The sequence below is a fragment of the Peromyscus eremicus genome, chromosome 2 (genome assembly GCF_949786415.1).
Source record: "Peromyscus eremicus chromosome 2, PerEre_H2_v1, whole genome shotgun sequence".
Classification (NCBI taxonomy): Eukaryota; Metazoa; Chordata; class Mammalia; order Rodentia; family Cricetidae; genus Peromyscus; species Peromyscus eremicus.
In genome coordinates, this window is record NC_081417.1 from 126,929,211 (window position 1) to 127,073,389 (window position 144,179).

The 144,179-nt window shown below is 37.6% G+C and overlaps 1 protein-coding gene and 2 pseudogenes across 1 annotated transcript; all 3 read left to right on the plus strand.

Annotated features, from left to right (window-relative positions):
• Positions 1 to 19,259: 19,259 nt before the first annotated feature.
• On the plus strand, positions 19,260 to 19,352 carry LOC131905390 (U6 spliceosomal RNA; annotated as a pseudogene).
• A 1,161-nt stretch (positions 19,353 to 20,513) lies between these two features.
• LOC131904863 (selection and upkeep of intraepithelial T-cells protein 8-like) lies at positions 20,514 to 23,513 on the plus strand (annotated as a pseudogene).
• Positions 23,514 to 58,308: 34,795 nt separating this feature from the next.
• Positions 58,309 to 109,428, plus strand: LOC131904864 (selection and upkeep of intraepithelial T-cells protein 2-like). The gene is made up of 6 exons (XM_059255862.1): positions 58,309 to 58,384; positions 77,468 to 77,815; positions 97,151 to 97,432; positions 100,031 to 100,138; positions 104,024 to 104,134; positions 109,232 to 109,428. The coding sequence occupies exons 1-6, from the start codon at positions 58,309 to 58,311 to the stop codon at positions 109,426 to 109,428; spliced, it is 1,122 nt and encodes a 373-aa protein (XP_059111845.1).
• Positions 109,429 to 144,179: the final 34,751 nt, after the last annotated feature.

Genomic DNA, 144,179 nt, shown 5'->3' on the forward strand with positions numbered 1-144,179 from the left:
GTAATAGTGACACTTAAGTTTAGTGGATAACCACAAGCCACATAATTGGGCTTGAAGGCCTGCTCAATAAAAGGAAATTCATACTTGTTACTGTAGCTGTGGGGCATTTACCCACCAATCCCACAGCTCTCCAGAGTTTTCTTGAGTGTGAGCAGCAGGAAATGTTAGATAAAAGGATTTATATTGCAGAGATAAACAGATAGAAAATAAAGGATAGCCTCAAGAGGGCCTAGAACCTTTTCCAATGGGCCCCGCCTGTCTCTGCCCCAGGGTATTTATAGAGACGCCAAGGGGTGGAGCAAATGACCTCTCCCCAGCACAGCCAAGTGCAGACCATCTCAGACACCTGCACTCAGGCCCGTGGTCCTAATCATCCTCTATGCGGACCTGCTGGGTAAAGCCAAGAGGAACCTGAAAATGGGCTCCCACATGTAGCTAAACACCCATGGCTGCTAAGATCATGTACTCTTGAGAACCTACCACTGTCCCTTTCCTAAAGTGTTTTCAAAATGCTTATCCTTTTACCCTTAGATAAGTAAGGCAATCATGTCTTATCAAAGAAGTTTATTTTTGCAGCAATCATAAACCACTAAAGAAACCCACAACTGGTCAAAATGCAGAGACAACTGATACAACACATATACCTAAGGCTCAGGAAACATTGAGGAAGAGAGAAGTGCATTTTATTATACGAACCAGGTGTTCCTCCATATTTAACAGGGAAACTACACAAATGAAATTTCAATGATATTGCTGCAAGTTGACATGCCAACAAGGATTTGGAAAACCTCACAAGATTCTAGATGAAGAGCTACAGAAAACTGTTGCCACTGAGAAGGGGTCAATCTTCTCCAGGGATGAGCTCCCTCATATGTTACCTAATCCCAAGTGTTCAGCTCTAAATACATATACATACAAGCCACACTAAATGGTCTCAATAGGGTGTGTGTGTGTGTGTGTGTGTGTGTGTGTGTGTGTGTGTGTGTGTGTAACAATAATAATCAAATAACAAGTAATGGATTTAAAAGGGAGAAGGGGAATGCAGAAGAAATTGGGGAAGAGAAAAGGAAAGGAAGAAGTGATATAAAAATAGTACTTGTGTATAATATTTTTAAAACTTTTAAAATGAAAACGAAGTCTGTGGATGTAGATGAAGTTTTCCTGGTCCTGCCTGGCCAACCATCAGGACAAATCTCTCTCACCCTCCAGTCCCGAAGCCACTTGGACCCAATCAAACACACAGAGACTTACATTACTTATAAACTATATGGCCATGGCAGGCTTCTTGTTATCTAGTTCTCATATCTTAAATTAACACATTTCTATAAATCTATACCTTGGCACATGGTTCATGGCTTACTGGTATCTTACATGATGTTTCTCATGGCAGTGGCTGGCAGCATCTCTCTCTGCCTCAGCCTTCCACTTCCCAGAATTCTCCTCTCTCCTTGTCCCACCTATACTTCCTGCCTGGCTACTGTCCAATCAGCACTTTATTTATCAATCAGTCGTCCACAGCATGTGGAGTCCCTTGAGACATACTCATGGTTTAGGTAATTATCAATGGTGGGATGAATACATATACATAGGTGCACACGTATGTACTCATTTAAAGTCAGAGAGGAGAGGGAGAGTCCACATGTGAATTATTTTAGAAGGCCCTGATGTGGAGGGCAAGTAATTAAGAATCATTATTATTTCTTATCAAACCAGCTATTTTCAGAATTGCGGTACAAGACACAGCCACAAAGAGGCAAACAGAACACTGGATCTTCCATCCAAGATTCTTCTGAGCAGTGAGACAGATCCCGGGTACCTGAACTCTCTCTTGCTCAATCTTATTTTTTCTGTGAGGCTAGATGCCACATATAGAATCTGTAGGTGGTGAAAGGACCCCTTGGGGTTTTCATTTTACAGCTGAGGTACTGAATAGCCTGAGACAATCCTGGCAGAAACCAGTGTGTGAGAAAAGTATCTGAACTTACATGATGTTTATCTCTCCTCAACCTTGTTCTATGTTTTCAGTTCTCTGTGATTTTCCTCAAATCCCCACTTCTTTATCTGCCATCCTTCCCCCTCACCCTCCTCACTCTTCTTGCTCTTCCTCTCCATGTCTTCTCCCCCCTCACCCTCCTCACTCTTCTTGCTCTTCCTCTCCATGTCTTCTCTTACCTCCCTCTCTCTTTTTCAAAATCTATGAGTTTCTACAACTGAAGTTTCAAGAAACTTTCTTAAGGATGCTGTTAGTATATCTCTTAAACTTTCAGAAATGCTCTGAGATAACTCTTTTTTTAAATTTCTGAAACTCTAGATATCTGTGAGAGTCCTTCACGTATTTTTCTCTTTGAAACCATATCCTCTTTGAACCTCAGAATCTCACTCGTCTTCCACAGTCCACTATCCTATGGCAAACAATAGTAGTCAAAGAACCTGGTGCTTTCACAAATAGTCCACACTCACAAGCATCCATACTTTACAAAGATGTTAAAATCAAATCAAACCAGAGAATAGCCTGGTATTTGGGGTAAGTCTATCTAAGGTTTGATTCTGTGCTCTTCAAAAATGTCTTATACAAGTTCATAGCATTTGCTACTGTGTATATTCTGTTGGACTGCAGATTTGACTTTGAAAGTGCAATACCAACAAAATTGGATAGGTGGTGGCACCATGGAACAGGCTTCAACATCTATCCTATTTGCATTGAGAGAAGAAAAACAGAGCCTTAGGTGATATGGATATTATCTATGATCCCATCAGCTTGCAGAGTCCTGCATCAGATAACATTGACCAGATAGCAGAAAGTCTGAGCTATCCTATGATAACACATCGTTGTGTTTAGTATGCAGACTAGTATCATTCAACAAAACCCTTCAATGACAGATACGTTCTGTGAATGATGTCTCAAATGATGCCCATTCAAATACATATGAATGCTTGAGGTGTGGTTACTGTGACAGTGGAGTACAAATTTAAACTAATTTAAAATATAAATAACCAGAATTATAAAACACTTCATGTTTTCTAATGATAAATGAGAACTCTGTGGGCAAGACTCTCTTTCAATTTGGACTTTTAAAATCAATTTTTATCCCATGTTTCTCACTGTGGTGAGGGAGAAGTGGTGAAGCATGCAAAAATAAATTCATAACACTAACACAAGTGAGCTTAATTTCAGTAAGAGGTAGAAGTGACTACTGTCTTTTTCTCTGAGTGTTAACCAGGTTAAAAAAATAATTTCCAAGATCCTAATATGACAGAATCCCTATGATGCTTTGAAAATGATAAAATCATGGTTCAATGGGGGCCAATGACTTCTTATTTGTGACATAGAATTTAAGTGTTCATCAAAGTGATTGAGCCATCCTCTCTGCATAAGGCTGATCAAAGTTCAGAGTAGAAACAAACTACACCCAATAGGGTTGCTACAGGAGGATTCGTGAAGAGAGTTGGCTTTGAGATAGGCAGAAATAATGTAATAAAGCTTTGTTAAAGAGGAGACACGGGTCCCAAGTGGATGGCTAGCATGGAACAGTGAACAGAAAATGCTCTGAGTAAGTTCAATACATTAACACTATTAGTCAGTATTGAAGAAGATTTTCTCCTCTAGTCTGAAATAGGTTAAGCACATTCCCTAACTTACAAGAAAACAAACAAGACATGCTTCATGAAGAACGTCATCTTAAACTACTGGTCTGGTATGAGAGACAGAATGGGTAGTTCCCATTGGAGGTGGCAGGCTCTGCAGCCCAGGGAGGAGAGGAGGCAGGAAGGGGACCGCAGAATCACTTGGGAAATGTTTGATGAAATTGTAGTGGTTTATGCTACCATGGCAACTTGGAGGCAATCAAAAGTACTTTGAGTCTTCATCTTACTCCTGTCAGAATGACCAAGGTCAATAAAATAAACAACAATCCATGTTGGTGAGAATGTAGAAAATAGGAACACTCATTCATTGTTGGTGACAGTGCAACCTGTACAGGCACTATGGAAATCAGTGTGGTGGTTCCACAGGAAGTTGGGAATATATCTACCTCAAGATTCAGCTATACCACCCTTAGACATACACTCAAAGAACTCTACATCCTACTACAAAAACACTTACTCATCCATTTTCATTGCTTCCCAACTCATAATAACCAGAAGTTAGAAACAGCCTAGATGTCCAACAGTGAATAAAGAAAAATGAAAATGTAGCATGTTTACACAATAGGATATTATTGAGCTCTTAAAAATGAAAACATTAAATTCACAGGCAAATTGATACAAAACTCATTCTGAATGGTAACCCAGACCCAAAGTGACAAATACTGTATGTGTTCTCTCATATGTGGATGTCAGCTTTTAAGCTTTCAATGATCTTGATACAATCCATATAACCACAGAGGTGAGGTATAGAGTAAGGGACTAGGTGAGGAGGAGAGGATTTCTTAATGAAGGGGAAATAGCATTTACAGTTATGAAGACACAGCTGAAAGCTGAATTAGGAGAATTAAACTGGGAGGGGGAGGGAAAAGGGAAAAAAGGAGGGAAAACTAACACTAAGCTCCATTTGAGGAATCATATGGAAACATACTACTGTAGAAGTTTCTCAAAATATACATATATGAAAGAAATCTAAATGAAATCCCCAAATAACATGGGAGAGGATGTCTCAAATAGACATCTTTGCCAACAGTGAACTATCTAAAGCCAGGAATGAGTCAATTCTAATTCAGTAAGTCATTGGCTAAAGCAGTCATGGTAACACCAAAGCAGGCTACTGCCAAGGCTTTTGGTTGCTCTCCACAAAACTGATGGTAAGACCTTATTGCTGAAGATAATACTTACACATCCCATTGAATTCAAGCTGATGTCTAACTAGAGCCTTCCCCTCACTAACTCATGCTCATGATACCAGGAGGTATTCTGCACACTACCACACAGATAACCAGCTACAAATCTAAGGTCTATAATATTGACCTACCTGGATGGTATGCTCATGCAATGGTGACACAATATTCTTGGTACTAGAACTGAAGACCACAAACACACTAGAGAGCTAGTGTGAAAAGTAGAGGCTGGCTGTAAAGAAACCCCACAATCTCCTGTCCTCTCTAGAAAAAAAGAGAGGATTTTCTTGTGCAAGTATCTCTTTAAGTAAATATCCCTGCTTTCAAAGTCAAGTTTTCTACACCAGGCGTACATCTTCAGGGAGTTCAATGGAAGGAGAGGAGCTAATGGCAAACACGGACAAGAAAAGACAAGCTACTGGTGAGTAGTCCAGGTCTTCTGCCTCTAGTCTGTCCTGCCTCAGGGTCTGGCATGGAACAAGCCAGATGGGGCCTTGCTAATCTGTTCTTGCTTCAATTCTTCTTCCTCATTAAAGCCAGAGACCTTTGCTAAAGTAATACACATCATGCTGCATGTCACTTCAAAATTTTACACTCTGGTAAAAATCATTTAGTGGTGTCCCAGTGCTGGTCAAATCAGTGTAGATGTCCAGAGTGCTGTTTACTGGTCCCCAGGGGTCTGCCTCTGCAGCTGCATTTCACCTCTCCCCTCACTCATTTGTGTTTTCCATGCTGCACCCACTGTGAGCTTCATTCTCAGGCACTGTGCTGTGCTTTTTCCTGCTGCCATTACTTTTGTCCAGTGAACTTTGCTAATCTTGTCCCTTTGCTTTTGACTCTCACTATTTGTGTTCTTCCCAAAAGCTCCAGTGATCAAAGATGGGCCAGATCCTTCTCATTATATTATCCTCTGCACATGCTGGGCACATACTACATGTCTGACCTTAGAAGGACTGAATTTTTTTTCCAAAGACACCACCTATTTTGGCAACGGCTATGTTCGTTCATGCCAGACCCACTGTGGGTTCCAAAGAAGCTAATTTTAATGAATGGGACATAAACAGAGAACACACCCACATAGAGAGCTATGAAGGAGAGGAGACCAGCCTGAGAGGCAGGATACCTGTTAAACCTGTCTGTTAAAACTTCTTAAGCTTTCAGCTGGATGGAAGTATTTATGTGACAGGAAATAGATTATCAGAAGAGCATATAAATTTTATTAAACATTTGTATATTCAGAGTTGAAATCTTTTATACTTTAAAAAGGAAAAATCAACTGCAAAGTCCATGGTTTTATTATTTTTACAGCAGAATAGAATTCTCTTGTGAATATGCACCATATTTTTATCATCCATTCATCAGTAGAAGGTTGTTTCCCTCTCCTAGCTGTTGTGAGTATAGAAGCAACAAACATGGCTGAGCAAGAATATATGGAGTAGGAGGTTGAGTCTTCTGGGCATATGCCAAGGAGTTATATAGCTGAGAATATCTTCTTTTAGCTGTTAGAGGATTCTGCACACTGATTTCCAGAGTGGCTGCTCCAGCTTGCAGTCCCATCAACAGTGAGCGAGGGTTCACCCTTTCCCACATCTTTCCCAGCATTAGCTGTCAGTTGTTTTCTGGATCTTAGCTCTTCTGCTGAAGAGAGATGAAATCTCAAAGTAACTTTAATTTTCACTTCTCTAGTTGCTTTGGATGATGAACACCTTAACAACATTTCTTAGCCACTTTGACTTCTTTTGGAAATTCTTTGTTATGACTCTTTTCCTATTTTTTAATTCGATCATTTTTTCTTGCTTCTTTGTGTTTATATACTGGATTCATAGGCTCTTTGTATATTCTGGATATATATCCTCTGTTGTATGTATAAATGGGGAAGATCTTCACCTGTTCTGTGGGCTTTCTCTTCACTAAATAAATAATTTTCTTTGTAGCACAGAAGCATTTTAATTTTAAGGTCATTTACAGTCATTGGCCACAATTCCTTTCAACTGGAATGCTATTCAGAAAGCCCTTTCCAACACCTATATCTTATAAGAATCTGCCTATGTTTTCTTCCAGCAGTTTCAGGTTTCATACTGAGGTCTTTGGTCCATGTGGAATTCTATTAAACTGTAAAGAAGAATGAAATTTGCAGGTAAATGAATAAATCTAGAAAATGCTGAATGAGATAACCCAGACCCAGTGAGACAAAGGCTTAATGTTTTCTTCTTTGTGGATCATAGCTCTGAATCTTTAGATTTGAGTATATAACCTGGAGTAGTACATAAACCAAGAAACCAAAAAGAGACCATAGTAATAAGGAGCTTTAGGGAGTAGAATAGTAAGAAATAGGGGTGGTAAAAGGGTATATGGGAAAAATAGGACGGACTTCAACTATCAAGGGGGAGGATAAGTAACACTAAAGTGTTTGAAAAAGCCACAGGGAAACACTTTGCTGACTTAAAATATATATTAAATGAAGTTATGACTTGGGGTTGATAATATTCCCTCCAGGAGCCATAGACTATCTATCAAAACCTCCAGTGGCAGGCATGAGAAACCTCTCTGCAAGTTGTCTTTCTAAACAACCAAAACAATATAGGCTCTTGCCATTGCCATTAGTTGGCGTGAGTAAGTTGAAGGCAAGGTTGTTGAAGACACCATAGGCTTTAAATACAAGACTTGAGAAATCCCACAGAAACTTACCTGGAAGCCTCCTCTCTGAGGATTGGCTTTCACAGTTTCTGAAGGTGCTATATTAGTTGCTAAGGGAGAACGGCAATTGGTATTCCTACCAGCTGCAAAAATCTATGAACCACAGCAATGGTCAGCTCAGCAAAATACACCCAATAGTGCAATAGTGGCACTTATAGTTTAGGTGTGACAACAGACATGTAATTGCACTTAAATTCCACTTATTAGGAAAGAATTTGTACCCAGTACTTTAAAACTAGCTAAATACCTGAGGACAGTGAGGTTGTGGAATCACTTTCCTAAACAAGAATAATCTCTAGCTTCATTCTAAGCATTTACCCTTATACCCACAAATAAGTGGAGCTCTCACCCCTTATCACTCATCCTCCCCCTCCTCACCTCCAACAAATGGAGACTATTACAAAAATCTACAACTGGTCAAAATGCAGAGAACAAATGATCACATGTGTCCAACATACAACTGATACATCTACAGTGCAACCAGGAAATCTGCTGTAAGAGACTGTTGCTTATACATGATAGGAAAACTATATCTGTAAAATCATAATAATATGACTGCCTAAACAAGACCTGCTTAATGTGGATAGGGTATGTTTCATAAAGCTCTGTCCCTTGATGAAGAGCTACAGGCAACCAATGACTACTGAGAGATCAAGAATGGGTCTTCTCCAGAGACTAGCCTCCTGATAGGTAACTCCTCTGCTCCCAAGGAACCATCTCCAAACATCTGAACATATGAGCAACACTAAATGGACTCAGTAGGTTGGACATGGGAGGACTTGGAAGAAGGAGAATAAGAGGTGAAAATGATGTAAATATAGTACCTACACATGAAATTCTCAAAAATAAATAAGTAAATTAAAAAGAGGTTAACAACTCAAAGAGATTTGAGCTGGGCAGCCAGTGGTGAGAAAATTACTAAGAGATATGTGTGTTCATGTACGAGGTGGAGTTAGTTGGGGAAGACAAAGTTTATTATGGTGAGCATATTTGTGCTGCTTGATTTCAAAATCAATTACCAATCTCTGTGATAAAGCATTGTCTTTATGAAACAAGGCATTTGCCTTACTCATGAGAAACTTTGTAGCTAGTTCTTAGGCAGTGAAGAGGAGTGAACTCTTTCATACCTCAAATGCCTTCAGCTAGAAGTACTCATAGGTTGGCATTTGTTGTTATTTGTTTTCTTAGTGATGGCCACTCTAACTGGAATCAGATGACATCTTGTATAGGTTTAATTTGAATCTCATTGATTGCAAAAGATAGTGAATATTTTTTCATATATATTAGACCATTTATTAATTGTTTTGTTGGCTATTTTGCTGTATAGCTTCTTGATTTCTTTATGTATTCTGTACATTAATCTATTGTTAATGTATACCTAGAAAATAATTTCCACCCCAGAATACATACTATTTTATAAGAATATGAAAGTAAAGAGGGAATATTTGCTAAGTAGAAGTTGACTACAGAAATTGTGGAGGAAGACACAAGAAGACGAGATATTCTTGAATATGAGATGCCTTTATATTTGTGCTTTTAATTTTTATAGTATGTATTAAATGTATAACATGATGTGTTTCATTATGCCATTTTTATTCATATATGATGTACTTTGATCATATTTATCTCTTCTTGTTGTAATTAAATTGTAATCTCAAAATTTTAAAAAAAACTTCATTATAAAAGAAAAATACATGAGAAAAATCCTGACCATGACATTCTATTGGTATTGATTTAATTTACTAATTTATCATAATATTCTTACAAGACCCCAGTTTATGAATCATTATTTTAAGGTTCTGCTTGCTTCTAAATATAAAGAAGATATATATAGAACATGGGTTCTTTTTAAGTGAATATATATATATATATATATATATATATGATCTAAAGAAAAGTTTTAACTTTCTCTTCCAGGAGTAACTTATTTTTTACTGCAAGTGTGCCATCACAGAGTGCTCAGGATTCTTTTATACTTTCTTTTCATGAGTAACTCATGAAGCCAATATTGTTCATCTGAGGTGGTTTTTATTTCTTTTCTTTCAACATGTATATCAACTTTTCTCCTGACTCTGTATCTCAACATCTTCTAATGCAAGTCAGGTCTCTGCAAGCACATGTTGTGACATAGATCATTTTATACTGCTCTTATTTTTCCAGTTACTGAAAATTACTGTTTTAATCCTCTCTGGCCCATTCTTTAAACACACACACACACACACACACACACACACACACACACACACACACACACCAATTTTTAAAACTCTATCTCTTTGATATAGTTGTTCAAAAACATCATAACCAAGGAAACTACTGGAAGTAAGGGATTATTGGGGTTGGCTTATAGTTTCAGAGGGTGAATCTATAACCACCATTTGGGAAGCAACTCAACATGCAGATAGGCATGGCACTGGAGCAGTAGTCAAGAGCTTACATCTTATCTACAAGTTGGAGGGAAGGAAGGTGGAAGAGAAGGAAGGAAGGAGGGAAGGAGGGAGGAGACTAAGGCAGGAGGGAGGGAAGGAGGGAGGGAGGGAGGGAGGGAGGGAGGGAGGGAGGGAGGGAGGGAGGGAGACTGGCTGACAGACTGAAAGATGGACTGGGCCTATTTTGTGTTTTTGAAAGCTCAAACCCACCCTCAGTGACACACCTCCTCCCACAAGGCCACACCTCCTAATCCTATCCAAAACAGTTATACCAGCAATGGACCAATCATTCAAATATGTGAGCCTATGGAAGCCATTCTCATTCAAGTTTCCACACAATTCATGAACTAATTTCATAGTTTTCCATGTTTATTTAGCCAGAAAATCCTGTCAGAAGTATCAAGTAGGAACTGACAACAGTCTTATTCCTGAACTATTATTTCTGACATAAATGGAACCAAAACCATCATTAGATATATGTTCTCACACAGATCATTATTGTACTAAGACAGTGATTTGTAAGACCATAATTAATCCCTGCTGATTTCTGATAGAGTATTTCTAAGTGGACATGACATTAAGTAAGCATTTAGTACATAATTTTGTCACTCTGTGTTAGAAAAAAAATATTACTAAATTCTGAGGAAAATATGTTTTGAGCTCATAATTTACTAAATTATTCCAAATAATTTCATATAAGCAAGATAAAAATTAAGCAAATCTTTTAAAATCCTTTGTTAGTGCTGAGCTTTCAAAAATCATTCCAAAATTTTGTCCTAAATCAAAAGAGAAATTATAAAAGGCCAGTTAATATGTAATAAAAATTCAGTGAAACGGTAGTTTAAAATGATTATTTATGGTGTATTTTCAAAGTAATCAAAGTACTCATTTGTTTTTCTATTTTGCTGATTAAAACAAAGCCTGGTAGTTAGTGAGATAGCTCATCAGACAAAGGTGATGCCCAACCTGTAGGCCTGAGTTTGATCCCTGGAACACACATGGTAGGAGGAGACAAACTGGCTCTCTCAAGCGATCCCCTTACCTTCACATGTGTGCCACGATGTGCATGCACATGTGCACACATGCACTAAATAAATAAATAATCAAAATTAAAATCTGGTTAAACCTCTAAGCCAGCAGTTCTTAATTTGTGAGTCAAGACTCCTTTGGGGGTTGAATGACCCTTTCACAGGCATCGCCTAAGACCATCTGCATATCAGATACTTATATAAGAGTACCAAAATTACAACTGTAGATAGCAATTGAAAATAATTTTGTGGTTGGAGGTCACCACAACATGAGGAACTGTATTAAGTGGTCACAGCATTAGGATGGCTGAGAACCACTGCTCTAATCCAATCTCTAGTTTAAAGAATATCTAAGAATGAGACAAAAATGAGAGATACATTTGACAAAACATATAACCCTGCTTCAAATTATTCGTACAATTCATCATAGAAATAAATGCGTGATAAATAAAACTTTATACTTCAAAAGACGTGCAAAAGAATACCAGCTGCTATAGTTTAAGTTAAAAGTGCCTTCCCAAACCCATATAGAAAAGGCTTACAAGATCCATAGCCTGGTGTTATTGGGGGCAGGGCAATGAAAATCTTAAAGAGTTACACCTTAGATGAAAGTTCTTTGTGCTGCTGTGTATATTCTCTCAGAAGAAGTGATCCCAGCCCCTTCTTTCTCTCTAGCTTCCCAGCCAGGGTAAATGACTTTGCCATTTATTCTCATCATATTGAGCTGCCTCTCTTACAGTAGGACTAAAAGCTGCATGTTTACTTATGATGACTTGAGATCCCAAAAATTCACAGCCAAAATAAACCTTGTCTCTTTTAAAGTTAATTAACTTAGATATTTGTTATAGGAGTAGAGAGATGATTAATACATAGAGTTATTACCAAGATGAGACATCTTTGTCATTACTATATACCATAAAATGTGTTAGAGTCTCTGGAATCAGAGTTTTAAGGAATTAAGAAAAGATTATTAAACCAGCTAGATAATGACGTGAAAGCTACAGGCAAAGCTTTCAGGTGATTCTAGTTGGAATTCCAAAAGGGTGAATATTTATATGAATGTAAATACTAAAGGCAATGCTCATACAATTTCAGATGGAAATGAAGTTTCTGTAGGAAACTGAGTTGGAGCTACCTTTATAACCACTGCATTTTGTCCATATCTTGAGACTTTGTGAAAGACCACATTAAAGGTGATGGATGAGTTTATCTGGTATAGGAAATATCAAGGCACATGGTATTTAAGGAATGATGTGGGTATTAATGGTTATTTTAAGTGAAATTTACAGTAAGGCTCAGCATAAAAAATGAGAATAGCAGTAAATATGATGATGATGGTTCCTCTTGTTTGTCAACTTGACTAAATCTGGAATTAATTAAAACCTAATCAATAGTGAGACACACTTTTGAGGGATTATTCTTTTTTTTAGAGGCAGAGTTTCTTTGTGTAGCCTTGACTGTCCTAGAACTTACTCTGTAGACCAGGCTGGCTTCAAACTCACAGAAATCCACCTGCCTCTGCATCCCAAGTGCTGAAATAAAGGTGCTCACCTCCGCTGCCTGACTGAAAAGTTATTCTTGACTGGATCATTTGATGTCAAAACATCTCTCTTAAATCTAGGCCACACCTTCAAATGGCAGCCAATATAAAGGACATGAACAAAGAAAGCTTTTGCTTTTTACCTGCTTCCTCTCATTCATCCTGGCAAGAGCATACCTTAACTGGGATTAAAGGCTGCTTCTCAGGATTCTGACCTATATTGAAGACTAACTAAGACATCCAGCCTTGTGAACTGAATAACTATTGGATTCTTGGACTTTCTTTTGGTAGACAGCCCTTGTTGTACTAGCTCCCTTTATAAATATATATTTCATCAGTATGTTTCTCTAGAGCAATGGTTCTCAATCTTCCTAATGCTGTGATTCCTTAATACAGTTCCTCAAATTGTGGTGACTATCACAACCATAAAATTATTTTTGTTGATACTTCATAACTGTAATTTTGCTACTGTTATGAATTATAATGTAAATATTTGATCTGCAAATGGTCTTAGGCGACCCCTGTGTAAGTGTTGTTTGACCCCCAAAGGGGTCTCTATTCACAGGCTGAGAGGGCTGCTCGAGAGAATGCTGAGTAATACAGTAAGATGTAAAATTTTACAGTTTATATAAAAGAGCATATAAAGCTTTGTCCGAGTAGGGTATGGTTAATACATCAAGTGTTTTATACTGTGAAGATACAAAATATGCATTGAAGACATTTCAGAAGTTGGTGAGTCCACATTTCACCATGGCTTAGGACCTTTTCAAATAACAGAATTAGGTTTGGTGGCTTTAACCAAAGTATTAATATCGTGGTTGGAACAAAAGAAAAAATATTGAAACAGTTACAATGGTAACCAATGACTTTTTTCTATCAAGGAATTTTTTGTTCGTTTTACATACTAACCACAGATGTCCTTCTCTTCCCTCCTCCCACCCCTCCAGCCTTCTGCCCCCAACCCACCCCCCTTTCCCTCCTCCAACAAGGTATGGCCTCCCATGGAGAGTCAGCAGAACCTAGTCCATTCAGTAGAAGCAGGTCCAAGCCCCTCCTCCTGCATCAAGGCTATGCAAGGTGTCCCACCATAGCTAGTAGGCTCCAAAAAGCCAGTTCATGCACCAGAAATGGATCCTGATCCTACTGCCAGGGAGTCCCTTATGCATATCAAGCTACACAACTATTTCACTTATCATAGAGCTTTCATCCAGTAAATGGTAGAAGCAGATCCAAATATCCATAGTCAAACACCAGGTCGAGCTCCAAGAGTCCAGTTGAAGAGAGAGAAGAGGAATTCTATGAGCAAGGAGCATCAAGATCATGATGAGGAAACCTACAGAGACAATCAAACCAACTAGTGGAAACTCATGAACTTTAGATCAACAGCTGTGGAGCCTCTATGGGACTGGACTAGGTAACGAATGATTCTAAGAAATTCAGAGAATTGGTAATTAGTTTTGGGTTTAGGAAAATGTAAGATATATTGCATCTATTTGGAATCTAAATATAATCCACTTTATAAAGTTAGATTCCTAAGTATTTTACATGTGTTTTCACTAAGTATGACTTTTCCTTAGATACATTATGACCTTTAGCAGCTAAGAGCTATAGCAAGCATATATTGTCTTCCTCATAAGCTGCCTGTGAGGGAGAGGAGATAAAATCATCCCCTGTGGTACTGTGAGCATAGTCTATAGAATAGCACCCTGAAGGCAAGCCTTTATTATGCAGTAGGAAGAATAGGGTCTTTTATCTGGAAATATCAGTAGGTTTGTGAGTATGTACATGGCATGAAAGGCTTAGGTACATATGAGGAAAATAAGATTAAAAAGGTGCTCTTAAAAACAAAGAAAAATAATTAATGCCAAATGCTTTGAAGCAAAGTTTATTGGTGGGGAAATCACTGGAGGACCATTGTATTTTGTTTGATGGAAACAAATTACTGAATTGCTGTTCTGTTTTGATTTTCTTATCTAAAAATATAAAACTCTACAAGTCATTGAATGTGGAGGTGTCAAACTTGTGCCTACATGGAGTGTCCAACCCTACATTCCAGCATCTTTTGTACAGGAAGGTACTCTCAATGCTACTAAAGTGGAACATAAACATCAAGCCAGCTACAAACCCCTTATCTACAATTGTGAGCCACTCCCAAGATATGCTAGAGCAATGGCAGCACAAAGAGTGGGGTAGTAACAAACCAATAAGTGATTAGACTTAAGGCCAACTATACAAGAGGTGACCAATAAACTGAGACAACCATGGTATGTACTCTCTCATAAGAGGATACTAGATGTAAAGCAAAGGATAACCAGAACACAATCTACAGCTCCAGGGACACTAGATAACAAGGAGGACCCTAAGAGGGATGCATAGATCACCCTGGGAAACAGGAAGAGATGAGATCTTCTTGGTAAACTGGGAGGGGGGCAGTGTGGGGGAGGGTATGGAGGATGAGAACATGAAAGAATGGGATGATCATGATGGGGGAGGGATGCAGTGGGAGAGCAATGAAAGAGATAGCTCTATAGAGGGAGCCATTATAGGGCTAGGAAGAAACTTGATGCTAGGGAAACTCCCAGGAATCCACAAGGATTACCCCAGATAAGATCCCTAGCTTTCGTCAAGGGGGTGCTTGTACTGGCCTTCCCCTGTAATCAGATTGGTGACTACCCTAACTGTCATCATAGAACCTTCACCCAGTAACTGATGGAAGCAGGTGCAGAGACCTACATCCAAGCACCAGGTCAAACTATGAGAGTCCAGTCAAAGAGAGGAAAGAGGGATTATAGGAGAAAGGGAGGGTCAAGATCATGACAGGGAAACCCACAGAGACAGATAACTAGAACATTCGGGAGCTCACAGTCATTAGACCAACAGCTGGGGAGCCTGCATGGGACCAAATACTCATAAATTGGTGTCTTGTCAGAGAATCTTCCTTCTGCAGCAGATGGGAACAAATATAAAGACCCACAGGCAACATTATGCAGAGAATGAGAGACCTTGGAATTTTCAGCCCTAATGGGATGCCTCCATCAAATCCTTCTCTTCAGAGCTCAGGGAACTTTATAGAAGAGGAGGCAGAAAGAGTCTAAGAGCCAGAAAGGATGGAGCACACAAAGAAAATAAACCTTCTCAATCAGCAATTCTCAACTCTTTGGGGGTTAAATGACCCTTTCATTGGGGTTACCTAAGACCATTTGCGTATCAAGTTGAGGCAGGACTAAACCCCTCCCTCCTTGTATTGAGGCACCTGTCAGAATGTCTAAGATCAAAAACACTGATGACAGTCAATGCTGGAGAAGATGCAGTAAATTTGTAGGCAAATTGATGGAACTAGAAAAAAATCATTCTGAGTGAGGTAACCCAGACCCAGAAAGACAAACATGGTATGTACTCACTCATAAGTGAATATTAGATGTAAACCAAAAGATAACCAGGCTACAAAAAACAAACAACAACAACAACAACAAAAACCCTGGTCCATCAAAATCCTTAGGTTTAAGAGAGTCTCTAAATGTACTAACCTTGCCTTTTGGCTTCTGTAGTTTCCCTCCTGGCTAATTAATTAATCTTCACTGAAGTATATCAAGCAAGAACATATTTTTTTTGTGTGCGTAAAAGCTCACCCTGAGAAAATCTTGAAGCTACACTGGAATCCTAATACCCAGTGTAGTCACTGGCTGGCTAATAAAGACTTTCTATTGGCTTAAGATGATGTCTGTCTGAGCAGTCTTCTCTGATGGATACTCCACAACATTTCTGAAGATCCCACCGAGATTCCCAGAGACCAGGCGTTGAGACACCAGGGGTCTCAGAATCCCCCGAGGGCAGAGCAGAAAGAGTGTGGGGGTCAAGGAGATCCTAGGGGTTGCCCAAAGTAACTTCCAGGTTCTCAAGACTCCCTTTAACCAATCACAGTCTAATGCTTCAGAAGATACTGACACCTGGTCTGTCACCTCCAGGTATAAGTCTGTTTATGGTTCCTTATATTTGAACACATAAGAGAGGTAAGACAAGGCCAGTGATCCACTGTCCAGGAGCTATGTGAGATATGACTGGATTGCCTCTGTTCAAGTGTCTCAGTGTGTGGAGCCATCCCTGATTGTCTTTACTCTATGTGTATATGTGTGTGTCTATGTGTGTGTATCTATGTGTTTCTGTCAGTTCTGTTTCTGTACAGTGACCAGTGTCTCTGGTGTGAGCCCTGACACACACACACACACACACACACACACACACACACACACACACACACCCCTAGCTTAAGAACTGTGTCCCATCCTTTTGGGGACCCAAATCCTTTTGGCTCTGCCAGGTGACCCAAAGAAACCCAAATCAAACCCAAAACCAATGAAATAAACAACCAAACGGAAAAAGCAAAATAAGAACAACAAAATCAACTCCAAAGCTCTGACTGTCTCACTCTGGATCATGCTGGCTTGTTGTCACTTGCCTCCCAAAAATGGTGTGGTCAGGTCTCCATCTCTCTGTGGAAGCAGGGAGGGGCCATGCCTCTTTTGTAGGGCACCCTGGCATATAAGTGGAATGCACAATGGGAGGAAAAACAATTCTCTGAGATATACATGCCCTCCACACCCCTACCTGATTTAATCAGTTCCAGGGAAAGGAAAATGAGAATGTTCCACTCCTTCTGCCATGATTGACACCTCTTTTCAACCCATGATCTTGTAAGGTGCTGCTTGTGTTTTCCTCTAGAAGTTTCAAATTCACATTGAGGTACCTGGTCCATTTGGAGCTGAATTTTGTGCAGGGTGACAAGTGTGACTCTAATAACATTCTTCTATTTGTAGCTAGAGTTTTCCTGCCTGGCCCACAGTCAGAACAAATCTCTGTCACCCGCCAATCCCACAGCTGCTCAGACCCAAACAAGTAAACACAGAGACTTATATTGCTTACAAACTGTATGGCCGTGGCAGGATTCTTGCTAACTGTTCTTATATCTTAAATTAATCCATTTCCATAAATCTATCCCTTGCCACATGGCTTGTGGCTTACCGGGATCTTCACATGTGGCTTGTCATGGTGGAGGCTCGCAGTGTCTCCCCCCACCCAGCTTCCTGTTCTCTCAATTCTCCTTTCTGTTAGTCCTGCCTATACTTCCTGCCTGGCCACTGGCCAATCAGTGATTTATTTATTGACCAATCAGCAACACATTTGACATACAGACCATCCCACAGCACTTCCCCTTTTCTTTTCTTAAAAAGGAAGGTTTTAACCTTTACACATCTACATGTGGACACTTTTCTCCTTAGCATCATTTGCTGAAGATTCTTTCATCCAGTGTGTATTCTTAGCATCTTTGTCAAACATCAAACACCTGTAATTACATGTACTTATTTTTGAGGTCTCCTGTTTTGTTCCATTGGTCTACACTTCTTAGTATCTTTGTCAAATATCAAACACCTGTAGTTACATGTACTTATTTTTGGGGTCTCCTATTTTGTTCCATTGGTCTACACTATAGACTGAAATCTGGTATGGTAATCCCACAAGCAGTACTTTTTTTGCTCAGGATTGTTTTGGCTATGCTGGATATTTTGTGGTTCTATATGAATTTTAGTATTTTTTCTTGTTTCTGTAAAGAACATCACATAGGATTATTATTTTCGTTTCCTCTCTACAATGTGCCAAGACTTTCTATAAGTTCTCAATTACTGGGTTTCTGTTGCTCATTTCTCTGCATTTCAGTGATTTTTTTTTAATGTAGGGAATTTAGATGATTTAGGAGAAACTTTAAATAATGGTACATCTTCCAATCAGTAATAGAAGAAAAGTTGAATCTTCATATTTTTCATACCCATTTTGAATTCATGGAAAAAAGCAAGCCAGATAATGCAAAGTTTTAATATATGCTGTCTTGAAGTTTTTTTATATCCATTCATTGTCTTTTTATATCCATTGTTTTTTTTATATCCATTCATATATAATTTAACAAATTGCCTGCAATTAATTGGACTGTTGAGCATTTTGATGTCTAATTTCTTGAGTTCCTTATATATTCTGGATATCAGTCCTCTGTCAGATGTGGGGTTGGTGATCTTTTCCCATTCTGTAGGCTGTCGCTTTGCCTTATTGACCGTATTCTTTGCTCTACAAAAGCTTCTCAGTTTCAAGAGGTCCCATTGATTGATTGTTTCTCTCAGTGTCTGTGCTACTGGTGTTCTATTTAGGAAGTGGTCTCCTATGCCAATGCGTTCAAGACTACTTCCTACTTTCTCTTCTAGCAGGTTCAGAGTAGCTGGATTTAAGTTGAGGTCCTTGATCCACTTGGACTTAAGTTTTGTGCACGGTGATAGATATGGATCTATTTGCAGCCTTCTACATGTTGATATCCAGTTATGCCAGCACCATTTGTTGAAGATGCTTTCTTTTTTCCATTGTGCACTTTTGGCTTCTTTGTCAAAAATTGTACGTTCATAGGTGTGCGAATTAATGTCAGGGTCTTCAATTCGATTCCATTGGTCCACATGTCGATTTTTATGCCAGTACCAAGCTGTTTTTATTACTGTAGCTCTATAGTACAGCTTGAAGTCAGGGATCATGATGCCTCCAGAGGTTGTGTTATTGTACAGGATTCTTTTGGCTATCCTGGATTTTTTGTTTTTCTATATGAAATTGAGTATTATTCTTTCCAGATCTGTGAAGAATTGTGTTGGTATTTTGATGGGGATTGCATTGAATCTGTAGATTGCTTTTGGTAAGATTGCCATTTTTACTTCAGCAGCACATATACTAAAACTAGAACGATACAGAGAAGATTAGCATGGCCCCTGTACATTTTCACATTTTAAAGTACAAAAATTATCATTAAAAATTACTAATTAACAGGTTTCAGCACTGTTACATTGATTAGAAATAATGTATACAATTGTTAACAAATGACAAGAGTTCATTCATTGTAGCTAGAGTTTTCTTGTCTGGCCCACAGTCAGGACAAATCTCTCTCACCTGCCAGTCCCACAGCAGCTCAGACCCAACCAAGTAAACACAGAGACTTATATTGGTTACAAACTGTATGGCCGTGGCAGGCTTCTTGCTAACTGTTCTTACAATTTAAATTAATCCATTTTTATAAATCTATACCTTATCACATGACTCATGGCTTACCGGCATCTTTACATGTTGTTTGTCATCATGGCGGCTGGCAGTGTCTCTCTGACTCAGCCTCTCACTTTCTAGCTTTATTTTTTTTGTCCCGCCTATACTTCCTGCCTAGCCAATGGCCAATTAGTGTTTTATTTATTGACCAATCAGCAACACATTTACCATACAGAACATCTCTATAGGCGGGCCAAAAAAAAAAAATTAAAAAAAAAAAAAGAGGACCTACTGGAGCTACCGCCAAAACAAAAAAGATGTAAAATACCAGTAAGCCACGAGCCACGTGACAAAATAAAGATTAATAAAAATGGGCTAAATATAAAAATAAAAGCTAGACAATGATAGGCCTGAGCTAATGGCCAAACAGTTTAATAATGTAAGAATCTGTATGTTTATTTTATAAATGGGCTCCGGGACTGGCGGGACTTGGCGACGGGAGCTAAAAAACAATTCTTCAGCTACAATTCATAATTTGATCTCAATATATTTTTTTCAATCACATGGATTAAAAATATTTTTTCTTACATTTTCACTCATATTTACTCATGCATGTCTTTAGGCTGCTTATTTTTGTTCCCTTCATTCACTAATTTACTTAAAATGTTTTTCTTCCACTGATTGTTAAGTACATCTGCTGGCAGTACTGTTCACTTAGAAAGTTTGGTTAAAGTAACCATGAGTGAGAACTAGAGGGATAAAGGAACTGGGAAGTCCTCCTCTGATCAGAACCATATGTGAGGACAATCTTTTTTTCTAACACTGAGAAGATTTGTTTTTACTGGAATCTTAAGGTTATGAATTAATTTTGGGTATCTATATTTCATATCACATTGTTTCTTACCTTGTTCTACTGTCCTTTTCAGATATGATGAAGTCTATATACTCCCATTTTTCTGGGTGTCATGTGTGTTTCACTTTCCTGAAAGTGATAGCATCAGCATTGACTTCTTGTAAGAACACTTACTTTTTTTCTTGTCCATTACAGTTATGAAAAGGATGCAAGAAAGATTTCTAGTGTCCAGTTTGTTATTGAAGGAGGTTAACAGCATCACTTCTTTGCAATATCAAGTAAAATAGTAAAAAAAAAAAAAGTGTCAGCAACTCTTCTTAGATTCAAAAAAGGAATAAGATTACAGGGTGTACCACTGTCCCCTAGACAGAGAGCCAGAAAGGAGCAGAAATCTACAAGGTCAGGAATCTCTGTGAAGAGAAGAAAGATCTGAGAAAATAAGAGGTAAAGCAGGAAAATGTAAGCTGAAACAATTGAGTTACTAGAGCCTCAATGTAGAATGGTTTGAACCAGAAGCGCCATATAAGACCCATCATTGGTAGGTACTGTGTGGTGCCTTTTACTTTCCACATTTCTACCAGGTCCTTGTGGTGAGAACAGAGTGATGGAGAAAGTAACCATTCTGAAATAGGTTCACATTAATTAGTTCTGCCTTCAAGATGAACTGCTTTCCCATAGCATTGCCTGTTGAGTTTCATGACCTGACTGAACTGACCTGGGAGAAGTGGGGTAGGACTGAGCTCAAGCCACCTCTTTCTGTCCTGTCCCACTTAGGAGACAGAGACATTGAGAAGCCCTCAATAAGGTCACAACTCAAAGGCACAGGTTCACTAAAAGACTGAATCCAAATCATAAAACTGCAGAATGCTCATTCTCTCTCTCCCACATGCATTATTAATTGTAGGATATATTGACTCTAGTATATGTGACTTCCAACAAAACTTTATATGACACACTAAGAATCAAAATCAGAATCCATAGGAACCGAACAAGTAAAACCACACAGCTGTGAACTGTCAGGCTAGAAATTTAATACCACCATAATTAATATTGTAAGTGATGTAATTGTAAAAATGGATAATAAATAAGAACAAATGGATACTATAAACAAATCTAGAAGTTCTTAATAACAAAGAAATCTTATAGACTTAAAAAAACATAGCAGAAATAAAGAATTCCTCTTTTATAAACTCATGAGTAGATTGAACAGACAAAACTCAGGAAAGAACATCTGACACACACTGCCCTGGAGAACACAACTTCTCATCAATAAACTAAGGGTTGTGGGGTGTAGGTGGTACTGTTGATTGTAATAATAATTATCCAAGCCTTCAACTGAAGTTGTAGGTAATTACGAATTGGTTTTGAAGTTTCTCCTCAAATGATGGACATGTGCTAGAGGGTTGTTTAGCAGTGAGATTCAACAACTGAGAATTGATGAGACTTTAGTTGCTCTGCCTTCATCATTGTATCAGTACTTTGGTGGATTCATGAGATTATGACATATCAGAAGGAGAGGGGCTAGTGCATAGTTGGAGGAACTGGACAAGTGGGAGAACACCTTGGCAAAACTTATCCTTGTCCCCTCTACTCTCTGTGCTTCCTGGCGACAAGAAACTGCTTTGCATTCTCCAAGTTGACACTCTGTCTCAGCAGGGCTGGGAAACATTGGGAACACCTACCATGAAGTGAAGCCTCTGTCACCATGAGTCAAAATAGTATTTTCTCATTAAAACTATTTTTCTTAGGGATTTAGTCATAGATACTGTTACAGCAACTGACAAATAGCCTTCAATAGATTCCAGAATTCCAAAATAGTTATACCAGACAGATTATTCCATACAGTTCTTAAGTAGCAAGACAGATTATTGGGGATTCCTATTTCACTAGAATCTATTTTAAAGATAAGATAAATAAAAAACTGGCATTAGTTTTCAAAAATATTGCAAAATTTAAAGGAATGTAATCAGAGTTGAATATTTGTATCAGCTAGGCCTTGTGAGTAGGATTTGATATGTTCTTCTCAGCAGTGTTGTTAATTTCAGATTCATTTTGATTTTCAATTTTTCTCCACAGAGAATCTGATGGTAACTACTCCCACTAGACACTTGGCGGCTAGAGTAGGAGGCGAGGCTGAGCTCAGTTGCCAGGTGTTCCCACCACGCAGTGTGAAGTCTATAGAGGTGCGCTGGTTCAGGAGTGACAGTTCCAAGCTTGTTTATCAGTACAGAGGTGGCCATGGAGTGAATGGAGAAGCTGCACCTGAATATGTGAATTGTACAGAGTTTGTGAAAGAGGCCATTAGGAAGGGCAAAATGGCCCTCAGAATTCACAATATCAGCATTTCTGATGATGGACTTTACCAATGTTCATTTAGTGATAGTGGCTTCAGTGATGTGACCAGCATGAACTTCAGTGTAGCAGGTAAGTTGTTTATGGAATATAGTATACCAGTGTCCTTATGCCCAACTAACTGAATTACATGGAAATTTTCTTGGTGGTTTTTTTATGGCTTTTTCATATTTTAAGTTTTTAAAATAGCCAAGTAATGAGTAAAAGTCACACATCTATCTCAAAAATACAATATTCAGAAAACAAACATCACATCACAATAAATTAGCCTAACTTGAAGAGAAAATATGAAAATCAGTTCACTTGTGTTATTAGACTGTAGAACATATGATTGAGACTCCTTATTCCCCAACCTGACAGTCTGAACTCAGTATAATCACTTGTGATTTTATCTCCTTATCATTTCCACCAGCATTTGGATTGAAGACACAAATCCATGTTGAGAATCCTGGCTATGGTGGACTCAATGTGGGGTGATTTTCAGAAGGGTGGTTAGACAGCCACCCTTAGATGGAGTGGAGAGACAGCCAAGGGGAGGTAGTTATGTATTCTTCAATATCGCACTCACAGGATGGAGATAGATTTTTCCACGTGAAGATGACTCTTCTCCTCAGAAACCAGTCACAGGAGAGTATCACATGCTGTGTTCTTAACCTTCTAATGGGTGAAGAGATGTAAACAAATCTCACCCTGGCAAGTAAGCACTCTGTCATGAGGGGTTAACTGTCAACATGGAAGCACAAAGAATAAACCAATGAATTAATCACTGTCAAATATCCTTTAATTGTGCCTCTTTATCATTGATACTGGTTTTGGTAAGACAGATGTTAAGTGTATGGTATGAGAAGAAAAGTGAACAGTGGACATTTATAATTAAGAATATCTTAGAGCTCTAGAGACAGTTAATGTTATCTCAATAAATGTTTCATATTGTATAATATGTATAAGTTTAACAAGATGCTATGTCAGTAACATAAAATGACATTGATCACTTTGAACTATATTGTCATCTTAGAAAATCATATAACCATATTCCAGGGGTTTTTATGAATTCTAAGTCCTCAGGACACATTGATTACTGTCACGTAGTATTCAGTACTAGAACTAGCATTTTAAAATTCCTTTAAGTTCAATAAATAGAAATTGTTATGGCAGTAAGATGTATACCTACGAGAGAGAGAGAAAGAGGGAGAGAGAGAGAGAGAGAGAGAGAGAGAGAGAGAGAGAGAGAGAGAGAGAACAGCAGTAAGGAAAATGTGTGAGTAAAATGCAGATTGTGTGATTATTTGTTCATTGCTCACTCCTAAAAGACATACATGATGGATGAATGAAAAAAATCAGGAAAAGGTTGTCACATGTTTAACAAAGCTATCCTTAGCTAACACCCGTATATACAAATTAATTTCTCATATGTACAGACTGTGTGTGTAGGTGGGAAGAGGAGGGTTTAAACCTTTAGAAACCAGTTCAGGCAATGCTTTACTACTTTAACTAAAAGTACAGGTTTTCTGTCTCTTTCAAAACTCTGTAGTACACTGGAGGATTAGGAAACTGACTGGAAAAAAGTAAGTGTTGCTGTGACTAAATAGGGCTTTCTAAGCAATGGTTTCTGAATTATCAGAGAAGTTCACAAGAATGAGCAGGAATCAGAGGTTAGGCAGAGGAATCAGAGGTTATGGCACTTGAAAGGCTGAGGCAGAAGGATGGAGTTTGAGTTCAGCTTGGGCCATGTAATAAGACATGCCTCAAATAAAAAGTAAGACACTGCAAACATGCTTAAAGTAGAGATGGAGGGATTTACTGATACACTAAAGATACAGTGAAAGACAAACTTTGAAAAAGAACAAATAATTATACGATCATAGAACTGAGCCATGAAAGATGAATTTTCAGTCCAGAAAGGGGACTTTGGGGAGTGAACATATCTTAGAAAAAAAGCTAGTAAGCCTCTTGAGTGAGAACATTACTGTATGAATTTCAGTTGCCATATGAACTCACAGTGGCTGTGACTGCACGTACAAGACACACACAAGCTCAAGCCACACAAAACTCTAGCAAAGAGAGGGAAGATTCTCCTTCCTGAGGAACTATTGGCAACTGATAGCTGCTGGGAAGGGAGAGTTAGCCCTTTTTGAGGGTGTTTCTCTCGATAGTCATTCAACCTCCAGTGGAAGGCCACACATCAAAGAGTATAGGCAACACAAATTGGACTTGTAGAGTTTATTTTTAAAAGAGGGGCACAAAATTGAGTGAGTAGGGAGAGGTGTCAATCTGGGAGATGTTGAAGCAGAGAATTCTAGCTCCAAAATGAGCTTAGTGACTTTCTCGTAGTTGCCACAAAATCAGGTCTACTAGTGTGTAGTTCTGAGCCAGATACAGAAAGTGGGAGAGGGAGGAAGGAAAGGAGGGAGAGAAAGAGGGAAGGAGGAGGAAATAAACAAGAAAAGAAAGAAATGAAGAAAATAAGGAAGAAGGGAGAGAGGGGAAAGGGAAAGAGAAGAAGGAAAAAAGGTAGGCAGGGAGGAGGGAGACAGATAAGGATAGGAGGAGTTGCAGAACCTGAAGGGGAAACCTGCTCCCATGGCAGCAGCTTCCTGGTCTGGTGTGGCTCTTTGCTATGTGTATTTTAAAGATGTTCTCTTCTTTTTTTCAGATATCCTGCTTAATGAGAACTACATGAAAAAATTAATTTTCACTTTCATTGAAATATTAATTTTTTATCTTTATCTTTATTTTACTTTTAATTTCTTACTTCATGAAATCAGGTAACTAATCCAAGAAGGATAGAATCATTAAGGATTTTCCCCCCCTAACTTTATGCCTAAGTCACATGTAGAGTTTATTTAAACTAAATGACATTCATTTCCCACTGCCATGCCCAGCTTGCTCCATACTCTACAGATGTTGGACTTCACATCTCTCAGCTCTGAGATTCCCAAGGCAATTTTGAATTTAGGGATGAAGGTCACTATGAATATTTCCTGGGCTTTTTCAGATCCACAGTTAATTTCTATATCCCATAAACAGAACACACTGAAACATTAAAAGAAGCACTAATTGGGTTGGGGATTTAGCTCAGTGGTAGAGTGCTTGCCTAGCAAGCGCAAGGCCCTGGGTTCAATCCTCAGCTCCAAAAAAAAAAAAAAAAAAAAAAAAAAAAGGAAGCACTAATTGAAATACTGAAGGTTAAATGATGTCTTCCTCTCTTAAGAAATAATCATTTCCATCACAGTAGTGTAGAGTCACCCTCGGTCACCTCCAAGTGCTGAGAGAATATGAGTCTTACTCTAGGGTAGATTTAATGTGATCAGACATTCCAGAATACAGTTGTGGTGTGTGCATATGTGTGTGTGTGTGTGTGTGTTCATGTGTGTGTGTGTGTGTGTGTGTGTGTGTGTGTGTGTGTGTGTGCATATGGTATATGCACATCTGTGTGTGCAGGTGCTTGGACCTGTGCTTTCACTCTCACAGGCCAGAGATGAACTGTGGATTTCCTACTCTATCACTATCAATTTTATTCTTTAAGAGAATGTCTCTCACTGAACCTAGAGCTAGGCTGGCAGCAAGAAAATCCAAATGATCCATCTTTTTCTGTCACACATAGCACTGGAGTTATAGGTGCAGACGCAGATGCACACAACTTTAGTTTTTCATGTGGGTACTGGGATTGGAACTGAGGTCCTCATGATTGCACAGAAAATGCTTACCCTTTAAGCCATCTCTCCAACTCCAGTGTATAGAGAATGGTTAACAGCAATGAGTGCAGAGTTGATTTTTGTGCAGGTTTTAAGACAAGACTTTAGTTTCATTTGTGTGGACACCCTGCTTCCCCAGAACTGTGTGTCTTGGTGCCTTGTCAATCTTAGTTAAAAATATTACTGCATTCATTTCTAGTATCTATTTTCTTCTTATAGGTCTGTGTTAATGCCAGTTCCCTGCTATTTCCATTACTGTCACTTTGTATTTTGACCTTTAAGAAATGTGATACCTTAAAACTAGCTATTTGTTTGTAGAGTTCCTTTGACATTTGGGAGAAAATGCTAAAATTGATAAAAATTTATATCAAAAATGATAAAATTTTAGGATTGCTTTCCTGTAGTTTGGGGGCTGAGTGGCACTACTAGGTATGATTGAGATCAAACAATTACAGCCTATTTTACAAATGTGTTGGAACGTTTTTAGACTTCAGACATGGAAATGCACTAAGGCTTCTGTCCATGAAGATAATATGGATTCTTTTTTTCTTTCTTTTTGTTTTGTTTTGTTTTTAATATAGATTCTTAAAGTTTATTCATCCTAAATAGTGCACCATGGTGCAGAAATACTGGTTCTAGGGATCTTACAAGAGGCAATATAAGTTCCTTCTTTGAAGCAAAGCTCCTGTACTGAATCCAGGCTGTTCTAGAACTGAAATCCAGAACTAAGGTGAATGCAGAGCATTTCAGTTGTTAAGACTGTTAGTGTTTGTGATAGGGCTGACTTTGACTTTCTGATTTATCTTTCCATTATAACAGCTATACCTTCTTTTGGGGAGCCAGAGTGTTCTGTACCTCCATTTTTGCTGTGGTTTTCAGTCTTTGTGTCTTAAAGGACCTATGCCTTTCACTGTTTAGTTTACATAATCTCCTTTAACTACTATAGTGCAAATATCCATTTCTAGTTATTATTACTATCATTATATTTTCAAAACAGGGATTCTCTGTGTATCCCTGGCTGTCCTGGAACTTGCTCTACAGACAAGGCTCATCTTGAACTCAGAGATCCACCTGTCTAAGCCATCCAAGTACAGGGATTAAAGGCATGTGCCACACTGGACTAACTTTTTTAAAATACTGACCATTCTATGATAACAGAAACCCCTTGAACATCATATTACAGATTTTATGTTTGAATCTCTAAGAATTTTCCTCAATGATAATTATTTATAGCATCTGTATACTGGTTCCTGCTTTCTATATTAGTGATTCATAAATAACAAAGTCATATTCCTTCCTTAAGTAATATTATCTAGATCTCTAAGTGTTGTTCAAGGTTTACAGATTAAAATGTTATGATAGGTGCCATGGTTTTAGCTTTGTATGAATTGGTAATCTTTTATTTTTGACAGTTTGTTTATAATATGTTCTGAAGAAACCTTCCTTCTGTTGTGCTTCATTGGATGCCATTGAGCTTTGTGTGGTCTGATGTTCCTAAGTTTTCCTACAGTTATGAAGTTTTCATCTATTATTTCCTTAAATAAACTCTCTTTCTCAACCGTAACTTCTATTATGGAAAACTTAGCTTTATGATTATATCTCACATGTGATATAGGATTTAATCATTTTTTGACCTCCTCTGTCTGGATAATTCCAAATAATCTCTCTTTTTAGTTTAAGGATTGGTTACTTTTTGACCAAGTTCCTTCTGTTGATGCTCCATGTTGCTTTTTTGGTTTCCTTCATTATGCCCTTCAGTCCAGGATTCTTGTTTGTCCCTCTTTTTTGACTTCCCTCTACTGAACTTTTTGTTTTCTTCAGGAATAATTTCCGAAATTATCAATGTTCTTTTTTAGTTCACTAGGTCACCTTAAAAAATAATATGAAACTATTGTCAGTCAATTCATAGGTCCTCATTTCTTTGGGATCTGTTGCTAGAATTCATTGTGTCCTTTCCATAACAAACCTTTTCCATGATAAGCACAACAAATTACCTTAAGTTTAGTGGCTTAAACCAAGAGATATCTGCTCTTGTAGTTCTGGGTGTCAAACCCCTGAAATGAGTTTCACTGGACTAAATACAGGGTTTTCCAGAGGGTCTAGGGAGAACTGCTGTACTTGCCTTGTATAGCTGCTAACCGTGTAGATTATACAACTAAATTGTTATTCAGAACTTCATTGTGCAGTCCCAAGTTTGTTTATATTGTTGGACCATTTTAGTTACCTGCAACTGTGGTTATGGAGTCCTGTTTTCTTGCTAGGTGTCTTGTGGAGACTGAGTTGAATTACATCAGATACTTCCCATGAGACTTGGCAAATATGATGGGTCATGTGTCTTTCAGTCTTAGATCACACTATATCTTCTTCCATTCTGACTCCAGCTAGCACATATCTCTGTTTTTAAGTATTTATAATATTAGATTGGGTTTACCCCAAATATTCCCAAATAGTCTTTTTATTTGGGGATTTATATCTTTAACTATAGAAGAAGACTCCTTTTTCCACATAACATAACATGTTGCAAATTTCCAGGGAGTAGGTATGGACATTTTGGAGGTCAATTCAGCTTATTCCAATATGGCCTCCATATATTTATAACTCTCTTACACACAAAATTCATTCAACTCATTCTGAGGTTTCCACAAATTTTCATGTATTTGCAGCATCAAATCAAAATTGTCAAGAGTAGATAATAACCAAAGGATATAAAATATCTATTTTATATATTTGTAAGAATTAGTTGAATCAATCCATTGTAAGTAACAAAACAATATCTTTACAGGTTAAATAATTTTTCTTTTAATTCTTTCTTCCTTCCTTCCTTCTATCCATCTTTCTTTTCTTTTTTGATACAGAGTTTCATTATATAACAGAGGCTGAACTCAATCCTCCTGCTTTAGCCTCTTGAATGCTGATTACAGGCATTTATCACCACATTGATCTCTGAAGAATTCTAAGAGGCAGTAAAATGATATTAAATGATGTCATTTAACTACTCTTTTTTCTAGTACACAGCCTCATTAATTTTCTAATTTTTTTAACTTTCTCAGTTTCTATTTCGGATCCCTTATTTTCCTTGTGCAATAGCTGGATGATGGATATGGCAACAGTGGTAGGATTTCTGGTGACATTTTTTTTCACTATTATAACCATTGGATTATTATGGACACCCACAACAAGTAAGTAAATAAAAAAAGTCAATACATTAAAACTGATACTGGCTTTTTCTTCTCTTGAAGGTCTCGATTTATAATTTAATATTTGCCAAGGTTCACTCAGTTTCTCAAGAGAAGACAAGTTAATTCCTAGATTCTATCTTTTTAACAGTTATACATTAGTATTTTAAGGCCAAATTATAGTCTTTTTCTGTTTGAATTTCCACTTAAAATAGCAATCAAAAATAAATAAATAAATAAAAGGTTTGGACTGGAAAGATTGCTCAATGGTTAAGAGTACTGGCCTCTATTCCAGAGGACCTGGATTTGATTCCTAGCATTCACACAGCACCTCACAACTGTCTTTTACACCAGTTCTAGGAGATCTGATGCCTTCTTCTGGCCTCCATAGATACCATGTGGTACACAGACTTGTATGCAGACACATATCATAATAAAATAAATTTGAAGACATTTTTAAAGTAATAGGCTTCTTTTGTTCTCTTTTTTTTTGTTTTTTCGAGACAGGGTTTCTCTGTGTAGCTTTGTACCTTTCCTGGAACTCAGTTGGTAGCCCAGGCTGGCCTCAAACTCACAGAGATCAGCCTGGCTCTGCCTCCTGAGTCCTGGGATTAAAGGTGTGTGCCACCACTGCCCGGCTTGTTCTCTTACTAGTAGAATACAAATTACTACATGTGTTGCTCAGATTTTATTACCCTGTGCGTCAATGATTGAACCAATTTGTCTTTTGATAGGTTTGGCATCTTCCAAAAATAGAAAGGTTGGTTCTCTAAAGATATTTTGATGATATTATTTTGCACATAGATAATTAATGGATAAATAAAATGTGTTACATATACACAATGGAGTACTACTCAGCAGAGAAAAAAATGAGATCATGAGGTTTGCAGGCAAATGGATGGATCTAGAAAAAAATCATCCTGAGTGAGGTAACCCAGACTCAGAAAGACAAACATGGTATGTACTCAATCATAGGTGGATACTAGATGTAAAACAAAGGATAACTAGACTGCTACTCACAACTCCAGGGAGGCGACCTAGAAAAGAGGACCCTAAGAAAGACACAGGGATCGCCTGCAATGGTGGCATAGAACTTGCAGGAGAAGCTAACTAGTGACTTGTCTAACTAGAGACCCACACCATGAAAGGGAGTACATGCTCAACACTGTCTGGATGACCAGGTACTGGAGGATGGATAGTCCAGAGACCTAGGATAAAACCATACACAACTGGCAAAAAAAAATCAAATGAAATGATCCTAATGATATTCTGTTGTATTCACAGATTGTTGCCAAGTCCAATGGAATCCTCCAATTGATACTGATAAAAACAAATGAAAAAATTAGAGATAAATGTTAATTTAAACTCATGGAACACTGAGTAATAAGAGGAGGGGGAATTTTAGGAACCAGAAGGGTCAAGGATACCATGAGAACACTGTATACAGAATTAACTAAGCAGGGCTCATGAGCTCAGAAACGGAAGCAGCAATGATGGAGCCTGCATGGGTCTCTACTAGATCCCTTGTATATATATTTTGGTTGTTTACCTTGGTGTTCTTATGGGACTCCTAACAGAGGGAGTGTGTGTGTGTGTGTGTGTGTGTGTGTGTGTGTGTGTGTGTGTGTGTAGGGGAGGGCTGTCTCTGACTACTGAGTTGCTTTGTCCAGCCTCGATCTGAGGGTTTGTGCCAAGTCTTATTGTAACTTGCCATGCCATGTTTTCTCAAGGGAAACAGAATAGAAGTGGATCTGGGGTAGAGGGTAGATCAGAGGGTGGAATTGGAAGTGGTGGAGGGAGGTAAACTACAGTCCAGATGTACTGTATAAGAGAAGAACAAATTTTAAAAAATATTGTACTTGTACCAAACATGTGAAGACATTATTTTCCTGTCAATAAAACAACTAAGGTATAGAGAATATCAGACTACAGAATGCTCAGCCATAAAGAGAACATATATACCACACCACTTCCTCTAAAGGCTCTCAGATTATTCAGCAAGAGGAGTGGAAAGATTGTAAAAGCCAGAGACAATGAATTACTACAAGGAAACAGTGTTTCCTCAGTACAGCAGGGTAGCTGCACATAGAAATTCACAATGATTGTGACACCATTCATAACCTGAGCAAGCCGAAGCCAGGTCAAATCCTTACAGGCAGAGGAGAGATTAGTATGAAGTTCTACCCCTAGCAGAAGAGCTATGGACTATTGCTAGCCACTATGGGTAGGATGGTCAATTTTCTGGAAGAGGACTACTGCCAATACATTGCTCATGCTGCAGTGGAAGGCCATACAATCAAAATATTTAGTAAAGCACAAGTCAACCTTGAAGGAAAAGAAAAAAGACACAAAGTTAGGTGGTAGGGATAAGGGGTGAACCTGGAAAGAGCTGGAGGAAGAGGATGAATATGATAAAAGATGTAGAAAATTCTCAAAGAGTTAATATAATGTATTTAAAAAGCTGATAAAAATCCCTAAATAATATCATAGACCCTCAAGGGAGTAGAAGGTGTGATCAGGATGTGTTCTATGAACTAAGACTAAATAAAACAAAAAATCACCAGGCAGTGGTGGCACATGCCTTTAATCCCAGCATTCAGGAGGCAGAGCCAGGCAGATCTCAGTGAGTTCAAGGCCAGCCTGGTCTACAGAATGAGATCCAGGACAGGCACTAAAACTACACAGAGAAACCCTGTCTAAAAAACAAAAACAAAAATACAGCAAGAAATCATAGAACACCTGTTTAGAATTCCCATTACAATAGGTATTAAAAGAAATTTTGAGATGATCTAACTTATGAAGTACATTATCTTTAGCTGCCTGTAAGTGCAGCTCCCAAGCCACTACCCAGGGAAACTCAGATAAGACGTCTCAAGAGCAAGGACAGAAAGATTACTTTAACAACTTCATATAAGATCTGTTTGGGTCATGTTTTTTGTTCTTCTTCAGCTCTAATTCTACAGCTTTTCAGCTCTAATTCTAACTCAGTTCTATTTTCTACTAGATACTAATTTCTTTTCTGAAGTTCTAATTTTCTCTAAAAAAATCTCTGTCTCCACATAGTTACATTGCTCATACAGCTACATTCTTGCACACATGTTTACATAGCTATTGTTCTATCTTCTATCTGTACATCTCTACACACAATTCTTTCTACACATACACATACATACATTCAGCACAGCTCATTTTTGCAGCTCTCTACATGGCTGCATACACACTTCTTACAGGAGCCTCTTTGCAATAATAAGGGAAGTTACAAGGCTACCTCTCAATGTTAAGCCCATTCCTTGAGTAAATGATAAGGAGAAAAGCCATTTACCATGGCAATGTATGGCAGGGGACATGGTGCTTGGCACTTTCTGGGCAGTGGCATCCACAGTTAATGGGACATAAAACTTTCTCTCTGGACTTGGTTAATTGATTAGTTGATATTTAGGACCTAAATAATAAACAGTTAGTTAGTTGAAGTTTGAGTTTTATATCATAAAGTGAGATTAGAAGGTTATGTAGAATGTTAATTTCTAAAAATTTAGAAGGGAATGCTGCTGGTCCCACTATCAGTTGAACCTGGCAGGGGAAGCCTGGCAATTCAATTCAGGTCACTTTTATTGCCCTGTAAGTAAGCTAATTATATAGAACAGGCTTCCAAGTGTCTTACAGTCCATGTGGAACAATAGATCTAGTCATGAAGCATATTTTAGTAATTTCTATTCATCAAAATTATACAGCTTAATGAGAAATCATCTTCCTGACCATCCACAAATGTATGTGTCCATAAGATTGAGATGTGATCATGGGATTACATGTACACATTACATGAAAATGCATTGTAATGGGGAGATACCATAACTGTTTTGCACATGTTAAATTACAGACAAGAGCAACAGTTTTTAGTGTCTGTGGTCCATAAGCATTGCTTGATGGGTTTTCCCATCAGAGAATTTTTCACCTGCTGAGTTGACATCTGAATTATCAATTGCTATCTGTTGTATTTGCATCATGGCTCACAATAGCTTTTGGCAATGATCTAACTTATGAAGTACATAGTATACATATGAAATGTATGAGCTAATGTATGAAGTATATAGTACGTACATTCTATTGGTTCTATTCTTATTGGGCCTCATAGGGTTCACAGTAGTCTATAATGTTTGGGGTCTTTTGACCCCATTGGCCAACATCTCAGAAACAGGTTACTCATTCCTGATACTTGGAGTTTTATTTACTATCATGAAGTGTCTAATTGGGGAATTGTGCCCCGATCATAAGGTAACCATATTTAAACCCCTTGTGTGTGTGTGTGTGTGTGTGTGTGTGTGTGTGTGTGTGTGTGTATTTTAGAAAGTTTCTATGGAGTTAGATATTTAGTTGAGTGATTTTCATTACATCTTTTTGAAAATGCCTTTAGTGTTAGTTATCTCTCACCATATTCCCTCATCTATCTGGCTCTTCCATCACCGACTCCATGGAATTCTTTCTGTCCCATTATTTTTCCCCTTTATGTGACTATTCTAGCTCCGCTCTACTCCCCATGGTCCTTTAAAATTCTGTAACATTGCAAAACAAATATACATATCTGCAGGATCAAGGCTCACATCCACATATGACAGAAAACATGAAGTATTTATCTTTCCATATCTGGGCTACCTTACTCAAGACAATTGTTTAAAATTTCATTCATTTAATTCCAATATTCATTATTTTATTTTTCATATTTTCTCATTTTTAGTAGTTTTTTCTGAGGGGGAGGAAAGGATTTATTTGCCTTATACTTCCAGATCATCACCCATCATTGGAGGAACTCAAGCAGGGCTGGAACATGAGGCAGGAACTGATGCAGAGGCCATGGAGGTGAGCTACTTATTGGCTTGCTTCCTCTGGCTTGCTCAGCTTGCTTTCTTATTTAACCCAGAACCACCAGCCCAGAGACGTACCACCTACCATAAGCTGGGCCCTCCCCTACTGATCACTAACTGGGAAAATGCCTTACAACTGGATCTCATGGAGACATTTTCTCAAGTGAGGCTCCTTCATCTCTGATGACTCTAGTTTATGTCAAGTTGACACACAAAATCAGTCAGTACAACTGACCCCTTGTCAACTTGACACATAAACACATCACTATTAAGTCACAGCCCTTCCTTTCTTATTCATTCCCAAGATCTTACATTAAAATCATAAATAATTTTTGGAGAATTTTTATACTGTATTTTAATCATATTGATCATCCACCATACTCCTTCCAAGATATCATCCTCTCTTGAACACATAATATTGAGCCTTCTGTTTTATGTTTTTTATTTAATGTATCAAATCCAGGAGGTATTGCCCATATATTCATAGATGTGTGATTATCCACTGGAACCTGGTAACCTACCAGGGACTGCACTTTTAAAGAAAATCTACTCTCCCTCTCCCAGATGCTATCAATTGCCATAACTCTTTAGCTAGGGGTGAAATTTTGTGCCCCAGGTCCTCTCTCCATGCTAGTATTTTTTTTCTGGCTTGAGCTTGTACAGATCTTATACATACTATCTCAACTGCTATGAATTCTTATGTGCAACTATCCTACTCTCTATAGAAAACATGGTTCCATGTACTCATAAGCCACCCCTGACACTTACAATCTTTCTGCTTATTCGTTCACAATGACCTCTAAGCTTTTGGAAGATAAGTGTGATATACATGTTCCATTTATAGATGAAAATTCAACAGTCTCTTATTCTCTATACTTTGACAAGTTGTGAGTCTCTGTGATAATCACCATGTACTGTAGAAAAGTGTTTTCTCTAGCTCTTTTTTTTTTAAATTTTTATTTTGCAATACAATTAAGTTCTACATATCAGCCACAGATTCCCTTGTTCTCCCCCCTCCCGCCCCCCTCACCTTCCCCCCAGCCCGCCCCCCCATTCCAATTTCCTCCAGGGCAAAGCCTTCCCCACAGACTGAGATCAACCTGGTGGATTCAGTCCAGGTAGGTCCAGTCCCCTCCTCCCAGGCCGAGCCAAGGACCCTGCATAGGCCCCAGGTTTCAAACAGCCGACTCATGCAATGAACACAGGACCAGGTGCCACTGCCTGGATGCCTCCCAAACAGATCAGGCCAATCAACTGTCTCACCCACTCAGAGGGCCTGATCCAGTTGGTGACCCCTCAGCCATTGGTTCATATTTCATGTGTTTCCGTTTGTTTGGCTATTTGTCTCTGTGCTTTATCCGACCTTGGTCTCAACAATTCTCGCTCATATAAACCCTCCTCATTCTCGCTAATTGGACTCCCAGAGATCCACCTGGGGCCTAGTCATGGATCTCTGCATCCAGATCCCTCAGTAGTTGGATGAGGTTTCTAGCACGACAATTAGGGTGTTTGGCCATCCCATCACCAGAGTAGGTCAGTTCGGACTGTCTCTCGACCATTGCCAGCAGTCTGTTGTGGGGGTATCTTTGTGGATTTCTGTGGGCCTCTTTAGCACTTTGTTTCTTCCTATTCTCATGTGGTCTTCATTTACCATGGTCTCCTATTCCTTGTTCTCCCTCTCTGTTGTTGATCCAGCTGGGATCTCCCACTCATCCAAGCTCTCTTTCCCTCGACCCTCGCCCTTCACTACCCCCACTCATGTCCAGGTTGTTCATGTAGATCTCATTCCATTTCTCTGTCATTGGGCGATCCCTGTGTCTTTCTTGGGGTCCTGTTTTCCAGGTAGCCTGCCTGGTGATGTGAGTAGCAGTCCAGTCATCCTTGTTCCACATCTAGTATCCTGTTATGAGTGAGTACATACCATGTTTGTCTTTCTGAGTCTGGGATACCTCACTCAGGATGATTTTTTCTAGGTCCATCCATTTGTCTGCAAACCTCATGATGTCATTGTTTTTCTCTGCTGAGTAGTATTTCATTGTGTATATGTACCACATTTTGTTTATCCATTCTTCAGTTGAAGGGCATCTAGGTTGTTTCCATGTTCTGGCTATTACAAACAATGCTGATATGAACATAGCTGAACAAGTGCTCTTGTGGTGTGGTTGAGCATTCCTTGGGTATATGCCCAAGAGTGGTATAGCTGGATCTTGGGGGAGATGGATTCCCAATTTTCTAAGAAATCGCCATATTGATTTCCAAAGTGGTTGTACAAGCTTGCATTCCCACCAGCAGTGGAGGAGAGTTCCCCTAGCTCCACATCCTCTCCAGCATAAGGTGTCTTCAGTGTTTTTGATCTTAGCCATTCTGACAGGCGTAAGGTGGTATCTCAGAGTTGTTTTGATTTCCATTTCCCTGATGATTAGGGATGTTGAGCAATTCCTTAAATGTCTTTCAGCCATTTGAGTTTCCTCTGTTGAGAATTCTCTGTTTAGTTCTATAGCCAATTCCTTAATTGGACTGTTGGGCATTTTGATGTCTAATTTCTTGAGTTCCTTATATATTCTGGATATCAGTCCTCTGTCAGATGTGGGATTGGTGAAGATCTTTTCCCATTCTGTAGGCTGTCGCTTTGCCTTGTTGACCGTATCCTTTGCCCTACAAAAGCTTCTCAGTTTCAAGAGGTCCCATTGATTGATTGTTTCTCTCAGTGTCTGTGCTACTGGTGTTCTATTTAGAAAGTGGTCTCCTATGCCAATGCATTCAAGACTACTTCCTACTTTCTCTTCTAGCATGTTCAGAGTAGCTGGATTCATGTTGAAGTCCTTGATCCACTTGGACTTAAGTTTTGTGCACGGTGATAGATATGGATCTATTTGCAGCCTTCTACATGTTGATATCCAGTTTTGCCAGCACCATTTGTTGAAGATGCTTTCTTTTTTCCATTGTGCACTTTTGGCTTCTTTGTCAAAAATTATTTGTTCATAGGTGTGCGGATTAATGTCAGGGTCTTCAATTCGATTCCATTGGTCCACATGTCGGTTTTTATGCCAGTACCAAGCTGTTTTTATTACTGTAGCTCTATAGTACAGCTTGAAGTCAGGGATCGTGATGCCTCCAGAGGTTGTTTTATTGTACAGGATTCTTTTGGCTATCCTGGGTTTTTTGTTTTTCCATATGAAGTTGAGTATTATTCTTTCCAGGTCTGTGAAGAATTGTGTTGGTATTTTGATGGGGATTGCATTGAATCTGTAGATTGCTTTTGGTAAGATTGCCATTTTTACCATGTTAGTTCTGCCTATCCATGAGCATGGGAGATCTTTCCATTTTCTGACATCTTCTTCAATTTCTTTTTTCAGGGACTTAAAGTTCTTGTCATATAGGTCCTTCACTTGCTTGGTTAGTGTTACCCCAAGGTATTTTATGTCATTTGTGGCTATAGTAAAAGGTGATGTATCTCTGATTTCCTTCTCCGCTTTTTTGTCCATTGTATATAGGAGGGCTACTGATTTTTTTGAGTTGATCTTGTATCCTGCTATGTTGCTGAAGGTGTTTATTAGTTGTATCAGTTCCTTGGTGGAATCTTTGGGGTTGCTCAAGTATACTATCATGTCATCTGCAAATAGGGAAAGCTTGACTTCTTCCTTTCCAATTTGTATCCCCTTAATCTCCTTATGTTGTCTTATTGCTCTGGCTAGAACTTCAAGTACTATATTGAATAAGTATGGGGAGAGCGGACAGCCTTGCCTCGTTCCTGATTTTAGTGGAATTGCTTTGAGTTTCTCTCCATTTAATTTGATGTTGGCTGTTGGCTTGCTGTAAATTTATTATGTTTATTATGTTTAGGTATGTTCCTTGTATTCCTGATCGCTCCAAGACCTTTATCATGAAGGGGTGTTGGATTTTGTCAAATGCCTTTTCAGCATCTAGTGAGATGATCATGTGGTTTTTTTCTTTGAGTTTGTTTATATGGTGTATCACATTGACAGACTTTCGTATGTTGAACCGTCCTTGCATCCCTGGAATGAATCCTACTTGATCATGGTGGATAATTGTTTTGATGTGTTCTTGGAGTCTGTTTGCCAGTATTTTATTGAGTATTTTTGCATCAATGTTCATGAGGGAGATCGGTCTGTAGTTCTCTTTCTTTGTTGTATCCTTGTTTGGTTTGGGAATCAGGGTAATTGTAGCCTCATAGAAGGAGTTTGGTAATGTTCCTTCTGTTTCTATTGTATGGAACAATTTAGAGAGTATTGGTATTAACTCTTCTTTGAAGATCTGGTAGAATTCTGCACTGAAACCATCTGGTCCTGGGCTTTTTTTGGTTGGGAGACTTTTAATGACTGTTTCTATTTCGTTAGGGGTTATTGGACTATTTAAATAGTTTATCTGGTCTTGATTTAATTTAGGTATGTGGTACCTATCCAGAAAATTATCCATTTCTTTTAGGTTTTCCAGTTTTGTGGAATAGAGGTTTTTGAAGTATGACCTGATGATTCTCTGGATTTCCTCAATGTCTGTTGTTATGTCCCCCTTTTCATTTCTGATTTTGTTGATTTGGATGCTCTCTCTCTGTCTTTTGGTTAGTTTGGATAAGGGCTTGTCTATCTTGTTGATTTTCTCAAAGAACCAACTCTTTGTTTCATTAATTTTTTGTATTGTTTTCTTTGTTTCTATTTTATTGATTTCAGCTCTCACTTTGATAATTTCCTGGCATCTATTTTTCCTGGGAGACTTTGCTTCTTCCTGTTCTAGAACTTTCAGGTGTGCTGTTAAGTCACTAGTGTGAGATTTCTCCAGCTTATTTATGTGGGCGTTTAGTGCTATGAATTTCCCTCTTAGTACTGCTTTCATAGTGTCCCATAGGTTTGGATACGTGGTGTCTTCATTTTCGTTGATCTCTAGGAAGTCTTTAATTTCTTTCTTTATTTCTTCCTTAACCCATTGGTGATTCAGTTGGGTATTGTTCAGTTTCCATGAGATTGTAGGTTTTCTGTAGTTTTTGTTGTTGTTGAAATCCAACTTTAGGCCATGGTGGTCTGATAGAACACAGGAGGTTATTCCAATTGTTTTGTATCTGTTTAGATTTGTTTTGTGACCAAGTATGTGATCGATTTTAGAGAAGGTTCCATGGGGTGCTGAGAAGAAGGTATATTCTTTTTTGTTAGGATGGAATGTTCTGTAGATGTCGATTAAGTCCATTTGAGTCATGACATCAATTAAGTCCTTTATTTCTCTGTTAAGTTTCGATTTGGGGGATCTGTCCAGTGGTGAAAGTGGGGTGTTGAGGTCTCCCACTATTAATGTGTGGTTTTATATGTGATTTAAGCTTTAATAATGTTTCTTTTACATATGTGGGTGCCCTTGTGTTTGGGACATAAATGTTCAGAATTGAGACTTCATCTTGGTGGATCTTTCCTGTGATGAGTATGTAATGCTCTTCTTGATCTCTTTTGATTGATTTTATTTTGAAGTCTATTTTGCTGGATATCAGGATGGCTACACCCGCTTGTTTCTTAAGACCGTTTGATTGGAAAGTCTTTTCCCAGCCTTTTATTTTTAGGTAGTGTCTATCTTTGAATTTGAGATGTGTTTCTTGTATGCAGCAGAAAGATGGGTCCTGCTTTCATATCCATTCTATAAGCCTATGTCTTTTTATAGGTGATTTAAGTCCATTGATATTGAGGGATATTAATGTCCAGTGATTGTTCATTCCTGTTATTTTTTGGTGGTGATGTGTGTGTACTTTTCTTCGTTGGGGTTTACTGCTGCGGCTTTATCTATTGCCTGTGTTTTTGAGGGTGTATCTGACTTCCTTAGGTTGGAATTTTCCTTCTAGTGCTTTCTGTAGGGCTGGGTTTGTGGATAAATATTGTTTAAATCTGGCTTTGTCATGGAATGTCTTGTTCACTCCATCTATGATGATTGAAAGTTTTGCTGGGTATATTAGTCTAGGCTGACATCCATGGTCTCTTAGTGTCTGCATTACATCTGTCCAGGACCTTCTGGCTTTCAAAGTCTCCATTGAGAAATCGCGTGTTATTCTGATAGGTTTGCCTTTATATGTCACTTGGCCTTTTTCCTTTGCTGCTCTTAATATTCTTTCTTTATTCTGTACGTTTAATTGTTTAATTATTATGTGGCGAGGGGACTTTTTTGGAGGGTCTAGTCTGTTTGGTGTTCTATAGGCTTCCTGTATCTTCATAGGCATTTCCTTCTTTAAGTTGGGAAAGTTTTCTTCTATGATCTTGTTGAATATATTTTCTGTGCCCTTGAGTTGGTATTCTTCTCCTTCTTCTACCCCTATTATTCGTAGGTTTGGTCTTTTCATGGTGTCCCAAATTTCTTGGACATTTTGGTTCATGACTTTGTTGACTTTAGTGTTTTCTTTGACTGATGAATCTATTTCTTCTATTGTATCTTCAATGCTAGAGATTCTCTCTTCCATCTCTTGCATTCTGTTGATTATACTTGCATCTGAAGTTCCCAATCGTTTTCTCAGATTTTCTATTTCCAGCATTCCCTCTGTTTGTGTCTTCTTCATTTTTTCTATTTCCCTTTTCAGGTCTTGGACTGTTTCCTTCATTTGTTTCATTGATTTTTCTTGATTTTCTTTCAGTATTTTATTGTTCTCTTCCAGGACTTTTTTGATTTCTTCTAATTTGTTTGCCCTTTCCTCTAGTTGTTTACAGCGTTCTTCACATTTTTTTGTCTTTTCCTCTACTCGAGCCTCTAGCTTCTTCATGATGACATTCATAAGGCTATTTTCTTCTGCTTCTTCCAATTTCTGATGTTCAGGTCTAGGTGTTGGAGGAGGGCTAGGGCCTGGTGATGGTGTATTGCTATTCATTTTGTTGTATGTGTTTCTGCCTTGACGTCTGCCCATCTCCTTGTGGTTCGTTCTTGGCCTTATCCGCACACTTGGTTCAGACAGAGCTGACAGATTCAGGAAGTCTCTCTCTCTTGTCCAGATGGGAGCTCTCTTGTCCAAATTGGAAGTCTGGGGCAGGATGGGAGCTCTTGTTCAGAAGGGAAGTCCGGGGGAGGATGGGTCCTCTTCTCTCTCTCTCTCTCTCTCTCTCTCTCTCCTCCAGATGGGAAATCCGGGGCAAGATGGGAGCTGGGGGCCAGCCTCTAAGTCTCAAGAAGAGGCTTGGGGCTCCGGGGGATGGGCGTGGGGTCAGGGCTTGGAGACTGCAGGGTCTGCCAGGGGTCTTGGAGAAGGGGATCCTTCCCGGTGGGGCTAGAAGGGAACTTGCCCGGTGACCAGAACCTGGGGCCAAGTTGGACAGGTCTTCCCGAGTGGCTGGTGCCCAGGGATGGGGTTGGGGGCAAGTTAGGGGACTCACCTGTGCTTCAGAAGGGAAGTCCGGGGCAAGATGGGAGCTGGGAGCTGGGGGCCGGCCTCTAAGTCTTAGGAAGAGGCTTGGGGCTCAGGCGGATGGGGGTGGGGGCAGGGCGTGGAGACTGCAGGGTCTGCCAGGGGTCTTGGAGAAGGGGATCCTTCCCGGTGGGGCTAGAAGGGAACCTGCCCGGTGACCAGAACCTGGGGCCAAGTTGGGCAGGTCTTCCCCGGAGTGGCTGGTGCCCAGGGATGGGGTCGGGGGCAAGCTAGGGCACTCACCTGTGCTTCAGAAGCTTCTCTAGCTCTTATTTCAATTTTTGGCTGGGCTATCCAACAGACTCCCAAAACAAACTATTGCTATTGCCATTGGTTACCCACAACAGAAGAGGAAGGTAAGTCTCTATTGGTAAAGATGCCATGCACTTAAAGACCAGAGCCCAGAGACCTGATCTTGAACTGACCTAAAAGCCCCATCACTGAGGACTAGCTTTCATGACATCAAGAGGCCCCATCCAAGCTTCCAAAGGACGAAGGCAACTAAGAGTCCTACACAGGCATGACACCCTTTAACCACATCAATAAGCATCATGGCGTGATAACCCTAATGGTGCAATAGGGCACACATAATTTGGTAGTAGCCTGTCATTCTCCAATTGAACTTAAGATATACACAACAAGAGATAGCCCATTCCTGGTAATAGAAACTTATCTAAAATATTTGGTGCTAGTGAAGTCATGGTTATTGGAGAAAGATCTCAACCACTTATTTAATAAAGCAGTATATTTCCTAACAACAATCCTTAAACATTTGTCCTCATATCCACAGATAAATCTAGTCTTCATCAATCATCAAGAAAACTTCTCTTTGCAGCAGATTGAGACCATCACAGAAAACCAAAACCAATCAAAATGCAGAAATATGAAGCCTAGATCCAATGGATCCACCTACAAAACACTCCCACAATGTAAGGTCCAAGCAACATTTTGAACGAAAGTGCAGAAAGACTGTTAAGAACCAGAATATCACTGCGTTTTCTCTGAGATTGTATTTCTTAGTGATATCAGAAGCTACACAGAGTCTCATCAGTATGACTACCTGTGTTGAACATGTGAGGCATTTAGAGATGTGAGCAGAACAAAGGTGACATCAATGAACATACCAAAGTGAATGTAGAGAACCCATGAGTCTTCAATCATACACAAAGAACTCTAAACAATTGAAGAAGGCTAGGAATGGGAGACGTGGCCTTTCTCAGGGAAGGTCATGCCAATCGTTTGTCCAGTGTCAAATTCTTAGTCCTAGAAATATACATACAGGTAGCATTATACAGACCCATCAGGTTATGTTTAGAAATGTGTATGTATGTGTGTCTGTGTGCCAGTGTCTATGTATGTATGTATTATGTACATATATATATACACAATTTACATATATGCAGGCAAATAAGAACTAGTAAAATAAGTAGGCCATGAATTTGAAGGGGAGTAGAAAGGGGTCTCTGTCTCTCTGTCTCTCTCTCTCTGTCTGTCTCTGTCTCTGTCTCTGTCTCTCTCTCTCTCTCTCTCTCTCTCTCTCTCTCTCTCTCTCTCACCACCTGCTCCCTCTGATCTTCTTTTACACAACAGAGTGTATTTCCTTTAATCAGTATGGAGCATCCTGAAACTAAGGTGAAACCAAACTCTGGCTTCATGCCCAGATATCACTTTCTGAAGTGACAAGCTCTGGTAATAGGAGGTTTGGGTAGAAGAAAAGGAGGGGATAAATGTAATTAAATGATAATTACAAATTAAAGATAAGAGGGGAAAGGCTTCTCTTAGCGAGACATATGAATTTATGCATGTAATGATAAGTCATTAGGAATTAGTTTAATAATATGTCTCATTTGCAAAGTAATTAGCAGGTTCTCCATACAATCTATGTCTTCTCTAGCTACAGATTATTTGTCCCAATATCAGTGCCTGACATTAATGGCACTATTGTACCAGTGGGCATTTATTGCCTGGCAGGTCACTGTTATAGCTCATTGGGATTACAGCTGAGTAAGATTGGATATTACTTTTCTCTTTAATAGAAACTCCAAGCTTGATTTCTCATGTGTACTGTAACTCAAATATGTTATGTCTTCAATGGTAAGGCCTTACTCTTAAGTTCTGGAGTATAACCAAGTGCATTGAAATATTTGGGGATCTGTAGGAACTCACTGGTCAAAAAGTCCAAAGTAGACCATCCATTCTTTACACTGAGCTTTTCATTAGTTTGTCTGTGTGTGTCTAGTAGGGGTAGGCATAGTGTTGCTCCATTATAGGGTAATTCCATTTAAATTCTTTTTATATGTGTGTGTCTATATATGTTGGGAAAATTCTGGAGTGCTATATCTCCATATGGCTAAGTGGGGTGGGAAGAAATATCAGGATGAAGAATGGGATACTAGGAGGAATAAATAGCACCAAATAAATTTTCAAAAATTCTCTTTTCTAATAGCTGAATAACATTTCATTGTATAAGTGTACCACATTTGACATCTTCTAGTATACATCTATTTCTTAGCTATCATTGATATAACAGCAATGATCATCAGTGACCAAGTATCTCTTTAGTAGAATATCAAATTCTTTCGGTATATGCCTAAAAGTTCTACAGCTAGATCTCATGGCAAATCTATTTATAGCTTCTTTAGTAACCTCCACACTGTTTTCCATGATGACTGCATCAGTTTGTACTCCCACCAGCAGTGCATAATTGTTTCCCTTTACCACATCCACACTAATGATTACTAACTACCATTTGTTTTGTTGATCTAAGTAGCCATTGACTGCCTATAGCAGTTAATCTAACATGAGAGCCTGTGGAATTTCCCATATCCTCATTGACATGAGGGTCTTGTTTAGGCAATCATATTTTATTTTATGGATGCAGATTACCCATCATGTACAGAAAAACACTCTCAGAGCAGGTGTCTTTGTTCTTTGTCTCTTATTATCTTTCTGGGCAACCCACAGTCACATATTCTTATATTTTGACCAGTTTTGGATCTTTACATTAGTCATGTGCTACAAAAGGAAGCTTCTTTGATGAGTGATAAGAATCACATTTATCTGTGGGAATGAGATTAGTATGTACAGCACAGAGATTATAGTGGTTTTGGAAAGCCACAGTAATAGGTTCTTCTATAGGGTCATTGAAATCACCAGATACAGATATTTGGCTATGTTTATAGTGCCAGGCATTAATCCTCTCCTATTTTGAGTGGTCCTTAAGTCTAATTATGGGGCTTATGTTTACTTCCATGAAAAAAAAAGGTGCCACTATGCTCATGCCAAATCCTGTTGCTGGAGAGCTTCTCTCCAGGTCCCACCAAGGCCCGCAGTCCCACAACCCACATATAAAATAATCACTCAGATGCTTGTATTACTTATAAACTGTGTTGCCATGGCAGGCTTCTTGCTAACTGTTCTTATAACTTAAATTATCCTATTTCCATAAATCTATACCTTGCGACGTGGCTCGTGGCTTACCGGCATCTTTACATGCTGCTTGTCCTGGCGGTGGCTGGCAGTGTCTCCCCCTTCTTCTTCCTGTTCCCTCAATTCTCCTCTCTCCTTGTCCTGCCTACACTTCCTGCCAGGTCACTGGCCAATCAGTGTTTTATTTATATAGAGCGATATCCACAGCATAATCCAGTGTCTCTCCCTCTTCCCTCTGCCTGCTGATCCAGAAATATAACTCTCAGCTACCTCTCCAGCACCATTTCTATGTGTGTGGTGTCATGCTTTTCACCATGCTGATGATGGATTAAACCTCTGAACCTGTAAGCCAACCCCAGTTAAATGTTTTTTTATTAAGATTTTCCATGATTATGGTGTCTGTTCTAGCTATAGAAACCCTAACCAGCTGCAGAGTGGTGGCACACACTTTAATCTGAGCAAGAGGCCTACAATGGCAGGCAGATCTCTGTGAGTTTGAGTTTGGTCTACAGAGCTAGTTCTAGGAAAGCCAAGGTAACACAAACAAACCCTGTTTCAAACAACAGAAAAAGCAAAAACAAAAACAGCTTTATGAGGTCCCATTTATGAGTCATCATTGATCTTCATGCCTCAGTTAAAGGGGTCATATTCAGAAAGTCCTTTCCTATGCCTACAAATTGAAACATATTACCACTTTCTCCTCTGTTGAATACAGAATATCAGGTCATAAATTTGAAGTCTTTGATTCTTTTGGACCTGAGTTTTGTGCAGGGTGAGAGACAAGACTTCTTGTTTCATTATTCTACATGTAGCTATCCAAATACCAGCACCATTTGTTATAAAGATGTTATCATTTCCTCAATGTCTATTCTTGATCTCTGTTAAAAACCAAAGGGAGTGTGACCCAATGCCTGGGCCCTTAATTCTATTCAGTTATCAATATTTCTGTTTTTGTTTCTGTACCATGTCATTTTATTACTGGTATCTCTGTTGTATAACTTGAAATCAGGGGTGGTGATATCTCCAACAATGTTGTTATTCAAGATGCTTTTTGCTATCCTTGGTCTTTTTTGTTTCCATCAGAATTTTGATATTTTGTTTTCAATTTCTATGAAGAATTACATTGGAATTTTAATAAGGATTGTACTGATTGAATACATTGCATTTGGTAAGTTGGCAATTTTCACAATATTAGTCCTATGAATCTATGAACATGGAAGAATTTTTTTCATTTTCTTCCATTTCTTTTTTCAGTGACTTCAGGTTTTAATTTTACAAGTATTCCACTTTCTTTAGTTGAATATATTCCATGACATCATTTGTAACTATCGTTTGCCTAATTTCTGTCTTAGTATGTTGGAAAATTGGTATACTAGGATGATACTTTTTTGGTGTTAATTTTGTGTCCTGCTACATTGGTAAAATTTTCTTCAGCTTTGGGATATTTCTAATATGTCTTTAGTGTCTTTTATGGGTAGATTTAAGTATTCTTTGAATTCTTCTTTTATAATTTTATCAACTTTTCTCCTTTTTTATCTTACTGTTGTAGCTAATACTTCAAGTTCTTAGTTGAACAGAAGTTATGAATACAGACATTTTTGTCTTGTTTCTGATTTTAGTGTAAATGTATCAAGTGTTTCTCCTTTAGTGTGATATTGGCTGTGAGCTTGTTGTATAGTGTCTTTATGTTATATAGTACCTTTATGTATATATGTATATGCTTATTGTGTTAAGCTATGTCTCTGTGTATCTCTAGGTTCTCCAGGACTTTTATCATGAAAGAATGTTTCATTTTGTTCAAAATTTTTCTTCTGCATCTAATGGGATGATCATTTGGTTTCTATCTATTTAGTCTGTGTATGTATTGGGTTACATTTCTAGATTTACAAATATTGAACCTACCCAGTATTTCTGAAATAAAGCAGACCTGTTCATGGTGGACCATTTTTTTTATGTGTTCATGACTTCAGAGTACAGATACTTCATTGAGAATTTTTGTCAAAGTTCATGAGGGACTTCATGAATATATAATTCTCTTTTTTGGTTGGATGTTTGTCTCATTTAGGTATTAAGGCAATAATGGCTTCATAGAAGAATTATGAAGTTCTCTTTCTTATTATATACAATAATTAGAGGTGTATTGATGTCAGTCAGTTCTATGAAACTCTGGTAGAATTCTGTACTCAGTCCTTCTGGCCCCAGGTTTTGTGTATGTATGTATGTATATATGTACGTATGTATGTATGTATGTATGTATGTATGTATGTGTGTATACATATATATTTAATTTGGGCATCTTTAATTACTTCTACTTTGTTGGTGATTATAAATAAGTTTAAATTATGTACTCCTTTTGATTTAATGTTGGTAGGTCATATGTATCTGGAAACTAAGCCATTTCATTTCTACTTTTTCAGGTCAGAGATTTTAAGTCACTGCTTCTATTTCATGGTTTTTATGTGTGTTTAAATTATTTACATCATCTCTATTCATCTTTGGTAGATTATTGCATTTAGAAATTCATAAACTTCTTTAAGATTTTATTTTAGTTGAATAAAAATCCATGCATCTCTGAACAGTTATCAGAGAATCCGCTTTTTGAAATAGATGATGATTAGTACTGAGACTCAAAATCAGTCAATGTGAAAATAATAAGAGATGGTGAAGTGCTCAGATCTAAATAGAACATTTGTATTACACTTCCCCTCCCCAGAACTCAATGATCAAGATGCAAGAGGAGTCAAAAAGATGATAAGAGCCAGAAGGAGTGTATTATTAAAGTAAAACACTACTTTACATACATGCAGCACATTGCACACACAAACTCATACCATCTCAGACTGTTTACACAAAACTATACAATATCAAACCAGCCAAAATTCCAAAATGGATGAGTTGGGGGACCTTGAAGTCCCACCTTTAATTAAATAGCTATTGGCAACTGTTGGCTTCTGTGTGTGGAGTGGATGACAGTCAATTCCGTTTCTTTAATAATGTGGCCACAAAGAGGCTTCCCATGCTTTAGTAGAATCTCCCACACCCCTACACATACAGTCATCACTAAATGGACTCAATGAGTAGGAGAGACAGACAGACAGACAGACAGACAGACAGACAGACAGAGAGACAGAGAGAAAGAGAGAATATGTGAAGTTAGGGAAAATTATTTTTAGGTACTTAATTATGGTAGATAATCTGTATATTATATTCCTGAATTCAGTTTGCAAGTATTACAAATTCTGCCTCTCTGTTCATCAAAAATATTGGCTTATCATTTTTTTCTTCGTTGAATCTTTGTCTGATATGGTTACTAAGGTAACACTGGCTTTGAAAAAGGAATTTGAACATTTTTTTTCCTTTTCTAGTTTGTAAAATAGTTTGAGAGCTAGTCATGAATATATTAGTTCTTCTTTGGAGACCTGATGGGATTCTGTGCTGAATTTATCTAGCCCTAGGATTTCTTTTTTTAACAGATATTTTTAATTACTGCTTCTACCTCTTTGAATGCTAAAGATCTGTTTGGGTTATTTATTCTAGCTTGCTTTAACTCTTTTGGGGGGGATTAGAACACTTTTTATTTAAGGTTTTTTTTTTTCATTTTACATACCAACCATTGTTTCCCCCCTCCTTCTCCTGTTCCCCACCAACCATCCACCATCCCGCCCCCTATCTAGTCTTCATAGGGGGTTAGGCCTCTCTTGGGTAGTCAACATAAACTGGCATACCAAGTTGGGGTAGGACCAAGCCTTTCACCCCTGCATCAAGACTGAGTAAAGCATCCCACCACAGGGAATGGACTCTAAAATGTCAGTTCATGTACCTGAGATAAGTCTTGGTCCCATTGCTAGGGGCCCCACAAATAGATCAAGCCACACAACTGTCATTCACATTCAGAGGGCTTCGTTAGGTCCCATGCAGGCTCCCCAGCTGTCAGTTTGGAGTCTGTGAACTCCCACTAGCTGGGGTCACCTGCATCTGTAATTTTCTCCATCATGATCTTGTACCCCTTTGCTCCTATAATCCCTTCTCCCTCTCTTCAACTGAACTCCTGTTGGCCAAGTGTTTGGCTGTGAGTCTCTGTATCTGCTTCCATCTGTCACTAGATGTAGGTTCTATGATGATAATTAGAGTAGTTACCAATATGACTACAGAGGAAGGTTAGTTCAGGCATCCTCTCCACCACTGCTAGGAGTCTTAGCTGGGGACATCCTTGTAGGTTCCTGGGGATTCCTTAGCACCAAGTTTCTCCCTAACCCCATAATGACTCACTCTGTCAAGATATCTCTTTCATTGTTCTCCCTTTCCATTTCTCTCCCAACTCAGCCACCTCAAACCCTCTTGTTCCCATCCCCCATCCCCTCCCCTGTACTCCCCTCTCCCATCCATCCATTTATTTTAGATTTTTCAGTTTGGTGGAATCCCATAAATGGCACCATTACTGGGTTAGGACTTTCAGCTGGATAGGCCTCATTCCCTAGAAGAGATCCCACTGCTGTTATCCTGATATATGCCACAGTGCCAAACTGACTCTTGATGACCTACATCTATAACCATAAATCAGTGTTTATCTCAACCCTTAGGCAGAAGTTTCTATTTGCATTAGATAGTGATTAACACAGAGATCCTCAACTGGTGAAGGTGTAGAGAATAAGAGACTGAGGAATGTTCAACCTTAAATGAGATATCTAAACCATTCACCCTCCTCTCAAAGCAGGGGATCATTGTTGAAGAAATGGAGGAGTACAAGAGCCAGAGATGTTACATTAACACACGGAAACAGTGTCTTCTGGACACAGCAGGACAGTTGCACATGTGAACTCACAGTGGTCACAACAGCAATTGCAAAATGTATGCAACCTCAAGCAAGATCAAATCCCAGCATTGAGAAACAAGTTTGGTATGAAATTGTCCCCCATAGTTGAGGAATCAATGACAACTAATATCTGCTGAGAGAGGGAGAGGGAGTCTTCTCTAACAGTATAGTCCCTGGTAAGCCAACCATACTTTGGTAGAAGACTGTACTTCCAAAAATATTTGAACAGCACAAATTGGTCTTGATGAATGTATTGGTTAGATCTCGCAAACTTAACACAAACCAAGATATATTAGAAAAGAGGGAATCCTAGCTGAGAAAAATGCATTCATAAGATTGGTCTGTAGGCATGATTGTACAGTACTGTCTTGATTAACTATTGATGTGAGAGAATCCAGAACACTCTGGGTGGTGCCAACTCTGGGCATGCAGTAAGAAATTCAGCTGAATAATCCATAAGGAGCTAGCTAGGAAGCAGTTTTTCCTCTAAGGCTTCTGCTTTAGTTCCTGCCTACAGGTTCCTGCACTGAGTGCCTGCTTTTGTTTCCATCATTGATGGAGTGTGACCTGACTTGTAACTGAAGTAAACTCTTTACCTCCCATGTTGCTTTTGGTCCTGGTGCTTTATCACAGCAATAAAAATGTTGTTTGTTTTTTAAATAAATGACACAAATTTGATTGGGAAGGGAAGGGCAATATATCTGGGAAGAACTGGGCATGAATATGATCAAAACTACTTTGTACATGAATACATATATATATATTTTTTAAATATATAAATTTTAAATTTAGATGTGTACATTTATTGTCACTTATACATGTATAATAAATGTACATATGATATTTGTGGAGATAGATTTACAAATTTACTGAAATATACTTTTATATGTATATGTGCATACATGTATAAATATCTGCAATATTTTATATGTACATAAGTTTCTATGTGCATTCATATTCATAGCTACTCTATATTTATGTAAGTTTGTTATCTGTGCTAACCATTAATACATGCATCTGTATATTAAAAAACTTAACTGTACATATACACACATACACTTAAATATATATCATATATGTTTCCTAAAGTTTCATACTTTCCCTTAATTCTCCCTGAAGCTTATCTCTCATTGTTACTCATAATCCTTTCTCCCAGCAGCTACTGCAAATTACTGGAAGTATTTTGAATTGACTACTCTCTTTCATGTCTTCAAGATAGAGTTGCTCTGTCAACCTGGAAAACTACTGGGCTCCTTTGCTTAATTGGACTAACTGATCATTTTGCTTCAAGGTTATTGTCATTTTTTATTAACTGAATGAGGTTTCATGGAATGCTTCAACTGAACTTAAAGCTATTTAGTTGTGCTTCTACAATTCTCTCTCTTTACTATGTATAGGTTCAGCATCCAAAATACACTATTCATGGTTTTTCATTCAGCACTCAGTATATAACAGGCATGGATCAGGTTTTGTTTTGCTTCTTCCCTGAGTGAGGTGAGTCTTGCTAGTACTTGAGTAATACCAGGTGCAGACAGTGAGCTAAACAATGATTTATTTCACTTGTGGGTTGATAAACCGGTCCCATAGGAACTTCCCTGGAAAAGTCCCTAATTATCAGGCTTGCAGAACCATGGGGGCCAGATTTTCAGGTTAGGAGAGGAGCATTGGTAATTGGTTTACCTGATCTCCATTTAACTCTGGCATGCTAGGTTGCTTCAGGAAAACTGCTGGAGCATTAACCAAAAACTCACACGAGTCTACTGATGCTTTCATAGGGACAACAGAGAGCTGACTTGGGATCTACACGCTCAGGTAAGTAAGGGGATTTAGTAAGCTTTTGGGATATGCTTCTATCTTCACAGATAATTTCTCTTCTACTTCTTCGTTGTGCCTTCTGGGAGGAATACTGTCCCTCTAGAAACATGTTCCAAAGACTTAGAAAGAAGTATATTTAAGGATTAGTAAATCTTGAGGTTCATAAGAATGGGGAGTTAGTGCCTTCTGGGGAAAAAAACTCCCAAATTTTCTTTATGAATCAGTTGAAAATACTCTGTAACATTAAATCTTAGTGGATACTGAGATCAGGTTCTGGAGTGTGGCTTGATGAGGGCTAAATAAAATATATTCCTATGGTTCTTATTTCTCAGCCACATAAAAATGACACCTCTGTCCATCCCATGTTCTTCTCAACCAGAATAATGTCTCTGTTGTATCTAGTTGTAATAAACAAAGTCAGAAAGGGATAGAATATGTGAGATGGCCCTGTTGAGTTTTCACAATGTGTCTTTAAAAACTCAGTTTCTAAGTAGGCCAGGACAAAAGGACAAATGTTTCATGTTACCAGTCATACATGGAAATTTAAAAGTTGATTTTCTAGAAGTAGCTACATAAACAGGACTCAAACAAGTGAGTTAATGGACAGATTAATATAGAAGGAAGAATTTTTCCAGGAGTCCCACACCTAGACAAGGAACTACAGACAACTAATTATTCCTGGGAGAATGAGATTTAGGCTCCCCCAGGGATGAGCCCCATTACTGATTACTCAGCACAGAGTGGTCAGATTTGAAACTATATACACAAAATATATACACACAGAAAAAAAAATCAACATGCTGTGTTGATGTATATTTTTGCATATATACAACTTCACACATATATATGTATAAATATATACTTTGCTTAATTGTTGATGTTGTTACAATAACATGGTTATTATATATTACAATGTAATAATGTTTTTACACACACATATATATATATACATGTACTCATATATATGTATGTATGTGTATATATATACATATATATATATAAACAATAATAAAGAAATAGAGATTGTTGGCTTGAGCGTGGTGATGTGAGAGCAGCTGGAGGGAGGAAGGGTAGAAGAAAGTAATATAATTCCATTTCAAATAAACACAGTTTTAAAAAGTTGATATCACTGTAGAGAGAAGAATCATTGTCATTCAAATCTGGAAAGGGTAAGGAAATGGAGGTGTAAAAGATATTTATTCTTCTTAAAATGTTTGAAAATACAATTATCTAGAAGAGGCCAGGCGGTGGTGGTGCACGCCTTTAATCCCAGCACTCGGGAGGCAGAGGTAGGCGGATCTCTGGGAGTTCGAGGCCAGCCTGGTCTACAAAGCGAGTTCCAGGAAAGGAGCAAACCTACACATAGAAACCCTATCTCAAAAAACAAAAACAAACAAACAAACAATTATCTAGAAGAAATAGTCCCAGTAGGAAAACTCTGGTTTAAAACAATTTGCTCCTGGTGACACAAGCCTTTAATTCCCGCATTTGGGAGGCAGAGGCAGACAGATCTATGAGTTCAAAACAAGCCTAATCTATAGAACAAGTTCCAGGACAGTGAGGACTACAAAGAGGAAATCTGTCTTTAAAATCAAAATAAATAAATAAATAAAAACAATTTACAGATGTTTTTAAAAGAACTGGAAGAGATCATCAATAGGTTCTAACTTGAATAATTTACATATTGAAATATCATACTGTAGCACATAAAATATACAGTTACCACATTTCAGTTAACAGATGTTAAAGAAAATTAAAATTGGACTTTCTGAATAAAACATTAAATTTTTTGGAAACATTTTAACTCATAGCAACTGTGATTAGATTGCCTGTACAATACTTGCACAGGGTTAGTGCCACTATTTGCCATTGTGGAAATAGGAGAAATTCACAAGACCTCATTCCACTCTGTGGCTTTATGAGAAGCTAATAATTTCTGTGGAGGGGAACATACACTTTTTCAGTGGTGTAGCAACTGGTGATCCATGTTCCTGTAAATAAACCTTTACCATGTTCCTGTAAAATATCCTAAGTAAACTCAAAGTATTTTCAAACAAAAAGACATGAAATTATAAGGGAAAGTAGTTGGAAAGAGAAGATTGGTGGGACTGGGAGGACATAAGAGAAGGCAACTGCAATGAATATTAAGTATATGCACATATGAAAATGTCATAATGACATGCATTATGTATAAAATACAAAAGGAAAGGCATGGAAGGATGATTGAGAAATTAAAAGTACTTTTTACTCTGGAGAGGACCCTGGTTTAGTTCTGGAATCCATATAATAGTTCACAATGATGTTTAACTCCAGTTCCAGGAGATCCAACAACCACTTCTGACTTCCATGGGACCAGGAATGTAAGTAGTCCATCCATATATGCAGATAACACACACACACACACACACACACACACACACACATGAAATAATTTTATAAAAAGATTGTGAAACTTATTTGATATATATGAAAATGATGATATATATATAAAATGATGAAAACATTTTATTTTGTTCATTCAAGAAGTGTAAGAGACACTTGTTGATGGAAATAAGAATAGGTGTTTAGAATGCGGTTGGGACTTTAATGGCCTGGGAAAATGTCAGTTTTAAGTTGTCCTCTAGGGTCTATGACCTCACCAGCTATGGGTAGTTGGCTAGGTTTACAGTACCAGGCATGTAACTGAGCAGGCCCACAGTCCAATGAGATGACTTTTGGTTACTCCCAAGGTATAGGTGCCACTATTGTACTTTTGTGGATATTTTGCCATGCTGGTCATTGTTATGATTTGTAGGCTTTACATCTGGGTAGGACTGTTGATTGATCTTCTTCCTAGGCAGCTTTTTTTTTTTTTAAATTTTTATTTTGCAATACAATTAAGTTCTACATACAGGCACAGATTCCCTTGTTCTCCCCCCTCCCGCCCCCTCACCTTCCCCCCGGCCCGCCCCCCATTCCAATCTCCTCCAGGGCAAAGCCTTCCCCACAGACTGAGATCAACCTGGTGGACTCAGTCCAGGTAGGTCCAGTCCCCTCCTCCCAGGCCGAGCCAAGCGACCCTGCATAGGCCCCAGGTTTCAAACAGCCGACTCATGCAATGAGCACAGGACCCAGTGCCACTGCCTGGATGCCTCCCAAACAGATCAGGCCAATCAACTGTCTCACCCACTCAGAGGGCCTGATCCAGTTGGTGACCCCTCAGCCATTGGTTCATATTTCATGTGTTTCCATTTGTTTGGCTATTTGTCTCTGTGCTTTATCCGACCTTGGTCTCAACAATTCTCGCTCATATAAACCCTCCTCATTCTCGCTAATTGGACTCCCAGAGATCCACCTGGGGCCTAGTCATGGATCTCTGCATCCAGATCCCTCAGTAGTGGGATGAGGTTTCTAGCACGACAATTAGGGTGTTTGGCCATCCCATCACCAGAGTAGGTCAATTCGGACTGTCTCTCGACCATTGCCAGCAGTCTGTTGTGGGGGTATCTTTGTGGATTTCTGTGGGCCTCTCTAGCACTTTGTTTCTTCCTATTCTCATGTGGTCTTCATTTACCATGGTCTCCTATTCCTTGTTCTCCCTCTCTGTTGTTGATCCAGCTGGGATCTCCCACTCACCCAAGCTCTCTTTCCCTCCACCCTCGCCCTTCACTACCCCCACTCATGTCCAGGCTGTTCAGGTAGATCTCATTCCATTTCTCTGTCATTGGGCGATCCCTGTGTCTTTCTTGGGGTCCTGGTTTCCAGGTAGCCTACCTGGTGATGTGAGTAGCAGTCCAGTCATCCTTGTTCCACATCTAGTATCCTGTTATGAGTGAGTACATACCATGTTTGTCTTTCTGAGTCTGGGATACCTCACTCAGGATGATTTTTTCTAGGTCCATCCATTTGTCTGCAAACCTCATAATGTCATTGTTTTTCTCAAGGACCCTTCTTTTTTCAATAGAAGTAGACCATTACAGATACCCACAACTAGTCAAAATGCTAAGAACTACTGACTGTGGGGTGCCTATCCCCAATAGATACATCTACAACAAAGTATCTACACCTAAGGTTTAAGGAACATAATGGAAGAGGGGGCAGAAAGAGTAGTAATGAAGTGTGGAGGACAGTACCACAGTATTAAACTGATTCCTAGTGACTTATTAATAAACCTAATAAACTAAGAAATTAGTAGACCTCTCAGCCTTCATCAGAGAAGCTTCTTAAAGAAGGTGATGATTAACACAGAGGCCGACGACTGGTCAACATGCAGAGTACAAGAGAGTGCAGAATGCTCAGTCCTAAATGGGACATCTATGTCACACCCATCCCTCTAAGGCTCAGGGATCATTGTGAAAGTGGGGTCGGAAAGATTGTAAGTGAAAGATGTCATTGATGAATTCAAGGAAATGGCATTTTCTGGACCCAACAGGGCGTTGCATATATGAAGTCACAGTGATTGTGACAGCACACACAAGACCTGGGCAAGCTCCAGCCAGACAAAATCCCAGTGTGGAGGTGGTGGATGGACACAAAATCTCATCCCTGCTGAGGGCTATGGCAAGTGAGAACTGCTGGGAGAAGGAGGTTCAGCTTTTATTAAGGAAGTAACTCCTAGTAGGTTGGCCACATTCCAGAGGCTGGCCACACACCCATGAGAATTTGTGGAAGACAAACCAGACTCAATGAGTTTTTAAAAGTAGAAGATGCAAATTTGGGTGGATATGGAAGTAAGGGGTAGATCTCGCTTGAGTTGAAGGAGAAGGTTGAATTTCATCAAATACACTGTATGAAATTATCAAAGAATTAATACAATATTATTCTAAAATGTTAGTGCAAAAAAACCTATTTAATGAAATAATAACAGAAAACCTTTCTAATTGTGGAAACGATTTGGCTCTTCATGTGCATGATGCTTATAGGGTTGTAAATAGGTATGACCATAAAAGATCTTCACCCCAGAGTATTGTAGTCAGGCTGTCAAAGCTGCAAGACAAAGAAAAGCCCTTAAACTATACAGTAGAACATCAACAATTTAAGGGAATTCTACTAGACCATTCTAAGTGGATACCCAACACACATGGCAGTGGAAAAATGTCAAGCAGAAACATAAGGCAGACACAGTAAGGCAAATATTGCGTGTTGTTTCTCATATTCTGAAGGTTAAAAAATCAACTTGAAATTAAGATAGTGATTTTTGGAGACCAAGAAGGGTACACAGAAGATGGTAATGAAAACAGAAGATTTGAAAAGTTCATGCTGCATGTATAAGTGGAAATAACACACTGAATCCAACTATACTGTACAACTAATATATGCTAATACATTTTTAGAAAGAAAAAAAAGAAGTGTATATCATAAACATTTTGATATTCTTAAAATAAAGAACATATGAGATGAAGGTATAGGTTAGAGATATTTTAACTTTCCATTCAATTTCTCATTTCTCTATAACCCTAGTATCTAGCTGTGTGTATGATATAAATAAAACTCTATCACATTTGACTGCTGGATCAAAGGCCAAAATACTAAGTACTTGATAAAAAATCCTCCTCATTTTAATATGACAATTTCTTTTTTACCTTAACTCTTTACTAACCGTAGGTCCCACAAATTATCTCTCATTATGAGTTCTCCATAAGAATAAAATTCATAATAATGAGCATTATAAAAGAAAGTCTATTTTCAATTGTCTTTCTAATTTAATTCTCTTACTCTGTTGTCTCACTGTGAACTTCTAACAGTGTTAAACTTGATGTGAATAAATGATATCATTGGCAGGAACTGCTTCCTGTCATATCTCACATGATTTGCAAGTTGTGTTTTGTTTTAAATAAAGATTGAAATGTTTTATCAGCAAAAAAAAAAAAGAAAGTCATGTCACTTTCTAAAACATCAAAATGATTACTCTCATAATTGTAAGGGTAAGTCTGTTTCATAACTTTTCATATAATTAAACATAGTTAAATGTGGCAGACACTTATACTACAAGACCTTTGAGACTTGGCTGTTTGGCAGTTCTATAACCTTGTCTGGAGAGAACAGTGACCTGACAAAGTGTCTACAATCAGAACACAAACATCAGGTCTGAAAGGATGTAATTCTCTAATGTGGAAGAAACATCTGGATAGAACTAGTCATTACATTGAAGATTCCTAAAACTATGACTGCCAGATTTAGCAAATACAAATATCAAGGTGATATATTTCATGAGGTAAATGACTATAATAAAGCTATTCATTGTTGTAAATTGAGGCCTAATGGTAACTCTACTTAGAAGCAAGTTGTTGTAGAAAAGTATAGAGGAATTTGATTTCTGTAGCTTGTTGCTTGTGTTTTCACTGGTCAATAACTTGTTTTTCATCACAGGTATCATGGGAGCTAAAGGAGTACTTCTTGTTGTACACTGTGTTGCCGTGTACCTTCTTCAGACAGTAGCACTAAGTTCAGGTACAATTCTCACTTGCCTTTATGAGTCTTAGCAATGTCAAGCATGCTGGGAAAATCAGGGTATGGTACAAAGAACAGGGTATTTAAATCATTATCCCTAAAGTTTGAATGTAGCAGTAAAGTGAGGACAGTCACAAGAGTATCTAGCTTAAGGGTGCAAGTAATTTTGTCTAATCAGCCAATAATCTTTCCTTGGGTTTGTTTTGGTTTCCAGGAAGAAAGTGCAATGAAAGAGGTACAATACTTGCCTTGAGGACTCAATATTAGTACTGAATGTACAGGACTTTTACACTGAGGAACTCGTACAGCAGATACATATTAAAATCCATCTAAGTCAAGAATACAATAGGGGAAAAAATAAGGGAAGGTAAAATGGGCTAGGATAATGAGATTTTGACTTTGCAGGGACATCTGTGCAAAACACAAATAATACAGATTACTTGAAGACATCTAAAAGAAAAGACATAGACAATGAATGATATATAAGATACAGAATATTGTAGCAAGAGTTCATTATCCAGCGATAAACTCTCACTGGGTTTCATACTGATTAGCCTCATTCCTGGTACTGGAAGCCTCATTTGGTAATGAGAGAGACCTAGTTGTACCTTTGTTTCCCCCATTACTTGGTTATTTTATGTGGATTACTCTCATATATGCATGAAACAATTTTAGTAATCTACTACTGTATTTTGTTTCCATCTGACTTCTAAAATCAGCCTTAGTTTGAGCTGTCTCTTGGCCCTCCCTTCACTCCCTTCCTCATTTTGATCCTCCCACTGTATCCCCCATCCATCCATAGCTACATATTTTATTTTCCCTTTATAGGGAGGTCCATCCCTCCCCTTTAACTCCTTACTCTATACCTAACTTCTGTGGTTATATGGATTGTAGCTTTCTTATTGAAGACTATCATCCACATATAAGTGAACACTTACCACACTTTTGTTTCTGGGTCTAGGTTACCTTACCCAGAATAATTTTTTCTAGCTCCATCCATTTACCTGTGAATTTCATTTCATATTGTTAATGGTCAAGTAATAATATTCCATCCTATAGATGTACAATATTTTCTTAATGCATTCATCCATTGAAAAACATCTAGACTCTTTCTAATTTCTGAATATAATGAATAGAGCCGCAATTAACATGACGAAGCAAGTACTTCTGTGTTGGGATAAAGCATCCTTTGGATATATGCTCAAGAGTAGAATAGCTAGATCTTCAGGTAGACATATTCTCAGCTTTCAGAAAAACCAACACACTGATCTTTTTTATGATTACATAGTTTTGAACTCCCACTAGCAATGGATGTTTGTGCCTCTTACTTCACATCCTCACCAGCATGCACTGTCATTTTTTTTTGACAAGTGTAATTGAACGGTGTAAGTTGAAATGTGAAAGTAGTTTTGATTTTCATTTACCTGATGATTATGGATATTGATTACGTCTTTAATTGATTGTGTCTGAGTATTCTTTGTTTGGATCTGTACCCATGTTTTCAATTGGGTTATTTGTTTTCTTGATATCTGGGTTTTAGATATTAGCCCTCTACCAAATGTGTAGTTGGTTAAAAAAAAATCTTTGTCCAAATGATAGTGTTTTTTGCTTTGTAAAAGCTTATCAGTCTCATGAGGTACCATTTATTAATTGTTGTTCTTAGTCCCTATGCTTAAAGTGTTCAGTTCTGAAGGTCTTCTCCTCCTGTGCTAATGAATTCAAGACTATTCTTCATTTTCTCTTCTGTCAGATTCAGTGTATCTGGACTTATGTTGAGATCCTTTTTTAAAAAAATATTTTTTTATTAAGAGATTTTCTATTCATTTTACGTACCAACCACAGATTCCTGATCCATTTGGAGTTAAGTTTTGTGCTGAGTGTTAAGTATGGTTTTATTTACTTTTCTCTACATGCAGCCATCCAGTCTGACCAGTACCATTTGCTAAATATGCTCTTTTATCCAGTGTGTATTTATGACTCCTTTATCAAAAAGCAGGTGTCCATAGTTGTGTAGACTACTTATGTTTGGAACTTCAATATGATTTCAATGATAGATGTGTCTGTTTTTGTTCAAATACCAAGCTGTATTTATTACTATAGCTCTGTAGTACAATTTGAGATGGAGAGTGGTGATGCTTCCAGCAGTTCTTTTATTATTCAAGAGTGTTTTAGCTATCCTGGAATTTTGTATTTCCATATATAGCTGAAAACTGTCCTTTTAAGACCTGTGAAGAAATATTTTGGAATTTTGTTAGGTATTTCATTGAATAGGTTGCTTTTGTTAGGATGGCCATTTTTACTATATACATCCTATCAATCCATGATCATGGGAGATCTTTTCTTCTTATATCTTCTTCAATGTCTTTCTTCAATGTATTAATGTTTTATCATACTTTCACTTGCTTAGCTAGAGTTACTATAAGATACTTTATATTATTTGTGGCTACCATGAGATATGTTGTTTCCCTGATTTCTTTCTCAGTCCATTTGTTATTTATATATAGGAAGGCTGCTAATTTTTGTGAGTTTAATTTTATAACTGGCAACTTTACTGAACATGTTTATCAGCTTTAGAAGTTTCTTGGTTGTGTATTCAGGGTCACTTATGTAAACCATTATAATATCAGCAAAAAGTACTTTAACTTCTTTTCTTCCTATTTGTATCTTTGCTATGTATATTATGTTCTTTGAGTATAATGTGTGATGGGGAATTTATTTTCTGGTCTGGTCTATTTGGTATTCTGTAAGCTTCTTGTACTTTGATAGACATCTCTTTTTTTTAAGTTAAGGAAAATTTCTTCTAAGATTTTGTTGAAAATATTTTCCGTGTCTTTGATCTGTGTTTATTCTCCTTCTTCTATTGCTCTTATTCACAGATTTAAGTTTTTATCACAATGCCCCAAATTTCTTGAATCTTTTATGCCTGAATTTTATTAGATTCAGCATTTTCTTTGACCAAAGTATCTATTTCTTCTGTCTTGTCTTAAATGCCTGAGATTATCTCTTCTATCTTTTTCTTGTATTCTGTTGGTGAGTTTTACCTCTGAGGTTCATGTTTGAGTTCCTCAATTTTTCACTTTCACTTTTTCCTCAGTTTAGGTTTTTATTGATTCTATTTCCACTTTCATGTCTTGAAATTGTTTTCTTCATTTCACTCCACTGTTTGTGTTCTCATAGATTTCATTAATCAGTTTCTTCATTTCCCCTTTGAAGAGCTTGAACATATTCATATTAGCTTTTTGAAGTCATTGTCTTATGCTTCGGCTACCTTTCATTCTTCATGGCCTGTATAGTAGGATCACTGGTCTCTATTGGACACATGTGGTCTTGGCTGTTATTGTGCTTTTATGATGGTTTCTAGTCATCTGGGTTTAGTATAATTTTAATTTCTATATGCTGATATCTGTTTTTTTTTGTTTTTATTTTTGTTTTTTTTCTTTATTGAGTGGATGTTCCATTCCTTGGCTTCTGTTCTTTGGAGAGTATGGTGGCTATGAGTTTGGTGCTTGGCATGCTTCTAAAATCCCTCCAGGTGTCGTAAATAGGGGTCCTTGTAGATGTAATTCTAAATCGTCTTATTAAATAAGAAACACAAAGCCAAATGCAGAGTTAAAAGCTCAAAGATCAGAGAGCAGTAGCCAAAAGCCCAGACCACCTTCTTACCACTCGCTGCTGCTGCCATCCTTCCCCTGAGAAAGTGACCTACTTCCTGTGTGTCTGTATTTTTTATTGACTTTCTGTTCTGCCTTCTCATTGGTTCTAAACCCAACCACATGACCTCCTTGTCACTGCCTGTCTATACAGACCTCCAGGTCTCTATGGTTGGTATTGAGTTTAAATGTGTGTGTCTTCAAGCTGACTATGTCCTTGAACACACAGACTCTGACTGCCATGTGATCAGATTAAGGGCATGTGCTACCACTGCCAGACTTCTGCTAAATGGCTTGCTAATAGCTCTGACCCCCAGGCAATTTTATTTATTAACATACAAATAAAATCACATTTCAGCACAAATAAAATATCACCATAGGTCCTAGGTAGAAGGTAGTTCTAGGTACTGGGAGCTGACACTAAGGAAGGGAATAGACTAGAAGGGGAGGTTGAAAGGGTCCAGTGGAGGGAGGAAACTTGGATCTGTTACCAGGATCTGCATACACACACACACACACACACACACACACACACACACACACTTTCTGTAACAGGTGCCCTGCTACAGAGCTGAAGATAAGACTGAGAGATTGAAACTGGAAGAGGTTGGAGAGTGAATAATGACTACATTATTTCCTTGTCATCATCCCCAGTATGTTTCCAGGGAGTGCCCATGGGAGTTGGCAGCTGAGACAAAAGGATTAGGTATGGTGGAGGTAGGCTATAGGAGAAGATTGCATCATCCACTGGGGATGAGAACAGGAGGCCACAGCAGGTGGTCTGCTTCAGAGTTGAGGGTAAACCTGGGAGATTAGAATTGGAAGAAAGACTGGAAAGTGAAGATCTCCTATCTGATTCTCTTGCAAGTGGGTTTCCAGGGAATTCCTTATGCACTTGTTGGCTGAGACAAAAGGATTTTTATTTATTCTTAAGCTTTCAGGTGAAAAACAAAATCTAATATTTATCACATTATAACTTTATATTGTTAGGTAAGATTTAATATCTTTCAAAAAAGTTTCTTTTTCTCTGAAGTTTTGATTTTGTCCTAAATTTTTATTTTCTTTTCATTGGTAGACATTTCTTCTTTGCTTTTTTATTCATTAAATTAGTTCTTTGACAATTTTATACATATCTATAGTGCATTCTGGTTACCTAATCCTTCCTTTCTTTTCTCCCTCCTACCCTGGTCAGTTCCCCCTCTTTCCTCCAGATTCCTTTCCTATATTGATGTCTTTCTTGTTTTGTGATCTACTGAGTTTTATCAGAGCCACCTTTGTAGCCATGAGTATGGAAGTATCCACAGGAGCTTGGTGAGCTCATCAATGGATACACATCTGAAGATAATAACCTTTCTTCTCCAAGAATATTTCAATAGCCAACAGATCAGCAGGTGGTGGGGCAAAGGGCAAAGGTCTACATGAGTCCCTCCTAACCTAGACTAGCAATTGACATGTCTAGTCTTGTATAGGCCCAGAGCAGGCAAACTCAGTTACTGTGTATCTATGATCACAATTACCAGGTTGAACATAGGAAATAACATTTTACCACTCATCTCTTTGTCTTCTAGTTCTTACATTATTTTTATCTCTTCTCCTCCACATTCTGTGAACTTAGAGAGGAAGTTTAGATACACTGATTAATGCATTTCTTTAAGGTATAAAAAGGGATGTTTAAGAATCAGTTTGATACCACATCATTAATTTAGCTAAACAACAGTAGTAAATTACCACTTAGGACATCTGACTTCCCCAACCATTACTATTTGTCAAGATTTACAATAACATGTTTGAAATTCCTTCTGCAGAGCAGGCCTTGAATCTTGGAGATTAGTCCATTGCCCCTTAATGGTCATGCCACTATTACAGCAGTGGGGACATCTTGCCTGGTGTGTTGGTATTGTAATTCATACCTGGGTTAGGCCTGTCATGCCTTTTCTCCCCAGGCAGCCTGAACAGAATCTTCTGGCATTATAAAAGCTAGATAACATGAAAGAAAGCTTCCATCTCAGTTCTATTTTTGATTCTTTATATCTTGCAACCAATGTTTGAGGTGTCTTTAGCGATAGGATCTTATAATTATGCCTGATGGGGAACCAATGGGACTTTTAGAGAACTCCAATTTTCTTACAAGGTAGTAATTTAAAATATTAAGTATATTTTGAAGGTGAAAAATTTTTGCATTTATTTTCATTTTATTTTGTGAATTACAAATCCATTTCACATATATAATATGCCCTTCATTTTTTCTTGATTGACTTTTTGATATTTTAGAATTTTATAACTTATTCCTTGAAATTTTCATATAGGCATACAACTTATCTTAATCATATCCAACCCTAATCCCCAGTTTCACTCTCTTCAGACCACTCCAATGCTTTCCCATTCATCAATTTATCTCATTCTTTTTTTTAAGTACAATTAGTACCATATGTATGCACATGGGTGTGAGGTCATCCATCCAATGTAACATGGGCAACCTGCTGGCAGTCAAGCCTCAAGAAAAATAACTATTCCTCCTCCAAGAGCCATCACTTGCTAATAAGTTTTCTAGCTAATGGTGGGATCTCAGGAGTTGGAATATTGACTGGCTTAATCCTGTCCAGTTCTTCTGCTAGTGATAATAGCTGTTGTTCATGAGTCTAACAGCCATGTTGCATCCAGAATATAGCATTAAACAGCACTCCTCTCATCCTTCAGCTTTTACACCCATTCTTTCTGCTTCTACCATTCCACTATGTTCCCTAGCCCTCAAGAACATTGATATAAATGCTTTATTTGGAGTTGATCACTAAACAGTCACTTATTCTCAGCACTCTTGCCAGTTATAAACCTCTTAATTACTGCTGCCCACTGCAAAATGATCCAAAATGATACCATCCAGGACTGGTAGCAGCACTAATATGTGGTTATAAATGTAAAAGTAGTTAGAAAGCAGTTTACATAATTCCACTTAAGAAAACAATGGTAATCTATGACCTCCCCAGCCGTGGCCTTTGACCAGGTTTACAGTACCACACATTGTATTCTTTCCTGTAGTATAGTCTTTAAATCCAAAAAGGAAATGATGGTTATCCCCATAAACAGTCCTGTCACTATTGCACAGGTAGGTACATCTTGCTTGACTTAGTATTGAGACATGCAGAGTCCACTGTTGAGTAAGTCCATTGATGACTTTTTTTGCTAGTGGCTTTCACAGAAATTCCATCACTGTGAAAAGCTGGGAGAAAGCTTTCAGGTCAGTTCCAGTTTGATTTCTCTTTCCTCTTCAATCAAAATGTTTTATGTATATAACCACAGGTACTTGCCATCTGGCTATTTTAGAGGATAATGACTATCAAATTTTAATAATAGAGCACTTGCTATTCTTTCAGAGGATCTGTTTCAATTCCTAGCACTCACATGATAGCCATCTGTGTATCAACTTCCAGAAGATCTGAGGTCTTCATCTGGTCCTACAGGCACTAGGCATACACACGGTATACATACATACATGCAAGCAAAACACCCATGCGCATAAGATAAAAAATAAATTTTTTAATTTTAATAAGCTTTATGCTCTTGAGCACTTTCTAGTTATTGAAAATCTATGTACTAAATTAATAGAATAAACAAGTAACCATACTTTTCTTTTCTCTAATGTAGATTTTCCCCTAATATTTGACATCATGACTTAGTATGGTACATTAATTAGACCAGAAAACTATTATTTTTACTATTAAATTATTACTAATTAAAATTCAAATTTATATTTGTGTTCACTCATGTTGTACTACTGAGTCTTAATACCTCGTTGTATTGATGAAATAATGATAACTTTTGCTTATTGACCTTATGTTGCTTGCCTTAAAACTGAGACCCGCTAATGCAAAAGCCCATTAGTGTCAAATTCATACTTTTGCATAGCTGATGGTTTTCATATGTTTTAAATAAGTTGGTTTTTAGTCATTCCGTGCCACTCTGCTTTGGATGCTGTGTAGGTTGCTTCTAATACAGGCTAGACAAAACCAAGATGAACTTTGTCATTGTAAAATGAACAAATCAAAAACACTGAAACTACTGACACTCTTCATAGTTCTCTGACCAGGAACCCCCTTCTATGCTGTGGAGAAGTGTCACATTCACACAAAAAAGAAAAACCACAAACACACACACACACACACACACACACACACACACACACACACACACACAAACACCTCCTCTCCAATTATAGGGTTTCCTTGACCCTTCTGTCCTTCTGGATAGTAGTCCTGGGTGTTTCAGATTTGAGAGCTGTCTCCTGTGAAACTGCGAATGTGCTTCCCAAGCAGAAGAGTTTTGTGTGCTACTTTTGCCTTATGATTTTACCCTTTTCCATGATCAGACCCCAAAATCCTGATATTTATTGTGTAGATTCATAATGTCAATATCTACCATTACAGTATTAGGCAGAAAAAAATTATCATCATAACACTTCCATAAACTATAAGCATTCATCCCCCTTTCCCTCCCACAAGAAAGGTTACAGCTCTTTGTGCTACATCTGTGCTTCTGCTTTCTAAAATATAATGTAGTTAGTATCATATAAGATATGTCCATTTTAAACTGATTTTTTCACTTATAAAGATTACTTTAATCTTCATCCACCTTACTCACTTCTGTTTAGAAGTAATTCTTTGAATATCTGTGTGTGTGTCTTTCTCACCCTCTTTCTCTTGCTCTCACTTTCTCTCTCTCTCTCTCATTCTCTCTTTTACAAGAACCAAAATAGAAAAAAAAAGAAACAAAAGCAAACAAGAAAAGAAACACAAAAACAAAAATCAAAACAAAGAAGCAAAAGACAACTAAAGCAAAAATAACAAATGCAATCACAAAGAAAATAAAAGACAAAGTCTTCCAAAATACCATTGAGTTAGTTTTTGGTTGGTCAACTACTCCTGGGCTTGGAACCTGCCCTAGAGTGTGGTTAATATACCAGTGAGATTCCATTGGAGAAAACTGAGTTTTACCTTTCCCAGTGAGTATCAAATGCAGATAGCTTTTGTTAGTGGTGGGACCTCATTTCCACTTCCCCCCTTCTCTGTGCTGAGACTCTTGTCTGCCTTAAACCTGTGCAGGTTTTGTGTGTTCTGCCCTTGTCTCTGAGAGATCATATGTGAATCAGTCCTGCTGTCTCAGAAAGACATTGTTTCCTTGCAGTCATCCATCACTTCTTGCTTTTGCACTCTTTCTGACTCCTCTTCTGCTTAGATCCCTGAACTTTAAGGGACAGAGGTCTGAAGAAAACATCTCAATTAGCATTGAGTGTTACAAAGTCTCTCACTATCTGTATTGTTCAAGTGTGGGTCTATTGGTGAAATTATTAAGGCCACTCCACATAGTTAAAAGGAGATTTATTTAATGGTGTAACTTACAAATTAAGGGATAGGTAGGTCACGGGGTCTGGGGAAGGTGTATCACAGTCCAGCAGTGTTCTCTGGAGCTCTGCTTGGCCCACCTCCACCATCCAGGGTTCTGGAACCGAGAGAGTGCTGGCCAATCCAGATCTCGGGTCTCCAGGCGCCTCCCTTGGCCCTGCCTTGTAGGCGTGACAGTTGCTGAAGTCTCAATGGGGGTTGGAACTTCCAGATCAAAGCTGGAATGGCTACCCACTACATCTCCCCTTTTTGTCTAAATAAGAAAGTTCTAACCTAATACAAGACTATATACAAAGGAATGGTTATCAAATATTGTCCAAGAATAATGAGGGATAATCACCTAGATAAGATGGAACTACAACCAATGCAAACAATATCAAGCAAGATAGGTAAATGGCATGTTACAAAGATCATTCCAAAAGGTGTCCTATCCTAAAGAACCTGAATCTAATACTTAATATGTTCTATCTACTAAGTTGTAACTATAACTGCTCATCTTCAATCCCATCAAAGACCTGAGAAGGAATACAATGGTACTTGAGAAATGGTAGATGGATGCAAGCAACTTTCGGGAATCTTGCAAGAGTAGACCGAGATAGCTGGCAGCCTGGACAGTCACCTAATGTTTCTCAGCATTGTTGGTGCATTCAAATTGGCTACAGGCCTAAAGTATCTGACAGACCATTTTCAGAAGCAGGAATTCTGGAAGACCATCTTACCCTGTCTTGGCAGAGTACAGTGGTCGCTTTCCTTGTGTCCCACTTGTCCAGAAAGGACAGCATTGCATTTGTACTGTCAGCCGTTGAGGCAAGGGCAATTCCTTGCCCAGTAGGCCATTTTGTGCCAAGAAGACAAACTTCTAAACGGAAATGTCTTAGAAGCCCAACATTCTCTCGGGATCAAATTGGTGCACCCAGGAGCAATTGTGTCTCACATCAACAGAATTCGAAATTATTTAAATGCCGTATTCTCTAGGTCTATGAAGTGTTTGAAGATTACCTGTCCATCTGACCTATGTATCTGTAAATCTGGATAACCTAACTAACGTAACTATAGAGATGACAAGCATAGGTGACTATAAATCTATAAGTCTTATCTACCGAAATAACCTAAGGACTAAGGCTTCACATAAACAAGGTAAACAGTCTATAAGCAAATGTATGGTAAAGAACGATGACTTCAAAATTGTGACAATACACAAGATATTTATAACAGAGGTAGGAATATATAGTGCGACATGCAATATGACAATAATCTTAAATATATATCAATATACCGAATATCCTAAATAGAAGTAGAACATACATAAAGTATGCCAGATATAAATTTACATTTGTATCAATATACAAATATTTCAAATAAGAGTAGAAATATATGTACATTATTAACAAATATAGTTCTGTATTTGTATCATTATACACATTATCTTAAACAGGAATACAAAAATAGGCCGGGTGGTGGTGGCGCACGCCTTTAATCCCAGCACTTGGGAGGGAGAGCCAGACGGAGCTCTGTGAGTTCAAGGCCAGCCTGGGCTACCAAGTGAGTTCCAGGAAAGGCGCAAAGCTACACAGAGAAACCATGTCTCAAAAAACCAAAAAAAAAAAAAAAAAAAGGAATATAAAAATAGTTTACATTTGTATTAACATATAAGAATCCATAACAGTGCAAATTACAGTGCAAATTATCTAAGGCTGCTATTTTACTAAATTTGTATACTAGTATATACAATAATCTACCATAATATCTTATACTTATCCATTCCGTTTCTTCTTTTCCCTTTTTTCTCTCTTTTTTTTTTTTTAGAATACTGAGTCTAATATTTTCTTCCACCCCCAACCCTATAACCATCATCCATAACCCTGAGAATTATGAAACCTAAGGGAGAAGGGGCATCGTTTTCTTAGAATTGCTTCCTGCTGTTTAGAAGGTGATGTTATCTCTATTGGGTACTGTGAGAAAGCTCAGATAGTTAAATCTCAGTTAGACAAACTGTAGGTTCTGCAGCAAGTTATAGAGTAATGGGTAAGATTGTCTGAAATTTTGGCAAGAAGTGTAGTATGATGATGATTACCATGGCATCATTCTGGATTGGGTAGAGTTGCTGTTGTTGGGGCCCCATCTTCCTTCTGGAGACTTCCGAGATTGCTACTGGAAAAATTTATTGGTTATCAAAATGGAAGGTTTGGATTTAAAGAGGACATAGCATGTAAGAAAGGATTCTGAGAAGTCAAGAGTAAGCATGGAGAGAATTAGAATCTAGAAGACAATGGTCCTTTTTTATTGGTTTCCTTCTGTCCCACACCAGAGGGCTCTTCTGATATGGGACTGAAGAATCTCTCAAACTTTTCTTTTAGCAGTATGCTCAGGTTTAGAGAAGGAATGAGCCAATTCCATCTTCAAATCCAGCTTGGCTTATAATTGAATTGGAACCACAACTATTCTAGATTGATAGAGAGATAGATGTTAGACAGTGAGATTTTACCGTGTGTAGATTGGTACCAATAGATTCTTTCTTTCTGCTGTAAACATCCAGATATCCAAGGCCTTATGATTTTTGGAAGATGGGTATTTCCATTATCCTGGAAAGACAAAAACAGAACCCTACCCCAACCTTTGATTGTTAAATTTTTCTTACAACTTGTAGAGATGTCACATTGGTGGATGATCTTTTACTTCTCCTCATCAAGGGGTTTTTCCTGTTCGAATCAAATTTTTATTAATTTTGTTGGTATCCATAGCTTTTATTTTCCTGCAGAAACAAAGGCAAAACCCCTTCCCCAACGTAGAACATATCCAGGTTTCCATTCTGAGGTCAGTACATCCTTGAAATAAACCAGTTGGTTTAATTCAGAAGTTTTGTCTGTCGTCCAATGTCTCTCCGCAGCTGTTGTTCCTTTCTCATCAGCATTGAGAAAATTCAAGGTTAATAAAGCACTATGCAATCTATTTCTAGGAGTCATTGTTACCTGTTGCTGTTTATTTAGCATATCCTTTAAAGTTCGATTGGATCTTTCTCTGACTGCTTGGCCTGTGGGATTGTGTGGTATACTTGTCACATGCTTTATATTGTAATAAGCAAAGAATTGTCTCATTTTATTGGAGACATATGCTGGGGTATTGTCTGTCTTAATTTGTACAGGTATTCCCATGATGGCCATAACTTCTAATAGGTGTGTAATCACAGAATCAGTCTTTTCAGAACTCATAGGAGTTGCCCATTGAAATCCTGAATAGGTGTAAATGGTATGATGTACATACTTTAATCTTCCAAATTCTGCAAAATGAAACACATCCATCTGCCAAATTTCATTTCTTTGTATACCATTTGGATTGTTCCCTGTGGGTATGGAATTTGGTTATAGATGGAACAAGTAGAACATTTTTTCACAATATCCTTAGCCTGTTGCCAAGTTATGGAGAAATCCTTCTTCAAACCTTTGCTATTTACATGGTATTTTTTATGAAATTCTGAGGCTTCTAGCATATTACCTATTAGTAACTGATCAACCTCATCATTATCTTGTGCTAGAGGTCCTGGCAGACCTGTATTGGATCTGATATGTGTTATATATAGGATGTTCCCTTTTTCTGATGATTTCCTGTAATTGTATGAATAATGAAGTTAATTCTGTATTATCAGGAATAAATTCAGCAGTTTCAATATGTAAAACAACTCTCTATGCATATTGAGAGTCAGTGACTATATTGAGGGGTTCTGTGAAGTCCATCAGTACCATAAGAATGGCATACAGTTCTGCCTTTTGTACAGAGCTGTATGGACTTTGTACCACTTTACTTAAGTCTCCTGATTTATGTTCTGCTTTCCCTGATTTATTTGCATCAGTATAGAATGTGAGGACTCCAGAAATTGGCTTTTGTCGTACAATGTGAGGAAGGACCCATTCAGTCTTCTTTATGAATTCTATTCTCTTGCTTTTGGGATAGTGGTTGTTAATCTCTCCCAAAAAGTTACTTCATGCTCTCTGCCAGTATTCATTATCTTTCCATAGTGATGAAATTTCCTCATTAGTTAAAGGTACTACATACAATTTCTGCTGGGTCCATTTTTGTCAACTGGCAAAGTCTTAGTTTACCTTTTTGAATCAAATCAGAGATCTTTTCTATATAAGTCTTTAATTTCTTATTTGGTTTACGTGGTAGGAATATCCATTCCAATATAATATCTTCCCTCTGCATCAAAATACTTGTTGGGGAATGTCTGGAGGGGAATATGACAAGAATGCATTTAAGTTCTGGATCCACACGATCCACATGCACTTCTCAAATTGTCTTTTCTACTAGAGCCAATTCCTTCTCAACTTCGGCTGATAATTCTCTTGGACTATTTAATTCTTTGTCTCCTTCTAGAGTATTAGCCAAATTTTGTAGTCTATCTTTGGGTATTCCCATGATACCCAGTAAGTTGGAAATGCTTCCTAATAACTTTTGAAAATCATTAAGAGTCTTCAATCGATCTCTCCTTAGTTGTACCTTTTGGCATCTAATTTTTTGTAGCTCTATCTTATATCCTAAGTAGTTAATAGAATCTCCTCTTTGTATTTTTTCAGGAGCAATTTGCAGTCCCCAATGAGGCAAAACTTTTCTTACTTCTTCAAACATGCTTTCTAATGTATCTAACTTTGGATCAGCTAATAGGATATCATCCATATAGTGATAAATTATGGATTGTGGAAACTTTGCACGAATTATCTCCAATGGTTTCTGCACAAAGTATTGGCACAAAGTAGGGCTGTTTAACATTCCCTGTGGGAGGACCTTCCATTGATATCTCTTGACTGGCTGAGAATTGTTATAATTAGGTACTGTGAAGGCAAATTTTTCTCTATCATTTTCTTGTAAGGGTATGGTAAAGAAACAGTCTTTTAAGTCAATAACTATTATAGGCCATTCTTTGGGTAGCAGAGAGGGCAAGGGTATCCCAGTCTGTAGGGAGCCCATTGGCTGAATTACTTTATTAATAGCTCTCAGATCTGTCAGCATTCTCCAATCACCAGACTTTTTTTAATAACAAATACAGGAGAATTCCAAGGGCTGGTAGATTCTTCAATGTGTTGAGCTTTTAACTGCTCTTGAACCAGCTGTTCTAAAGCTTGTAGCTTCTCTTTTGTCAAAGGCCATTGTCCAACCCAGACAGGTTTATTAGTTAGCCATTTTAAATGTGAGGCAATTGGTACTTCTGAGAGTTCAACAGCAGTTGTGCTCTGTTTGTGAACAGCCTGAATGGTTGGTGCCTGATTTTTATAGAAGGTCATGATATTATTCCTAGAAACATGCATTGGTCTGTATTCTTTTTCTGAAAGTGTAGGAATTTTAATCTGGGTATTCCACTGTTGTAACAGATCTCGGCCCCAAAGATTTACTGCTACATTTGCTACATATGGCTTCAGCCTTCCTCTCTGTCCTTATGGCCCTATGCATTCAACCCATTTTGAACTCTGTTTTATCTGAGATAGGTGCCAATCCCTAAAAGTTGGACATCTACCTCTTGAAGAGGCCAATTCAGATGCCATGATTTTGGTGTAATCATAGTCACATCTGCACCTGTGTCTACCAGGCCCTCCATAACCAGGCCATTAATTCGAATTCTAAGCTTTGGTCTTTGATCATTTATAGAAGTCTGCCAAAATATTTGTTTTATAGTGTTCTTTGTAAACTGTGATCCACCCATTAGAGCTGTTTTATCATCCATTGCAGTATCGGTTTTTACATTAGGCATTGGTTTATTCAGTTGTCCTGGAGAGGAATTTCTTCCACAGTGGCTGGGAATGTTCGTACTACATTTGATTTGAGGGCCTGCAAGAGGCCCCCTGTGGTGTTTTCCACCAGTAAAGGGTTGCCTCGTATATCTATTTTTGATCTGCACTCACTGGTCCAATGTCGGCCTTTGCCACACCTTCTACATAATCCAGGAGGTGGTTGGGGTCTCCTGTTTAGGCTATTCCTAAAAGGAGTATTACTTCTAGGAGTACCCCCATGTAAAGTTTTTACTTATATGACCTGGTGTACCACATTTAAAACATTTGACAACATGGGGCCTTCTTTCACCTCTGGGATTTGTCTCTCCTATGCAAGCCTCATTACTGTAGTTAAGAGACTCAACACCATTAGTATACTCAATCCATTCTTCCAAAGGAGCTGATCTGATCTTTAATGGTGTAAGTATTCTTCTGCATTCTGCATTAGCATTTTCGAACGCCAAGGACTCAATTAATACTTTTCTTAACTCTTTATCTGATACAACTCTTGTTATAGCTGTGTTCAGTCTTTTTAAAAAATCAGTGAAGGGTTCGTGCGGTCCCTGAAATATCTTTGTGTATACCTCAGTTGGTTTTCCAGGTTCTGAAATTTTTTCCCAAGCATTTAGAGCTGCTGTACGTCATAGGGATATTTTATGCTCATCATAAATGGCTTGTACATTCCTGTCAGCAAAACATCCCTCACCAAGTATTTGATCTTGGGAGATCACAAAACCTCTGAGTTTACCTTGTTGTTCTAAATTTTTTGCCTCTTCTCTCAACCAGCTTTTCCACTGTAGCTGCTGGCTATATTCTAGAACAGCTGAAATTAACTGATGCCAGTCATCTGGGATGATTCTATGTAAGGTAGACCACGACTTTAACAACTGTTTTACGTATGTGGAGTGTATCCCATACGTAACTACTGCTTCCTTTATATTTTTAAAATCCCTTGATGAAATTGGTTGTAATGTATATGTATTATATGGCTCGGGGTGTGTGTCATCCGCTGGCTTCTCATGGATGATAACAGGATAAGCCATTGTGTGAGAGCCATTTGGAGATGTTACAACCGCTATGGTCTTACCCTTCTGCTTATTAAGTCCCTTGTCATGTTTACTGAGAGTTTCTTCTAAGGCCTGCAAACGAGCACCTAGGGTCTGTTCTATGGAGTGAACCTCCTCTCTGGCAAGGGACTCCAGATTTCTCATGGAATCATAGAAGTTTTTATGTTCCTCAGAAACACATGATTCCATAGACCTTATCTTATCAATTAATGATAATCTTTCTTCCTTATATAGTGTCTGGAGAGTTAGTGTTCTGTCCATTAAATATTCAATTTTATTATCAATAAGATCAATTTTCAGTACAAGCCTGTTTTGTAAATCCTGATCAGCAGATTCCAGAGAAAGAATCCTTTTCTGTAAGGTTTCATTGCTATCCTTTAAAGCAGATTCCAGAGAGAGAATCTTTTTCTTTAAGCCTTCATTGTTATCTTTGAAAGCCTGTAAATTCTGGTTAGCAGATTCCAGAGTGAGAATCTTTTTCTGTAAGCCTTCATTGCTCTCACTTAAAGCCTGTATCAGTCCCAATAATGACTCATCTTTGTTCTTGTTATTAAACCAGTGTTTGAACACTGTGTGAATTATTACAATGAATGCCAAAATGGTACAGGCCAGATATGCCTTAGGAAGGTCGTATATTTCCAGGAAGATGTCATTCATCATACAGGCAAGAAGGTTTTCAAATTCTTGTGAGGTAATGTTGTCAGCCATATTACAAGAATTACTCAAAATTTGTTAGTCAATTTTAAGGTGTAAAATTATCAAGTACTTTTACTTACCTTTCGTGGTTTGGGGGGGTGTAGTAACAGTTTTCAGCCAGCAGGTGGCGATGGTACAGCTCCAAAGCAGGGCCTGCTGGTGATGTTCGCTGACTGCAGCTCGCTGGAGTCAAGATGGCGGGAGCCAGAGCCGGCGCTGGCACTCAGGAAGCGGGGGAGTGCCTCTTTCACTGGTCTCCGGGCTAAGCTAGGGAACTGAGACCGGACTAGCTGCTCCCTTTTTCAGGAATGGAACCGTGTAGGCGTTCCCTGGTTATATGGAACTTTGTAGGCAGGTTTAGGTACCCTGCTAACAGGGGAGGAGGCTGAGGGTGGGAGCCACCCAGGCCTTTGGAATTTGCTCCACGTGAGTGCCAGATATTGGTGAAATTATTAAGGCCACTCCACGTAGTTAAAAGGAAGATTTATTTAATGGCATAACTTACAAATTAAGGGATAGGTAGGTCGCAGGGTCTGGGAAAGGTGTATCACAGTCCAGAGGTGTTCTCTGGAGCTCTGCTTGGGCCACCTCCACTGTCCAGGGTCCCGGAACTGAGAGAGTCCTGGCCGATCCAGATCTCGGGTCTCCAGGTGCCTCCCTTGGCCCTGCCTTGTAGGCATGACAGTTGCCGAAGTCTCAATGGGGGTTGGAACTTCCAGATCAAAGCTGGAATGGCTACCCACTACATGGGTCTATGTGTTGACTCTCATCTACTGCAAGAAGAAACTATTCTGATAAGGGTTGAGCTAGGCACTGATCTATATAGCAATATGTTATTAGAGTCATTTGATTACTATATTTTTTAGCAGAATAGCAGTATTATGTTTCTTACTAGGGGTCATGACTTATTTGATCTCTGATTCTTGGCCACTCTATGATGTCAGGTATGGTTTCTGTATCATGGAATGGGCCTTAAATCCAATCAACATTGGTTGGCTTCTGCTCTAACATTTGTGTCACTGTTGCACAAGTTCTTTTACTAATTCATAATATTTCATTGTATGCCTGGACCAGAGTTTGATTCTTCACTCACCTATTAAAGTGTATTTTGATTGCTTTGAAATTTAGCAACTGAAATAAAGATGTTATTAACATTTGTGTACAAATTTCAATGTTGATGTAGTTTTCGACTCATTTGGACTACATCTAGAATCATGACTATGGAAATAAAGTATGGTAAGCCCACATCTAGCAGTGATAGAGAGTATTAAACAGTCTTTCATAGAGTCTGAATCATTCTGCATTGCTCCCAACTATACATAATAATCCTATTGTTCTCATCTTTTGCCATCATTTGTGTTGTCAATGTTTTGGATTTCAGCTATTCTAATAATAGATTGATAGCATATTGTTGTTTTGATTTAAAACATTCTAGTGATACAAAATTGAGCTAATTTTCACCTTTATTTACTGTAGACTCCATGTTATGCTTTGCTCAACTTTACTCTACATCATGTGGAACAGTAGCTTTCAAGCTGAGTATTGCCCTGAGTGATTCCATTTTATAGTGCAGAAGTTTGTTACATTTAAGTTCACATGCTAAGTCAGAATAACTGTATACATTTGTGAAAGTAAAACATCATCACCAACCCAGTATGAATCTTGAGGAATAAAATTTCAAATAACTTAATCAAACAAGTAAAGAAAATAAAACTAATGAAGTTATCAAAGTGGATGGGGAACACCTGGGCATATGGGCATATCAAGACTATATCATAAAATGCAGGCCTGTTATTGAACACATCAGATCAAGGGAGGTAGGAAACTCCTCATCTGTATCACACAAAAGGTGGAGGATTTAACACAAGGGGGCAGCAGTGCCTGCCACACTCTCATCTACAAACCTTGTGCATGTATCATAAGACACACAGGCTGTGGATTGCCTACCGTCCCTGGAGCGCCTCAGTTCAGCAAAGTCTCCACTATATGACATGGCTTTATACATTTACCATTTTCCCTGACCTAGTCCTGCACCTTGCCTTGATTTGCTTTTAATCCAGCCTGCTTTGAAGTGGCTCAATACCTCTAGTATGTCCTTAAAATCTCCTCTAACATAGCCAGGCGGTGGTGGCGCATGCCTTTAATCCCAGCACTCGGGAGGCAGAGGCATGCAGATCTCTGTGAGTTCGAGGCCAGCCTGGGCTACCAAGTGAGTTCTAGGAAAGACACAAAGCTACACAGAGAAACCCTGTCTTGAAAAACAACAAAACAAAACAAAACAAAACAAAACAAAATCTCCTCTAACCATTTGTAGTAACACTTTCTGCTTCTGTATCAATTAAGTAATTAGTAATTAAAATACCTTCAGGGTAAACAAAGTGATCTTAAGTATGTGTGGATGCTTGAGGGGTCATAAGATAGAAGAGTGAAAAACATAGAGAATGACTTTAATAAAGGTGTGAACATGTTTACTAATTCACACTCTTGTTTTTTTTTTAATTATTCCCCTTCACAGAAAAATTCACAGTGACTGGATTGACTAGGCCAGTCTTGGCTCCATTGGGTGGAGCCCTTGAACTCAGTTGTCAGTTGTTTCCACCACAACATGCACAGCACATGGAGATTCGCTGGTTTAGGAACCGCTATACGCAGCCAGTGCACCTGTACAGGAATGGTATAGACCTGCATGGAGAAACTACCTCTAAGTATGTGGAGAGGACAGAACTCCTGAAAGATGCCATTGGAGAAGGGAAAGTGACCCTCAGGATCTTTAATGTGACTATTGATGATGACGGACCATATCACTGCTTCTTCAAAGATGGTGAATTCTATGAAGAGCACATTACAGAGGTCAAGGTCACGGGTAAGCATGGATTCCTCTGAGACTGTTGTGTATCCGTGATTCAAAGCCTATCTATGGCTGAGTGGTTGAAAAATTCTTACTATTAAATTCTATTTGTATGGTTTGATTAGCAAACTGAATTCTATGCATTTAGCTTTATAACTAAATGTCATGGAAGATCAGAAACGAAAATTACTGCAGTGCAGAAATTGGTACTTTTTGTTCTGCCTACATGTATTGTTATATTTCTAATATACCATCAGATTCCTTTTAGGTTGTTTTATTATCCTTTCAAATATTACTAACAACAGTTTTGTAATTTTGCAAATGAACTGAATTTTTAAAATATGCTTCTTACTATATAGTTGGGTGAATAGGAAGGCTGGGAAGACATGGGAGGGGTTGCAGGAGTGGAAATATAATAAAAAATATTGTATGAAAAATTTAATTAAAAAAATATTCTTTTTACTGATAATACTTATTTCCATTTTTCTCCAAGTCAATTCACTAACTACTTAGTACTCAGCTAATTTTTCTAAATCTTTTTCAAAAGATTTTATCTACAATCATCACTATTTTCATATATAATACTATATACGAAGTGTAGATAACTATATGACATTTGTGCTACTTTCCTCACTATGAAATATTCTGGATAAAAAATAAAAGAAGGGAAGATTAGGGGTTTGAAGGAAACTGAACCAATCTATAAACGTGTGCTCATATGTGTAGGACTCTAGAACCAGCTGATTAATCTTTATTGGATGTCAAGCAACACTCAACTCTATAGTCTAGACCAGAATTACACAATGTAACTCATTGCAATATTTAGTGGTCTAATGGGACAAAAAGCTACTCATTGTTATTTTTAGTAGTCTTATGGGACAAACTGTGTTGATATTTTAATTGTGCTGAAATGTGATTTTGTTTTTATGTTAATAAATAAAGTTTGCCTGGAGATCAGAGGTCATTAGCAAGTCAGGAACAGTAGTCAGGTGGTGATAGCCCATGCCCTTAATATGATCACATGGCATTCAGAGTCTCTGTGTGGTCAAGGACACAGCCAATTGTGGTCACACAAACCTTTAATCCCAGTACAAAACATAGAGACCTGGAGGTCTGTATAGACAGGCAGTGATGAGGAAGTCATATGGCTGGGTTTAGAGGCAATGAGAAGACAGAAGAGAAAGGCAAAAGAAAGACAAGTCAGACAGGAAGAAACTCTCTCTCAGGGGAAGCAACAGCAGCGGCGAATGGTAAGCTAAAGGTAGTCTTGGCGCTTTGCTAGTGCTCTGATCTCTTGGACTTTTAACTCTGTATTTGGCTCTGTGTTTCTGATTTAATAAGACTATTTACAAAATCATCTACAGCAAACAGCAACTGTGTTAGCATAGATATATAACATTCTTGTTATACCACAGGCATTTTACTGTAGATGAATTTCTAAATGGTCTTATTAAATAAAAAACATGGAGCCAAATAAAGGGGTGAAAGCCTTAGAGAGATTAGGGAAATACGGAAAGCCACCAGCCTTACCTCACCAACTCTGCAGCTTCCAAATGTGAGCTACCTCCTGTCTTACCCATGCTTGATTGCCTTGTTGTTCTGTCCTTGAATTGGCTATCTTAGCCCAGCTATCTCACATCCTTGTCACTGCCTGTCTATACAGACCTCCAGGTCTCTATAGTTGGTACTAGAATTAAAGGCTTATGTCACCATGCTTGACTCTGTTCCCTAGTATGGCCTTGAACACACAGAGACCCTGCCTGCTAAGTGATAGGATTAAGGGCATGTGCTACCACTGCCTGACTTCTATGTTTACTTAAAATGGCTGGCCTATTCCCCCTTGATATCGAGGCAAGCTTTATTTATTAACATACAAATAAAATATCACCACATTACAGCAAAAATAAAATATCACCACATGTCCCCATTTTCCTAATGAAAATAAAATCAATAAAAAAGTTGCAACTAATATAAGAAAAACTATATACAATAAGTACAATAACTATATACAATATATACAAGCAATAAATACATCAACAATGTCTAGTCTATATGCATTTGACAAATCAGAAAAATATATTCCATTTTCTATTCTATTTTAGAGATTCTAAAATGTACCTAATTCACTTTCTATCCTAACATATTATCAAGAGAAAACTATCTTATGACGTGTTTCAAACTTACACACTTAATACCTCTTAGTGAATTTCTTTTCTGAATTTCTTAACAAGGAAACTATAACTATAACTATCTATTCTTCAACTCCCTCAGAGACCCAAGAAGGAAATAATATTACATAGTAAAACAGGAAGTACAAACAAGTGACTTCCATAAAAATTGTGAATGGACAGAAACAGCCAGCTGTCTGGACAGTTATTTGAGATTTCTTTGCACATTGGCACATCATCTTCAGCCTACAGGCTTAGCATATCTGACAGACTCATTTGTGAAGTAGGATGTACACAAGGCCTATAGCTCAACCTCACATTTGGTGTGAATGTTCCATGTACCAGACTACAAGTTTAATTGTAATGTCTAACTACTAACTTTCATTTCTTTATATCCTAATAGTTGGTAATAATAACATTCAAGGAATAGCAAATTGCATTACATTGTTAAATGAACTGTATAGGTACAATATCCCGAACAAGATTAGAAATATACTGCTGTGGGATGGTCTGTATGTCAAGTGTGTTGCTGATTGGTCAGTAAATAAATCACTGATTGGCCATTGGCTAGGCAGGAAGTATAGGCGGGACAAGGAGAAGAATTCTGGGAAGTGGAAGGCTGAGAGGGAGACACTGCCAGCCGCCACCATGACAAGCCGCATGGGAAGATCCCGGTAAGCCACGAGCCATGTGGCAAGGTATAGATTAATGGAAATGGATTAATTTAAGATATAAGAACAGTTAGCAAGAAGCCTGCCACGGCCATACAGTTTGTAACTAATATAAGTCTCTGTGTTTACTTGATCGGGTCTGAGTGGCTGTGGGACTGGCGGGTGAGAGAGATTTGCCCTGACCGTGGGCCAGGCAGGAAAACTCTAGCTACAAATGGCGTCCAACATGTTGGCAAGAGTTTCCACCTAAAACCTGAGTAAAAAGATTCTAAAATGGAGCTAAAAACAGCTCCTAGTTGTCTCTTTCAAGCTAGCAGCAGCCTGCGTGTTTGAGCTACTATGGCGGGTTCCTGGCATGCATGCTAGACCTGCAGTATGGCGGGAATGAGGCCTCTGCAAGTGGCACATTAAGCTGTGTGGTGGATTTAGCCTTTGCTAGTACAAACCAAAAACAAAAACAAAAACAAAAAAAAAAGAGGTTTCTGGGCTACACGCTGCTTTGATAGAAGCATAGACCCACTATTTCTGAGAGTTGATGGCTCCCAGAGCTGGCGGAAAACGTACTACTGCCATGTTGGGAAGCTGAAGTGGGCGGAACCAGCAGCCACAGCACCAGCGCGTTTCAGGCTTAGAAGGCTGCAGTTTAAAGCAATAGGCTCAAGCTAATATAGAAAAATAAGCCATGTAAAGATGGCTACCACACAGAGAATCTGGATTATGTTCTCTTTGATATTCGTAACTAAAGAAAAACATTTGATTACAAAAACTGTTGAGTTATGCCAAAATGTATATTTTAAAGGTACCTTGACTTCAAAATTTGGATGTAAAGATATGTTGCTTTGGAAAGGAGGCTCTGATTTTGTTTCCACAGAAAGCCAGAGGCTATGGATTTGTTCAAGATTAAGATACATCAGGTTTGACCAGCCAAGACCCTCTGAAAGGTCTCCGATGACACCATGGCCCTGATGATCCAACATCCAGAATGGTTTCAAGGCAACTGGCTCAGACGACATACCCTCATGGACTATTCCATAATTCTAAAATTTTCTTTGTATCCCCATAAGATACAGCGCCCCCCCTCCAGCAGGAAGTAGTAAGAGAAACTACGCCCAAATTCCCAAATATACCAAGCTGACTTTGGAGATATGTAAAGGTTAAAACCTTCCTTTTTAAGAAAAGAAAAGGGGAAGTGCCGTGGGATGGTCTGTATGTCAAGTGTGTTGCTGATTAGTCAGTAAATAAATCACTGATTGGCCATTGGCTAGGCAGGAAGTATAGGCGGGACAAGGAGAAGAATTCTGGGAAGTGGAAGGCTGAGGGAGAGACACTGCCAGCCGCCACCATGACAAGCCGCATGGGAAGATCCCGGTAAGCCACGAGCCATGTGGCAAGGTATAGATTAATGGAAATGGATTAATTTAAGACATAAGAACAGTTAGCAAGAAGCCTGCCACGGCCATACAGTTTGTAACTAATATAAGTCTCTGTGTTTACTTGATCGGGTCTGAGTGGCTGTGGGACTGGCGGGTGAGAGAGATTTGCCCTGACCGTGGGCCAGGCAGGAAAACTCTAGCTACAATATACATACAGCATTTTATAACAATATCAATCTCAATATATATAATTTGTATACAATATATAGAAATCAAATCCAATGTAAAGTATTTAAAACTAGTAATTGTCTTTTAAAAGTAAATTCAATAATCTACCTTTTTACCTATATCATAACTATATCCTCTCTTTTTAATTTTCAGAGTAGATTCAACAATCTACACTTTATTCTCATTTCTATATCACTTTTTATTCAGAGTAGATTCAATAATCTCTTATCTATATCCTCTTTTTTCTTTTCTTTTCTTTTTTTTTTAACAAGAACCTTAAATCTAATCTCTGTTGTTTATCCCTTTTCTAAACCATTAACAACAACTTGTAACCAACCCTTCTAAATAATGACAACTATCCCAAACCTGAAACCCAATGAAAGACAAAAACCACCTGCCCCACGTATTGGGAATATGGGTGTAGTGTTCTTAAAATTACTTCCTACTGTTTGTAGGTGAAGGCATCTTTAAGGGATCCTGAATAGAAAAATTTTGGGTTGTCATGTTCCAGTTGGTAGCTGTATCCTTTGTTGTCCAGTCTCTGCATAATGCCAAAGTGCAGGGCTTATCTCAAGTCCTCGCTTAAATAGTCTGTGAGGCTGGATCATCTCAGCTGGACATCTCAAAATTGTCCTGAGCAGTTTGTAGTCCAAAGCTGATCTTTTGGTGATGTTTGCCAGCTTAGTGGAGTTATTATTGTCCATGTGGAATCATCCTTGTGGGGCCCCATTATCTTTCTGGAAACTTCAAATTCCCTGTTAGGCCTGGTCATGATTCCCTGCAGAAAACTAAGAGAGACTCCAACACAAAAACATGTATAGGCAGCAAAATGAAGCCTTTTTTCTAGAATTAGTTAGTATTCTATATGACCTTTAATATCATAACAAAAGTTTAAAATATATATTAATCTTATAAATTTTGATATAAAATTCTTATCTTAAGAAAAGTTTAAAGAATCAAAATAGAACCAAAGACTTGAGATTAGAGGCAATAGAATAATCCCTTAATTTTTTGGTTTTATCCTGTCCCATATCAAATGGCTCTTTCTTCTGACATACAGAGATTTTGCAATTTCCTTTTAACAACATGTTTGGGTTTAGAGAAGGAGAGGGAGAGAGCCATTCTCCAACTCCAAAGCCAGCTTTAATTGAACTGGGACTACATAAAGACCATTTGTGTTAAGTGTCTGAAGAGAAGAACAGAAACAAACATTTAAGAAGACTTACAAAATTTTATATGTGATATACCAATAGGCCAATTTATTCCTTTTCTTGGGGAATTTTTTCTAGATGATTTGTTCTTTTTCTTCAGATGTTTCATTTGTCCAATATTCTTCTGACTCCTTAGTCTTCATTCTCCTGAAAGACAAAAACAAAAACCCTTCCCCAGGCCTGACTTTGGGGAGATTCCCTTTTGGCAAGTTATATCTGATTAAATGAAAAGCATTTGTCAGTGGTATAAGTTAGTTTAAATTGGATGGTCATGCTGGTTGATGAACTATCACATCTTCTAATTAAGAGGTCTCTATTTTCAAATCAATCCTTTAACAATTTTATGGTATCCACAGCTTATCTTCTCCTGTAGAAACAAAAGCAAAACCTTGCACCAATGTAATACATATCCTGGTTTTCTGAGATCAGCACATCTTTAAAGTGTACAGGCCAATTTAATTCAGTAGTTTTTTCTATTAGCCAATATCTCTCCACAGCTGCTGTTCCTTTCCCATTAGCATTGAGAAAATTCAAAGTGAATAGAGCATTATGTAATCTATTTCTGGGTTTTTTTGTTACCCCTTTTTGTTTATTTAGCATATCCTTTAGTTTGATTTGATCTTTCTATGACTTCTTGACCTGTAGGTTTATGCAGTATTCCTGTGATATGCTTTATATTGTAATAAGCAAAAAAACTGTTTCATTTTAACAGAGACATATGCTGGAACATTGTCAGTTTTAATTTGTGCAGGTATACCCATGATGCCCATAACTTCTAGCAAATGTGTGATTACAGAATCAGCCTTTTCAGAACTCATAGGAGTTTCCCATTGAAATCCTGAATAAGTATCAATAGTATGGTGTATATATTTCAATTTTCAAAATTCTTCAAAGTGAAAAACATCCATCTGCTAGATTTCATTCCTCTGAAATTTTGGATTACATCTGGTTTGTAGTGGAGTCTGACTATAAAAAGAACATGTACAACATTTCCTTATAATTTCCTTGGCTTGTTGCCAGGTTATGGAAACATCCTTTTTTAAACCGTTACTATTGACATGATGTTTTTTTATGAAATTCTGAAGCCTCCAGCACATTTACTATCAACAGTTTATCAATGTCATCATTACCTTGTGCTAGAGGGCTGGCAGACCCCTATAGGATCAGATGTGAGTTATATATGAAATATGCTTCCTATTTCTGATTATATCTTGTAACTGGCTAAATAACAAAGTTAATTCTGACTCATAAGGGATAAATTCTGCAGTCTGACTATGTAAGGCCACCCTTTCAGCACATTGAGAGTCAGTAACTATGTTGAGAAGTTCCAAAAAATCCATAATACCAACAGAATAGCATACAATTCTGATTTTTGAATCGAGTTATAAGGTCTTTGAACCACTTTACTTAAATTTTCTGACTTGTACTCTGCCTTCTCTTGTTTGTTGGCATCTGTATAAAATGTACAGGCTCCAGATATGGGTGTTTCTCAAACAATTTGGGGCAGAATCCAATCAGCTGTCTTTATAAGTTGAATTCTATCACTTTTGGCATGTTTGCTGTTAACCTCTCACAAAAGTTTACTGCAAGCTCTTTGCCAAAGTTCACTTTCTGCCCATAATTTGTCAATGTCCTTCTTAGTTAAAGGTATTACAATTTCTGTTGGGTCTATTCCTGCTAATTGATGAAGTCTCAGTTTTCCTTTAAAAATCAAGTCAGAGATCTTTTCCACATATGTTTTTAATTTTTTACTTCATTTATTTGGTAGAAAAATCCATTCCAATATATTATCTTCCCTCTGCATTTTAATTCCTGTAGGAGAATGCTTAGAGGGCAAAATAACCAAAATGCAATCAAGCTTTGGATCCATATGATCCACATATCCTTCCTGTACTTTCTTTTCCACCAAGGCCAATTCTCTCTCAGCTTCAGGTGATAATTTTCTTGGACTATTTAAGTCCTTGTCACCTTCTAAGGTTTTGAACAAATTGCTCAGTTCATCATTATTTTACCCCAAGAACAGTTTTATATCTCCTAAATTGTACCTTTTGGGGTCTAATTTTTTGTAGATCTATTTATATCCTAAACAATTAATAGAATCTTTTCTTTTTATCTTTTCAGGAGCAATTTGTAATCCCCAACAAGGCAAAATTTTCATTACTTCTTCAAATATTCTTTCTAAAGTATCTGCATTTGAATCAGCTAGTAAAATATTGTCCATGTAATGATCAATTATAGATTTAGGAATTTGTTTACGTATTACTTCCATTGGCTGTTGTACAAAATATTGGCACAGGGTTGGGCTACTTAACATTCCCTGTTGGAGAACCCTCCATTGATATCTCTTAACTGGCTCAGAATTATTATAAGTAGGCAACATGAAAGCAAATCTTTCTACTTTTCTTGTAGGGCAATTGAAAAGAAAACAGCCTTTTAAACCAATAACTGTAAGAGGCCATCATTTAGGTAACAGTGTAGGAAAAGTACTGGTGAAATTATTAAGGCCACTCCACGTAGTTAAAAGGAAGATTTATTTAGTGGGTAACTTACAAATGAAGGGATAGGAAGGTCGCGGGGTCTGGGGAAGGTGTATTGCAGTCCAGCGGTGTTCTCTGGAGCTCTGCTCAGTCAACCTCCACAGTCTAGGGTCCAGGAACAGAGAGTGGGCTGGCCCATCCAGATCTCAGGTCTCTTGGCACCTCTCTTGGCCCCGCCTTGTAGGCATGACAGTTGCTGAAGTCTCAATGGGGTTTGGAACTTCCAGATCAAAGCAGGAATGGCTACCCACTACATCTCGCCCTTTTTGTCTAAATAAGAAGGTTCTAACCTAATACAAGACTAAATACAAAGGAATGGTTATCAAATATTGTCCAGGAATAATGAGGGATAATGACCTAGATAAGATGGAACTACAACCAGTGTAAACAATATCAAGCAAAAAACACATACTAAAATCCAGAGAAGTATAGAGCATAGGTAAATGGCATGTTACAAAGATCATTCCAAAAGGTGTCCTATCCTAAAGAACCTGAATCTAATACTTAATATGTTCTATCTAAGATATTATATATACATACATACATATATATATATATATATATATATATATATATATATATATATATATATTCTAAGTTGTAACTATAACTGCTAGTCTTCAATCCCATCAAAGACCTGAGAAGGAATATAATAGTACCTGAGAAATGGTAGATGGATGCAAACAGCTTTCGGGAATCTTGCAAGAGTAGACCGAGACAGCTGGCAGCCTGGACAGTCACCTAATGTTTCTCAGCATTGTTGGTGCATTCAAATTGGCTACAGGCCTAGAGTATCTGACAGACCATTTTCAGAAGCAGGAATTCTGAAAGACCATCTTACCCTGTCTTACAGTGTTCGCTTTCCTTGTGTCCCACTTGTCCAGAAAGGACAGCATTGCATTTGTACTGTCATCAGTCGAGGCAAGGGCAGTTCTTTGCCCAATAGGCCATTTTGTGCCAAGAAGACAAACTTCTAAACGGAAATGTCTTAGAAGCCCAACATTCTCTCAGGATCAAATTGGTGCACCCAGGAGCAATTGCGTCTCACGTCAACAGAATTCTAAGTTATTTAAATGCCGTATTCTCTAGGTCTATGAAGTGTTTGAAGATTACCTGTCCATCTGACCTATGTATCTGTAAATCTGGATAACCTAACTAACGTAACTATAGAGATGACAAGCATAGGTGACTATAAATCTATAAGTCTTATCTACTGAAATAACCTAAGGCTTCACGTAAACAAGGTAAACAGTCTATAAGCAAATGTATGGTAAAGAACGATGACCTCAAAATTGTGACAATACACAAGATATTTATAACAGAGGTAGGAATATATAGTGTGACATGCAATGTGACAATAATCTTAAATATATATCAGTATACCGAATATCCTAAACAGAAGTAAAACATACGTAAAGTATGACAGATATAAATTTACATTGTATCAATATACAAATATTTCAAATAAGAGTATAAATATATGTACATTATAACAAATATAGTTCTGTATTTGTATCAATATACAAATTATCTTAAACAGGAATATAAAAATAGTTTATATTTATATCAACATATAAGAATCCATAACAGTGCAAATTACAGTGCAAATTATCTAAGGCTGCTATTTTACTAAATTTGTTTACTAGTATATACAGTAATCTACCATAATATCTTATACATATCCATTCCATTTCTTCTTTTCCCTTTTTTTTTGGAATACTGAGTCTAATATTTTCTTCCAACCCCAACGCTATAACCATCATCCATAACCCTAAGAATTATGAAACCTAAGAGAGAAGTGGTATTGTTTTCTTAGAATTGCTTCCTGCTCTTTAGGGGGTGATGTTATCTCTGTTGGATACTGTGAGAAAACTCAGATAGTTAAATCTCAATTAGACTAACTATAGGTTCTGCAGCAAGTCTTAGAGTAATGGGTAAGATTGTCTGAAACTCTGGCAAGAAGTGTAGTATGATGATGATTGCCATGGCATCATTCTGGATTGGGTAGAGTTGTTGTTGGGGCCCCATCTTCCTTCTGGAGACTTCGGGATTTGCTATTGGAAAAACTTATTTGTTATCAAAATGGAAAGTTTGGATTTAAAGAGGACATAGCATGTAAGAAAGGATTCTGAGAAGTCAAGAGTAAGCATGGAGAGAATTAGAATCTAGAAGACAATGGTCCCTTTTTTTTTCCTTCTGTCCCACACCAGAGGGCTCTTCTGACATGGGACTGAAGAATCTCTCAACTTTTTCTTTTAGCAATATGCTTGGGTTTAGAGAAGGAATGAGCCAATTCCATCTCCATTATATATCTTCAATTATATTTGAATTGGAACCACAACTTTTCTAGATTGATAGAGAGATAGATGTTAGACAGTGAGATTTTTACCATGTGTAGAATGGTACCAATAGATTCTTTCTTTCTGCTGTAAATATCTGGATATCCAAGGCCTTATGATTTTTGGAAGATGGGTATTTCCATTATCCTGGAAAGACAAAAACAGAACCCCACCCCAACCTTTGATTGTTAAATTTTTCTTACAACTTGTAGAGATGTTACATTATTGGATGATCTTTTACTTCTCCTCATCAAGGGATTTTTCCTGTTCAAATCGAATTTTTATTAATTTTGTTCGTATCCACAGCTTTTCTTTTCCTGCAGAAATAAAGGCAAAAATCCCTTCCCAAACATAGAACATATCCAGCTTTCCATTCTGAGGTCAACAAATCCTTGAAATAAACCGGTTGGTTTAGCTCAGGAGTTTTGTCTGTCGTCCAATGTCTCTCCGCAGCTGTTGTTCCTTTCTCATCAGCATTGAGAAAATTCAAGGTTAATAAAGCACTATGCAATCTATTTCTAGGAGTCATTGTTACCTGTTGCTGTTTATTTAGCATATCCTTTAAAGTTCGATTGGATCTTTCTCTGACTGCTTGGCCTATGGGATTGTGTGGTATACTTGTCACATGCTTTATATTGTAATAAGCAAAGAATTGTCTCATTTTATTGGAGATATATGCTGGGGTATTGTCTGTCTTAATTTGTACAGGTATTCCCATGACTTCTAATAGGTGTGTAATCACAGAATCAGCCTTTTCAGAACTCATAGGAGTTTCCCATTGAAATCCTGAATAGGTGTCAATGGTATGATGTACATACTTTAATCTTCCAAATTCTGCAAAATGAAACACATCCATCTGCCAAATTTCATTTCTTTGTATACCATTTGGATTGCTCCCTGCAGGTAATGGAGTTTGTTTATAGATGGAACAAGTAGGACATTTTTTCACAATATCCTTAGCCTGTTGCCAAGTTATAGAGAAATCCTTCTTCAAACCTTTGCTATTTACATAGTATTTCTTATGAAATTCTGAGGCTTCTAGCATATTACCTATTAGTAACTGATCAACCTCATCATTATCTTGTGCTAGAGGTCCTGGCAGACCTGTATGGGATCTGATATGTGAGATTATATATATATATATGATGTTCCCTTTTTCTGATGATTTCCTGCAATTGTATGAAAAATAAAGTTAATTCTGTATTATCAGGAATAAATTCAGCAGTTTCAATATGTAAAACAACTCTCTATGCATATTGAGATTCAGTGACTATATTGAGGGGTTCTGTGAAGTCCATCAGTACCATAAGAATGGCACACAGTTCTGCCTTTTGTACAGAGCTATATGGACTTTGTACCACTTTACTTAAGTCTTCTGATTTATGTTCTGCTTTCCCTGATTTATTTGCATCAGTATAGAATGTGAGGACTCCAGAAATTGGCTTTTGTCGTACAATGTGAGGAAGGACCCATTCAGTCTTCTTTATGAATTCTATTCTCTTGCTTTTGGGATAGTGGTTGTTAATCTCTCCCAAAAAGTTACTTCATGCTCTCTGCCAGTATTCATTATCTTTCCATAGTGATGAAATTTCCTCATTAGTTAAAGGTACTACATACAATTTCTGCTGGGTCCATTTTTGTCAACTGGCAAAGTCTTAGTTTACCTTTTTGAATCAAATCAGAGATCTTTTCTGTATAAGTCTTTAATTTCTTATTTGGTTTACGTGGTAGGAATATCCATTCCAATATAATATCTTCTCTCTGCATCAAAATACTTGTTGGGGAATGTCTGAAGTGGAATATGACAAGAATGCATTTAAGTTCTGGATCCACACGATCCACATGCGCTTCTCCAATTGTCTTTTCTACTAGAGCCAATTCCTTCTCAGCTTCGGCTGATAATTCTCTTGGACTATTTAATTCTTTGTCTCCTTCTAGAGTATTAGCCAAATTTTGTAGTCCATCTTTGGGTATTCCCATGATACCCAGTAAGTTGGAAATGCTTCCTAATAACTTTTGAAAATCATTAAGAGTCTTCAATCGATCTCTCCTTAGTTGTACCTTTTGGCATCTAATTTTTTGTAGCTCTATCTTATATCCTAAGTAGTTAATAGAATCTCCTCTTTGTATTTTTTCAGGAGCAATTTGCAGTCCCCAATGAGGCAAAACTTTTCTTACTTCTTCAAACATGCTTTCTAATGTATCTAACTTTGGATCAGCTAATAGGATATCATCCATATAGTGATAAATTATGGATTGTGGAAATTTTACACGAATTATCTCCAATGGTTTCTGCACAAAGTATTGGCACAAAGTAGGGCTGTTTAACATTCCCTGTGGGAGGACCTTCCATTGATATCTCTTGACTGGCTGAGAATTGTTATAATTAGGTACTGTGAAGGCAAATTTTTCTCTATCATTTTCTTGTAAGGGTATGGTAAAGAAACAGTCTTTTAAGTCAATAACTATTATAGGCCATTCTTTGGGTAGCAGAGAGGGCAAGGGTATCCCAGTCTGTAGGGAGCCCATTGGCTGAATTACTTTATTAATAGCTCTCAGATCTGTCAGCATTCTCCAATCACCAGACTTTTTTTAATAACAAATACAGGAGAATTCCAAGGGCTGGTAGATTCTTCAATGTGTTGAGCTTTTAACTGCTCTTGAACCAGCTGTTCTAAAGCTTGTAGCTTCTCTTTTGTCAAAGGCCATTGTCCAACCCAGACAGGTTTATTAGTTAGCCATTTTAAATGTAAGGCAATTGGTACTTCTGAGAGTTCAACAGCAGTTGTGCTCTGTTTGTGAACAGCCTGAATGGTTGGTGCCTGATTTTTATAGAAGGTCATGATATTATTCCTAGAAACATGCATTGGTCTGTATTCTTTTTCTGAAAGTGTAGGAATTTTAATCTGGGTATTCCACTGTTGTAACAGATCTCGGCCCCAAAGATTTACTGCTACATTTGCTACATATGGCTTCAGCCTTCCTCTCTGTCCTTATGGCCCTATGCATTCAACCCATTTTGAACTCTGTTTTATCTGAGATAGGTGCCAATCCCTAAAAGTTGGACATCTACCTCTTGAAGAGGCCAATTCAAATGCCACGGTTTTGTTGTAATTATAGTCACATCTTCACCAGGCCCTCCATAACCAGGCCATTAATTCAAATTCTAAGCTTTAGTCTTTGTTCATTTATGGAAGTCTGCCAAAATATTTGTTTTATAGTGTTCTTTGTAAACTGTGATCCACCCATTAGAGCTGTTTTATCATCCATTGCAGTATCGGTTTTTACATTAGGCATTGGTTTATTCAGTTGTCCTGGAGAGGAATTTCTTCCACAGTGGCTGGGAATGTTTGTACTACATTTGATTTGAGGGCCTGCAAGAGGCCCCCTGAGGCATTTCCCGCCAGTAAAGGGTTGCCTCGTATATCTATTTTTGATCTGCACTCACTGGTCCAATGTAGGCCTTTGCCATACCTTCTACATAATCCAGGAGGTGGTTGGGGTCTCCTGTTTAGGCTATTCCTAAATGGAGTATTACTTCTAGGAGTACCCCCACATACAGTTTTTACTTATATGACCTGGTGTACCACATTTAAAACATTTGGTACCATGGGGCCTTCTTTCACTTCTGGGATTTGTCTCTCCTATCCAAGCCTTATTACTGTAGTTAAGAGACTCAACACCATTAGTATACTGAATCCATTCTTCCAAAGGAACTTATCTGATCTTTATCAGTGTAAGTATTCTTCTGCATTCTGCATTAGCATTGTTGAATGCCAAGGACTCAGTTAACACTTTTCTTAATTCTTTATCTAATACAGCTTTTGTTATAGCTGTGTTCAGGCTTTGTAAAAAATTGGTGAAGGGTTCATGTGGTCCCTGAAATATCTTTGTGTATACCTCAGTTGGTTTTCCAGGTTCTGAAATTTTTTCCCAAGCATTTAGAGCTGCTGTACAGCATAGGGATATTATATGCTCATCATAAATGGCTTGTACATTCCTGTCAGTGAAACATCCCTCACCAAGTAGTTGATCTTGGGAGATCACAAAACCTCTAAGTTTACCTTGTTGTTCTAAATGTTTTGCCTCTTTTCTCAACCAGCTTTTCCACTGTAACTGCTGGCTATATTCTAGAACAGCTGAAATTAACTGATGCCAGTCATCTGGAATGATTCTATGTAAGGTAGACCACGAATTTAACATCTGTTTTACGTATGTGGAGTGTATTCTATATGTAACTACTGCTTCCTTTATATTTTAAAAGTCCCTTGTTGAAATTGGTTGTAATGCATATGAATTATATGGCTTGGGGTGTGTGTCATCTGCTGGCTTCTCATGGATGATAACAGGATAATCCATTGTGTGAGATCCATTTGGAGATGTTACAACCTCTATGGTTTTGACCTTCTGCTTATTAGGATCCTTGTCATGTTTACTGAGAGTTTCTTCTAGGGCTTCCAAATGAGCACCTAGGGTCTGTTCTAGGGAGTGAACCTCCTCTCTTACAAGGGACTCCAGATTTCTCATAGAATCATAGAAGTTTTTATGTTCCTCAGAAACACATGATTCCATGGGCCTTATCTTATCAATTAATGATAATCTTTCTTCCTTACATAGTGTCTAAGTAGCCACAACTTCACCCTGGAGAGTTAATGTTCTATCCATTAAATATTCATATTTATTATCAATAAAATCAATTTTGGGTACAAGCCTGTTTTGTAAATCCTGATTAGCAGATTCCAGAGTAAGAATCTTTTTCTGTAAGCCTTCATTGCTATCTTTGAAAGCAGATTCCAGAAAGAGAATCTTTCTCTGTAAACCTTCATTGCTATTTTTTAAAGCCTGTATCAGTCCCAATAATGACTCATCTTTGTTCTTATTATTAAACCAGTGTTTGAACACTGTGTGAATTACTACGATGAATGCCAAAATGGTACAGGCCAAATATGCCTGAGGAAGGCCGTATATTTCCAGGACAATGTCATTCATCATACAGGCAAAAAGGTTTTTAAATTCTTGTGAGGTAATGTTGTCGGCCATATTACAAGAATTACTCAAAATTTGTTAGTCAATTTTAAAATATAAAATTATCAAGTACTTTTACTTGAAATAAGACACTACTTCGCCTAGTTTACCTTTCCGTGGTTCTGGGGGTGTAGTAGGACTTTTCAACCAGAAGGTGGCATTGGTACAGCTCCAAAGCAGGGCCTGCTGGTGACCTTGGCTGACCACCTCTGCAGGCAGGAATCTAGATGGCGGGGAGCCTGAGCCGGCACTCAGGGAGCAGGGGAATGCCTCACTCACTGCAGTTTTTCCCTGGTCTCTAGGCTAAGCTAGGGAACGGAGACTGGACTAGCTGCTCCCTTTTTCAGGAATGGAACCGTGTAGGTGTTCCCTGGTTATATGGAACTTTGCAGGTGGGTTTAGGTACCCCCCAGCCCAGGAGGAGGCTGAGGGTGGGAGCCACCCAGGCCTTTGGAATTTGCCCCACGTGAGCACCAGATATTGGTGAAATTATTAAATTGGTGAATTTATTTAGTGGGTAACTTACAAATGAAGGGATAGGTAGGTTGTGGGGCCTGGGGAAGGTGTATCGCAGTCCAGCAGTGTTCTCTGGAGCTCTGCTCAGTCAACCTCCACCATCTATGGTCCAGGAACAGAGAGCGCACTGGCCCATCCAGATCTTGGGTCGCTCAGAGCCTCCCTTGGTCCCGCCCTGTAGGCGTGATAGTTGCCAAAGACTTAATGGGGGTTGGAACTTCCAGATCAAAGCTGGAATGGCTACCCACTACAGAAAAGGAATTCCAGACTGTAGTAAGCCCATTGGCTGAATTACTTTGTTAATTGTTCTTAGGTCTGTTACCATTCTCCATTTACTAGATTTCTTTTTAATAACAAATACAGGAGAATTCCAAGGGCTGGTTGATTCTTCAATATGCTGAACATTTAACTGCTCTTGTACCAGCTCTTCTAAAGCCTGTAGTTTCTCTGCTGTTAAAGGTCATTGCAAACACCTCTCCTATCCACATATTATCATGGTCATGAGACTCAATAATAATTGTGTCCCTGATCCAATCCTCCAACGGTGCTGATCTTGCCTTTAACAGCCTGATTAGTCTTTTGCATGCTGTATTCGCATTCTCAAAAGCCAAAAATTCAATTATTATCTGTCTAGCTTCTGAATTTGGTATGATTTCATTTAGTGCTGAAGACAGCCTTTGTAAGAAATCCATCAAGGATTATCTGGGGCCCTGTATAACTTTTGTAAATTATTTAATTTTTTTCCTGATTCTGCAGTTCTGTCCCATGAATTCATGGCTGCTGTGCAGCATAGAATTAAGGTTTATCACATAAACATTGTCTTTGTATATCAGCATATCTCCAAGAAGTTGATCCAGGGAAATTTCCACACCTCTAGTCCTACATTATTGCTCTATTGTTTTAGTCTCCTCTTCGAACCATGTTCCCCATTGTAATTGTGCCCCAGCCTCCAGGACAGCTGTAACTAATTCTTTCTAGTCTTGAGGGACAATTCTATTACAATTTGACCACAAGTTTAACATCTGCTTTACAAGTGGAGAATGCATACCATATGAGACTATAGCTTCTTTAAATCTCCTTAAATCTAACATTTTCAATGGAGTCCAATTAGCTTGTACATGCCCTTGAACAGGTTCTTGTAAGGTTACTGGTTAGATTAAGTTTGGTTGTTTGAAAACAGGCTGTCTCTCTGTAACCATATAATTCAGTCTTGAAATAATTTCACCTTTAAATTTTTCTGTCTGGGTCTGAATTTCTCTATATTTCATTTGAACAAGTTTTCTAAAGCTTTTATCTTGGCACTTAAATTGACCAATGTTTTTAATGCTAAAATAAAAGTGATTAAACAAATAATAATCATAATTGATGTTATGTACATCTCATCAACATTAATTATACTCTCATTTAATTGTTCCATTTTCAGACTGCCTAATGTGTTATCCAACAGAGACCAAATTCCTTCCTTTGTAAAAATGTTTCCCACTTTTTAATGTGGAAAAAAATACTCTTTTAACTAATTTCTCCCTTTAAGATATCTTAATTGACTTACCAAATCTGTTGACTGCGTAGAACAGTTGAAGTCTGAAAGAATTTCAAAGCAGCTATCTACTGTGGTAGCAATCCAAAATGGAAATGGAGAGAGAGAGAGAGAGAGAGAGAGAGAGAGAGAGAGAGAGAGAGAACCACCCACCAGGAGAGAGAACGCCAAAGAAATTCTGGCCAACTGCTCCACAGCCTGAGTCATGCAACTGGGAGCCAGGGCCTCTGTAAGGCCACAAGCAGTCCCACCACATGTAGCTCTGGCCATGTGCAGGGTTCAGTTCCAGCAGAGCTGGGGCCTGCAAAGCCACAGACAAGTGGCTTTTTTGTGAATTCCTGCCCCACAATTGTACAGCAAGTGTAAACAAATTTCTAAATGGTCTTATTAAATAAAAAACGTAGAGCCAGCAGGGCAGCAGTGGTGCACGCCTTTAATCTCAGCACTCAGGATCTCAGCACTCACTCTGTGAGTTCAAGGCCAGCCTGATCTACAGAGTGAGATCCAGGACAGGCACCAAAACTACATAGAGAAACCGTGTCTTGAAAAACCAAAAAAAAACAAAAACAAAACAAAACAAAAAACAAAAACACACACACAAAACAAACAAAAACACAGAGCCAAATATAGGGGTGTAAACCTTAGAGAGATCAGGGAAATACGGAAAGCCACCAGCCAAACTTACCTCACCAGCTCTGCAGCTTCTAAATGCTAGCTACTTTCTGTTTTACCTATGCCTTTATTGCCTTGTTGTTCTGTCCTTGAATTGGCTATCTTAGCCCAGCTATCTCACTTCCTTGTCGCTGCCTGTCTGTACAGACCTCCAGGTCTCTATAGTTGGTACTAGGGTTAAAAGCTTATGTCACCATGCTTGGCTCTGTTCCCTAGTATGGCCTTGAACACACAGAGACCCTGCCTGCTAAGTGACAGGATTAAGGGCATGTGCTACCACTGCCTGATTTCTATGTTTACTTAAAATGGCTGGCTTTTTTCTCCCTGATCTCCAGGCAAGCTTTATTTTTTAACATACAAATAAAATATCACCACATTACAGCACAAATAAAGTATCACCACATTTTACTAAACAGAACAACCTTGGTATAGTGCTTTAATTCTCCACTCATTCTCTTTTTACCTATACATTTGGCAAGTTTTATATCTCCGAAAATATGCTGAAAAATTTCCGACATATTCATTTCCTCTAAATTAAAATGTACTTTTCATACTTTAATGTATTACCTCTTTTATATGAAACATACTTTATAAAAAACTACATGGTATAGAAATACACAAAGTTTCAATTAAGATCCACAATTGTGTTTATAATGAAATTCATTTTTATAATCTACTTACAGTGATGCTAAAGTAACTAGTGACTATGATAAAAATAAAATTAAAAAAATAAATTATAAATTCTATGAAGGCCTAAATCTTGATTTCTGTTCTTCATAACCTAAAGATCTAGGTTAATTTCTTATACTTAGTAAATAAACAAAAATATTTTAAATAAATGACTAAACAAATGAAACAGGCCTTTTCTCAGCTGACTTAGTTTGGACAGATTGCTGACTGTGAATTATAGCCTTTCCATATGGCTCTTGCATTTGCAAGAGGCAACCAGAAATTTTTATTATTAATGTATCTTTAGAAACTGGGATTAAGGCCAAAAAGAGCTTCTACTTTTCCATCATTTCCTCTTCCATTTATACCTGACAATATTGTTTTCCTCTTTTGTTGTCAACCAGTCACGAGCTCAGACATACAGATTCATATGCATTCCCCTAATATCAAAGGTGTGATGTTAGAGTGTCATTCAGGAGGTTGGTTTCCACAGCCTCATATGGAATGGAGAGACAGCAAAGGAGAAGTCATTCCAGCAACAACAAAATCCAACTCACAAGATGGAAAAAAATTGTTCAACATGACAATGGCCCTTTTTATTAAAGCCAATTCCCACAGGAATGTCACTTGCTACCTTCAAAACCTTTTAACTCACCAAGAAGAAAGCATAAGCATCATCCTACCAGGTAAATACATTTGTTTTTCAGTAGCAGCCATTCTCTCATACTTACTGTTGCCTCTTCCTTGACATGGTTCTCAAAGCTTTACTTTCTCTTTGCATTACTTATCACTTCAATTGCTGACTCTAATTTTCTTTGGTGTTTCCATTTTCTCACTTTATAGTCTTGAGTATTATAGATTGCTTCTCTGTCACTGTAATAAAATATAATGATCATAAACAAGTTGGGGTGGGAGAAGAATCTATTTGGATTACACTTCTACATCTTAGTGTTTCATCAAGAGAAACCAGAGCAATAGCTGAAAGTAGAAACCTGGAAGCAGGAACTGAAGTAGAGACCACAGAAGAACACTGTTCACTGGCCTGTTCTCCATGGCTTTCTCTGTTTGCTTTCTCATACAACACAGTAACAGCTGACCAAGAAAGACACCACCCACCCCCAGGGGCAGGGGCCTGGGACCTACCACATCAATCATCAATCAAGAAAATGGCCCCCTAACAGGGCCACAGGTCAATCTGGTGAAGGCAATTACTCAATTGGTGTTTAATCTTCAGATATGACTCTAGTTTTTCTCAAGTCAACAAAAACTAACTGGTATATTGACATTGAAGTTTCCAAGGCATAGCTTTTGAGGACTTTCTCTTTTCTGACATCCTTTTATCTCATGACTTTAAGTACCACTAGAATTCTGGCTATTCTTCAAGTTATGCCCTATCTCCTTCTGCCATCATCTGAAAACTCCTAAGTCAATCCAAAAGTTTAATAAACATCATAAAATAAGCATATCAAGAACTAAACTCCTGGTTACTCCAAGCTTGCTTAATTTGTTACTTTGTAATAGTATTTCATGTTATCAGTCTCTAAGAACTGTTGCTAGAGAGTTTTCTCTCCAGGTCCTGCCAAGCTCCAGAAGTCCGACAGTCCATTTACATCATCCTTGTCATGAAGGAGGCTGGCAGTGTCTCCCTCTCTGCCTTCCTGTTCTCTCAATTCTCTTCTCTGTTAGTCCCGCCTATACTTCCTGCCTGGCTACTGGTCAATCGGTGTTTTATTATTAACCAATCAGAGCAACACATTTGACATATAGAACATCCCACAGCAAAGAACCAAAACACTAAAGTAACTGTAGACTTTCATTATATATGTCATCCACAAATACATAGAAATAATGCTAGTTCTACCTTTAAAATACACCAAAGTCTCATTGTTACTGGAGTCCTGAGACAGATGTCTGACTTAGGATCCCAGACTGTGGTGGTTCCAATGATTCAGATTTAGTGACATCCTAAAAAGAAAAATGGGTGTAAAACCTGATGATAAAACAAGAAAAGACAATTTATTTTCACTCTGGTCACACTAATAGAAGTCAAAGTATGTACTCACAGGGAGAGTATTAGCCTTGAGATTATATAGACATAAATGAACAAAAGTTAGAGTTGAGAGGTTTTGCACAGCCCACTGAATGTTCTTCACACCAACAAGGTTCCTTTCTATGAGAGGTTGTAGGGGGTCACTCTCCATTTGGTGTAGACCTGCAATCATGGGATTTAAGATGAAATTAGGAATGCAACAAGTCAGAAAAGAATGAAATAGAGAGACAAAATAGTCAGGTTAATAATTGGATCCCCAATCCTCATTATCCCACTATCTTTTAATTGCCATCTAAGTCTGAAATATGGATTATTCTTTGGAAATAAAGCTTTAAAAAGTTCCTGTTTCTTATCTAGTTCATTATGGTATACCCTGAACATAGAGATTGGTTGGCTTACTTAAAGTACCATCTATATTTAGTTATAGTTAAAGATCATCCATTTTTTCAGTTATCTGTGCCCCTGTTACCTACATGGCCTCACCTCTGAGTGTTCTCCTCCACCTCATCTACTCACACATACTGGAAGATGAGCTCTGCATACAAATTTTTCCTCCAGTTGTTTCCTCTTCCAGCATATTGTAAATTCAACTAACTTTGCTTATCTCCTTCAATTCCATATTCAAATACTAATAAGTATTACTTTGGTGGCCAACCTGAAGCATACAACCTGCTTACCTCCATGTACTTGGGAGTGCCTGTTTCCTTACCTTTTTACTTTGCTTCATTTCTTATTGGTTTCCTTTTACCTATCATGCAACTGCATTATTATGCAATTTTCCTACATCTATATGCTTTCCTAAAAATAAATAAATAAATCTTTGGTGATTGCATACACTCACCCAAATGCTTCAAATTTTGGATGTCACATTGTAATTAAGCAAATAAAACTTTATACTTCAAAGAAATTAAATAAAAATGAAAGAATATGTTGTAAGCATGCATGAGTATTGGAATCTATATATGAAATTAAACAGATACTTTCTAGAAGAGACATTTAAAAAGTCATGCCTCTACATCTGCTTCATTCTAAATCATACCTGGTTTATTTTTACTCTGGTCCTGTCCTGCTCCTTATTCAACCCATAATAACCACATTTCCACACTTGCCTAGACTTAAGATTCCACTATGGCAGGCTCTTAAGTTGTAACAAGCTTCAGAGGAATCACCATTCTGAAGTAGGTATACCCAAGCCAGGTTTTCTTGGTGTTAAGATATGTGACTCATTTTTCAGGTGAACTGTTTTCATGGAAAAGTGTTTGGATATGGATTCAGAGTATGATAACATTTGTGCTGATAGCCTTCCTCATGACTTCCTGTGTTCAATGTTATCTCATACATGGTAAGTATATTTAAGTGGTAGGGAGCACTAGTGGGAGATGGGCAAGTAGTTAAAGCTATCTCATCATTGCTTGTCAAGCCAAGGAGCTTTAAACATGTAGCTAGTGTGTGTAATCACCCATGCTGGGAGTGACCCATTCAATAATATAAATATCTGTAGCTGGAGTTTTCTCCAGTTCCACCTGGCCCTGCAGCCACTCAGACCCAAATAAACACACAGACACTTATAATTAATTAAAACTGTATGGCCTAATAGCTCAGGCTTCTTGCTAGCTAGATCTTATATCTTAAAATTACCTATGTCTTGTGTCTCATATATCTTTACATCTGTTTTCTCTGTGTCTGGCTGGTGACTCCTGACTCAGCCTTCCTGTTCCCAGAATTCTCCTCTCTGCTTATCCTGCCTATATTATACTTCCTGCATGGCTACTGGCCAATTAGCATTTTATTTATCAACCAAATCAGAGCAACACATTCACAGAATATAGAGTGATATCCACAGCAGATATCTATCTTTGAATCATCCAGGCTAAGTAAGTAATCCCAAATTAACTCATTGGTTTACTAATCACTTACATGGAATCTTTGGTCTGTCATGGGTGCCGTGTTGAAGTGAATAAACTTTTGTTTCTGTCTACTCAGGAAAAGTTGGGGAGGAATGGTTGCCCAGCATGTACAATGGGCAATTTGAGACTGATCAATCTGGGGACAAGGCATCTATGCAGGCCAGTCTCAATATCAATAACTTTTCCCATGTGATATGGGATGATTAGCCTCTTTTCTGTAGTGACATCTGCATGCTCACAGTGATCAGTTATAAAGCATGCAACCAATGCTGAGCTATCTGAGTGTAGAGCATCTTTTGGGAAGGATGTTCTTAACATGGACACCTTCCTTTACATGGCATCAAGTAGAATGCTTCATTGATAAATAGGGTCTTCTTTATGTGAGTATGGAGATGAACCTCAAATGCCTAGTGAACTATATATTACAATCTCTGAAAGTAACTCATATCACAGAAGATGACAAGAAAGCTCTGTAAACAGTCACATGCCTTTGCTGTAATTAATAAGACATGACACTGAGGCTTACAACTTTTTGTGCTGATAGCCTTCCTCATAACTTCCTATGTTCAACAATATCTCATACATGGTAAGTATGTTTGAGTGGTGGGGAGCACTAGTGGGAATTTTGATGAAAAGTTTCCCTACAAAGAATTTTCTCACATGAGCAAGGGATGATTATATAAAAAAGACATCACTATGCTGCTATCCTCCACACTAGTTTCAGATCTGACAGGGAAAGAGAAACAAAGGGAGGATGAGAAGATGTCAACATGTAATTTCTCACAACTAAAAGGAGTGAATGAGTTAGATCTTTGCTAAAGAGCTCTATTTTGGAATAAAAACTTAGGACCCACTGTAGAAAAATCAAATGATAAGGAGGAAGAACATGAGTTAACAGTGATAGAATCTCCCCATCAAATTTGATTTTTAATATCACGAATGGAAAGGCAATGAAATTATGATATTTAGAGAATATTCTGAATCTGAACTGCTTAAAATTTGGAAGATCTGAAACAATAAATGAGTTTCTCAGAACCTAGATTGTGAGACTGGGGGATATGGGAGCAGAATGGATGAATATGGACATCCCAGAATAAGAGAAATGATAAGGTGACTATCCATCCTGCATAACCTGAGGCAATACAAAGACATCAGTCTTGATGGACTGACTCACAGGAGACATTGGGAACACTTAACTATCTCCAGCCAGGATTCCCAAAATTACCAGGGACTAGAAGTCAATGGAGGACGGATAGGCATTACCAAGGTAACTTAGTATACAAGAGCTGGGTGTCAGTGCCCAGCTTCCCAGAACAGTTAAAATCTGATTACAGTATACTCAAGGAAAAAGTTAATGCTTCTGGTATGGAACTTCAGTAGCTTTGCTGAGCCCATAGTGAGATGTGATCTTTATGAAGTAAAAGAGGTTTTGAAAGATCTGAACAACCTACATTGGTATTTAGATTGGGTTCTTAAAGGACTAATGCAATCAAGATGTGATGAACAGAGGACAAAGTAGACAAAGATGTCTCCTGGATTCACTCAAAGACAAATGTGAGAAGTGGAATGGTAGGGCAACTTTTCATCAAAATAGCCATACCCAGTGTTACCAGTACAGAGTGTATACCCCAAAGACTCCAAGTCACCATACAAGTAAGATATTCAACTCAATTTATTGTAGCACTATTCATAATAGCCAAGTATGAGATCAGTTTTGATGTGTATGAATAGAGGAGTAGATAAAAATAGATGAGAATACGGTGTGCATGCATGGTGGAGATTTGTTCAGCTATAAAAATAGAGTTATCAATGGTAGGGCATAAAGTTATTGTACCAGGAAACTGATATAACTCAGAAATATGAATATCACAATTTTCCTCATTTGTAGATTATAGAGTTTACATAGATTCAAGAAATTTTTAAAGTATGTGTGTTGTGAATGTGAAAGAAAGATTGTTTGGGGGAAGGAATCCTAAATTGAGAGGAAGAAAAAGATTTTTTGGGAGGTAAACAATATGGCCAATGGCTTTGTTACATATCAATGAAAATGTCCTAAAGAAATTCATTTCTATATATGATGAATATATGCCAATAAAAATTAAAATTCTGAAACTCATGTGTATTTTTTGCCATAGTTTTATCTCTTAAGAGCACATTCATGACCTCTAGATCTCCTCCAAGGGATGCAATATGTTCATCACTTAAGGGTTTGGGAATGAATATTTCTGCATTTTTCTGATGTTCCTAACTTTCCTCTTTTACATTTCTAGCTACTCTTCTGAACACTGCCATCTGAATGAAACAGTTACCATTTCCAACTTCTCTTTGTGGGGCATAGGGAGGGCCAACTCATTTAAAAGCCACAAATTCACATCTCTCTCTGTGTTACATAACACTCTGTAGAGATCAATTTTCTCAGAAGTTTTCTTCATATTGACATTATCCAAGATTGTTATATCTTTATTTGCAAATAAGAGAGACAGAGAGACAGAGAGATGGTGAGACAGAGAGATGGAGAGACAGAGAGACAGAGATATTGAGAAAGAAGGGAACCTTTTGAAACCATAAAGCCTTCCCCCAGTGAACACCTTCTCCAACAAGACCACATCTCTTAATCCTTCCTGAAAATCCCAACAACTGAAGACATAATATATGAGCCAATGGTGGCCATTCTCATTCAAACCACTATAGTGACTATAACTCTATAACAGAAAAATGGCAACTACCCATGGTAGTAAGTTCTCATATTATGGAAATTAAGGTCTCTTAGGCAGTTAAAAGGTCTTCATACCTATTCCCCTTTCAGCCTCTTTCAAATACAGAAAAAAAATGATAATAAGGAATACATACCTCTATCAATTTCTCTTAATAATTCCTACTCATGACAAATCAGATGAAGTAAAGGTTAGCTACTTTCCTCTGGGCCTGATTAGTCTCAATCACATACTTGCTTCAACTTAATAACAGCTGTGCTTTTTACTCCTGTCCTCTTATATTCTAATCCTAAATCTTTACCTCTCCTATGAATACAAGGAGAAAGCATTAAAAAACAGCCCTTTCACTTGTACCTTGATACTTCCCTCTCTACTGATTTCCAAACTAACCTGGAAATAATCCCTTTAGAAAGAGAAGAGGAAAATGTTGTAATTATATTATAATCTCAAAAATTAAAAGAAATAATTTTAAAATACAACTTCAGATTAACACACTACACACATACACACACAATAACTCTTGCTTTGTTCGTGTACTTTATCCAATGTAAAGTGTCTCCATACAAATATCAAGTGAGTGATTATAACATTACTTTTTTTCTTTAGGTAGCTGCTCTGTAATAAATAGTCCTTGGAAAAAGAAGAGTGCAATTGTATTTGTGATTTCAATGGTTGCAATTATAGGAATCATTCTCATTTTGCATCTAATACCAAGAGGTATGTGAAAGCCAGAGGCTGGGGCCATCCTGTAGAAGTCTTCTCCCACTTTCCCAACTGCCCAGTAATACAACAACAAAAGTGTGATTGTTGTCTGAACTGTAGTACAGGGTCAATAGTCCATGAGAACACATGCCACAATGTCTAGATTACTGAGCCCTGAATTTTTTAAGCTTAGTAGTAGAAGCAGCTGATTATTTTGCTCCAAGAGAAACAATTCTTTCCAAATTCATAGTGGTTTAATTTTTGCACAAATTCAACTATCATCATTACCTAATAAATTATTCTGATTGCTTCATATTTTTAGCAAAAAGGAGATAATAATTAAGTATCTTAAACTTTTTATCTTTTTACTATTTGTTTATGTTTCTGGATGATTTACCTTCATGTCTAGTGCCTGTGGAAGTCAGAAGATGATGTTAGATTCTCGAAATGGTTAGTAGCCACCATGTGGGTGTTGGGATTTGAACCCAGGTGTAGCTAGAGTTTTTCTGGTCCTGCCTGGCCTATGGTCAGGACAAATCTCTCTCACCCGCCAGTCCTGCAGCTGCTCAGACCCAACCAATTAAACACACAGAGACTTATATTTCTTATACACTGTATGGCCATTGCAGGCTTCTTGCTAACTGTTCTTATATCTTAAATTAACCCATTTCTATTAATCTATAAGTTGCTATGTGCCTCATGGCTTACCAGTATCTTTTTTTTTTTTTTTTTTTTTTTTGGTTTTTCGAGACAGGGTTTCTCTGTGTAGCTTTGCGCCTTTCCTGGAACTCACTTGGTAGCTCAGGCTGGCCTCGAACTCACAGAGATCCGCCTGGCTCTACCTCCCGAGTGCTGGGATTAAAGGCATGCGCCACCACCGCCCGGCTTATAATTTTTTTTTTTATTTTATGTGCATTAGTGTTTTGCCTACATGTAGATCTGTGTGAAGGTGCCAGATCCCGTAGACTTGGAGCTACAGACAGTTGTGAGCTGCCATGTGGGTGCTGGGAATTGAACCCAGGTCCTTTGGATGAGCAACCAATGCTCTTATCCTCGGAGCCATCTCTCCAGCACCCCGGCTTACCAGTATCTTAACATCTGTTTCTCATCGTGGTGGCTGGAAGCATCTCCTCTCCTCCGCCTTCCACTTCTCACCCTTCTCCTCTCTCCTTGTCCCACCTATACTTCCTGCCTGGCTACTGGCCAATCAGTGTTTTATTTATTAACCAATTAGAGCAACACATTTAACATACAGACCATCCCACAGCACCCAGGTCGTCTGAACAAGCAATCAGTGCCCTTAACTACTGAGCTATTTCATTAGCTACAGTATCTTAAACTTTTAGAGTCCAGTTCAAAACTGTTAAAAATTCCAACATTGAAATAACAGGAGGTTCTGAGGCTCCAACTCTAGTTGAGTAGCTATTAGCAGTTAATGGACACTGGGTGAGGAAGAATCAGTTTTCTTTTCAAGTGTGGCCATTGGTATGTTGCCTATGTCTCAGTGTATGACTCCACCCCTTGCATATGGGCAACAGCCATTAAACTCATTGATTTGCCAAAATATAAAAAGAAGACATGAAGTTGAGAGGACGATGTGTTGAAAATATCAGAGGATGTTGGAGTGAGTGGGTGAAGGTGAGTAGTTATGATTATGCTCCATTGTATTAAATATGAGCCTTTATAAACCCATAGAGGAAAAGAAGGCTTGGAACTGGGTGGGTGTGGAGGCAAGGAGGAGCTGAGAATAGTTGGGGAAGGGAAAAATGTAATCAGAATTTATTGTAAGAAAAAAGAATATTTTCAATTAAACAATGAACTTTTCAAAGAATAAATTCAAAATAAATAGATTAACAAAAGTAAAATTTATGCAAATAATATTTGTCAAAATAAAATGCTATAATTGAGCAATGTTTTGGATATTATAAATTTGAAAACACATGTCCATTATGAAAAGATATTTTTAAATTCAAGTATTTTCTTTAGAGATTGATGCAAAGCAAAAGACATCCTTAGGAAAATTACCTACTTTTGCAACAAATTTTGTTTGATTCTATAGTGTTCATAGACAACTAAAGTCATTCTTTCTTTTCATCGTTGGGTGTAAAATAAAAATGGAAATTAAAAAATAAAGGGAACATATTTGAAATGGGTTGTCTACTGTTTTTATCTTGAAGATCCTTATGCAAATTTTATACACAAGGCAAAAACAATGAGGTGAAGTGATCCTTTATACTGCAGTGGTTATCAACCAACAGAAAACACATATTTCCAATGTTCTTAGAAACTTATACACTGTTTAGTGGCAAAATTATAGTTATGAAGCAGCAACAAAAATAAATTTCTGGATGGGGGTTCCTAAGACCATCGGAAATATATGTTTTCCAATGGTTATGACCCACAGATTGAGAACTGCTGCAGTATAGTAAGCCAGAATTATAGACCCAAATAGTAATGAAGAATCACAAGGCTGGATTGACCTCTTTAGGGGAGGCTTTCATTAATTTTTCTCCTATGAAATGAACACGCCAATAGCCTTAAAGCAAATGAGAGTATATTGCAAATTGGGCAATATGTTATCTGCATAAATGAGCTTTAGGGCCTTATACTCAGTAGAACAATCCAGTCATAAAAAGACACTGTGTTATCCCACTATTATGAGGCTCTTAAAGTAGTCCATTTTTACACATAGAAAGTAGAACAGAGGTTTACAGGAGGTAGAGGTAGGAGAAAGCATGAAATTATTTTTGATGGATACAGAATCTCAATTTCAACAAAAGCGTTTAGTGGAATGAATGGCAGTAAGAGTTGTAAAATATAAATATTTAATTTTACAAAACTATAAAATAGAAAGTAGCTAATGTGGTAAATTTAATATAAGGTAACTTTGCCATAACAAAAATAAAAGATAATAAAATTAATGTCTCTGCTTTACAAGAGGCCCTGTTATACACATGAAAACTCAAGTCACAGGCTGGAAAAGTAAGATTTATAAGTATGTTGACAAATGAACCAAATCTAGAATATTTCATTTCTTCTTTCATAAGACAGCAGGGACAAAGCTTCACTCCCTTCTCATGCTATTTTGACTTCTGTTTGTACAATTGTAGACCACGATGATTTAGACCAGGCCCAAAGAATAAAAAAGTGTGGATTATGCATCTGTTCATTATTGGTCTTAATGCTTCTGTGGATACTGGCATGCAGATACCTCTTTTAGAGCATGTTTTCCATTATTCTGGGTATATGTCCAAAAATAAAATTTCTGGATCACATGGTAATTCTATCTTTTCTTGAGGAGGTAACAAAAAATTACCTCACCATTTGATATTCCAACTAACAGTGAACAAGAATGCCCATTTATTGACACACTTGCTAATACTTGTCATTTTATTGTCTTTTTACCCTCCCAATCCCACCAAACCATAAGCTTTCTTGGGAGCTTTACTCCAGAGGATTCCATTCATTCAACTTTGTGATGGCTCCAATGCTGACTAAAGGTAGATAGTGCCCAGTAGGTACTGTTGAGATTCTGAGAATGAAAATATAAAATATGACACCTCAACACATTGTTCATTTATAACTGAAGCAGAATCCAAATGGCATTAGTGGGAGTCCTTTCCACCTTCCCTCTACACTCTTTCTTCCTCATATTTCTTTCCAATGCAGCCTCCAAATTAGAATTCCTTTTTCCATATTGGATCAGGAACCTAGTTCCTTTCTTCCCTAACCTGGAAACCCTGATCTACTTTCCCCACCTTTGTTTAAGAGCTAGACAGGTAGAGATTACCTTGCTTGCCTTTGGCAGAACTTCATCTGGGACAAGATCTGTCCAACATCAGGGAGGAAAAAAGAAAGAGAAGTCCTAAACATCCCAAACTACCACACCCTGTTGGATCTGTCCTTCTGTCCAGTTATATTTCCACAGAGCTGCTGATGTTTCATCAAACAGAAGATTGAATGGGTATTCATCTGAATTATGAATCTTCATTTTAAAGGATGCTCTATCATATGGAACATTGATTAAATATGTCTGTTATTCTTTTCTCCTATGAATCTGTCTCTTTCAGTTTAATTCAGAGCTAGCCACAAATTGAGGAGGGACCAGGAAGCAATTCTTACTTGAAATTTTCAGATGAATGCATCAGACAAGTCTCTGTGCCCTGCACTGGAGGGTGCATATGTAGGTGGGTGGGGAGGTACTAACCTTTCCTCTTCACAAGGATCTAGACTGCCAATGAGTGGGTCTTGAGCAGATACCCTGGTGAGAGAAGAAATGGTACAGATGGTTTGGGGGAGATTGGCTACCTCTTATTCCTCCAAGGTACTCTTGAGCAGGGAGAAATGAGTAATATGTAGATAGAAGGATAAAGGAGAGAGACAGTTAGAAAACACTGGATAGCCTCAGGAGGGCCTGGGTCCAAACCCACTAGCCCCTTCTGTCTCTACTAAAGGGCTTTTAAAGGGAATGCCAAGGGGTTGAGCAAAAGACCTCCCCCCAGCATAGCCAAGTACAGACCATTCCAGATACCTGGTGACCACACACATGGTCAAGCCATCCCCTAATGCAGCCCTGCTGTATAAAGCATGCTCAGATCTCTCCAGGAAACCTTTGTGGGCTACCACAATGGGTATTAGGGTATATATGTAGCAGCTGAAATGAACACAGAGAAAAAGAAGAAGGTGGAGAGAGGATGCTTCCCAGGGAATGTGATGTTTGAGAATTATAAGACCTCTTCCATTTCAGAGATCCTGATCATCTAAGAATGTTCTGTTTCACTATATCCTGTATGGTCCAGAATTCTTGAGGAGCCTCAGTACTAAATAAAACAGATAAAAACATAATCTATCCGTGTGATCTTCAGACAGACTAGTAAGAGCAAGAGCCATGCTGGTTGAACAGAGTGGGTATCTGCCTCCTCATAACCTTTTCAAGGTTTGACATAAACATGCTCATTTCCAAAATCAAGTAGGCCAAATTTCTTCTGAATTGTTCTTATACATGTAGGAGGCATGGTGCAACAGGAACCTGAAAAGCAAACCGACCTTTAATGTGTAATCTAGCCTTTCTCTATTGTCTGCTACTGTCCTGACTCTTTCCTCTTTTACCAGTCCCTGTTTCAGATCCACACTTGGAATTGGACACTTTGTGGTTGGAAGATTTTAGTGTGATCCTCTTTGTGCTGATAGTGTTCAAGATCAACTTCATTTCATTCATTTACTTCAGATTGGATGGTAAATATGGTGGGAATGGTGACAACTCAGATGATCTGGTTCATGTGACTGGTGCTCAGATGTCTAGAAGGTGACCTTTCTGGTCCTTCTGCCTTAGTAACTATAAGAAAAACCAAATGAAGAACTGTGTGTTGTATAAAGGCAGGTAGATAGTAGCCTCCTTTTTAGGATTACAGGGGCTTTTACTGGTAGCAGTGTTGGTACCTCACATATTAATGACTGTCCCAGCTTTTACCACACAATCATAAATACCCTCCCAGTTAATGTTGCAAAGGCATTTGTTTCATCAAACATGTAGTTGGAAGGATTCCTGTGTCCTACCTGGCCTGCAGTCGGGATAATTCTCTCATCCACAGTCCCATAGCCTTTTATAAAATAATCACACAGAGGCTTAATATTATTTATAACTGCTTGGTCATTTGCTCAGGCTTATTATTGACTAGCTCTTATACTTAAATTAACCCATAATACTTATTTATGTTTAGCCACATGACTTGGTACCTTTTCTCAGTTCTGCCTTGTTATCTTGCTTCCTCTATGTCTGGCTGGTGACTCCTGACTCAGCCCTTCCTCTTCCCAGAATTTTCCTTGTCGGCTGGCCCAGCCTATACTTCCTGCCTGGCTACTGGCCAATCAGAGTTTTATTAAACCAAAATGTACAAAAGCATTATCCCACAGCTTTTCCCCTTTTCTGTTTAATCAAAAAGGAAGGCCTTAACTTCAACATAGTAAAATTACACACAACAAAACAGTTATCAAGCAAGAATCACAATTACAATATCTATTCTATTATTTGGCAAAATAAAAGAAAATATTTTATCATCTATCCCATATTTGTGAGTCTAAAGTTTCATATCTAATTTATCTTTTATCATAACCAAGAAATATTATAACTATCTAGTCTTCAACTACATCAAAGACCTCATAAGGATATAATATTATCTAAGTAAACAGGAAGTGCATTGTAAGCAACTTCCAAAAATCTAGAATGACAGAGACAGCTGCCTGCATGGACAGTCACCCAAAGTTCCTCTGCAATGTTGGGGCATCCATTCTTCAGCCTACAGGCCTAGAGTCTCTCAGTTGCTTTTTACTATGTCCTGTAGAATGTCTGGTAGTCTCCTCTGCAAAGTAGGAACCTAAAGGACCATTTTACCTTGTTTTGGCAAATTCAGTGGTCATTTTCCTGTAGCTAGAGTTTTCTTGCCTGGCCCACAGTCAGGACAAATCTCTGACACTGACACCTGCCAGTCCCGCAGCCGCTCAGACCCAACCAAGTAAACACAGAGAAATATTGCTTACAAACTGTATGGCTGTGCCAGGCTTCTTGCTAACTGTTCTTATATCTTAAACTAATCCATTTCTATAAATCTATACCTTGCCACGTGGCTCGTGGCTTACCGGCATCTTCACACACTGCTTGTCATGGTGGCGGCTGGCAGCGTCTCTCTGACTCAGCCTTCCACTTCCCAGAATTTTGTTCTCTGCTTGTCCCGCCTATCCTTCCTACCTGGCTACTGGCCAATCAGTGTTTTATTTACTAACCAATCAGAGCAACATATTTGACATACAGAACATCCCACAGCATTTTCCTATGGGTCTTGCATGTCCAGTTTATACAACATATTATCAAGTAGTCGATGCAAGGGCACTTTTTTGCCCAGTGGCTAACTTTTTCCACAAAGAAAGTGAACTCCATAATGAGTTTCTTCAATGCCCATTATCTTTTCTGAAGTAGATTGGTGCTGCCAGGAGCAGACATGTTTCAATGTCCAGAAAGTCAAGGTTCTTAAAACTTTTTTTTTTTTTTTTTTTAAATGCCATATTCTGTAGGTGTTTGAAGTGTTTGAAGATTACCTACCTAACTGAAATATATCTATGTATACCTAGAAAACTTAGCTAACATGATTATAAGTTTGATTAACATGCATGACTAATTATTAATCTGTATTTTTAATTATACATTACAATTTTAAATGAATTGCACAAACATAATACCTTAAACAAGAGTAGAAATATATATACAGTATAACAAATTTAACTTTAAATTTGTAATGAACTAAAATCTAAAGCAATTTAAAACATTTTACACAAGTTGTTGCTCTTTAAGTGTAGATTCAATAATCTGCCCTTTCATTCTATCAAATTTCTATCAAAAATGTTCTAGAAAGCTTCTGTATATTAAGCTTTTGAAAGAAATGTATGATTTTTTTAAATTTGATCTCTGACAGTCTGCACTAAAATATTAAGTGTACGAACATTCATTTAATGTTTAATAGTTTTCTCTTTTAAAACCATGTAAAATCCCCTAAAGGCCAGACAAGCAACATTTATAAACTTGTGTTCATAAATGCTACACATTTGAAATATCCTCTAACTCATGTCTTATACCTAAAAGCCCTGTCTTTATTGTACAAACATAGTTTCCATATAGACATGGATAAGAGTATAGAACTGATAACCCAAGAAGAAAAACTTTCATAAAACTTCCATTCTTGTAATTTATCAATAACCTACAGCCCTAAAATATTCCATTAGAAATATACACAGATGGGGAGGGCTAGAGATATGGCTAAGCAGTTAAGAGCACTTGCTGCTCTTTTTAAAATTATTTGTTTTGAGAATTTCATGTATGAGTATTATATTCATGCATTTCCTGTAGGAGGAACATAGGTCCCTGTGCTCACAGATAAGCACTGGGAAACCAAGAATATTAAACACAGTGTTGTCTCTTCAAAAGAAGATATGTATTATCTATTTTCTGCCCAAAAGTTCTGGAGTTGAGGTGACTAATAGCCTAGTGACCTCTGTGCTATCTGAATGGCCAGGTCACACCAGCTCCCCCAGACTCTTATTGTGAACCTGTTTATCTCAGTCAGTCTATAGCTCCATCCTTCCCCAGACCTTTATCATGAGCTTTGTTTACATTGAACCTGCTTCCTTAGTTAATGTATAGAACCTATCTTTATGGTAGATGTCACTTGTGCTTTATAAGAACTTGGATGTAATCATGTCTTAAGCATTTTTTTGTGAACATAGATTAAGTTAGTTATCACCTGGAAATATTTTCCAAATTGAGTTGTGCTTAAATATGCCTAAAATAAACTCTCCAGGGTGAGACTCTCTGAAGTTTGAACCAACACGTACTACTGAGTTGTGTTGAACTGCTTATTTACCTCAGAGAAATCAACACTCTGCTGGCTTTAGTAGTACTAGAGACCCCACCACAGCTGACATTTGAGGGACTGGACCTTCAGAGGAAGTAAGAAAATTTTTCCTGAAATTGAAGCAGGGAGTGGGAGTTTGGGCCTCTCTCCCAAGGGTTTGCAACCACGAGTGAGAGAGTAAAGTAAATATGATTTCTTTTCATTCCTTTGAGACAAAGAATCTTGTATAATTATTAAAATATTTTTTAAGATCCAGAGGAGAAAAATAATCAGAACAACAGTTCTGCAACTCTGTTCAAGTGATTGTAAATTTAATCCTTGGTTTCCTAAACAAAAAACCATAGATGTTGATAATTGGAAGCACTTAAGAGCTAATATGAACAGAGCTAATATGAAAGGTATTATAACATCCTTGTCAATTATTTTGCAAACTGGAGTACAGTAATGTATTATTGGGACCCTCTCAGGAGATTGGCCTATGGGCATGTTTGTCTATAAATTTCATGCCATATCATTATGCTATTACTTTCAGTACTTAGTTTCAAGTTTCTTCTTGTACATCCTCCAGTGTGAAGACCACTTAGTCATTAAAATAGTCTATTCCATATTGGTTATGGGACATTTATTCTCTTTTGATATCAGCTAATTTCTACATGATATATTCAATGGTGATTCAGGAAAAAATAAATTATTTCCCTGTCTTCCTTTGACTAAAAGTCAAAAGTGTGCTATCTTATTTAAAGTATGTTTTTATTTACTTCAAAACTCACCTTTTCTGGAAGGTGATATGAAGATTATTCTGTGGATACATATTTGGTAATCTATGGAGAAACACTTGTGTACTGTATATTCAGCTTAGGAAGTGAGTCTCTAAGCAGGGTCTTAGCAGCTCAAAGGTGAGAGAGTGTTTACTGACAGTGCTGAAGGAGCAAGCCACTTTAGTTTACAGAATCCATGGATCCAACTCAGTTTCCTTATTTTAGCTAATACTATTCACACAGCTATTCTTGCCCAAACTTGAATGTGATGAGGATTCATGACTTGAGCTGTCTCCTGTCCCCACAGTCACTGATTTTTTGTTAGGTTAGGTTGTTGGAGTCAGAAAAGGAAACTCTTTTTAGCTCTACTAGTTTTACAAATGCAACTGAGATGTCCTAGTTACAAAACAAGCCTGGAGGTTCAGTTATGAAATGAGTAGGTGTAGAATCATGATTCCCTCCTTTTCAGGTGGTTGTTCTTGGGCTACTGTCTGACACTGCTAAGCTCCTTTTGTTAATTCTAGCTCTCTCTGTTCTAGGATGTGCACCTGGATGCACAGCATTTTCCCGTAAACTTAAAATATATGATATATCCTTAAAATTCGCATGCTCCCTAATCTCCAGTGTCGTATTTGCTCCTGTGTATCTGAGAATACAGACCAAAGGTAAATAACACTAATGATGGTAGCATATCTTCAGTTCTCTTGTTTTCCTAGATATATGTTTCTTTGGGGTTGTTTAGTTATGTGCAACTTTCACCATCACAAGGAGGATCTGTTGTTTGGGTATAATTTCAAAGGATCATACTCTAACAGAATGTTGTGGAAGGAAAAAACTAAGTTCTCCAGTGTTTTCAGCTGTGTTTGGAACTGGATCCTTCTGTGCCTTCCACAAGAAGGAACAATTTCAGAAAATATTGTTGAATCAATTCTCATTTATTTTAAATATTTTCTCACCATTTAATAGTCAATATACATAGATGATTAGAGGTAAAAAAAATTAGCAGTTTTTATCTTAGAGTCTATAATGGAAATATGTGAAAAATAAGTAATTTCTATTTAATTCCAATAATAATATTTCATTTATATGCAATTTCATGAGACTTTTTATACTTTGAAATGCTTCTATGGTCCTAATAAACATGAAATATGATAACTATGTAGAAGTGGAGTTTTGGGTGAATATAATAACACTCAAATATAATTTTGACATTTGACAGTGTTTTATTCTTTAAAGGGTTATAGGGAAAATGTAAATAGAAATCTGTTAGCAGCAATCAGTGCAAAGTGAGACTATGTATTAACATATACATTTCTTCTAAAACAAAAGAGAACTTCAGAGTCACAGTGGTCCCCAGAAGGGCTCTCTTTGTTTTCTCATTTTCCAACCTCTTGCTAGATAAGCCTTAAATCAAAGAATGCATATGCTTGCATTCCTACCATTCTCATGCAAAATTCTTCCTTAGAGTTTTTAAAAGCAGGACATCAATTTTCTTATAATTTTATCACTAAAGGCAATCTGCATTTACAGTAACAATCAAAATGCCCAGAAATTAAAGCAACAAAACCAAACTACTCTGAACATCTTTGTTCAAGTAACTGCTTATTATAACTTCTGAAGATTCTGTAGGAGAAAATGTGGGGAGCAAAAACATGATACAGATCATCTCAGCTGTTTCAAGAGCCACCAGTGTTCAATTCCTCCTTATTATAGGAGGTTTGGCAGATTTAGTGACTATATAGTTGTAGTCAGCTATTATGGATGGATTAATGAGTTGAACTGGATCATATGCTGATGTCTGCATACCTTTATGAGCAACTGATGATGGTATCACTTTGTCTATCACTAAGAATGGATAAGAAATCCCTTACTATTGACTTACATAAATGTGTGTGTCTGTGTGTCTCTGTGTGTGTGATATTACCTTTTATCAGGTCTATAGATCATAAAATGTTTTTCTGGCTTTATGAAAGTCATTGTGCCTTTACATTCTGTTGATTATGTCCTTTGTTGTGCACAAACATTTTAGTTTTCTGCAGTTCTACTTAATTTTTCTGCTATCTAGTGTGACCTTGAGGTCATCTTTAGGAAATCTTTGCTCCTGGTTTTTCTTTTGGGAATCTTATAAACATGGGTCTTATCTTTACAATTTAATCTTTTGAGTTGATTTTTGTATAGATTCCAAGACAGGGTATTAATTTCATCTGTGTATACACCCAGTTTTCCCAGAAATATTCGATAAAGAGACTATCCTGTTCCATTGTGTTTTATTTGTGCCTTGTCAAGCTTAGTAGAGAATACATATCTGCATTCATTTCTATTTTGTCCTTTTGGTCTCTTTTAATGCCAGTTCCATTCTATTTCCATTATTACTGTCACTTTGTCTAAGAAGTATGATACCTTAAAACTAGCTATTTGTTTACAGAATTTCTTTGACATTTGGGGGGAAATCTCATAGACAGATGAAATTTTAGGATTGTTTTTCTTTAGTTTGGGGGCTGGGTTGCACTACTGGGTATGATTGGGATCATAACACTACAGACTGTTGCATAAGTGTGTTGGGATGTTTGCTAGACTTCAGACATAAGAATGCACTAAGGTTTCTGTCCATCAAGATAATATAGATTCTTAATATTTATTCATTCTAAGTAGTACATCATGGTGCAGAAATACAGGTTCTAGGGGTTGTAGAATAGTTAATATTAATTCCTTCTTTGAAGCAAAACTTCCAAACAGAATCCTTTCCATTACAACTGCTTCATAATTGAAATTCAAGACTATGGTGAATGCAGAGCACTTCCATTGTGAAGACTGACAGTGTTTGTGGTTGGGCTGACTTTGACTTTCCAATTTATCTTTCCACTATGACCTTTTATTCAGAAGCCACAATATTCTGTACCACTGTCTTTGCTGCTGTTTTCATTCTTTGTATCCTAAAGGGTCCTTGTCTTTCATTTGCTTAGTTCACATATTCTCTTTGGCTACTATAGTACAAATATCCATTTCTTGTTTTAGAGGTGCGAAAAACTGGTTTTCTCTGTTCAGCTTTCTTGGACTCTGCCTTAACTTCATCATCATCATCATCATCACTGTTGTCATTGTCATCTTCATCATCATCATTATCATTATTTTTGTTATTATTATTATTATTAATTTTGTGTTTTTTTCAAAACAGGACTTCTCTGTGTAGCCCTGGCTGTCCGAAAACTTGTTCTGCAGCCCAGGATTTCCTCTAACACAGAGATTTAACTGTCCTGTCTCAGACATATAAAATCTGGGATTAAAGGAATGCACCACCACCACACCAGACTAACATTTTTTAAACTGGGCATTCTATTTTCACAGATACCTCGTGAATATCACGTTTGATATTTTGTATTTGATTCTGTAAGAATTTTGCTTAGTGATATTTATTTATACCCTCTGTTTACTGGGTCCTGCTTGTCTGTGTTAGGGACTCTAAATGACAAAGTCATATTCCTTAGGTAATATTACCTAGACCTCTAAGTGTTGTTAAAGATTTATAGATTAAAAATGTTATGGCTCGTGCCATGGTTTCAGCATCATATGGAACCGTACTCTTTTATGTTTGACATTTTGTATATAAAATATCCTAGTGAAATCTTTCTTGAATTGCACCTCATTGTACATCATTGAGCTTTGTGTAGCCTGATGCACCTATGGTTTCCTAGAGTTGTGAAGTTTTCTCCTATTATTATTTTAAATAATCCTCCTTTCTTGCACATACTTTTATTATGTAAAGCTTAGCTGTCTGATTATGTCTTCCATTACATATAAGATTTATTCATTTTTTATTTTATCTCCTCTATCTGGATGATTCCAAAAAAAATCTCCTTTTTTAGTTTAAAGATTAGTAACACTGTTTGGTCAAGTTTTTTTCTGTTGTTGATGCTCCATGTTGCCTTTTGGTTTCCTTCATTGTGCCCTTCAGTACAGGATTCCTGTTCATCCATCTTTTATGACTTCTCTCAAGTGAACTTGTCATTTTCTTCACAAATCATTTCCCCACTTATCAATGTTCTTTTGTAGTTCATTTGGCTATCTTAAAATTAATGTGAAATATTGTCAGGCAATTCATAGGTCCTCATTCTATGAGATCTATTCCTAGAATTCATTGTGTCCTTTCCATGGTACAACTTTTCTGATTACCTTAAATTTAGTGACTTAAATGAAGAGATATTTGCTCTTATAGTACTGGGCATCAGAACCCTGAAATGGTTTTCACTGGACAAAACACAAAGAGTTTTCCAGAGGGTCTAAGAAGAAATGATATACTTGTTCGTTTAGCTTCTAATTGTATAGATTATACAATTATATTTTTATTTTTCTCTCATATAATACATGCTGATCACAGCCTCCCCTTCCTCCCTCTTCCCAGTCCCCCAAAACCTCCCTTATTCCCTAGATCCACTGCTCCTCTATTTTCCTTCAGAAAAGCAGAGGCTTGCTGTGATATCCACCAAACATGGCATAACAAGATGCAATAACACTAGGCATAAACCCTTCTATCAAGGCTGGGTAAGGAAACCTAGTAAAAGGAAAAGGGTCCCACAAGTAAGCTAAAGAGTCAGATACACTCTCACTCCCACTGTTAGTAGTCCAACAAAAAACCCAAGCTCAACTATCACAGCATGTACGCAGAGGGCCTAGCAGAGACCCATGCACACTTTGTGATTGCCACTTCAGTCTCTGTGAGCCTCTATGAACCTTGATACCTGATTCTGTGGGTCTTATTCTCCTTGTTTTCTCAACCCCTCTAGTCCTAAAATCCTTCCTATTCCACTTCTGATGGGTTCCCCAAGTTCCACCTAATGTTTGGCAGTGGATTTCCATATCTGCTCCTGTAGCTAGAGTTTTCCTGCCTGGCCCACAGTCAGGACAAATCTCTATCACCTACCAGTCCCACAGCCTCAGATTCAACCAAGTAAACACAGAGACTTATATTGGTTACAAACTGTATGGCCGTGGCAGGCTTCTTGCTAACTGTTCTTACAGCTTAAATTAATCCATTTCCATTAATCTATACCTTGCCACATGGCTCGTGCCTTACTAGGATCTTCACATGCGGCTTGTCATGGTGGCGGCTGGCAGTGTCTCTCTGACTCAGCCTTCCACTTCCCAGCTTTATTCTCCTCCTTGTCCCGCCTACACTTCCTGCCTAGCCAATGGCCAATCAGTGTTTTATTTATTGACTAATTAGCAACACATTTGCCATACAGAACATCCCACAGCATGCTCCCATAAGCTACTGGAGGAAACTTTCCTGATGACAATTGGGCTAGACACCCATCTCTGAGCAGAATATCTATCATTAGGAATCATTTCACTGACATTTTTCTTTTGGTCAGTCATGTATGGTTCTACCTTAATCAGAGCTTCATTTGTGCATTCCCAAGTTTGTTTATATTGTTAGATATTTCCTTGCAACTGTAGTTATGGAGCCCTGTTTTATTGCTAGCTGTCAGGTGGAGACTGAATTGAATTACATCATATGCTTCCCACAAGACTTGGCAAGCAATAATGGGTCAGGTGTCTTTCCATATTATATTACTCTGGGTCTTCTTCACTATTACTCCAGCTAGTGAAAATCTCTGCTTTTAAGAGGTTATATTATTAGATTGGGTCCACCCAAATATTCTTCTTATTTTAGGGTTTATAGCCTTAATGACATCAGGAGACTCCTTTTTCCATATAACATAACATGTTATAAGTTTCCAGGAAGTAGGTGTGGATATTTTGGAGGTCAGCTCTGCTTACTACAGTATAGCTTTCAAATACTTATATCTCTCTTAAACACAAAATTCATTCAATTCATGCTGAGGTTCCCTCAGATTTTCATCTTAGTTGACCATCAAATCAGAGCTGGCAATTGCAGATAATAACATAAGGATATAAAATATCTATTTTATATAGTAGTAAGAGTTGGTTGAATCAGTCCATTGTAAATAGCAGGTTAAATTATTTTTCTCTACATTCTCTTTCTTTCTTTCTTTCTTTCTTTCTTTCTTTCTTTCTTTCTTTCTTTCTTTCTTTTGTGATACAGAGATTTATTATATAATTAAGGCTGGACTTGATCCTTTTGCCTCAGCCTCCTGAGTGCTGATTACAGGCATTTATCACAACTTTCAGCTCTGAAGAATTCTAAGATGTAGTAAAATAATATTAAATTATATCATTTAGCTTCTCTTTATTCAGTACACAGCCTCATTAACTGTGTTTTTTTTTAATTTTTAAATTTCTTAGCTTCTATTTCAGATCCCCTATATTCCTTGTACAATAGCTGGCAGGAGGAATTGTATATAGTGATATGTTTTCTGGTGGCATTTTTCACTATTACAACCACTGCATTATCATGGACACACTTGAGAAGTAAGTAAACAAGAGTCATTATGTTAAGATTAATACAGACCTTTCATCTCTTGAAGTTCCTGCTTTACAATTTATTATTAGCTAAGGTTCACCTAGTTTCTTGAGAGAAGACAAGTTATTTCCTAGACTCGGATTTTTTATGTTATATATTAGTATTTTAAGGTGAAGTTGTAGTTTTCTCCTGCTTGAGTTTCTACTTCAAGTGTACAATCAAAAAAAACTAAAGGCTTGGCTCAGTGGTTAAGAGTACTGGTTGCTCTTCCAGAGCACCTGAGTTTGATTCCCAGCAGTCACATAGCAGCTAACGACTGCCTGTCATGCCAGTTCCAGGGTACCTGATGCCGTCTTCTGACCTGCATAGGTACCATGTTGTACACAGACATACACATAGAAAAATAAAAAAAAAATTTGAAGACATTTTTTAAAGTAGTTGGCTTTCGTTCTCTTACTAATAGCATAAAAAATCCTAGCTGGCATTGCTCAGATTTTATTACCCCATGCTTCAATGAATGAACCAATTTGTCTGTTGACATTTGTGGATCCTTCCAAAAATACAAAAGTTGCCTCTACAAAAATATTTTGATGACATTTTCTCAATAGATAATTTTGTCCCACCCAAATATATTTCATGAAATAAAACTTACCAAGATTCAATCCTCCTATGAAATTCTTTAACTTTTTCATTATATATGTGAAGAAAATTCTTTCTTTTTTATTTTAATTCAGCCAGAGAATTAAGGTAATAGGTGTTAAGTTAGAGATGACACTGATTTTATCATCAAAATGTTGTTTCTGATATAAAAAGAGTCAGTGAGTCTTCAGGTATTTGATATTCCCCAATGATTTTTGTATTTAGATGATAATTCATCATGTCACACTTAATTCCATTGCTTTCCTTACTAGAATATCTTTGAATAAGTACTGAATAGATGATGCATATCAATAAATGTTAGTAAAATGTAATAATGTAGGAAATTCTGAGAAGAAATGTGTTTTGAGCTCATAATTTTACCAATTCCAAGTAGTTTCTCATAAGAGCAAAAAATTGTCAAAGATTTTAAAATATACTAATATAATTGAATCTATGAAATCATTTGAGAAACATTTCCCTCAAAAGAAAATAAGGAAAAGTAAAAATATGAATATATAAGAAATATGCAAAAGTAAATTATTGAAATGTTAATGTAAAATTATATTGTAGTTATAAATTAATGAATATTTAATTGACAAAATGTACATCATAGTTGGGCCTCTGAACCTACATATTATACCTCCCCAGCTTCAATCAACTGTAGTTCAAAATTATTTTTACAGTATCATATTTGACTAGAACACCAACCAGTTACAAAACCTTTCACCTACAATCTGTCCTGCCTGAAAGATGTGCTGGGGCAATGGTAGCACAGAACTTGCAAGAGTGGACAACCAGTGACTAGTCTAAGTAGAGGCCCACACTATGAGTGGGAGCACATATCAACACTGCCTAGATGGCCAGGAACTGGAGTCTGGATAGCTCAGAATTCTAGGGATAGAACCAAACACAACTGGAGGGAGGAAAAGTCAATGAAATGATTCCTAATGATATTCTGCTTTACTTGTAGGTTGTTGCCAAGCTTTTGTAGTCCTCCATAAAATGCTGATTCGAGAAGAACATTCTAGATAAATGTTACTTAAAACTCATGGAACCCTAAGGAAGAAGAGGAGGAGGAATTGTAGGAGCCAAGTTAGTCCTGAACATCATGAGAACACGGCATATAGAATCAATTATGCTAAAAGACTGAGTGGCTGTCAGGGAGCCTGCATGGGTCCATGGTAGTTCCTCTGCATATATTTTATGGTTGTTTAGCTTGGTGTTGTTATGGGACTCCTAACAGTGGGAGGTGTGTGTAGGGGAAGGGTTTCACTGACTACTGAATTGCCTCATCCAGCCTCAATATGAGGATTTGCGCCTAGTCTCATTGTAATTTGTTATGCCATGTTTGGTAGATATTCCTAGGTAGGTATTTTCTCAAGGGAAACTAAAAAGGAGTGGATCTAGGGGAGAGTGGAGGTGAGGGAGTGGGATATGGAATATTTAATGAGAGAAGAATAAATTAAAAATATATTGTACTTATACTGAACATGTGAGGACATTGTTTTCTTGTCAATAAAACAATGAAGATGTAGAAAAAACAGACCACAGAATGCTCAGCCATAAAGAGAAGATAGACACCACACCACTTCCTCCAAAGGCTTCTAGATTATTTAGGAAGAGTGTGGAAAGATTATAAAAGCCAGAAACAATGGATCACTGCAAGGAAACAATTTCTCCTCAATGTAGCTGCACATAGAATTTCACAATGGTTGTGACACCATGCACAAAATGTGTGCAAGCCCAATCAGATCAAATCCTACCATGCAGTGGAGAGATTACCATGAGGTCCCACTCCTAGCAGAAGAGCTATTAGCTATGTTAGCCATTGTGGAAGGGAAGGTAAATTTTCTTGAACAAAATAGCTGCCAATAAATGGCTCATGCTGCAGTAGTAGGCCATATAACCAAAATATTTAGGAAGCACAAGTTGCCCTTGAATGAAAAGCAAAAATACACAAAGTTGTGTGGTTGATATATTGTGCACCCCAATAAACTTATCTGGTGGTCAGAGAACAGAACAGCCAAAATATTAAACATATAGGTTAGGCAGTGGTAGCACACGCCTTTAATCCTAGCATTCCAGAGGCAGAGATCCATCTGGATCTCTATGAGGCAAAGCCACACTGAAGATAGCCAGGCATGGTGACTCATGCCTTTAATCTCAAAAAGTGATGGCAGAAAGGTATATAAGGCGACAGGACCAGGAACTACAGCTGGTTAAGCTTTTAGGCTTCTGAGCAGTAGTTCATCTGAGATTCATTTTGAATGAAGACTCAGAGGCTTCCAGTCTGAGAAAACAGGATCAGCTGAGGAACTGGTGAGGTAAGGTAGCTGTGGCTTGTTCTGCTTCTCTGATCTTCCAGCATTCACCCCTATACCTGGCTTCAGGTTTAATTTTATTAATAAGACCTTCTAACAACTCATGCTATAAAGTTGGGTGGGTAGAGATAAAGGAGTAGATCTGGGAAGAGTTACAGAAAGGGGATAAATATGATAAAAGACATAGGAAATTCTCAAAGAATTAATAAAAACATATTTTAAAAGCTAATAAAAATTCTGAAATAATATCATAGGCCATCAAGGGAGGAGAGGATGTGATCAGGATGTATTGTATGAAAGAATAATAAATAAAATGGAAAAAAAACATAGAACACCTATTTAGAATTTCCATTATATTAGGTATTAGAAGAAACTTTGAGATAATTTAACTTCTGAAGTATAGAGGAGAAAGATTACTGAATACAAGCAAATTCTTTATCATTTTATATAAAGTACTTAAAAATTGAGCAGACTTTTTTATCCACAGGGGCTGTTGTAAGTGACTAGCTTCTAAGTCAAGAGACAGCCATCTTGGGGAGTTTAGCTGTATCATCTTGAAAAAAGATTTTCCTAGCCAGCCATGTTTATTGCTTGTGCCTCCTTATGGAGGAATGAAGAGAGTCACAAAACCATCACTTGAGTATCCACAGGCTCTTTATCACACATTGTATACAATTCTTCCTTAATTGTGTGGGGTTAGAATATACAGGCCAAGGAAGAGAAGAAGAGAGAGACTCCATCTATGTGGCTAAGTGGAAGCCCTTAACCCTGCTTGCTAAAGGCTTTCAAAGTGCAGCAAAGTCTGTTGTAGGGAGAGGGGAGAATAGACACATCCCTGTAAATAGCTCCTCACCTAAGCTCTATGAGGAAGACTAGTAAACTCATTAGTTCCCCAGCATGAACTTTGGTGGGATCATGCCTTGGGACCTTAGGAGAATAGGTAGATGTTGCTTATGTCTCTCCCTATGAATGAAATGCAACAGCAGGGTCCTGGAAACAATATTCCATGAATACCAAGATGTAACTTTGTATTCATGACCTAGTCAAAAAATATCAATAGCTGGTACTATCACAAAAGCAGAGATTATATTTTTAATGGAGATAGCAAAGCTAATCTGCCTATTAACACTACTCTAACTTTTATGGCTTCTGATAAGAGAACTTGAAAGATAGTGATTTAACCTATATTCTAATCTCTATATAAGTAAAGAGATAAAAAAAACATACTAAAGAAAATGACAGAGATGCAACAAAATTTTGACTCATTCTCCATATTCTTCAATGAGTTTGTTCTAAAATGGGATGAGAGATGAAGAGTCTACAACTTAAAATAGATACAGAAGCATGCCCACTGCTACGGTTTAGATTTTAAGTGTCCCCCAAAGGTCCAAGTGGTAAAAGATTGGTCGCCAGTGTGAAAATACTGGACAGTGAGACTTTTGAGGAAGTGAAGACTAGTACATGATCATTGTGGGCATGTCCTCAGAAGTATGAGGAAATATGGCCCCATCTTAATATTTTATTTTGTTTTCTAACCATTGTGTGAGTGGTTTTGCTTTGCCCTTTACTCTTTCCAGACCAAAAGCCTAGAAACAATGGTCCCACCTATATATTTACAGTGAAAGTTAACTGAGGTGGGAAAAAATGGGGAGAGCTGCCCTCAAAGTGAGTACTTTTGAAGTCTGAAGAATAAGCATTGCCACCTGTCTGCCTTTGCTTCTTTCTGAGCAAAAATGTCTGTCACTGCTGCTGCCATTTTCTGATGCTTACTCAAGTATCTTTGACCTTCTAATGTGAACTGAGGATCAGTAAGTTTCCATGGAACATCCTGGACTCATGTAGATAAATTTTTCTTTGGGCCACCAGCTCACAAATAATGACATAGAGACTTCTGTGACTCTTGGCATCTTTCTTGTACATCTAGATTATTTCTCCTACTTCCTCTCTCTACCCAGACATCCTGCCTATACCTCCTGCCTAGCTACTGAAAGATCAGCACTTTTATTACACCAATCACAGCGATACACCTTCACAAAGTGTACAAATATCCAACAACAAACTCCCATGCTGCATTGGTACTGCAATTTAATTTAATTTAATTGTGTAAACAAATTTAATAAATGGCATTTTATAATGTACATACATTATATTGGTTCTATTCTTATTGTGGCAAATAGTGCTCACAATAGTCTGTAATGTTTGGGTTCTGTCTTACTCCATTGTTCAACAACTTAAAAAAGAGTTACTCATTCCCGGGACTGGGATTTTTATTTACTATCATGAATTGTCTAATTGGGGAATTGCATCCCATATTATAGGATGTTTAAACCCTTTTTAATATCTCTCTCTCTCTCTCTCTCTCTCTCTCTCTCTCTCTCTCTCTCTCTCTCTCACTCTCATTCTCTCTCTCTCTCTCTCTCTCTCTCTCTCTGTGTGTGTGTGTGTGTGTGTGTGTGTGTGTGTGTGTGTGTGTCTATTTTAGAAAGTTTCTATGGAGTTGGATATTTCAAAAGATTTTTAGTGTTAGTTATCTCTAAACACATTCCTTCCTCTACCCTGCCCTTCATCATCCACTCCATAGAATCCTTCCTATTCCATTATTATTACCCTTTATATGATTATTCTACCTCCACTCCATTGAAAGATCTTCACTTTCACATGGTCCTTTACAAATTTCCCAACATTGCAAAATAAACACATATCTGAGGAATCAAAGCTCATGTCCACATAAGAAAGAAAACAAGAAATGTTTCTGTTTCTATGACTGGATTACCTCAATCAATAAAATTGTTCACACTTTCATCCATTTACTTGCAATATTCATGATTTTATTTTTTTCAGTTTTTATACCTCTTTGAGAATTTTTTTTTCAAGACAGGTTTTATTGATGTAGCTCTGGCTGTCCTGGACTTTCTCTGAAGACCAGGCTGGTCTTGACATCACAGAGATCTGCCTGCCTCTGCCTCTCAAGAACTGGGATTAAAGGTGTGTACTACCACCTCCCAATGAGAATGTTTTATACTATATTCTGATCATATTGATCCCTTCTCCCTACTTCTTCCAGAGATATACCCCTTTAATTCACATACAACTCTTTGTCCACTGTTTTTGTTTTTGTTTTCTGTTTTTTTTTAAATATATAAAGTGCAGTTGGTACTACCTACATATTCATGGAGGTATGATCATTCACTGGATCCTGGTAACCTACCAGGGACTGCACCCTTAAAGAAAACCTACTCTCCCTCTCCCAGGGGCTATCAATTGTCATAACTCCTTAGCTAGGGGTGGAATTTTGTGCCCAGATAGTCCCTCCATGCTAGTATCTTTCAGTTTTCAGCTTGTACAGATCTAATACATGCTATCTCAACTGCTATGAATTCTTATATGCAACTGTCCTACTCTGTCTTGAAAACATGGCTTCCTTGTCCTGATAAAACACCCCTGGCACTTACAGTCTTTCTGCTTCTTCATTGACAATGACACCTGAGCCTTTGAAAGATGGGTGTGATACAGATGTTCCATTTATGGATGAACATGCAACAGTCTCTTATTCTCCATACTCTGACAAGTTGTAGGTCTCTGTGATAATCACCATGTACTGTAAAACAGAGGCTTCTCTAGCTCTCTTCAATTTTTGGCAAGGGCTGTCCCAGAGACTCCCAAACAGCCTATTGCTGTTGCCCTTGGTGGAAAGTAAGTCTCTATTGCTAAGATGTCGTGTATTCAGGACCAGGGCCCAGAGACTTGATCTTGAGCTAACCTTAAAGCCTCCTCCCTGAGCACTAGCTTTCATGACATCAGGAGGCTCCATCCTAGCTTCCAAAGGAGGGAGGCAACTAACAGTCATACACAGCTATGACAACTTTGCTGTGGGATAATGCTTTTGTACACTAGATTAATAAATTGCTGATTGGCCAGTAGCCAGACAGGAAATATAGACAAGATTAGCAGACAAGGAGAATTCTGGGAAGAAGAAGGCTGAGTCAGGAGATGCCAGCCCACTGTCCAGGGACCAGCATGTAATTGCAGACAGGTAAAGCCATGGAACATGTGGCTACATATAGATTAACAGAAATGGGCTGAGTTTAAGTGTAAGAGCTAGTCAGTGGTAGGCCTGAGCTAATGGCTGAGCAGTTTTAATTAATATAAGTCTCTGTGTGTTCATTTGCGTCTGACTGGCTGTGGGACTGTGGAACCATGCAGACTGGTTGGGACACAGGAAAACCATCAGCTACAAATGGCACCCAACATGGGGCAAGAGTTTCCACCTAAAATCTGAAAATGCTTTAAAAGAAAAACATTCTAAAATGGAGCCAAAACCAGCTTCCTAGTTGTATCTCTCAGGCAAGCTGTGAGCTACAGTATGGCAGGTTCACAGCATCATGTGGGCTTAAGTGCACCATGGTAGATTTCCACTGTAGTACACAGCAACATCTCCAAGCCACAAAGTGTACTGTGTCATGGCAGACTTAGCTTTTGCTAGTAAAAAAAAAAAAAAGATTTTTTTGGCTACATGCTGCTGGATAGAAGCATAGACACACTGCCTTCCAGAGTCTAGCAGTGAGCATGGTTCCCCCAAAGCTGGCAGTAAACAGATCTGCCATGTTGGGAAGCTGAGGTGGGTGGAGCCAGCAGCCAAAGCTGCCATTTCAGTCCTAGTAATGCTGCAGTTTAAAGCAATAGATTCACAATTCATCAGATTCAGATTAAATAAACCTCTAAACAGTTTACAGTGTGTATAAAAATGTACATAGGCTTGGAAGAAAAAGGAAAAGAAATATAGACAGTTATACAAAGAAATAGTTTTAAAAAAAACAAAATACTTAAAGAGATAGTAAAGGTAGTATAAAAAATAAGCCACATAAAGATGGATATTACACAAAGACCGCCATGTTGGGAAGCTGAGGTGGACGGAGCCAGCAGCCACAGCTGCTCCAGTTTAAAACAATAGATTCACAATAAGACAGATTCAGATGTAATAGTTTACAATGTGTGTAAAATATACATAGGCTTGAAAGAGACAAAAAAGGTGATATATACAGTTATATAAACAAATACATAGTTTTAAAAAATAAAGTCTTTAAAGAGACAGTAAAATTAATATAAAAAATAAGCCATGTAAAAATGAATATTACACAGAGAATCTGGATTGTGTTGTCTTTGGGATTTTTAACTGCAGAAAAACATTTGATTGTAAAAGCTGTTGAGTTATGCCAAAATGTATATTTTAAAGGTACCTTGACTTCAAAATTTGGATATAAGAATATGTTGCTTTGGAAAGGAGCCTCTGCTTTTGTTTCCACAGAAAGCCAGAGGCTATGGATTTGTTCAAGATTAAGATACATCAGGTTTGACCAGCCAAGACCACCTGAAAGGTCTCTGATGACACCATGGCCCAGATGATTCAACATCTAGAATGGTTTGAAGGCAGCTGGCTCAGACAATACAGCCTCATGGACTATTCCATAATCCTAAAATTTTCTTTGTGTCCCCATATGATACAGCACCCACCTCCAGCAGGAAGTAGTAAGAGAAGCTACACCCAAATTCCCAAATTATATGTAATTTTACTTTGTTAAGGTTAAAACCTCCTCTTAAAAAAAGGGGGGGGACAAGTGCTATGGGATGGTCTGTATGTCAAATTGCTCTGATTTGTCAATAAATAAATTACTGATTGGCCAGTGGCCAGGCAGGAAGTATAGGTGGAACAAGGAGGAGAATAAAGCTGGGAAGTGGAAGGCTGAGTCAGAGACACTGCCAGCCGCCATGATGACAAACAGCATGTGAAGATGCTGGTAAGCCACAAGCTTATATATAGTTTTCACTTCGAAATTTGGATCTAAGAATATGTTGCTTTGGAAAGGAGGCTCTGCTTTTGTTTCTACAGGAAACTAGAGGCTATGGATTTGTTCCAGTCAAGATACATCAGGTTTGACCACCCAAGACCCACTGAAAGGTCTCCAATGATACCATGGCCCAGATAATCGACCATCCAGAATGATTTCAAGGCAGCTGGCTCAGACAATGTAGCCTCACAGACTATTCCAGTCAGGACTTAACTATAATTCTTAATTTTCTCATGATCCCCATAACAAAACAGCACCTTCTATTAGCAGGAAGTAGCCTAGAAAACTATGCCCACATTCAGAAAAAAATGGATTATGGATGTTTCTCTTTGTTTAGGTTGTCTTTGACTAGGACCAAATTATGATTGGTCATAGTCAATCTCTTTCTAAAAGAAGAAAGGGAGATATGATATAGAAATATAAAATAAATATTTTACATTGCTATAGATTTTAGTTTATTGATACAAATTTAAAGTTAATTTTGTTATACTGTATGTATATTTCTACTCTTATTTAAAGTATTTTGTTTGTGCAACTCATTTGAAATTGTAGTGTATAGTTGAGGAATACAGATTAATAATTAGTCTTCTATGATCGTCAAACTTATAGTCATGTTAAGTTTTCTAGGTATACATAGATATAATTCAATTAAGTAGGTAATCTTCAAACACTTCAAAGACCTACAGAATATGGCATTTAAAATGTTTTAAAAACTTAGACTTTCTGGACAGTGAGAAACATCTGCTCCTGGCAGCACGAATTTACTGTAAAGAGAAAGATGGGCATCAAGGACATTCCATATGGAGTTTATTTTCTTCTTGGCAAAAAATAACCATTTGGGCAAGAAACTGTTCTTGCCTGGACTGCTTGACAAAATGTTGGATCAACTGGACATGCAGGACTCATAGAAAGGTGACCACTGAACTTTGCACAGCAAGATGGTCTTTCATGTTTCTGCTTTGCAGAGGACACTACAAGACATCCTACAAGACATTCTGCCAGACATCCTACAAGACACAGAAAAAAATGACTGAGAGGCTAGGTATGAGCTGAAGATGGATGCCCCTATGTTACAGAGGAACATTGGATGACTGTCCAGGAAGGCAGTTGTCTCTGTCATTCTAGATTTTTGGAAGTTGCTTCCTGCTTACTTAGGTAATATTGTATCCTTCTGAGGTCTTTGATGTAGTTGAAGAATAGATAGTTATAATTCTCCTCAGTTATGATATAAGATAAGTTAGATATGAAACCTTAGACTCAAAAATATAGGATAAATAGAAAATTTTCTTTGAATTTGCCAAATATAAATAGAGTAGATATTTTATCTGTAATTCTTGCTTGATAACTGTTTTTTTTGTATACAATTTTACTATGTTAAAGTTAAAATTTTCCTTTTCAATTAAACAGAAAAGTAGAAATGCTGTGGAATAATGCTTTTGTACACTGGTTTAATAAAACACTGATTGACCAGTAGCCAGGCAGGAAGTATAGGCAGGATTAGCAGACAAGGAGAATTTAGAGAAGAGGAAAGCTGAGTCAGGAGACACCAGTCCGCCATCTAGGGAGCAGCATGGTGGCTTCTCTGCTTCTCTGATCCTTCAAGTTCTTATGCTGATATCTGACTGCTGAATTTTTATTGATAAAGAATATTTACATGAATGCTTTAAAATACAAATTCACTTATCATAAAAGCTAAATAATATTCCATTGTATAAATATACCATATTTACCCATTTGTCAGTTGATGGACATCTCCTAGTATATATAAATTTCCTGGATATTGTGGATAGAACAGCAGTGAACATGAATGAACATGAATCTCTTCAGTGGAATATCAAGTCGTTTGGGTATATGCCTAAAAATCCTACAGCTGGATCTTGTGGAAAATATATTTCTAGCTTCTTGAGTAACTTCCACACTGATTTCCACAATGGCTCTATCAGTTTCTATTCCCACAAACAGTGAATAAGTATTTTCCTTTTACCACATTCACACTAATGAGTATTACCATTTGTTTTGGTGATCTTAGTCACTGATTTCCTGTAGCAATTAATCTGACATCAGTGCCTATGAAATTTTCCATATCCTCATTGTCATATCAGTCTTATTTAGGCAATCATATTGTATTTTATGGATACAGCTTCCCTATCATGTATAGGAAACACTCTCTCATAGAATGTATCCTGGACTTTCTACTCTTACTATCTTTATTAACTATCATAATCACTTATTCTCTGCATTTTGACTAGTTGTTGATCTTTAAAATCGTCATCTGCTACAAAAAGAAGCTTCTTTGATAAGTGGAAAGAGCCACACTCAACTATAAGAATGAGGATAAATAAGTACAACACAGAAATTATATTGGTTTTGTAAAGTGGCTGTAATAGGATCTTCTCTAGGGTCATTGAACTCACCAGGTATGGGTATTTAGCTATGCTTATAGTACCTGGCATGAATTCTCTCCTAATTAATGGTCGTTAAGTCCAATTAGGCCATTGTTGTTTACTTCCAAGATAAAGGTACCACTATGCTCAAGCCAGGTCCAGTTTGCTCCCATTTCATGTTGCCTGCTGATCCAAAACTAGAACTCTCAGCTACCTCTTTGGCATCATGTCTGTCTGTGTGGTGCCATGCTTTGCACCATGATGATATTGGACTAAACCTTTGAACCTATAAGCCAGACCCAGTTAAATGTTTTTCTTTATAAGATTTTCTATGATCATAGTGTCTCTTCACAGCAATAGAAACCTTAACTATGCAAGTAGTGGTGGCACATGCCTTTAATTCCAGCATGAGAGAGGCAGAGGCATGGGGTTCTCTGTGAGTTTCAGGTCACCCTAGTCTACAGAGTTATTTCTAGGACAGCCAAGGAGACACAAAGAAACTCTGTCTTAAACAACAACAACAACAGCAAAACAGTTTCATGAGGTATCATTTGTCTGATCTTCATGCCTGAGTTTCTGGGGTCCTATTATAGGAAGCCATCTCCCACCTTTTAAAGGGTTCCTATGAGGAGGAGAGATGGATAAGAAAGTGTTAGATAGAAAGATAGCAAAAAGGAGAAAGACAGAAAAACAGGATAGCTTTGGAAGGACCAGGATCAATACCCTATAAACTTTACATTTATTCAAAAGGGATTTATAACAAGGTCAAGGGGTGAGGCAAAAGACCTCCCCCTTGCAAGATCAAAGAATACTGTACAGCCAATTTTAGACCCTTCCAAATACCTGGTAACCATGCCCGTGGTCAAATCATCCCCTTATACAGCCCTGCTGGGTAAAGTAAGCTCAGATTCTTGGACCCTGAGTAAGTTCTCACTAGAGAACCTCTGTGGGTCTCCACACCTCCATCTTTTAATATTTTAAAAGGACCCTCAGACCCCTCAGATAGACTGTGCCTATTTTAGGTCATCTTCACTAGTCAGCCTTACCTGTCATTGAGATACATATTCCATCAATTGTGCTCTGTCTTAGCTTGACAGCTAACAAGAAGAACTTACCCATCTCTGACTACCAGCCTCTGGCAGGGAAAAGTACAGAACTTAACTCAGCTCTAATTCAGATCCCTACTAAGAGCTTGAAAGTAGCTGGAACAACAACAGAACAGTCTTAGCTGCACCAAGCCCTTTTTAAAATCAATAAACTCTTGATGCAACTGCATCAAGTAAATCAATAAACTCCTGATGTAACTGCATCAAACCTGAAGACCTCCTTAGCATCACCAAACCATGGTTCATCAATATCAACAGGTTAACATAATTCTAACATAAATATGACTATATACAATTGCGATTCTTATAAACTTACACCTAAAAGCAAACTCTCAAAACTATTTACACTTTACAAACTTTAGCAACCATCCAAAAGTAAGCTCTGAACAGAACTATATAAAACATAACACAAATTAACATTAGTCCACTCAAGGGACAAGAAAATATTTTTTTAAATATTAAAGACACTGAGAAATATTAACTCCTCCTTTTCCTTATAATTTTTTAAGCCTCATCTTGAGCCTGGGTAAAAAATCCAAACTTCTCCATTTTTTACACAAAACAATTCACCACAGTTAATAAAGCATATATACATACACAAAACAGTCCATAAGTCATCACAATTGATAGAGTATACAGGTGTAGTGGGTAGCTGTTCCAGCTTTGACCTGAAAGTACTACCTCCATCGAGGCTTCGATAACTGCCACACTTACAAAGTGAGGCCAAGACAAGAGCCATTAAGAACAGAGATCCAGATGTGACAGCTCTCTTGGTTCCTGGATCCTGCTTCTGAAAATGATGTGTAAAATACTCTAGGCCTATAACCAGTTTGAATGCATCAACAATGCTGAGAAACATTAGGTGACTATCCAGGCTGCCAGCTGTCTCTGTCTACTCTTGCAAGACTCCCAAAAGTTGCTTGCATCCTTCTCCCGTTTCTCAGGTAATATATCCTTCTGAGGTCTTTGATGTAATTGAAGACTAGATAGTTATAATCTCCTCAGTTATGATAAAAGATAAGTTAGATATGAAACAGACTCACAAATATAGGATAGATAGTATATCTTCTTTAATTTTGCCAAATACATATAGACTAGTTATTATAAATAGATATTGTAACTGTAATTCTTGCTTGATAATTGTTTTGTTATATGTAATTTTACTATGTTAAATTTAAAATCTTCCTTTTTGAAAAAACAGAAAAGGGGAAGTGCTGTGGGATGTCCTTCATGCTGTGAATATATGTTGCTATGATTGATTGATAAATAAAATGATGATTGGCCAGTAGCCAAGCAGGAAGTATAGTATAGGCAGGACAAGAGAGAGGAGAAGGCTGGGGGAAAGAAGGCTGAGTGAGGAGATGCTGCCAGCCACCACGAGGAGAAGCATGATGTAAGATACCAGTAAGCCATGAGCCACATGGCAAAGTATAGATTTATAACAATGGGTTAATTTAAGATATAAGAACAGATAGCAAGAAGCCTGCCGTGGCCATACAGTTTATAAGTAATGTAAGTCTCTGTGTATTTAATTGGGGGATGATGCGAGTGGGAGAGATTTGTCCCTACTGCTGGCAGCCTGGGACACAGGAAAACTTCAGCTACATACAGGTGAAATCAAAATTGTTCCATTGCAATTGAATCACTTCTGTCCATTTTATTTCTTAAGTCTGAAAGACAGTTCTATCACCAGTCTTCAAGTTCCACTGAAAGCTTTCTGATACTAGTCTTAAAGTCCCTCTGAATGCAACCCTAGCTCAAACAAGAGTTGCTGAAACTTCACTCTCAGTTACAGCAGCATTTTATGGCAGTCTTCCCCTAGAAACCTTGTCCCAGGAAGAAGGTGGCTGTCACTATCGCTGTAGTTGAGTGGCTACAGAGTACAGAGCTCTTCAAAACAAAACAAAACAAAAAACAGACAGCAAAGGTCTGATAGAATTCTGTGCTAAATTCTTCTGGTCCTAGATTTTATTTTATTTTTTTAATTGGTGAACTTTAATTCCTGTTCCTATCTTGTTGGTGGCTATAAATTGGTTTAAATTATTTACTTTTGTTTGGTTAAACATTGGTGGGCCATACATATGTATAAACTAAGCCATTTCTTTTCTGTTATTCCAAGTGAGAGATTTTAAATCAGTGCTTCTATCTCACGGTTTTTATGCATCTGTTTACATTATTTACAATCTCCCTATTCATCTTTGGTAGATTATTGCATTTAGAAATTCATCTATCTCTTATAGTTTTTAATTTAGTGGAATAAAAATTCATGCATCTCTCAACACTTATCAAAGAAAACTTTTTGCAATAGATGATGATTAATACAGGGACCCAAAATCAGATAACGTGAAGATAATAAGAGTTGGTAAAGTGCTCAGATCTAAATGAAACATTTATATCACACTTCCTCTCCCTAGTACTCAGTAACCAAGATTCATGAGGTGGCAAAAAGACCATAAGAGTCAGAGGAAATGGATTATTAAAGTAAAACACTACATATATACAGCACATCAAACATACAAACTCATACCATATGTGACTGTATACACAAGAATGTACAAGAACAAACAAGCCAAAATTTCATCATGGATCAGTTGGGGGTTCCCAAAGTCCCACCTTTAATTAAATAACTATTAGCAACTGATGGCCTCTGTGTATAGAGTGACTGGTAAGTTACAGTTTCTTTACTAATGTGTCCCCAAAGAGTTGTTCCTTGCTTCCATAAATACTTCCACACCACTAACATACAGTCATTACTAAATGGACTCAATGAACATGAGAGAAAGGGAAAAGAGAGGAGAGAGAGAGAGAGAGAAAGAGAGAGAGAGAGAGAGAAAATATGCAGTTCGGAGGAAATTATTATTTAATTTGGTGGATATTTAATTATGTATTTAATTATGTATTTAATTATGGTGGATAATTGTGTAATAATTTCTTGAATTCAGTTTACAAGTATTACAAATTTTGCCTCTCTGTTTATCAAAAATATTGTCCTATAATATTTTTGTTGTGTTTTTGCCTGGTATCATTACCATGGTAACACTGGCTTTAAAAAAGAAATTTGAAAATGTTTATTCTTTTCCTCATTTCTAAAGGTTTGAGAGATAGTCATAAATATATTGATTCTTCTTTGGAGGCCTGATGCAATTGTGTTCTGAATCTGTCTTGTCCTAGGATTTCTTTTTTAATGGTGGTATTTTTAATTACTGCTTCTATCTCACTGGGTGTTATAGATCTACTTGGGAGTATTTATTCTTGCTTTAACTCTTTTTGGTGACTAGATAGATAGATAGATAGATGATAGATAGATAGATAGATAGATAGATAGATAGATAGATAGATAGATAGATATCCATCCATTTATTTTAGATTTTCCAGTTTGGTGGAATCCCATACATGCCACCACTATTGAGTTAAGACTTTTGGCTAGATAGGCCACATTCCCAAGAAAAGAACATATTGCTATTATCCTGATAAATGCCACAGTGCTAAACTAACTCTTGATGACCTATGTCTATAACCATAAATTAATGCTTATCTCAACCCTCAGGAGAGAAGCTTCTACTTGCAGTAGATAGTGATTAACACATAGACCTTCAATGGGCCAAGGTGTAGAGAAAAAGAAACTGAGGAATGCTCAGCCTTAAATGAAACATCTAAACCATTCCTCCTCCTGACAAAGCAAGGAATCATTGTTGAAGAAATAGAGGAGTACAAGAGCCAAAGACATTACATTAACACAAGGAAACAGTGTCTTCTGGACACAGCAGGACAGTTACACATATAAACTCTCAGTGGTCACAACAGCATGTGCAAAACCTCTTCAAGTTCAAGACAGACCAAACCCCTGCACAGAGAAAGATATTTGGAATGAAATTACCCCCTATAGCTGAGGAGTCATTGACAACTGGTAGCTGCTGAGAGAGGGAGAGGGAATCTTCTCTTAGAGTGTAGTCCCTTATTGGTGAAATTATTAAGGACACTCCACATAGTTAAAAGGGAGATTTATTTAATGGCATAACTTACAAATGAAGGGATAGCTAGGTGGCTGGTTCTGGGAAAGACGCAGTGCAGTCCGGCGGTGTTCTCTGAAGTACTCTCCTCGGTCTACCTCTAGCGTCTAGGGTCCAAACAGGAAGAGAGAGTGGTGCATCTTAATCTCGTGTTTTCAGGGCCCTCCCTTGGCCCTGCCTTTTAGGCGTGATAGTTACTGAAGCCTCAATGGGGGTTGGAACTTCCAGATCAAAGCTGGAATGGCTACCCACTACATCTCCCCCTTTTTGTCTAAATAAGAAGGTTCTAACTTAATATAAGACTATATACAAAGGAATGGTTATCAAATATTATCCAGGAGTAATGAGGGATAATAACCTAGATAAGATGGAACTACAATCAATGCGAATAATATCAAGCAAGAAACACATACTAAAACCCAGAGAAGTCTAGAGCATAGGTAAATGGTATGTTACAAAGATCATTCCAAAAGGTGTCCTATCCTAAAGAACCTAAATCTAATACTTAATATGTTCTATCTAAGATAATACATATATACTATAATTGCTAGTCTTCAGTCCCATCAAAGACCTGAGAAGGAATATAATGGTACCTGAGAAATGGTAGATGAATGCAAGCAACTTTCGGGAATCTTGCTAGAGTAGACCGAGAGAGCTGGCAGCCTGGAGTCACCTAATGTTTCTCAGCATTGTTGGTGTGGATATCACTCTGTACAAAAAAAGTGCTGATTTTCCAGTGGCCAGGCAGGAAGTATAGGTGGGACAAGCAGAGAAGAGAATTCTAGGAATTGGAAGGTGGAGGGGGGAGACACTGCCAACCGCCACCATGACAAGTAGCATGTGAAGATGCCGGTAAGCCACGAGCCACGTGGCAAGGTATAGGTTTATAAAAATAGGTTAATTTAAGATATAAGAACAGTTAGCAAGAAGCCTGACATGGCCATACTGTTTGTAAATAATATAAGCGTCTGTGTGTTTATTTTATAAGTGGGCTGTTGGACTGTTGGGGCTTGGTGGGAGCTGGAGAGAAATTCTCCAGCTACAGTCCCTGGTAAAACAATTATACTCAGATGGAAGACTGTATTTCCAAAAATATTTGAATTGCACAAATTGGTCTTGATGAGTGTTTTGGTTAGATTTTGCAAACTTGGCACAAATCAAGACCTATCAGGGAAGAAGGAATCCTAACTGAAAAAAAAGTGTGTTCATAAGATTGGTCTGTAGATAAGACTGTGTGGTACTTTCTTGATAATTACTAATGTGAGAGAATCCAGAACACTCCGTGTTGTGCCAACCCTGGGCATGTGGTAAGAAATCAAGCTGAACAAACCATAAGGATCAAGCCAGGAAGCAGTTTTCCCTCCAGGGTTTCTGCTTTAGTTCCTGCCTCCAGATTCCTGCACTGCTTGAGTTCCTGGTTTTGTTTCTGTCATTGACAGAGTATGACATAAATTGTAACTGAAATAAGCTCTTTCTCTTCATATTGCTTTTGGTCATGGTGTTTTATTACATCAATTAAAATGTTTTTTTATTTGAAAAGAAATATTTTATTACATGTTATTTATTTCATTTAATACTAGAAATCTACATTCTGTCTTTTATGGGTAGATTTTTTTCTCACATTTGAATTTCAGAGGGAAAGAGCAATTAATTAATTGGTTACAAAAATAAGGTACAAAAATTATAACTTCTAGTATAGATTCATTAAATAAGAGAGAAGGAAACAAAGTCCATTTTCAAATTTAGAGTCAGATAATGGACCATGTTATCTGATGTGAAAGCACCTTAGCTAGGGATTGGAAGAAGTAAATAACTAAACAGGCTACAGAAAATCAAAGAGTAACCAAGTATTTACCACATAAACAATCTATATAAAATGTGTTTTTTTTAAAAATAAGGAACACAAAGTTGATTGAGTAGGGAAAGGCAATGGATCTGGGAAGAACTGCAAGTGAATATGATCAATCAACTTTGTACAAAAATCTCAAAAAACTAATAAAATATATTTTAAATCATTTATGTGTGTAGATTTTAAATGACGTACACATGCATGAAAAATTTACCAAGAGTTATGTGACTTATTTGTGCAGCTATAATTACACATTTGCTGAATTTATATGTATATGAAAATACATGTATAAATATCTGTGATATTTTATAAATATATGTATGTACATATGCTTCTATATGCATTCATATTCATAGTCTATACTTATATATGTATGACATCTATATTAAACATTAATACACACATGACTGCACATATATATATACACACACTTAAATATAAATCATTTATGTTGCCTAAATTTTATAACTTCCCTTATTTCTTTCTGAAGTTCACCTCTCCTTTTTCCTTACAATCTTTTCTCCCAGTAGCTACTGCAAATTACTGGGAGTATTTGGAATTGACTACTCTCATTCTTGTCCTCAAGATAGAGTTACTCTCTCAGCCTGAAAAACTGTTCATGTGCTTAACTGTGTTCATGTGCTTAACTGAACTAACTGATTGCATTGCTTCAAGGTTATTGTCATTTCTTGTTAACTGAATGAGGCTTCATGGGCTGCTTTATCTAGACTGAAAGTCATTTATTTACTTATGTTTATACAACACTCTCACCTTTCTATGTATTGGTGCAGCATTCAAAATACAGTCATCATAGCTGTTCATTTGGCATGCTGTATATGACAGATATGGATCAGGTTTTGTTTTGCCTCTTTCCTGGGCAAGGCAAATCTTGCTAGTATTTGAGTAATACCAGATGCAGACATTGAGCTAAACAATGATTTCACTTGTGGGCTGATAAGTCAGCCTCTTAGGAACTTCCTTGGAAAAGACACCTAAGTATCAGGCTTGCAGAATCATGGGACCAGACTTTCAGGTTAGGAGAGAGAGTGCTGGTAGTTAGTTTACCTGATTCCACCTAATTCTGACATGTGAGGTCGCTTCAGTAAAACTGCTGGAGCGTTATCAAGAACTCACACGAGTCAACTGATGCTTTGATAGGGACAACAGAGCTGACTTGGGATCTTCAGGCTCAGGTAAGTAAGGGGATTTAGTAAGCTTTAAGGATGTGATTCTATCTTCACAGATAAATTTTTCTACTTTTTCTTCTTCCTTATGCCTCCTGGGAGGAATATTGTCCCCCTAGAAACAAGTTCCAAAGACTTAGACAGAAGTATATTTAAGGATTAGTATATCTTGGAGTTCTGAAGGGTGGGGAGTTAGTGTCTTTTGGGGGAAGAAAACTCCCAATTTTCTTTATGAATCAGTTGAAAATTACTCTTTACCATTGAATCTTAGTGAGTACTGAGATCAAGCTCTGGAGTGTTGTTTAATCAGGGCTAAAAAACAATATATTCTTATGATTATTATTTCTCAGCCACGTAAAATGAGACTTGTGCCCATCCCATGTTCTCAACAAGGATAACTTCTCTGTTATGTCAATTATAATGAACAAAGTCAGAAAGGGACAGAATGTGTGAGATGTCCAATGTGGTGGTATTTTACTTGTACTGAAATGTGATTTTAATTGTATGTTAATAAATAAAGTTGCCTGGGGGTCAGAGCTATTAGAGCCATAGCAAGTGGCACACGCCTTTAAAGACCTGGAGGGCAGTACATACAGGCAGTGACGAGGCAGTCACGTGTTTGGGTTTACAACCAATGAGAAGACAGAACAGCTAGACTATATAAAGACATACACACAGGAAGTAGGTCCCTTTCAGAGAGCTCTCTTGACTGAAGAGGATCGCTGAAGCAGGAAGGGTGAGGCTCTTAGCTCTGACCTCTTGGCTTTCTTCTCTGAATTGACTGTGTTTCTTATTTAATAAGACAGTTGGTTACATCTACATTTGACGCCCAATGTGGGGCACGAAACAACGACCCTGAGATTAAGAGTCTCATGCTCTACCGACTGAGCTAGCCGGTAAAGATTAAAAGATTTCAATGGAGGGTCCTCCCACAGGGAATGTTGAATAGCCCAACACTGTGCCAATATTTTGTACAACAGCCATTGGAAGTGACACATAAAACTTTCCTAAATCTATAATTTATCATTATATGGATGATATTTTACTAGCTGACTCAAATGCAGATACTTTAGAAAGAATGTTTGAAGAGGTAAAGAAAATTTTGCCTTGCTGGGGATTACAAATTGCTCCTGAAAAGATACAAAGAGGAGATTCTATTAATTATTTAGGATATAAAATAGAGCTACAAAAATTAGACCCCAAAAGGTGCAAATTAGGAGAGATAGACTACAGACTCTTAATGACTTTCAAAGATTATTTGGAGATATTTCTTATCTACAAGCTATTGTTGGTGTAAAAAATGATGAACTGCATAATTTGTTCAAAACCTTAGAAGGTGAAGAGGACTTAAATAGTCCAAGAGAATTATCACCTGAAGCTGAGAAAGAATTGGCCTTGGTAGAAAAGAAAGTACATGAAGGGCACGTGGATCGTATTGATCCAAAGCTGGATTGCATTTTGGTTATTTTACCTTCTAGACATTCTCCTACAGGAATATTAATGCAGAGGGAAGATATTATATTAGAATGGATATTTTTACCAAATAAACCAAATAAAAAATTAAAAACTTATGTGGAAAAAAATCTCTGACTTGATTTGGAAAGGAAAATTGAGACTTCGTCAATTAGCAGGAATAGACCCAGCAGAAATTGTTGTACCTTAAACTAAGGAGGACATTGAAAAATTATGGACAGAAAGTTAAACTTGGCAAAGAGCTTGCAGTAATTTTTTGGGAGAAATTAACAGCAAATATCCCAAAAGTGATAGAATTGATCTTATAAAGAGAGCTGATTGGATTTTGCCTCGAATTGTATGGGAAAAACCCATATCTGGAGTTCGTACATTTTATACAGATGCCAACAAACAAGGAAAGGCATGTTACAAATCAGAAAATTTAAGTAAAGTGGTTCAAAGTCCTTATAATTCAGTTCAAAAATCAGAATTGTATGCTATTCTGTTGGTATTAATGGATTTTTCAGAACCTCTCAACATAGTAACTGACTCTCAGTATGCTGAAAGAGTAGTATTATATATTGAGACTGCAGAATTTATCTCTGATGCTTCAGAATTAACTTCACTATTTATTCAATTACAAGATACAATCAGGAAAGGGAGTCATCCTTTATATATAACTCACATTCGATCCCATACTGGTCTGCCAGGCCCTTTAGCACAAGGCAATGATGAGATTGATAAATTATTGATAGGAAATGTGCTGGAGGCCTCAGAATGTCATAAAAAAAAAAACATCATGTCAATAGTAAAGGTTTAAAAAAGGATTTTTCCATAACCTGGCAACAAGCCAAAGAAATAGTAAAGAAATGTCCTACTTGTTCGTTCTACAATCAAACGCCATTACCAGCAGGATGTAACCCAAAGGGTGCTCAAAGGAATGAAATCTGGCAGATGGACGTGTTTCACTTTGCAGAATTTGGAAAACTGAAATATGTACACCACACTATCGATACTTATTCAGGATTTCAGTGGGCAACTGCTTTGAGTTCTGAAAAAGCTGATTCTGTAATCACTCATTTGCTAGAAGTTATGGCCATCATGGGTATACCTGCACAAATCAAAACTGATAATGCTCCATCATATGTCTCTGTTAAAATGAAACAGTTTTTTGCTTATTACAATATAAAGCATATTACAGGCATACCACATAATCCTACAAGTCAAGCAGTTATAGAAAGATCAAAAGAACTCTAAAGGATATGCTAAATAAACAGAAAGGGGTAACAAAAAACCCCAGAAACAGACTGCATAATGCTCTATTAACTTTGAATTTTCTTAATGCCAATGAGAAAGGAACACCAGCTGCAGAGAGACATTGGATAATAGAAAAAACTACAGAATTAAATCAGCCTATATACTTTAAGGATGTGCTGACCTCAGAATGGAAACCAGGGTATGTGTTACATTGGGGACGAGGTTTTGCTTTTGTTTCTACAGGAGAAGATAAGTTGTGGGTACCATCAAAATTGATAAAGGTTCGATTTGAACAAGAGAAACCTCTTAATTAGAGGAGGTGATAGCTCATCAACCAACATGAACATCCAATTTAAACTAACTTATACCAGTAACACATGTCTTTTCATTTAATCGGATAATAACTTGCCAAAAAGGAACATCCCCAAAATTAGTCTTGGGGAAAGGTTTTTGTTTTTGTCTTTTAGGAGAATGAAGGTTAAGGAATCTGAAGAACACTGGACAAATGAGACAACTGAAGAAAAGGGATAAATCATCTATCCCAGGAAGCAGAGTGAAACGGCATATGGGTATATATTATCTAAAAAATTTTATGTCTTCCTAAATGTTTGTTTCTGCTTTTCTCTAAAGATTTAACACTATTGGTCTTCTAATAGTCCCAGTCCAATTAAAATTTAAAGCTGACTTTGGAGTTGGAGAATGGCTCTCTCCTTCTTTAAACTCAAGCATGTTGTTAAAAGGAAAATGCAAACTCCCTGTATCATGCCAGAATAAAAGAGCCATCTTCTGCTATGAGACAGGAGAAAAGCCAAATTAATTAAGGGACTATTCTATTACTAATCTCAACTCTTTGATTCTATTCTGATTCTTTAAAATGTTCTTAAAGTATAAATTTTATATCAAAACTTACAAGATTAATATATATATATATATACATTTTAAACTTTGTTAAGATATAAATGGTCATATAGAGTACTAATTAATTCTAGAAAAAAGGCTTCAATTAGCTGCATATATATGTCTTTGTGTTCGAGTCTTTTATCAGTTTTCTGCAGGAAATCACGGCCAGGCTTAACATCAACTGAAGTCTCCAGGAAGAAGTTAGGGCCCCACAACAACAACAATTCCACATGGACAATAATAACATCACTAAGCTGACAAACATCATCTACAGATCAGCTTTGAACTACAAGGTACTCAGAGCAATTTTGAGATGACTAGATGAGATGATCCAGTCTCAAAGACTACTTGAATAAGGACTTGAGATAAACTCTGAACTTTGGCATTATACACAGACTGGATAATGAAGGATATAGTTACCTTTCCTAGAATTTGACAATTAACCTAAAATTTTTCTTTCAGGATAAAGATAACTTCGCCCATACCCAGCATGAAGCAATTTTTTAAGAATACGACGCCCACATTCCCAAAGAGGTGGTGTGGGGCGGGTGGTTTTTTGGTCTTTTTAATGGGTTTGGGGTCTGGGATAATTTTCATTGTTTAGGGGGGTTGGTTACAAGTTGTTGTCAAGGGTTAGGAAAAAGGCTAAGCAGATTAGATTTAAGGTTCTTGTTTAAAAAAAAGAGAAAGAAATAAAAGAAAAGAAAAGAAGAAAAAGACAATTACTAGTTTTAAATACTTTACATTGGATTGGATTGTTTTATATTGTATACAAATTATATATATTGAAATTGATATTGTTAGAAAATGCTATATGTATATTTCTAATTGTACTTATACCGTTCATTTAACAATGCAATTTTCTGATCCTTGAATGTTATTATTACCAACTATTAGGATATAAAGAAATGAAAGTTAGTAGTTAGACATTACAATAGAACTTGTAGTCATATTAGATAAGTTTTAAAAATTGAGCAGATATATTTTAGACAGGTCATCTTCAAACCCTTCAGAGATCTACAGAATATGGCATTTAAAATGTTTTAATAACTTAGAAAATTTTTCTTTTTTGTTATGACTATGAGACATGTCGGCTCCTGGCAGTACCAATCTACTTCAGAGAAAATATGGGCATTGAAGAAACTGCATATGGAGTTAACTTTCATTGTGGCAAAAGTTAGCCACTGGACAACAAAGTATCCTCGAATCAACTGCTGACAAAATGGACAGACAGGACATGAAACAAAGGACTACTGATTCTTGCCAAAACAAGTGCGGTTATGGCTTTATCAAAAGGCATCTTCTGAGGCCAGGACAATATGGCACCATCCCTGAAGTGGCCTTCGCAATTCGGAAAAGGTACAGTGCCCTTTTCTTCGAAGGCAGCTGAACAGGCAGTGGGCCGATGGCTTCTGATGTGCTGTGGAACAGCAGCTGAAACAGTTATTCTTGAAGAGTAACTAAGCTCACACCTCTCAATAGTAGACTGGCATTTGATAGAGGGATGTGGAGAAGAACGGGATGCTTAGATGAAGCCATATATACACAGCCAAGAAGAATGGACAGCTGA

Excerpts from the sequence above, each read along its gene's own strand:
- LOC131904864 (XM_059255862.1), top strand. The coding sequence starts at position 58,309 with ATGGGAGCTAAAGGAGTACTTCTTGTTGTACACTGTGTTGCCGTGTAC. Across the intron at positions 58,385-77,467 it reads GACAGTAGCACTAAGTTCAG|AAAAATTCACAGTGACTGGA; the intron begins GTACAATTCTCA and ends TCCCCTTCACAG. Across the intron at positions 100,139-104,023 it reads TCAATGTTATCTCATACATG|GTAGCTGCTCTGTAATAAAT; the intron begins GTAAGTATATTT and ends TTTTTTCTTTAG.